Source organism: Staurois parvus, unplaced genomic scaffold, assembly GCF_062004578.1.
Source record: "Staurois parvus isolate SC_StPar_1 unplaced genomic scaffold, SC_StPar_1.0 ptg000687l, whole genome shotgun sequence".
Taxonomy (NCBI): Eukaryota; Metazoa; Chordata; class Amphibia; order Anura; family Ranidae; genus Staurois; species Staurois parvus.
This window is the reverse complement of record NW_028318483.1, coordinates 202684-338318: the sequence shown is the minus strand read 5'-3', so window position 1 is coordinate 338318 and position 135635 is coordinate 202684. Positions and strand designations below refer to the sequence as shown.

Here is a 135635-nt window from a genome sequence, read left to right as displayed (position 1 = left end):
ATATTGCTCATAGAGGATTGTATTTGTTATTTCATATGTGTTTCATATCACGCTGGGAAAAATCAGAGCAAAGAACCGTGGAGCAAATGTGGAGTAGTTGCCCACAGCAAACAAATGTTTTGCTTCAATTTCCCAGCAAATTAAAAATAAATCTTATTGGTTTCTATGGGCAAAAGCTTTCCCTTTGGTCCATTTTTCTTTTAATTAGTTTTTATACATCAGCTCCTATATGTAATACAGATCTAATGAGAGAAAAACAAAACATATATACTGTACACATGTGAGTCAGCTTCTTAAGCAGATGGCATCCCAGTTTTGATTAGTAGATACCGCAGACTGAGGATAATCAGGGGATGGATGGGTTGGAAAACCAAGTCTGTCTAATATTGTTTTCCTTCCTGTGGGCTGTCAGATATTGCCTATAAATCTGTCCACCTTCCCTGTCCAGCTTTAGTACGATTAATCAACACTTTTACTATTTGAGATATAACTATAAGGGAATGTACGTCTTTACACATTCAGAATGGTGGAATAACCTAATATTTGTATGCTGTTTTTCTTTTGTAACTGAGAATACATTTTTTTGCATGTTTTTCCTGGAATTTATCTGACAACCAGATTTTGGTCTCTCAGAACCATCTTCGTCCTGCTGTCATTGTAATATATGTACAAGCTTGAAGAGTTGAACTTGTCTGTCATTGTAAGTGATTATTGCATTGCAGACTCCAGACTAGAGGGCTTAAATCTAATCCCTGGAAGGCGTTGAGATGTTGAAGAGTCTAATTGTAGTACTGAAACCAAGCGGCTCTAGTTAACAAAATGGTGCATTTCCTGCGTGGCCCTACTAAAGTCATACAGATATATACATATTAATCAAAAGCCAGTTAAACTGCTTGTCACTCTGTGGATGGAACCTGTAGCACCAAGAGAATACCTTCAATGGATAACTGTAAAAAAAGGTATTCATTGCAGGTAGTAGGGAGCAAAAATGCTCAGCAGTCCTGAAAATGGAACTCTGGTCAAGACATTGTTCTTTGTACTGGATAGGTGTGAGAGCATTGGAACCTCTATCAAGTTTTTAGTGCTGTCTGTGTACCCATTGAGGAGGTAACAAATCACTTGTATACTCATACATTTGTCTGACAACCTATACCGTCAGATAAACTTATTTGATGGAACTTTGCCAAATATAATTGTTGATTAGAATTGTAACAAATTGTCCCTTCAATGCATTTGATGATGTTCTTCAGGGGGTAATACTACTTGACAAGATTGTCTCACACCCACTCAAGATGAATGCATGGTGTGAAGGTTGAGACAATTGCAGTCATTGCCCATGCATAAGTGGACCACAGGAGGGGTAGACAAGGACCAATCACCCCCTATATAAAATCAGAGTGAACAACCTGAAGAGGGGGGGTGTTGGGTGGATTACACAGAGAGGTGCTTACAAAATCTACAAGAGCCTGAACATGGGAATGCAGGCTTTGGTCACTGGTGTAATTGCATACTCGTCCAAGATTAGTGGCAACTGCACCTCATGGCCTGGAAAAAGCTAATCTCCATATGGCTGTATCCACCAGGCTCAACAAACTTTGATGTAAAGGTTAGTATTAATAAATATACTGTCTTTTCAATGACAATGATTTGCTATTGCTTCACAAGGCTTATATTTAAATGCTAGTGTAAAGGAGAAGTAGTTACACTATATTGCCAAAAGTATTGGAACACCTGCCTCTACCCATACATGAACTTTAATGGCATCCCAGTCTTAGTCCGTAGGATTCAATATTGAGTTGGCCCACCCTTTGCAGCTATAACAGCTTCAACTCTTCTAGGAAGGCCGTCCACAAGGTTTAGGAGTGTGTCTATAGGAAAGATGGGCGCATGAATTTGTCTGAAATGTCTTGGTATACTGATGCCTTAAGAGTTCCCTTCACTGGAACTAAGGGGCCAAGCCCAACCCATGAAAAAGAACCCTACACCATAATCCCCCCTCCACCAAACTTTACATTTGGCACAATGCAGTCAAGTAAGTACCATTCCCCTAGCAACCGCCAAACCCAGACACGTTCATCAGATTGCCAGACAGAGAAGCGTGATTCATCACTCCAGACAACATGTCTCCACTGCTCTAGAGTCCTGTGGTGGCATGCTTTACACCACTGCATTCGATTTTTATTGCACTTGGTGGTGTAAGGCTTGGATGCAGCTGCTCAACCATGGAAACCCATTCCATGAAGCTCTCTATGCACTGTTGTTGTGCTAATCTGAAGGCCACATGAAGTTTGGAAGTCTTTAGCTATTGACTTTGCAGACAGTTGGTGACTTCTGCGCACTTAGCGCTTCAGCATGTGCTGACCCTGCTCTGTTATTTTATGTGGCCTACGACTTGGTGGCTGAGTTGCTGTTCTTCTCAGTTGCTTCCATTTTGTTATATTACCACTAACAGTTGACTGTGGAATATTTAGTAGCAAGGAAATATCACGGATGGACTTATTGCACAGGTGGCAACCTATCATGACACCACGCTTGAACTCACTGAGCTCCTGAGAGTGACCCATTCTTTTGCAATGTTTGTAGAAACAGTGTGCATGCCTGGGTGCTTGATATTATACACCTGTGGCTATGGAGGCGATTGAAACAAATTAATCCAATGATTTTGAGGGGTCTCCCAATACTTTATAAACATGTATTTTCTGCAAGTATACATTATCCACTTATTCAATATGATGCAAGTATGGCTGGGAGTGTGGCAAAGCTGTGTCTTTAAGTCTTTAATTATGTTGTAATCGCCAGTTGGTTTTTCTCTTTCAGTTTGTGAGAATGGCAATTGTGTTGTGCAATACAGCAGTAATTACCAATCAGCTGCTGTGAGACATGTTGCTAGGTGTGTTTTGTGGACACAACGCATATCCACATAATATTTCCTATGTTATATCAAATATCACGTACTGTCCTGATGAAATTCCTGCAATGAGCAGTAATCTGATTTATAGCCCACTCTTCATTATTAACCAGTTATTTATTTTACCAAGCCCAAATAAAGTTTGTTTAACCACTTGCCCTCCAGAGGATTTACCCCCCTTCCTGACCAGGCCATTTTTTGCAATACGTCGCTGCGTTACTTTATCTGACACTTGCGCGGTAATGCAACGCTTTATTTATTGTGCTATAAACAAATAAAAGACTGACAATTTTGAGAAAAAAACAATATTTTTTACTTTTTGCTATTAAACATGTCCAGTAAAAAATTTTATGAAAAAAAATGTTGTCATAAATTTAGGCCAAAATGTATTCTGCTACATGTTTTTGCTAAAAACAAATCCCAATACGTGTAAATTAATTGGTTTACATGAAAGTTATAGTGTTTACAAATGGCGATATATATACTGGGATTTTTATTTTATTTTTACTAGTAATGGCGGCAAGTAACGCCTGGGGGGAACTGACTTGGTGTCACTGACATCCCCAATGACACCAATGCAGTGGTCGGTGCTAATAAAAAGCACTGATACTGTACTAATGGCACTGGGCAGGAAGGGGTTAACATGTAGGGTGATCAAAGGGTTAACTGTGTGCTGTTTTATTGGGGGCTGTGTGTTAGTGCTTCACATGCAAAGCATGTGTGCAGAAGCTGAGAGGGAGGAGAACTGTTTTGTTTACTAACAGTTCTCCCCCCCCCATCGGAGATGCTCAGCAATCACTAGGCAGCATCGAGTAATCACCGGCCGGGACCCGGTAATTGACAGCCACGGCCGCAAAATGCAAAATCGCGTATATATAAGTGACTTTGTGCACTCGTGCCACCCTGTAGCAGTATATCTACTATAGGGCGGATGGGAACTGGTTAAAGCACCTAAATGCATTCTAGGTGTATCAAAACAAAATGTGTGCCAGTCTTACAGTTTGTTTTCTTTATAAATCAGCCACACCCCAAAAACCTGTCCTCTGACAGTATCCTTCATAGTGGAAGTCTTGCTTTCTGTGTAAAAGCAGTGATCTCTCTGCAGAGGTCCAGCACCTCCCTGCTGGGTCATAGGTAAAACTTTCCAATCAGCAGGGTGCATGAGCTTTTCTGATTGTAGAGCTACAGCTAAGTTTAGACATGTTTATTATTATGCAGTTCAATTTTGGGCAACAATTCACAAAAAGAACACTGGGAAATTTGAGAAAGTACAGAGAAGGGCAACCAAACTGATAAGAAGCATGGAGGAGATCAGCTATGAGGAAAGATTAGAGGAACTGAATTTATTCTCTCTTGAGAAGAGGAGATTAAGGGGGGATATGATCAACATGTATAAATACATCAGTGGTTCATATAGTGAACTCGTTGTAGAGCTATTCACCCTGAGGTCATCACAGAGGACAAGGGGGCACTCTTTACATCTGGAGGAAAAGAAATGTAATCTCCAAACACGGAAAGGTTTCTTCACAGTGAGAGCTGTGAAAATGTAAAATAGACTCCCTTAAGAGTTGGTTCTGGCCAGCTCAGTGGATTGCTTTTAAAAAGGCCTGGATTCTTTCTTGGATACACAGAGTCAGGGGCGGACTGACCATTGGAGCACTCGGGCACTGCTCGAGGGCCCGGGGTCAGTAGGGGGCCCCATGAGATGCCCCTGGTACCTTTCATTGGCTTTTTCATAGGCTTTTTTGGGTGTGGGGGCGAGGACACAGGGGCCCCATGTTCCCCTATTGCCCAGGGGCCCCATGAGTTGTCAGTCCACCCCTGCACAGAATATAATTGGATACTAACATTTTTAGGTAAAGTTGGTCCAGGGAATATCAGATTGCCTCTCGGGGGATCAGGAAGGAATTTTTTCCCCTGCAGGAGCAAATTGGATCATGTTTGGTGGGTTTTTTGCCTTCCTCTGGATTAACTCTGGGTATAGGATTATAACTTCTTTTTTTTTTTATGGTTGAAGTGGACTTTTGTCTTTTTTCAGCCAGACTATGTAAAAAAAAAGGAAGCTTTAGTGTCACTTTAAGTCCATTAAAATACTAATTTTTTTCATTTTGATTCCATTTTATACTACATGTACAATGCATTGTTTAATACTGTTATATCATACAGTGTGATCTATGTGGAAACCCATCATGCAATAACCAGCTGTGGCCAACAGATGGCAAAGAGGCTTCATTTGCTTAGTGACTGTTCACCCAGGTTGCGTGCAGATGCCATCCTACAAACATTGCTGCAATGATTTCCCTGTAACAATAGTTCATTAATAGGCCACTAATCTTTGGCAAAGACACAACTGAAATATTTAGCAGGCCTGATAGAAAAAAAAACCAGCATGCTGACTTAAGGCAGTTTAATCCTAATTGTCTTTTAATGCTTCATTGTATTAAAACTGTGCATTTTATTCTCAATTCTAAATAAAGATTGTGTACTTTCATCCAACAACGTGTTTCTTTAGGATGCTGTAGCAGTAAAACTCCTTCCAAATTCAAATAACTGATAAGTTCAATTAGTGAATAATGTAAGCAGTAATAAAAGCTGGCGTGCCAAGTATATAAATATATAATCACGTTCCAAGTTTTATTCACTTCCATAGAAACTTGGTTGTAATAGCTCATGAAGCAGGCTGAAACAATTGTGTTTTGCAGTACAAACGTGTTGTTGGGCTTCAGGCTGTAATGCATTAAGCTGTATAACTCAATAGCATCTAAAACATAATTAGTGCTGCCTCGACATTCACTAATTAATTTGGCTGCCAAATGAAGTTGGCACATACCCTGGCTGCTAATGCAAGGGCTGATATGGTGAATAGATGTAGACGTAAAGACGTGTTTACCCTGTCCATTAGCAGTACTATTGTGCATGTAATCAGAGTAAAATGCCTACCTGCCAACCTTTGGAAGCCCATTTTTATGAAGGAAAAAGGTTTAGCGTGCCTAGCACAGTTTGCTACTAAGAATTTAAAGCTGAACTCCAGGGATAGTAAAAATCTAAATGTTCACTTACATCTAGGGTGTCAGGAATAAAGTGTGACTCCCACGGGCTCATCTGTGCTGCTAGACCACTTCCCGCAGCTACTTCTGCCCCATGAAGTCAGATGTCCCTCACATCAAGACTGATACAGGACCCATAGCCCTTGCACTGGATGTCAGGACACTGAGAAACCACTGTAAAAAAGGAGCATGTCTGACGAGGGAGTGGTGTATCAAGCAAATAAAAATGGTTTTCCCGTCCCCTAGACCTAAATGATTATTTAATGCTTGCAGTGCCAGGGCAGGTCCTCTGCAAGGGAGGTTTTTTTCTTTTCCCTGGAGTTAAACTTCAAGGCTCCATGCACACTAGGTTAAAAGAAACGCCATTGCTCTTGGCAGAAAAACAATGCTAATTTTGAACGTTTTTTTGTACTAGCATTTAGTAGGAGCGTTTAGCAGTGTCACTCGCCATTGGTGGCTTCAGCTGTCAATCAGTGGGTCCCTGCTGGAGATTCCCTGCAGGCACCCAGCGATTGCCAAGGAACACTGACAGGGGAGAGGTCTGTATGTAAACAATATGTCAGCATACTGTCAGCACCAGCATGCTGCTTTGTATTGCTCTGCATAAAAATTATAATAACCTATAATAAAAATTATAGTCCCTTCATTTCTTTGTAAGTATGAAAAATTACAAAAGCTGCAGGGGATCAAATATCTATTTTACCCACTGTACTTCCAATTCTGTGACGAATAGTCACTATACCCTGTGAGTAGGCACTGCTGAGTCACACATTTCACAGAGCCTGCCTTATGAACTACAGAGGTGCTGAGAAGAGGCGTTTCAGGAGGCAGAGTCAGTACAGGAATCACCGCTTGCAGGTAGCAAGGTACCATGGGATATGTAGTCCTCAGAAAATGAAAGTAAATCAAAGGAATGAAAAAAAGAAGAAACCACAAAGCATACAGGGAATCCACAAAGTTGTGGAATGAGATGTCCAGTGCTCAAAAGGAGAATTTTCAAGTAAGCGTATATTGGATTGTCAAAAATAATTATTGTTTGTTTTGCTATTACAATGCTGATGTGAAAAAATGTATACTGTGACTATAGAGATTGACCTGCTTATTTTTACGGGCCAACTGAATTGATTCAGTGAATTTATTTTTTCAAGGAAAACAGTGTTATTTTTAGGCTTCTTGGAAATGATCCCATCCTACCTCTACAATTTCCAAGGACTCATCACCATCATGCATAAAAGGCAGACAGATATTCACATTGTATAAAAAACACCTTAATTAAAATAGTTTTTAAAAATATAGAACAACTAACAAAGTAAAAAGGTCAGCCCATTACTGAATTACACACCTCCAGCTATAGAGATAACCTTGGGAATGAGATTCTGGGACAGTTATGAAATTTCAGACATTTTATTAGTGCTGAGGAAGTGGTGACTATGATAACCAGAGACTGCACATTTTGTACTATGTTGTTCGGATAAAGGAAGTATCAAAAGTTACTTAAAGGGTGTCAAAGCCACAACTTTGTGTAGTTTTTGAATAGAGTAAGAAAGTGTTAAAACCACTGTCAGGTTTTTATTATTGTCTGTGCTCCCAGTGCGGAAATACACCCTCTGTTTTTACCCTGGTGGCCATTGATATCAAAACAGAAAGAAATAGGAAATCCAAAATGTTTAGCCGTCCCTGGAATGGTAATAGAGGAGAACTATTCCAATGGGGAAACCTGTTCTGAATATAACTTGGAGGGGATTTTAGAAAGGATGTCTCAGAGACATGAAATAAAGGGAAATCTCCCCAAAGGAACTTAAGGGGCTAAAAATAAATTTAAAGACGGTGCAGATTCTAACCCTTCTCTACTCCAGCCAAAACAATCAAAAGATTTTAGCTTTATGTGTCATTCGTTTCATTGGGATTCATTTTTCTACAGATTTTTCCTTTTTTAAAGATTCGGATCTATTCAAATTTTTGATTGGACATAGAAATGAATGGCAGCAAATCCAAAAAAAGTATGATGAAAAAAAGGCAGTATTCGTTTCATTCAGACTTTTGAATTTGTTAGATACTTATTCAAATTTATTGTGAATAGCTGGTTGTTAAGGAGTGGGCAGCCTCCACGTCATGAAAAATTAAAAAAAAAACAGCATGGGGATCCCAGTCATTCAGCAAGTGACGTGTCACATGGAGAGTCATGTCGCCCAATGACAGGTGGCCTGGTATGGTTTAAGAGGGAGGTAGGTGCTCACTGCCTTTCCCGGCCTGCTGGGCTGTATGCTTGGATAAGGGTCTGCTAAGGATTGGGGGGACCCCCATGCTGCTTTTTTTTTTTTATGTCAGCACTTGTTTGTTTACATTGAGTCATGGTTGTTAACCACTTCCCCACCGCCCTATAGCAGAACTACTGCTACAGGGCGGCAGGGCTGCGCAAAATGACTTATATTGATGTGATTTTGTATTTCTGGGAAGGTGCATGCCATTGGCATCTACAGTTGTCGATCACTCGGTCCTGGCCGGAGATTCCCCACCGAGGAACACTGACAGGGGAGAGGTCTGTATGTAAACAATACAGATCTCTCCCCTGTCAGCTCTAGCACGCTGCTTTGCATTGCTCCACTTAGCAGAGCAATGCAAAGCAGCATGCTTACACAGTAAAACACTGCACACAGCAAAACACATACAGCACACAGTTAACCCTTTGACCGTCCCAGATGTTAACCCCTTCCTGCCCAGTGTCATTAGTACAGTGTCAGTGCTTTTTATTAGCACTGATCACTGTATTAGTTCATTGGGGATGTCAGTGACAGTCAATTCCCCCCCCCCAGTGTTAGCATGGCCGCCGCAGTCCCGCTATAAGTCGCTGATCGCCGCCATTACTAGTATAAAAAATAAAAATTCCAGTATATATACTGTCATTTGTAGATGCCATAACTTTCACGTAAACCAGTTAATTTACACGTATTGGGATTTTTTTTAGCAAAGACATGTAGCAGAATACATTTTGGCCTAAACTTATGACAAAATTAGCTTTTTAATTTTTTTACTGGATATGATTTATAGCAAAAAGTCAAAAATATTGTTATTTTTTTCAAAATTGTCCATCTTTTTTTTGTACAAAAAATAAAAAACGTAGAGGCAATCAAATACCACCGCAAAAAAGCTCCATTTGTGGGAAAAAAAGGACATAAATTTCATTTGGGTACAGCATTGCATGACCGCGCAATTGTCAGTTAAAGTATCACAAAAAATTGGCCTGGTCAGGAAGGGGGTAGGTAAGTGGTTAAGGACACATCGGCCACAAACATATTGAATCTTTCTGATACAAACAAATATACAAAACAAACACCAAAGATACAAAATTAATTCCAAAAAACAATCTGTTCAACATAACGAATATGACAAAACAAAATTCTTCAAGTAATGAATGCATCCAAAACAAAAATTTCTGCCATGCACATGTCTACTATAGATAAATGTTATTTCATGTGGATGTAGCATCCTTATGTTTTGAAAATCCAGGTCAGAAGACCCAGCTCTTTCAGGCATGAGGCTATGGGGTTAATTTATTAAAGCTGGCTGTAGATGGGTTACTGCTGAACTGGCCGAATTTTGATCCATGTCCCTGTTCATCAGAAGTCGATCATTAGATCAGCGTCTGTTGAAGGGAGGTAAATAATGTTCTTCAAATAATGAATGTAAGCGAAATGAAAATTTCTGCCGTGTACATATCTACTATAGATACATTTTATATCATGTGGATGTAGAATCCCTGTTTTGAAAATCCAGGTCAGGAGACCCAGCTCTTTCACACATGAGGCATTGTGGTTAATTTATTAAAGCTGGTCATAGATGAGTTACTGCTGAACCAAGTTTTGATCCATGTCCCTGTTCATCAGAAGTAAATCATTAGATCAACTTCTGTAGAATAGGAATAAATAATACTGCTAAACAGTGGATTTTAATTACATAGTTACATATACTATATTGTCAAAAGTATTGGGACACCCGTCATTGGATTCAGGTGTTCCAATCACCTCCATGGCCACAGGTGTATAAAATCAAGCACCTAGGCATGCAGACTGCTTCTACAAACATTTGTGAAAGAATGGGTCACACTCAGGAGCTCAATGAATTCAAGCGTGGTACTGTGATAGCTTGCCATAAGTACAATAAGTCCATCCGTGAAATTTCCTTGCTACTAAATATTCCACGGTCAACTGTTAGTGGTATTATAAAAAGGTGGAAGCAACTGGGAACAACAGCAACTCAGCCACGAAATGGTAGGCCACATAAAATGACAGCCTGGGGTCAGCGCATGTTGAAGCGCACAGTAAGCAGAAGTTGCCAAATGTCTGCAGAGTCATTAGCTAAAGACCTCCAACCTTCATGTGGCCTTCAGATTAGCACAACAGGAGTGCATAGAAAGCTTCATGGAATGGGTTTCCATGGCCGAGCAGCTGCATCCAAGCCTTACATCACCAAGTGCAATGCAAAGCGTCAGATGCAGTGGTGTAAAGCATGCCGACACTGGACTCTAGAGCAGTGGAGACGTGTTCTCTGGAGTGATGAATCATGCATCTCTGTCTGGCAATCCGATGGTCATGTCTGGGTTCGGTGGCTGCTAGGAGAACGGTACTTGCCTGACTGCATTGTGTCTAGTGTAAAGTTTGGTGGACGGGGGATTATGGTGTGGGGCTGTTTTTTAGGGGTTGGGCTTGGCCCCTTAGTTCCAATAAAGGAGATGGCCCCTTCCTTTTTCAACATGACTGCACAACAGTGCACAAAACAAGGTCCATAAAGACATGGATGAACGAGTTTGGGGGGGAGTAACTTGATTGGCCTGCATACAGTCCTGACCTCAACTTGATAGAACACCTTTGGGATGAATTAGCCAGACCTTCTCATCCGTCATCAGTGTCCGACTTCACAAATGCACTTCTGGAAGAATGGTCAAACATTCCCATTGCCAAACTCCTAAACCTTGTGGGCAGCCTTCCCAGATGATTTGAAGCTGTTATAGCTGCAAAGGGTGTGCCAACTCAATATTGAACCCTACGGACTAAGACTGGGATGCCATTAAAGTTCATGTGAGTGTAAAGGCAGGCGTCCCAATACTTTTGGCAATATAGTGTAGTTAGTCTGGCTGAAAAGAGGTACACGCTCATCTAGTTCATGTTTTTCTTTCCTTTTTTTTTATATCCTATACTCAAAGTTGATCCAGAGGAAGGCAAAAAAAATCCAGCAAAGCATTATCCAAGTTGCTCCTACATGGGAAAAAAATTCCTTCCTGAACCCCGGAGAGGCCCAATTAAACAGTGCATTGAGGTCAGCTTATAAGTTATATCAACTTATAAGAGACAACCTATAAGGATGTTAGTCCACCACATAGCTTGGTGCCATCAGGAATGACTGAAATGATACTTTTAATCCAATCCAAGATCCTAGATCATTTATAAATATAAAATAAAAGTAAGGATCCCAATATTGAACCTTGGGGTACACCACTAACAACCCTAGACCATTCAGAACATGAATCATTAACCACTACTCTCTGCATATGATCTTTTCACCAGTTTTCTATTCATTTGCAAACTGATTTTTACAAGCCTGAAGACTTTACCTTACACATTAGCCGTGCAAAATCCAAGTATACCATGTCCACAGCCTGTGGACCAAGGTTTTGCTCACCTCCTCATAAAAAGAAATCAGATTTATTTGACAACTTCTGTCTTTCATGAATCCATGCTGTCTGTTGTTTAAAATATTTTTTTCAAGCAAGAACTCATCTATGTGGTCTTTTATTAAACTCTCCAGTATCTTCCCAACTATAGATATTAACCTAACAGGCCTATAGTTACTTGGTAAAGACTTTGATTCCTTTATAAATATAGGCACCACATTGCCCTTACGCCAATCCAGTGTTACTATGCCAGTCATAAAAGAGTTCTTAAAAATTAGAAACAATGGCTTTGAAATGACAGAGCTCAATTCTTTAAGGACCCATGGTACACAAGAAACAGTAATTCACACAATTAAAACTTGTAGAATTTTATTTCACATTTAAAAGAAACATACAGTATAAAACATTAAAACATTCCCAAAGGTCAAATTGGCTCTACAGAGATAACAGGTTTTCCCTTCTACAGCTCATTCAGCTTGGAATATCATACCCATAGTTTGTGGCAGGTGGGATTTGATAGCATAATTGTATCATATTTACATTCAACATTCACTTAGTATACATCCCTCAATGGGGATTCTGTAACAGAATTATGTTATGTGGTATCTATATATTTTAGGAACATTAAATAAAAATAATTGTATTCAAGTCTACTGTGCAAAAAGATGCACATTATGGGACAAAGTACCAAAGTGAAAAGTCATTTTTTACAGAAGCAACACATTTCTGAAATGGAAAAAAAAAAAGATTCCAGGCCTATAAAGGGAAAAAGACGCTGTCCTCTAATAGTTATAGTAAATGCACATGATGGCAAGCTAACATTTAGCAACTCTTAACTGTGAAGTGTCTTTATATTTAGCAGCCCTGTTTCATCCCCTGTAAATTTCCAGCTCTGACTGTGGCAGGAATGAGTAGGTCCTTCTTAGGTAAGAGACCTTTTAATCCTCTTTATGTGGATGGGTCCTATCCTGAAAAGCAGACTTCACGTGAGATATGTATCAGTTTACAAGAACAGCCTCATTTAAACTGTGTCAGCTTCTTACATAGCAATCCTTCTTTAAAAAGACCAGGATGATCTTTGTTCCCTGTGAGACATGTCTTCTGACCTTTTTAGTACATATGCTTCAACGGGCACTACTATCACATGTATTTTGAGAGGGGCATTTGATTTGTCCACATCTAAACTCAGAATACGTTTTTTCCCAGTGGAACCACTGTTAGCCTGCAATAGATCCAATAAAACATTTGGAGAAAATTGTGTATACTATAAAATGGGATAAGTGTTTATGTACAAAATAGTTCAGCTCTGTATTACATCATCAAATGTATTTTTTATGTACAAACAAGTACCCAAGTTTGGCATTGTCTTGCAGTCTATTGCACAGCAACTGTTAGGAAGGAGCAGCACAAGGAGCCAATCATGTGTGCTGCAGGGAAAAGAGCATGCTGGAAGGAGAATCAAGCAGAGTGACAGGCAAATTAGCTCATTACCTCAACACACTTTAATGCACGCTTTAAAGCAATATACAGGTGAAACTCAAAAAATTAGAATATCGTGCAAAAGTTCATTTATTTCAGTAATGCAACTTAAAAGGTGAAACTAATATATGAGATAGACTCGTTACATGCAAAGCAAGATAGTTCAAGCCGTGATTTGTCATAATTGTGATGATTATAGCTTACAGCTCATGAAAACCCCAAATTTGACTCTGGCTAAATGAATGGTCCAATTTGCTCTTGGATGTAGCATTCTATAGTTGAAAGATTGTTGATGATGTCTTCTTTTCTGCAGATCCTAACACTGAGATGTACTACAGGGGTTTCCGTTAATGCTGCTACCAGCTTGCTTGTGGTGTAAATGCTGACCTTCCATGTCCACTGTCCCTGACCCTAGTGAATATGTATGTGACTATTTAAAGCTGGACTCCAGGGAAAACAAAAATGCTCTCTTGCAGTAGAGCTGTCTTTGCATTAAAAGGATTAAATTGTCCTTTACATCTAGGCTAACTCTTGTACCCACCCAATTGCTGTTCCCACCATGCTGCTAGACCAGCATCCACCGCCTCTTCTCCCCTGCGTTACAGTGGCTGCAGGTCCTTTGACATCATCAAAAACAATGCAAAGCCCATAGCCCTGTACTGGACGTGAGCATGTCAAAAAACAGGCCATAAGCCAGATTGTAGACTAGATGAGAGAGAGCACCAACTACAATATAAGTTTACTAAAAAATTCTCCTTTCATGTTGTGAATGCTGCTTGTCCACTGGCCATCTCTCTCCAGAAGGTCTTAGATTCCCTTAGATTTGCAGTTTTTCCTCTGCTTACTTTTAATTTCTAAGGACTACATATCCCATGGTACCTTGTTGCCTGCAAGCAGTGATTCCCATACTGCCTCTTGAAACCCCTCCTCTCAGCACCTCTGTAGTTCAGAAGGCAGGCTCTGTGAATTATGTGACACAGTAGTGCTTTCTCACAGGGCATAGTGAATACATATCACAGAATTCAAGGAAGTGAATGTGTGGGGATCTTTTGAAAGGAGGTTTACAAACTTTAAGATCATTCAGATAATTAGGAGTTGCCTAGAAATAATTGAAGTACAATGAGGAAATTAATATGATTTTACATTTTTTACTGTACTGTAAAGTGTAACTAAAGCTGAACAAAATGTGAACAGGCAGACTCTTTGGTGCAGAAGACATGCAATGTGCCTTCTGCAATAAAATGCACTTACTTTGCTGTTCACATTTTCCTGTAGATATCACACTGAACTGTGCATGCAACACACATCTGTTAGCAAGCTGCATAGGGGTGCTATTCCCAAATGGCACTGCATTGCAGCACTAGTGTGCATTTAATGTGTGGTGAGTGAGGTAGATAACCCTGTAAAGCTATATTATCTTTTTCCATTAATGTGGTCATAACCTTATCTAGTTAAGGACCACCCCATAGCACATGTGCTGCTACAGGGCAGAAAATCATGTATACATATGTGATTTTCCACTTCCTGGTTTAGGGAAATTAAATTTTTAAAAAAATTTTATTGGATATGTTTTATAGCAGAAAGTAAAAAACATTGGTTTTTTTTTTTTTTCCAAAGTGTTTGGTCTTTTTTTGTTTATAAAAAAAACAATGGTGATCAAAAACTGCCAAAAGAAAGCTCTCTTTGTGGGGAATAAATTATATATATTTCATTTATGTACAGTGTTGCATGACCATGTAATTGTCAGCTAAAGTAAGGCAGTGTCGTATAGAAAAAAATGGCCAGGTTATGAAAGGGGGGGGGGGGATTTTCCGGAGGTCAAGTGGTTTTATATATAACTCTGCCTATAAAAATTATGTCATTTGAAATATAACTAAAGACAAAACTTTCTGACTAGGGTAAGGAGTAAAAAATAGTACACCACAAATAATATCAATGTATTACTAAGGTCATATTGCAGAGATTAAAGTTAAAAATAGTGCAAAAAAGACAATAATTCACTGTCTTTTTGGGACCATGCAAGACTGTTTTAATAAGGTTATAGACAAATGTTAAACAGAACAAAGATATGTATTCATCCATAAGTTAATCAAATCTATTATACCTGTTGAACCCTGTATTACATATACATGTACTGCGTGATTATGGCCAGAACTAAGCATAAATGGATGGTATGGTATACCCTAATATCACTCTGTGTATAAAGACCCCACACTCAGGATGGAGAAACTGGAAGTCATCATCATGCTTTGCTATCGCACAATGCCAGCTGGCAAAGGAAACATAACGCCTTAGTGTGTCCTGTCCAACCCTGGTCATCTTGATACCTATATTTTTGTTTTTTGCAAACATTTCATAATCATGACAAGTTTGGCATGATTTATTGTTTTTTTTTCAGACAGTTGACTTCTGTGTTTCTGGAGCTGACATTTTAAGGGGACATAGACTTTCCCATATGTAAATACATTATGAGTGCTGAGCAAACTTTTTGCCGCTATATAAATACTGTATAATAATAATAATGAGTGTCATAATTAAATTATTCATGAATAGATAAAATATGACCAGATTGTGGGTGTGAAAAAGTAGGACCACACAGATTACTATCACTTCTGAGAATGTAGTAGTGTCCAGGGGTGGACTGACCATTTGGAAACTCGGGCACTCCCCGAGGGCCCGGGGTCAGTAGGGGGCCCCATGAGATGCCCCTGGTACCTTTTTCATTGGCTTTTTTGAGTTTGGGCAAGGACACAGGGGCCCCATGATCCCCTATTGCCCGGGGGCCCCATGAGTTGTCAGTCCGCCCCTGGTAGTGTCTGTCCGTAATCTCTTTAAATCTGTTAGGTAGGAAGTTATGTGCTTGTAGAAATGGTATTATGTAATTATTGGCACTGTGGTGTGTGTATGAACTCTAGAGAATGCATCAATATGATATGCAGGTTCCATGATTTTTGCTGTTTTTTGTTAAATTGAAAATCTCAGTTCTCATTCTTGATGCAAATGCAATGTACTCGTATAAACTGTAGGACAGGGAGTTTGTCCACAAGATGTCTAATATGGATGCTAAATTAAGATTGTTTTATCTTACTGAGGTAAGTTTGTGTTTAAGTCCGTGGTAAGTTTACCATCCCACTGAAAAGATTATTTGAAAAAAATCCAAATCCAAAAAATAACCTATGATTCAGATATTTCTGGGTCAAATTCAACAGAAAGAAAAATATTGTTTAAGAGAACAAAAGCTTCCAATATGCGAGATCTGCCCTTCAAAATCACAGGACCAAAGGTGAATCTATGTGAGGTCACAGACAGCAATAATTGGTAGACATTCTAATCCTATCAATTCCCTATCCAAAACTATAAAAATAAAATTTAGTGGCATCATGTATTGAGTTTAACTGGTGTGGTGGGTGGTGCCATGGGGTAGATGTAACTTCTTTCCTTTACCTCACGTCTATTGACCACTGGTAAACACAATGATATCACTTGGATCCATTTTAATTTAGATATTTTGTACTCCAAAAGTTAAAGAATTTTCTATGTTTGACCTCTCTTACAGTGTTACTATACTCTGGCTGTGAATGGTTTTTGGCATCTCTTAGGTATTAGCTCACTCCATGCCTCTATTAGTGATTAACGTAACCCATCCCATAATAACTATATAGAGGATGATTCACCTGTTAACCCCAGTAGAATGGCAATGATTATGTCAATTTTCCTCTTTTCTCTTCTAGTGTATATTCGTCACCTTTCTACCTACTTAGTACCCATATTATAAGCAAATGTTATGCTGCTCATGGAGGTCCAATTAACAGCAGAAATATACCTTTAGAAATGAATGATTTGTTAACTGGAAGTGTAAGTGTTTCTAACTATGCCTTGTAAATCAGTGAGACTGGCTATAAATCACATTATAACATACCTCTAGATCTTTTTTCTTGACTGAGATTGGTCATGGTGGTGTTTTTTTCCCTGCAATTTGAATATTTTCTGCAGTCTCCCCTGGGAACAACAGTACTTTACCATGATACCATACATACTGTATATGTGAATGACCATAAAAAGTATGTCTCAGTGATAATGTACTAATGTATGCTATATTGCTATATAAATTTGGAAAACCTGCCATTTAAAAATATTATTATTATATTATCTTAGATACTTTTCCTATAATGTCTGATGGAGCAGACTGGGTTCTGAGAAATAAGCAATATTGCCACTATTCTATTAAAAATTACTGGTGCATTCTGAAAGAAAAAACATTGTTGCCTTTATGGCAGAGTGCTTATGCTGTTTAGTTCTAGTATAGGGCAGATTTATGGGAATATACATGTCTATGATACTATTATAGTATTTAACATCATTATAGCTCCTGTGGATAACATAGTTTTTCTATTTTAATGTAATATTTTTAGATGTAATTGAAAATTATATTTTAGGATTGGACGTATATGTGTTATGACATATAACAGACACCTTAAAAGTCCTACGGTACATAGAGTGTTTTTTTTAAATTTAGAAAATTTAGCATGTGATGTCATGAGTCACCCATCTAGGGAACAGCTACTAATTTTTTTTTACTTAGGCAAAACCACAGGTCCCTTTAAATGTTTCCAGAAACACAGAAGTGACATTAGGTTTGCTCTTGAGATTCACCATATGCAAAAACCTACAAACCAGTTGCAGTTCATTATGTACAAGCTCAACATCAATCCCACAAGCTTAGAGGTATGATGATTGACCATGTCCTACCCTCTAGCCACTGATATGACAGAAATCAGTTATTATTACAGAGAGAATACTGTAGGATTTCCAACTTGCAGATGGTGGCCCTGGGAAATTTAAACACCATGGTGTCTAATCTGCATTACTTACCTGATCACTAGTGCTAATTCTGATTGCCATATGTTTTTGTTTTTCTCCATCAGGTTTCCTCCCTTTTGTTGTTATAATTTCTTTAATCTGCTGCTGACTGGATAACACAAATATACAGTGGCAAGGAAGGTGGGCTTTAATAGCAGGCGGCATGGTGGCATAGCAGGCGGCATTGAATAGTCAATGTTTTATCTCCCCATCTTTTTTGGTCAAAATAATCACCATATATATGTTTTAGACTGTTTTTTTTTTAAACTTTATTATTGAGTGCTTTTCATCTGTGCTTAGAATCATGTGTTCACCCTATGATTCATGATCCCATACATCTGAAGTCTGTCTGCCTGTGACTTTTTCTTTAGTTTTTCTCCCCTATATGACATGTTTGCAAACATATATGTGCCCATGACAATCAGGCAAACTGAGGCATTATGTTTCATTTTCCAGCTGGCATTGCGAAAGGGTGGAGCTTGGTAACAACTTCCAGTTTTTTCATCCTGAGTATGGGGTTTCTCTGCAGGGAGTGATATTGGGATATAACACGCAGGTATTCTTTACATAGTTTTTTTCTATTTATGCTGAATCCTGGCCATGTGGTAATTTGTGATTCCACAGGTGTAATAGATTTTATTCATTCATGGGTATTTAAGCAGCGGTTAATACCCATTTTAATGAAGTCCCCTCCCTGGATGGGTTTGGTAGGTGGAGTTGTTCAGCCCTATATATTCTAGAATAGGCAGAGTCTGAGGCAGAGGGTGATGGAAATAGACTACCCCTGGTATACTGCCTGTTGCCCACAAAATGAACTCTTCAGTGTAGGCTAATTACAAGCTAATTTGGAGAACTTACCTATGAGATGAATGTTATGATGTAAAGAACTGTTCATTATGTTTCTCTCACAGTACAAACATTAAATGACTGAATGCATGGACATTCCTAATTACCCAAGGTGGGCCTCAGGCCAGGAGAATGTGAATAACTAAGATGGCAGAGTTTCTCCCTATTACAGGTGTGTGCACTATAACATTCCTGGCATGAATAGGATGTGAGGTTCCCCTAGCCAGCTTAGTGAGAATTGGTGGTGAATCAGGGCTGCTAACACTTGACATAGTCAGAAGGATAGGGTAGGGTACATTGGTTGGAGTAGTACTGGAAGGAAAAGCATGGTCCATGATCAGTTGTGGGACAGTGCATTTGTTGTGTGTACAAAGTACAGTGATGTATCATTTGCCAAATAAGAAAGCTTCTGAGAAGGGGGTTTAGCCCCATTTGTCAATGTCCATCTACAGGGGAGTCAATATGGATACTGGACTGAGAATGGTGCCTAGGAATGGGTTTGCCCTGTGCCAGTATTGGGTGAGTAAGACCCTGGTGCTAGTGTGTCCAGATTGCAATCAGTTAGTGGCAATTGTCACAACCTGAGTGCAGTACTGAAGTTGTTATGCCTTTCTCTGTGAGGTCCTTCCTGACCAGCAGTGACCCCATGACATGTGAGTTCCATGGAAGGAAGATGTAGTCTGGGAGGAGATCGCAGGCATTAAATTAGAGCCAGTGGAACCATCAGAAATTGAGCTCCCAGGCTCTCCTAGCATTGACCAATCTGAGTGAGAGGTGGATTGGTTCCCTCAGTGCCATTGGGGTTGAACTCATCCATGGGAGCCTGTGATTGTGGAGTGAAAGGAGCCCTTGACTCTATTGCCTACTATGGAGGATTTGACCCTGGCCAGATCGGCTGAGGAGAGGACTGCTCCAGTGCTGGAGGATCCTATATCAAGGGAGGATTCAAGGGACCCTGCGGGTTCGAAGCTGGTGGACACAGTGAAGAGGTTGTTCTCTGATGTGAAGTTTTTATTTGGGGTAAAGCCACTGGCAAAGACTGCAGTGGAGTCGGGAAATCCCCCTATCCTGGACCAATGTGAGGAGCTCCACTGGCTCAGTAGGGCAAAGAAAAGCATTTTTACCATAGGGTTCATAACCCCCTGTTGGGCATGTGCACCCTATTAAAGGTGTTGGAGGAGTCCAAGGGTATTGAGGAGCCAGTGGGAACTGTTTGAGTGGAATTATGTCAGACGTGTGTACATGGAGAAGGTGGTGCTGTCACGATCTGAAGGAGATGATTTGCACTATTATGTGCACAGACAGCATCCTGCTACTAGGGAATTACATGTAGGGTTTATTTATCTGTGCCACTGCTGGTCATTTTTTTTATGTGATGTGTACTTTTCATTATACAATTTGTAACTGTTCCAGATATGTGCCAGGTATACATATTATCTGTATATTGTATACTGCTGATAATTCTTATACTATATATATATATATATATATATATATATATATATATATATATATATTGTGGGAACTCGCTTCAACGTGGTAGAGCTTTCAAACGCAAACAGCTACTCGCTTTCTTTTTCAGGGCCTTTTTAGCCCACTTTTATTTAAATGAAAGTTCAAACATAATGCTTCCCACGCAGGGGTATCCACCAACAAAACAAAGATTCAGCCTCCTGGCTTACACACAGTTCAATGTCTCCTGCAGACTCTTCCCAAATTATAGCCCCTAGTACACAGCTAGTCTGGCTTCCACCTGACTCCAAGGCAGAGACCTCCCGTCTGCCGGGGTGGAGCCCTGCTGACTCCTAGCTGCCGGGGTGGAGCCCTGCTGACTCCTAGCTGCCGGGGTGGAGCCCAGAACCCTGGTCCTGACTCTATCTAAAGGCCTACACACACCTGTGCAATCAGTCTCCTGGCCTATCCCAAAACCTGGTCCCAGGATTGGAGATTTCATCCCTCCCAGATCTCTTTGAAATCTCCAGGCTCCAGATCCCAAAAGAGACCTTACAAACAAAGGAGGAAAGTGAAAAGCCACTTTCCTCCGCATCCAACACTTACCCCGGAGCCTCTCAACCTGCCTCGTTGAGAATCCTGGGTGACAGATCGCCCTACTGTCACATATCCCCCCCCTTTGTTTTGATCCCGTAGGGGGCAGAACACACAACTTATACCTTCTGGCACCTCTGTGCCAGCTCTCACTTACAGGGGTCCAATCTGGTCTGACCATACCTTTCCTAAAGGGGAACTCTACCCAATGACTCCTTTGGGGTCTCTCCCCAAGCCCCATTGTCACTCTGCTATGGGCTCTAATCAGACCTTGCCTACTCTTTTTCCGGGTGCACTTCCATAAACACTTTCTCTCTTGAAATCCCCCTGGCCTTTCTATCGACCTTTCTGCCCCTTCACTTCAGGTTCCAAGGTTTCCTAATACCTCTCTCAGTATTACTGTCCCAAGGCTGTAGGGGAACTATTTCTACTGTATTTGTACCAGGACCACCTCCCTGATTTCTTGTACCTCTAGCTATCAAACCTGCATGACTCATTACCACAGCATTCAGTTTACCATGAACAGTTATATTCCAGTCAATATTACACCTTTCAATATATTTTTCAGCATTTGTTAGGACAGTGTCTGTAGAGGGCACACGCACCATAGGGCAGCCATCACTCACGTGAACCTCACAAAATGCCACTTCACCTGGTGTCATGCACTCTGCAGGCGGCTGTCCCACCATTTTAACTTTTTCTACACCATTTGGATCTGTATCCAAATCCTGTACAGATGAGCTCCCTTCTGATCCATTTTGCCAGTTTAAACCTCTTTTTGGCCCAATGACCCCGATTTCTTTATGCACATCCGTTTGAGCCCTGGTCAGGATCTCTGCTGTTCTCAGGTCCATGCTCGGCCCTTCCAACTCATGTGGTTTGTCCAATGGTGCAGTAAACACGCCCTTCACTGACAACTGACCAGCACCATCCTGGACCATAGCAGCAGAAATGCTTCCCACCTGGCTGTTAGGAGGTGAAACCTTTGACTCATTTTCCAATACTCCAAAACTTCTCTCAAATACATTGACAGGTAGTCCAGCAGCATACCCTAATACAACTTTTAACACCATTAACAAATTCCAAAACAAACAACTTTCTTGTTTCCCTTTGATATGCACAACCAGCCATTCGGTGCTCCACCTAGTGGTACTCCGCAGTACCAGACCATCCGACTGTGGAGGAGACACCCCAGTATACATTGGTTGTACATTCCAAAGTTCAAGCATCTCCTTTAATACTTGGGTTACAACCCAACTACTTGACTTTAAACCTAAGACCTTCCTGGCCATATTTAGGGCACTGGGAACGCTGAGAGACTCACCCGCTGAGACTTGAGAAGCTGAAACTTTTAAAGGGGCCTCCTCTGAGCTGGAGGTAACCACAGCCTGGTGCTCCACTAGAGCGCTGCCATGTGCTGGGCTCACTCTCAACATCTCAGACTCAGCATCCACAAGCTGCCCCTGATCATTCCCAGTGACAACATTTTGACACTCCATGCCAACATCACTTTTGTGGGTCACAGACAAAGTCTCTGCTGTATGCACGCCCTTATCCATAAGCTGTTCTATAGATCCTCCTGCTGGCACAGCAGAAACAGTGTCTACCTTATGTTTTTGCATAAAAACCTCATCTATCAACGAGATTAGCCTTTTACCCCAACTATCCCAATCCATTGTATATGTGCTCAATTCACCAGTGCTCCTCAGCACCGATCCATCCGCCCAAGGAGACACATAAGAATAGATGGGCTTAGTTGCAGATCCATTGCACAAATCACTCTGGCTCATATCAGACTTAGGTAACACCTGTTTTCCCACTGCAGGTTGCAATACCTCACATCCACCACTTTGCTCTGGTGATACTTCCTGAATTACACCCACATTTGCATTTTTGCCAGGCTGCATTAACCCGCTGTTCACCTGAACACTTTCCGTATTGTTAGACTGCACCAACACACTCCTATGACAAGGTGCAGTTCCACTCTGCTCCACCAGAGTGACATCGCAGTTGTCCAGGGCAATCTCCGGCTCCAATACACGGAGAGCCCTGGAGATGTCCAAGGACACCTGTGCTGTCTTACCACCAGTTGCTATGGGAAATGACCCGTCTTTAATTACAGCTTTTGCACTGCAAGAGCTCAGGGTTTTCCCAACAGCAGTACATTTCACATCAACATCATCATCAGTATTTGTAGCTCTTGTGGGCTGTACTATCCCACTACCAACCTGTGACTGGCACACATTAGTGACATCACTTGCTTTTTGAGAACCATGCACAGGTTTTACTTTAATTCTTACCTCCCCACTGTACAAGGCACTGCACAGGGAAAAGTCACTCTCAAAAGCACATTCAGTGGCCCAACTAACTGGGGTCACTCCTACATCAGAATGGACAGTCTCATAACCAGTCCTTCTCAACATGACAGTCCCAGCCATGGTTTTATCACACAGTGTCTTACCCACCACAGTAGTAGGTGTCACCATCTTCATTTGAGTGCGTTGTCTCATAAACGCATCCTCAACTGCACTTTCCTTGGCAACTTTTCCCTTGCCCCAAGGTGAAGTAACAGATGCCCCCATAGGCTCCATGGACTCTTTGGCACCCCCTGCAGGCCCAACAGAAAATTCCTCCCTGTTGCCAGAGGCGGTTGTTGACATTTTAAAACCAGAATCTGGGCTTGCAGTTGTCGACATTCAATATCAGCGGTATTCCAGAGTGTGGGACAGGAAAAGATCCCATGCCCCCACTGACCACATTCCAGGCATGGTACATTTCCACTCTTATCTTTGTTGGGACACTGAGCCACATCTTCAATGCAGCTTCTCCTTCCAGGCACTACTTTTTTTCCGGTCGCCATGGGAGATTGCACTCTCCAAGCAGAACTTTGCTGGCTCTTTCCAACACGCTGTATTGGCTCCTCTTGATGCCATGTGCCATGATCCTTGTATGACATAGACTCCTGTACACAGACAGCCCGACTGGCCTCCTCTGTGTTGCTATGGGCCTTCACTCTTGGTCCTGGCCTCTGGTCAGCCCCTCTCCTTGCACATAGCATAGGCTTCTCTCTGCTGGACCAACTCTCAAGCCGTGACACATTCACATTTTTCACAACAGCTACTGGTTTAACTGCAGCAGCGTTGCCATGGGTGACAACACCCCTCTCCCAGGTACGGACATCCTGCAGCTCTCTCCTTGCACTGAAGGTTGGCTTGCTTTCCTCTGGAGGTTGGTTCAATGCTGCCAGGTGCTGCTTGCACCAGTCCACAGCAGATTCACCCACATCTAAATTTCCCGGCTTGGCTGGGGCATGTGGTATATAACCCCCTAGCCACAGGGCTCTCTCTCTCGCTTCAGCAAACATTCTCTCCTTTTTCTGTTTTGACCGCCCCATCTTTGCAGTCATGCACACAGCAGTGTGTTACACAGTTCAGCAACACCATGGAACACTGTCTCTTTAAGGCAAAGTCCTTTTCTCTAGCAGGTTCTCCTCACCTGCACACACAGATAGTGCAGACTTATGCACCAAACAGTTCATATAACTGATGAACATACTTCAATTGCTGGGATCTCCAATTCTGCCCGCATTCTCCACCATATGTGGGAACTCGCTTCAACGTGGTAGAGCTTTCAAACGCAAACAGCTACTCGCTTTCTTTTTCAGGGCCTTTTTAGCCCACTTTTATTTAAATGAAAGTTCAAACATAATGCTTCCCACGCAGGGGTATCCACCAACAAAACAAAGATTCAGCCTCCTGGCTTACACACAGTTCAATGTCTGTCTCCTGCAGACTCTTCCCAAATTATAGCCCCTAGTACACAGCTAGTCTGGCTTCCACCTGACTCCAAGGCAGAGACCTCCCGTCTGCCGGGGTGGAGCCCTCCTGACTCCTAGCTGCCGGGGTGGAGCCCTGCTGACTCCTAGCTGCCGGGGTGGAGCCCAGAACCCTGGTCCTGACTCTATCTAAAGGCCTACACACACCTGTGCAATCAGTCTCCTGGCCTATCCCAAAACCTGGTCCCAGGATTGGAGATTTCATCCCTCCCAGATCTCTTTGAAATCTCCAGGCTCCAGATCCCAAAAGAGACCTTACAAACAAAGGAGGAAAGTGAAAAGCCACTTTCCTCCGCATCCAACACTTACCCCGGAGCCCCTCAACCTGCCTCGTTGAGAATCCTGGGTGACAGATCGCCCTACTGTCACAATATATATATAAATTATAAATAAATTATATTTTCATTTAAAAGTGGGGTTTGAGCTGCCCTTTTCTCTTCCATCAATTGGCACAGGGATGTGCAAATGTTGCAGGGGTGCATGTTAGAAGGGGTTAGTGAGGACCCTACCCAGGGTTGTTTTGGTAGGTGGAGCTGTTCAGCCCCATATAGTCTAGTGCAGCCTTTCTCAGCCTTGGGGTTTCTTCAGGGGTGCCTTGGGAAAATGTCTAAAATTGCCCAAAACTTTTATACAAGCCAGCGGGTGGAGCAAGCCTGCCTTTTAGTTACACACAGCCACAGGTTTTCATTGTGCACCATTACAACCAATGACATAATCAGTTGATAAGGAGGATGTCAGCTGCATGCACAGCATGCTAGTTTGACCCTTCCCTGCCCCTCTCCATCAGTGCTAGGGTCACATTAGCTCAGTGATGGAGAAAAACTGAAGCAGAAGAGAAACACTGGAATACTAGTCAGTACCAGTGCGCAAAAGTGTATTTGCTTTGGAAGAATAAATCACCTCTACTGTTGGGTGTCCTACATGTGTGAATGTTGCTGTGTTATATAAAACTATTAGAATAGTATTTCACATTTTAGAAATGGGTGCCCTTTTAAAATGATGGACAATCTTGAGGCACCCATTTTAAAATGGGGTGCCTCAAGACTGTCCATCATTTTAAAGGGTGCCTTGCCTGAAACAAAATCTTGAGAAACACTGGTCTAGTGCAAGAAGAGCCTAGGGCAGAGGGTGATGTGAATAGGCTACCCCTGGTATACTCATATGTAAGCCTGTAGTCTGAAGAAGGGAACCATTTGTGGTAAGCCCATAACAAGCTCATTTGGAGAATTCATCTATGTGGATAATGGAAGAGTTAGGTGGTTATCCTACATTTGTGTTGGATATGCACTGTGCATAATATGTATGTCGGGTCTGGACAGGTGGAGATGAAGGTCTTGTCGTAAAGAACTGTTCAATCTGCTTCTGTCACAGTAAAAGCATAAATGACTGAACGAGTGGACATATCTTATTACTGGAGGTGGGCCTCAGGCCTGGATAATGTGAGTAACTAAGACGGCAGAGTTTGTCCGTATTACAGGTGTATGTGTACCCTATCTCATGAAGAAGATGGGAGGTGCCCTTGGCCAGCTGGCGGCAAATCAGGGCTGCTAACAGATATATATATATATATATATATATATATACACATAATGTCCTGGATGGATTGAACTGCAGTGGGTATTTATTGTTGTCTATAACTAGGAAATTCAGTCTCTCTGACTGCCCTAGTCACCATTGTCACCAGAAATGAGATTAAGGGTAACTCCAAAATCTTGTCCAGTCTGCATAACTTCTAATGTATTACAATAAACGTGAAAATTTTGTACTAATCTGAGACCAAAAATAGATTGTCTATCTTAATGAGTAATAGATCTATATCAGGATTAGCTGCCACTGGATATGTAGCGTGTCATGGTAGCCATAAATAGCAAAGATTAGATAGGTCTAATAGTCTTGAAACTGCATGTTTCCAATTTAACAGCACATACACATATTGTCATTATCATCAATATTAATTTATTTGTAACATTATTATAGCATACAAAATCTTTGCAATACTGCTACCAGTTCTTCTGCTATCATGCATTTATCCAGGTACACTAAGGAAGCCTGATATCACTAGGCTGATTAAACAAAGGAGACCATCTTTGTTCTACCTCGGATTAAAGGTGGTAATCAGATTCTGAGCTTAGGCGACAGAAATAGATCTGCATTGAAGCATCACAAAGCTGGACATTGGACATGCACTGGGTATCTCTTTTGTATTTTATCTGAAATTTCTTAAGGAAATAAGTATTCACCTAGGTGAGTTTGTCTTTGCCATGTTTCTTTTAATTATAATTATTAAGTATTATTAGTGTTATTAATGAATATTTCCTATGCCTTGTCCTAAGGGATGGTTGTACATTGCTTTCCATCAGCATGGTTTACATTGTTCAAATGTTGTCTTTTTTAATTAATTATTTCATGTAGTCAGTTTGCCTAATGACTTAGCAACTGTATACAGGTCTAAAATGTATTTCACTTTTATCTGAAGATTACAATGTAGTATTGTTTTATCTGTAACATATTTTGTTTATGTTTGTAATAAGTCATCTAATTTATAAACATTACTGGCTATAGTTTGTCAAAGGAGGACAGGAATACAGTTATGTGACTATTGCTCTCAAGTTATGCAAATGGATGGTAACAGCATATTGAGCATAGGATTGGCCAGAGTAGACTATTTTAGCTTCTTTAACTGAGTTCATTTTAAGCTGGTTCTTTTGAGAATACAAAACCTTATGAACAAAGTTAAGGCAAAATCCCATCCTCTGTAATTTGTATGTTTTGTGATTATTAAGTTCTCCTTTAAATTTCTTCTTGTGTCTTTCCTTCTACTGTGTCCTTGTTTTGTATCCCAAGAGAAGTACTGTTAATCTTTATATAGGGTAAGGTTTTCATTTGCATTATGTAACTGTATTTTAATGAGAACTGAAAGGCATTACCCTAAAAATTTCTGTCATTTTAATGTATAAATAAATATTATATATTAATATTGATGTAATACGTAGCAGCATAGTTACTTAGTGGGGTTGATATGTCTAAAGGCTGAGGTTGTCACAAAGTGAAGATTAGTTAAATATATCACATGTGTTCACTTAAATAACCCAGGCAGCTCTATTCTTTAGTAAATCACCCCGTGTTTAGAACTGCTGCCTTTTACCACTGATTTCCTGGGGTGATCTAACAACGGCACTGCCTGCATTTGTATGTTCTTCCCATTTGTGTAGGTCCCCATTGAATGCAGAGGATTTGTCCCATTGGTCAACCTGGTTATTTAAAAAATTTAATTGACCTTAAAGTGTATTTCCACTTTTGTAGCCAAATTGGGATAACACTTACTTTATGTTTTCATTATCAGTTGTAAACTAGATTTGTACACTGTCTGTTCTAACAAAGGATTCAAAATTTAGAGGCTGGGTTTCTTGTATTCTGTGTTAATGAGAGGAGACTTAGCCTGTCCTAAGCCTCTCTATTAGGACAGACTTGCTCTGACATTGCTCACAAATGCTTGCAGTCAGCCATGAGGCCTTCTCCCGAGAAACATCTAAAAGGTAAGAATTATTTTCTTTCTTTGTTTTAGGTATGCTGTGTGAATGGGAACATGTAAGTGGGTTTTCTCAAATTTGGCTGCAAAAGTGGTGCTAGATAATATGAACAGTTTCCTTTGAAGTCTACACTAATTAACTAACTATGGATGGAGAACATAAAATCACATTGATAAAACTCAGGACATCACTAAAGCAAGTCATCTAACAAGCTTGAAAGATTTATAGAATATTAGTTTTAAGGTGATTGTAAAGTGTATTTTTTTTTTCATTAAAACAATAAATATGTTATGCAATCCTGCTCTGTGCTTGTTATTGCACAGATTAACCCAAAATCTCCTCTTCTGGGGTCCTCTTCTGGCACTCTTGGCTCCTCCTCTTTTCTATGTGCTACTATAGGAAGCCACTTCCTTGGTGGCACACTTGCAGGCTTGTTCACAAGCCATGCTGAGTTTTTCCATTGACGCACACAGCATGACTGGACCTTGCCCCTGCTCCCTCCTTCATAGGATTTGATTGACAGCAGCAACAGCCAATGGTTCCCACTGCTGTCTCTGAGCCTGTGAAGAGAGAGTGAGAGACCAGTCAAACTGCAGGTGGGCATATCCCTGGATCAAAATAGATAAAAAAAATGTCTAGCCTTTAGAACCACTTTAACTTTTTATCTAACTGAAAGTCTAGAGGCCAATTGAATGAATCCAATATCCCCATTTTTGCCTTATAGGAAAAAAACAGTGGGGTGTTTTGAGTGAAGGGTGGATTTTTGGGGGTCCAAAAATGGCATTTCCAAACCATCTTATCCCAAATTCTTTGGTATTGTATACATGGATAATAATCCCAATTGCCTTACAACTTTAGGTTTGAAAATATTCTTTTACAATTTAAATGATTAAAAATGGACCTACAGAAAGAAGTAAGAGGCCATTGGAGATATTTAATGTGATCAACATCTTTACACACTATGAAAACCTCTGACATGGAAAATGGAAAAGAATATACTTATATAGTGTGTACTTGCCTCAATCAAAAGCACTAAGTGTGATTTCTGTCTCCTGCCTCATTCCTTTGCTATTTGCATGAGTAATTTCTGACAGGTTGTGCCAACTCCATGTAATCAAGGGGGTGGGGGAGGGGAGCTCCAGCAGGTGGTTAACAGCATCAGCTGTGCATGTTGTCAGACCACACTCAGCCCTCTCTGAGCTGTGCAGTGTGTTACATCAGATCCCCACCCTTTGCCTCTCAAAGCTTAAAAAAGCTGTAAATTAAAGTAAATTCTGCCCTTTAAATAGCTGAAAAGAAGATATGGCTGCAGATAAACAGGTACAACTTATGTAGGAGGATTTGTTTAATCTCTGTGTAACACCTGAGGCTTGTCAATTCACTGGGTATATGGGTTTACAACCACTTTACATAATTACATAGTTAGTCTGGCTGAAAAAAGACACAAGTCCATCCAGTTCAACCATAAAAAACAAAGTTATAATCCTGCACCCACAGTTGATCCAGAGGAAGGCAAAAAACCCAGCAAAGCATCATCCAATTTGCTCCTGAAGGGGAAAAAACTCCTTCCTGATCCCCTGAGAGGCAATCAGACATTCTCTGGATCAACTTTACCTATAAATGTTAGTATCCAGTTATATTCTGTGTATCCAAGAAAGAATCCAGGCCTTTTTTTAAAGCAATCCACTGAGCTGGCCAGAACTAACTCTTGATGAAGTCTATTCCACATTTTCACAGCTCTTACTGTGAAGAAACCTTCTCGTATTTGGAGATTAAATCTATTTTCCTCCAGACGTAAAGAGTGCCCCCTTGTCTTCTTTGATGACCTCAGGGTGAATAACTCTACACTGAGTTCACTATATGAACCACTGATGTATTTATACATGTTGATCATATCCCCCCTTAATCTCCTCTTCTCAAGACAGAATAAATTCAGTTCCTCTAATCTTTCCTCATAGCTGATCTCCTCCATGCCTCTTATCAGTTTAGTTGCCCTTCTCTGTACTTTCTCCAGTTCCCCAATGTTTTTTTTGTGAATTGGTGCCCACAATTGAACTGCATATTCCAGATGAGGTCTTACTAATGATTTGTACAGGGGTAATATGATATCTCTCTCTCTGGAGTCTATACCTCTTTTCATACAACACTTTAAGGGTTCAACTAAAAAAAGAACAATAGGCTGCAACATGATATAAATGACAAAGACATCAATCTGTGTATATATACAATCACTTCTACATACTCATTTGTGAAGCTTATGAAAAGTTTTTGTACATCATATATTTTTCAAATATTCCAATGTTATGTATTTGCTTTCTATGCATTACATCATTTAATAAATATTGGTGGGCTTATTGGGCTTAAAGGCAAATACACTCTTCTGTTTGAAAGGGAAGTTACATTTTGCCATGGAATTTTTCCTAGAACTTAAGGTGTTACTAACCCACAACAATAAAATCAGTCTGTATATGCAGTAAAGCATGCTTGTTATACTGACTGTGGATTCTAAAGGGTTGAGGGGTTAATTATCTGCATTGTGTAAAAAGGCTGTTTTGTCCTGACTTCTCTGATCCTCCCCTTCTTCCAGTGTCCCCCTCTTATCTCCTAATAACATATATCCTGTGGAGACACTCTTCATATGCTCAATTTGGTGTGTATTACTAGAAAAGTTTTTTTTCTTGGGAAAATGCATGTGATCAGCACAGGGCCAATCATCACTGTCCAGACAGAGGCCAGTGGTTCTGCATCCTCCTAGAGCAAATTTAAAATGCCTCCAACAAGCTTTAACCAGTGCTCTGCTGGACACTGATAAAAGTCACAAGACTGCTCTAACTGCTGATGAGAAAAGGTATTTAGCAGTTTATATTTACTAAAATAATTGCACTTCCATGTTCTGTGTACTGTGGGAGATCAGATATAGTGAATGCAGGGCAGTGGGTTTAGTAACACGAATGAGGTGAAGCTCTGTTGACTTCCATCATTTAATCATATGCAAACAAAATGCTGCATTTTTAATTTTCCTTGCATGTGACTGGATATTCTTTGACAAGTGAAATTTCACCAAAATCCTCTGCAAAGTGCAACTTCCCTTGCAATATGAACAGTCTATATGCCTTTAGTAACATGACTCCATTGCGTTTACTATCTATGCTGCCTGCCACGAAGAGGGAGAAATTTCAAGTGATTGTGTACAATGAGCATTAAGCTACATCACAATTTCTCGATTCCAATTTTAATGAGATATACAATATATCAGACCTCGCTTTTAAAAACCATTTAAATGTAAATCAAGAACTATGGAAAGGTCAAGAGAACAGGCAAATGAAATGTAAAAAACAGAATGCCCTTAGTTCATTATCATGACATAATTATTTTTTGTAGGATGTTGGGATCTGTGAGTGTACAGACTGCTGTAAGTGGAGGGGGGAGTGCACTGAAGATGCAAATTCAGCAGATTTTGATCTCCCGCCTGTATACATTGGACTATTTGAGACCATAGAGTGCAGGGATTCCATTTTTCTCTCCTTTGTAGTTTCTTCCCTCCGTTTTGTCTTCTTACATGCTATTCTAATTCTAATGATTCTTTATCATGCAGGTGGACGTTTTCACAAAGACAGGATGAGTCGGAAAAGAAGGAAAAACAAGAACAGAAAAGGATCAGACAGTGATGACTGTAAGTAATAGTAATATACATAATTACAATGAAGTATGTGTTGTATATACTGGTAGAGTAAAAGAATATCAAATGCCAAAACTATGTTATTCCTTTGCATTTACCAATCCCTACACTACATCTGTGTTTTCTGATATAACACCTGTTTTATTGTTGGGTGTAGGTTGGATTAACAAACCAGGTGCTGCCACTCCTCCAGCCTCCATGGGCTCATCCTGGCTGCACACTGCAGTAAATAAAAAGAGCCACATTTAAGCCCATTGGGGTGAAATGCATCAGAAGGGCGAGGCCAATGGCACGGACTGTCATCTAGCCAACCAGGTGCAATAAAATATGAATTGAGTGAGGTCATCAGTGTGCAGCTCCTCCATGTTTGTTTGCAAACTAGGTGTTAGCCTATTGGATGTCTAAGCTCCCTATTGCGGACAGTCACGTAGCGCGGTTTTGACCAAGCTGTTCTTTTATGATGTGCCTTTGACTTTACTGTCTTTTGTGAGTACAATACCTATTTTGATCTCTTATTAAACATTTTTTTATGGTAATGCACTAGGCTGGTGCGCCCTCTGTTTGTTCTTTCTCCATCTAGTTTTGTTGTGCCTGTAAAGTGGACATGTGATCTGCCCTTCTGTTCTGTCACAGTGTCATAATGGCAAACAAATCAGAAATTAGTACATCAGACCACTTTAGAAACTCTCAAACTATGATTTGAATTGTGTTTATCTTGAATAGAATGGTGAGGAGTAAAATCCCTGGCCAGGAATCTTTTTTGCTGTCTGTGTCTTAATTTGTCTTGGTGATGACAAGTGGCAAAAAGAAAAACTGACAGTGGTGTTAACTCTTCCTTACTCTTTTTAAATAACTTAAAAAGCTTTGGCTTTATATTTTTTTTTTAAGCCATAGGAATATGGCCCAAATCACTTTAGTACTGCAAAACCAGAATCCTTCAGCTGCAAGGTGAGGATGTTGTGCTATTATATGACTTCAAATTGTAGTTGTTTGCTGTCGTGCACTAATGGCTGGTTCACACCAAATGCAGTCCTGTGTGTTTTTATTCTTCATCAAAAATGCATGGAGAGTGTTTACCATTCAGTCCAGTGGCCCTAATTCACACCAGTGCAGTGCATTCCAGTGCAGTCAACACAAGTAGAACATGTTGCATTGTTTCTGTATGGAACACATCTGGAATGTGGAAAAGCACATAAAAACACACTGGAAAGCATATGTCCTCAATTGTCCTCAACTGAGATAAAGAAAAAAAAAGGTCAAAAACATGCTGAAAAAAAACAAAAAAGTACCAGAACACATCAAAAATGTGCACACAGAAATGCATGTCCCTAAGAAAATGTTACTTTTGATTTGGTAGTTAAATTCATGAATGAGGGCAAATCAAAACTGAATGTTACATTTTAATAATATAAGATGTCTTGTGGAACATTTTTTTTTATTAAATTAAAATCTAATATACTATTGTGTTTTATATTTAAGTATTTAAATGAAGACTATACTCTTTGGTCTGATTTTGAATTGTCATCAACTTTTATATAAAAAAAATTGTTTTCTAAAGTAGCAATCCTTGAAGGGGAGGATGCCTCAGAAATAATTTTATTTGCTGACATACATGTGAAAGATATATTGTTGTAAATGGAAAAAAAAGATATATTGTTATAAATAACCTTCTATAAATATTCTTTAGTATTAAAAACACTCTTTCTCTCTCTGTATGTGTATATATATATATATATATATATATATATATATATATATATATATATATAATGTGTATATTTTTGACTGATTAAAAGCAATGCGCACTATGCAGTTTGTAACTCCTGCATTGCTTCTGTCAGAGACCATATGATTTAGGCTTCCTAGGCTTTAGCTCAAATATAGGTCGGAATCAATAGTTTTGTCATGCATGGCTAATAAGAGCTATTTTTACAACATACTTGTAATGATCATGTGATTTTGTATTGCTGACCATATATACCCCGTTGGTTAATGTGGGAATGTAATCATCGGATAAGATTAATAAAACTAATCTCTTTTATAATATCTTTGCTGGTGCTATCACATTCTGGCCATTTTCCTTGTTTTTATGGGTAGCTGTCTGTCCATATGTAAGTGAGAACACATAGCTCTTGTCTCATTATTGATGTAATACATATATGCAAAAGATTTGGAAAAAAATGATTGTATTATGAGTACATTTTATAAATGTTTCTAACTAATGTAGTACACAGAAAAGTGTAAATAGATATAAACCTAATCTGTGTTTTCTCATTAAATAAGGTTCTTTTTAACTTTGCTTTATAGATGAACAGTTTTCATTTGTTTGCCGTTGCCAAAGAAAATCATCTGATCAGAAAACAGATATGGCTCCTAAAGATGGCAATTTGGACCACTTAAATGATTATTCAAATTCATGCACCTCACCTAATAAAACACACCCACAGATCTGCGAAGGGAACAAGGAGGATGTTCAGCACAACTCAGAGTATACTAAAACATCATCAAGTCCTTTGGATAAACCTTCAGAGAACTTTGTTAAAGTGATATGGGAAGAAATCTCTACAGTATCACAGAGTGAGAGAAATGAACTCCACTGTGACTCAGAGGAACCAGCAGACACCAAAGATGGAGAATTTACAGCACAAGTGACTTCAAAAGGTGTTCACTTGAATGTGGAAATAAATAAAATATTAGCGCCAAATAGCAGAACTCATGTGATAATAACCAATGGAAAATGTCTTAAGAAAAGCCGGAGTTACCACGATAGGCAACACCAACAGAGTCAATACCATGTTGATCACATATGGGATTTTGCAGCTGATTATGAAAAAGATAATAATATTTCATCACAGAAAGAACAGACATGTGACATGCCTTTAATAAAATTAGAAATAATTGGGGAGGGTATTGAAGTCAGCTATAAAGCTGTCAGTCAAAGTCTTATGGTTCACATAGAATCTGATAAAGTAAAAAAGAAAACAGAAGATGTATTTGGAAGTGGCTTTACCCATACCACAGATTACTGGTCAACCATAGGATCATGTAGTTCATACCCTGTTTCAGATTTTAGTGTCAATGAAAGGAAAGAGTTTTGCACAAATTATACATGCCCTGAATGGTGTGTTCATGTTCCACCTCCTGCAGAGTTTGCTGATGAAGAGGAAGTATTCCCAAATATAAATGCAGAGGATGAGGCCTTACTTCTCAAAGATTTCATAAAAGAACCATATTCTCCAGTATCGTCATCTTGTTCTGAGCTGGAAACTGAGCCAAGGCAGTTAAAGGATGAGGTTTGTAGAGGAGAAAGTGTGGCTAAGCCAGGTGAAAATCACCCTTTGCAATACTTGAGCAACTGGAAGAAATACTCTAAGGAACCAGTTAGGCCAAATAAAACGAATTGCAGTCAAGTCCCATTTGTCTCCAACAAGGAACTAAAGTTGAATCCATCGAACTGCTGTCAATGGAAAATGAGCAATTGTCCTCTAGAAACAAAAGTAATGAGACGGAGAACACTTCCGGAAATGTACTATGATCCATTTGTAAATTTCAGTCGCCTAAGATACCCTTTTTTTGACACTGAAAAACATCCAGCTTTAAGAATACCACAATCAGCAGTGAGCAAAAGTCAAAAACATATTGGTAAGGAGGAACTTGTGCTTTTACCATTTAAAGACTGTGTTGATGGTCAAAAATATCAGATAGACAATAAACAGATCTCCTTTGAAAATAAGACCACCTCTTATTTTGTGCAGGAAGATGTTAAAAGCAGCCAAACGGATATTCCAGATAGAACTGACAACTCAGATAGTTGTTCCTTGTATTCTCTTCAGCATGTAGACGCTGACAACAAACAGGTGGATGAGGAAGACCTAGAGGATCTAATAAAAAATGCTGATGAACACATAGAGCTTACTGAAAGTGGATTTGATGAAGACATTTTAGATAGCGACAATTTTATGGAGGTTCATGATTTTTCTGATTTACAAAGCAAAAATTTTTTAATTCAGGTTACTCCTCCATCCCGAAGTACTTCAAGGGACTACATTCTAGGGAAAAATAGTAGTAGTCGTATACCTGCTGAATGTCTTCCCCATTCAGATCAACAAGTAAAAGAATTCAATCAGAGTAATGGTCCAGATGCAGAAAGTACAACCAAAAAGAGAAGAGGATCTGTTATAACAGTTGTGACTGGAGATTTAGACCAAAGGGTGCTAATTCAAGGTGACAATGATGCAACAATTTCTAGGGTTCAAAAAGAACCTCTAAAAGACTTTAAGTCTTCCATGGTTCATAGGGACTCAGTATTGACACCTGTATCAGATGTTGAAGAACCAGATGGAGAAAATAAAGTTCATAGTTCCTTCCAGGACCAGACGCCATTGACATATAAGGATATTTCTTCACAGACTTCTGAGCCATTTGAAGCTTTCTTATCAATGGAAAACCAAAGCAATTTACCAGAGGATACATGTGTAAAGGAAATTGATGGGAGCTTGTGTCCTGAGCCTGAGGAAAGCAACAACACATCACCAAGAAACAGTTCTGACAGTGCTATCCCAGGGACTTCATTTGAGTCAATAACATGTCACATTCCTTCCTTGCCAAAATCTGATTCTGAAGACAATAATGCCAAAACTGAAGAAAAAGCTGATGAACCTTTAGAAAAAACAGAAATGTCTACTATGAAAATGATCAAAAGAGGTAATTTTCATAGGCTTTTTATTTCTATACTTTTGTAACCAACTACAAATGCATTTTATAGAGATGTCCATATACATGAGAGGACTGTTGGTTAGTTTTTCCCATTATAGTGGCAAAAGGGGGATAAATTGTATGTCTAGGGAAAGTTTGTTATGGCCACAGCACATCCTGGCCACCCAGTGTTGGGAGAGGAACCTAAATGGGCTTTTTCATCTGAGCATTACTGCTTCCCTGAGCTAGGTCCAGTGCCAGGAGTGTCTTGTCAATATATCCATATAATCAGTTAGCCTTGGCGCAGTCTTTACCATCCTGCACAGTTTCTAGTGGTCAAAAAGCCCCTTAGTGGGAATGCCACTCGCAGAATGTAGCAGCACTTCCCTTTTTCCTTCAGAACGTCAAACACAAGGAATGAACCCATGTGGGGACTAGATACTACCAAACAACCAAAGCTAAAAGTCAGATGAGCCATTACGGAAGCAGCATCTGAGTCCCTAACAGAAACTGTTCAGTGAGGCACTAGCATACTGTAGCTAGAAAATGCACCAACTGCTACTAGGTGTATAAACTTACAGTTAAGCAAATCTGTCATAGGTCTTAACACAATGGCCTAAATTACCTCAGTGCATTAGGTTGCCTGTCAATAGCACAGCATTAATACACATAATGTACAGTAGTTAACATGTGGTATGGTATATTGCAGCCTTTTTCAACCAGGGTGCCTAGGCACCCTGGAGTGCCTTGGCACCCTGGAGTGCCTTGAGGCTTCTTCAGTGCCTTGGCAAAATTACTAAAAATTGCCCACAAATTGTATACAAGCTAGAGGTGGTCAAGCCTGCCTTTAAGTTACACAAAGCCATAGGTTTTCATTGTGCACCATTATGACCTTCTAGCTGCCAGCATCCTAACAACAAATGACAGCATCAGTTGATAAGGAGGATGTTGGTCATCTGCACCCTTGTTTGACGCTCCCCTGCCTCACACTCTTAGAGCACTGGGGTCACATTAGCTGAGTAATGGAGAAAAAATGTAAGGAGAAGAGAGACACTGGAATACTAGTTAGTACCAGTGTGCAAAAGTGTGTCATTTGGAAGAATAAATAACATATAACGTTGGGTGTCCTACATGTGTGGATGTTGATGCATTATGTAAAACTATTAGAATAGTTTTTTACATTTTAGAATGGGGTGTCTTTATACTGTCCATAATTTTAGAGGGTGTCTTGAGATTGTCCATAATTTTAGAGGGTGCTTTGAGATTGTCCATAATTTTAAAAGGTGCCTTGACAGAAAAAAAGGATGAGAAACACTGGTATAATGCACATTACAGTGCCACAAACTTGTAACCTGGCCTTAATTGATTACTTCATATATTGTATATACAGTGTGCTAGCCCTCAAGCCCCACCTAACTAAGTTTTTAGGGCCAAAGTTTGCCCAGGGCCCATTCAAACCTTTGTGATGCAGTGAATTGCAGTGCACTATGTGTTGCAGTGGCATTTATTTTAAATGACACTCCATTGCCTAGAGGCAATGTAGCTCCAATGCAGTTGCATTACCATGTGTTGTGGTACACTGCCTTGCCAAAAATGGTCCATGTCTGTTTTTTTGTCATTTGAAGAGGCTACCCTAATGCAATTCATATTAATGTGTGAAAAAAAGCATTACACTCCAAAGGTGTGAACGGGCCCTAAGAGAATACTCCACGGTGACGTAACTATACACATTTTATAATACAAAAGTGTATTGATCATTTACAGAATGATTATTTGGTAGCTTGGACTTCTGGCCACCATTCTCATGCCTATGGGCATCTGCTCAAAATAACCTTGAATAACAATTGCTTTCAGCTGTTACTGTACATAAGCACTATTAAAAACACCGTGAATGTGGCATTCGTGGAGTGCATTACTCTCTACTTAAAAATTTGTAGATTCACACTTGTCACTAAGAATGGGATAAAAATGTATTGTTTTTCTGATTAAAAAACGTTCCCTGTATTATTGCCTATCTGACATCTTACACTCTACTTCTTCCTGTCTGCTTAATTAAATATATAAGCTGCATAGAAAGGATGCATTTTTCTGTACTTTTTAGTGTATCACATATCATTTATTTTCACAAATATAGTATGACGTGAAAATACAATACTCAACAAACATAGTCCATATGGAGGAATGGGTTCAGCAGCGTTCATTCCAGTTTGATATAAATCAGAGTTCTACAACTTTATCTTGTCTATATACCTTCAGAACAGATAAGACTGTTTACCTAAAATTTATAACCACAATATAATTAGAATACTCAGACTTCCACTTTTCCTTTAAGACTCAGCTTAGTCTGATATTACTAGACGTTACCGGGCTAAGACGTAATTAACCTACTTTGTGTTATTTCTCAGAAATGTACATCTCCACATTAAACTATTTCACTCTGCATGTGAGAAGCGAGAGGAAGTGAGAAATGTGAAAAATCAAGTTAATATTATTTTGTTTTTCCTAATCAGATTCAAAATCAGACACATTCAGCAAACACCTGAAGATACCTAAGGATTCAGTGCTAAAGGAATCGCGAAGTTGTGAAAGTCCTCAAGAAGAAGGTTCAGACCGATGGGCTAAGAAAAGGAAGCAGTTTAAAGAGACCAAGAACTACAATTCAGCTGGAGGCAGCTCGATAACCAGCAACATCACTGAGGAGTCTGGTTAGTCAACATTTAATATATTACTTAGGATTGCCATGAGGTGCACCTGTTACCTAGTGGGAAATACAAAAAAACTTATGACATATATTTTTCTACATCCTAACTCTAGAGCTTCCCTGGTAACATGCATCTGTGAGGGGGAGGGGCTTAAGATAATAAAAGTATGGAGTAATTAGAATGGAAGGCAAGGCTTAGCACCCAACTTTCAACATACACTAAAGGCACAGACTGCCCTGATTCTATGTTGTGCCTTACTACACCAATGCTAATGTGCAGTATTTTGCACATTATTGTATATTGTGTTAAAGAAGAACTTCACTCCCCTTCCACTGCACTTCTGGTCCCTCTGCTTCTCTTCCATGTTGCCATCTTCAAATATCCTGTGCATGAGCAGATGTGCCTCAGATCCCAGGGACCTGACAGAGACTTGCAGCACAAGCATGTAGGGTTCCTGTGCTCACACACAGCGCTGGTATCTGGCACCTTGTAGATATCTGTGCCATGCATGCGCACGTGTGGGAATTCTATGCCACATGCATAGGTATGCTGCAAATCTCTGTCAGTCAACGTCGTGTCTGCACATGTGTGGAATACTGTGGCAGGCATTTGCCCATCAGAAAAACGGACTCTTGGGTTGTGTGACATGGACATCCCAGGAGGAAGCAGAAGCTTACAGCTTCCTGTGCCAATGCCATCTTCACTCTTCTGGGATTCACTGACCATCCAGGAAGTGCTGGGAGCTACCAGCACTGCCAAATGCTCTGTACCACAGTGCTCACAGCGGGACCAGCCAGCCACAGTGGTTTCTACACATATTGATGAGCGCTTGCCCTGCTTTTTATCTTGAAAGTTGCCAGTTGTATGCTCTGTGCAATAAACAAGCTCATGCTACACTCAGAAGGCACTGCTCTGTCTCCTTTGCTTCTACCCACAATGTTCCTTCTAGCTCTTCTAGAAGCAGCCACTGACTCTGGCATATACTCCCATATATACATTGGATACAAAAGACTGAACTAACCTCATTCCAGTGGCATTGTGGACTTATTTATACCCATTATTCACCAGATTACCCACTCTTTTCTCATGAATGCGGAAGGGTTCCCATGTAATTCTCAGCTAGGTGAGAAAGCAGGAAGTGCTAGGCTGCAGCACAACAAAAGATAAAAAACCTTTTAAACAAAGGGGAAACAGGAGCCAAAAAAAGTTATTTTATGGGGCGAAGATTTGCTTTAAGGCAGCACAATTATTTTGAATGGGCTGCCAATACATTTCAACACATATTTTAACAACTTTACAATTTTTTACAGTTCAGTACACCACAACACTCTGTACACATTTTGTGTTTTCCTATGCTTTACATTTATGCACATTTAATGTCCATTACCACAAAACAATAATCCTTGATAACTCCAGGCAACAACTAAATACACAGTTGAAGTACATTCTGTACATGTGAATGTTTTTTACCTTGTTCAGTCAGTCTTGTGAAAAAAAATCCAAGTGCTGGGACTTTGATGTTAGATCATACAAAATGTTGAGAAGACAAAAACATTCGCAGAGCTCACTAGCTCAGGTTAGGCTGCTCATAACAGACACAGCTAACCTCATGTGGTTATCCAGCAGGTTACCAAAAAAAAAAAACATGGACTAATGGAAGGAGCTACAGACCAAATGATAAAAGAGTTCAAATTAATGTATTTGTTTACAATAAATGCAGCCAATGCGTTTTGGGTCAGGAAGAACCCCTCTCCCTCCTTCATCAGGGCTCCAGTTAACATAAGGGCCTTGAATGGAGTCAAAATAGGGTTTTCCTATGTCATTCTATGTAGGGAAGCTAATTTCTGGACTAGGAGTTTTTAGTCAGCATCTGCATAAACAATCAAGATAGAAACTTTATTTCTGGCCCTCCAAACACGTTAGTTGTTCTTAGTGTAAACCAATACATTTTTTGGGACTTTTTTATCAATTGGTCTGGCACTCCTTCCATTGTGATCAAGACTGACTGGAAGTGTAGATAGAGCCTGGACCTCCTGCAGATGAAAGCATTCATATAAAAAGTTTAAACCAGAACCTATCAGTGCCTGTCACAATGGACAATAATGCAAGCAGCAACATACTAATCTAATTTTTCATGTATTCCCTTCCTGTAAGCTTGTTCCTATGTTTGACTGAAAGTGTTGTGGAAAGAAAAATAGTTGTATATACTCCCGCTGCCAGTCTACCAAAGTGTTTCTGTGCAGAGGATTATTGCAGACTGGTCAGACTCATCACATGTACTGCATTCTCCTGGAACTAGATACACTATGATTTTTTTGACCTACAGTATCTGATGTTCATCTGTTATGATCTGCACAAGTTTGGACTAAAGCTTTCTAAGATCTGCAAGAAGTCATTTGGATTCAATCACTATATGTCAAGGTACTGAGACCATAAGTTAAGCTATCTCACCAAAACTGGATTGGCTATAAAGATCAAACTTTTAATGCTTAGATTGTGAAAGCAGTACAGTCATAAAATCATTTAGCTCCAGTCGAAAAATCTTCTGTAGCTCTGAAGTGTATTGTTAAATGTGATTTGGACCCTTGATATCCAGCATCTTGGGACAGTGCAGCCATTGTCATCCACGTCTGTACATATCTGCAAGCTAATTACAGCACAACATCTTACCATCTACAGTACCATTACTACTGTGATCGCCAAATGGGACTGCTATACATGTCAATTTGTGCTTTATACATGTAAGCAGTAGAGACTGCCTGCATTGTCACATGCCATTCTGACGTCTGCTTATAATACCTTCTCAAACAAGTGAGACAGAAAGCAGTTTGTGCTCCACAAAGAGACACTGAGATAAAAAGCTGCCAGTTAACTCTTCAATTGTCAGGACAATGTCACAGCAAAACATGACATTTTCTGTGAGGGATGACATACAGGAAAAATCAGAATTCTTTCTAGATCAGGAAGTGAGCAGACATTGTAAGCACATGGTTAAACCAACTTGCAAGGTTTAGCAGAATTAGGAAGCTAATAAAGAAGAAATGTGGGTTAATGTCAATCTTTTATGGTCTAAAACTGTTGAATGCATATCATTCCTTTCCCAGCCTTCTTATGAGGTACTGCAATTAGAAGGCACTCCCAAACAATTCATGCTACCTTTGAGAGTTACAAAAGACTGTGCCTTAAATATCCTAACCTCCTAAATCGGTACACCACTGAAGAGTCACAGGAAGGATTAAAGGGATTTGATGAGCTTAATCTAGAGAGAGACAGTTTAATACTACAAAGACAAATGCAGAAGTGAGAATCACACAACTTCATGAATCTAAATCTCATCACTCTACATCTATAAGACACACCTCAAGATCCACTAAGTCTCTGCAATAAAGATCTTCCACTCTCAGCCAACAGCTTATTAAGGCCCATGTCGGTGCTGATGCTTCTAAAATTCAGTAAGCCTTTGCCCAAAAGTAAACAAGACAAGAATTGAAAGCTGCACAAAAAAAGCAGAGATGGAAGCAGAGGTGAAAACAGAAGCTGCACACAGGAGAGCCCAGAAGAAGAAGGTGCCTCTAAGTGTACCAGCAATAGTATTTATTATAAAAGTAGGCTTGAATATACTCACAAATATAGTGGTATTTCAGGCTCATTAATGTACACATCAATCCGTGTGTTAGCATGCCAACAGCTGGGCTCAGTTCACAACAGTCCGTGCTGACCCGCAGCAGTAGGACAGATTGTTGGAAAGATGGACACCCAAATATCAGCACACCCGTTAATGTAACAAACTTTGTTCCAAATGCAGCTGTGCATCCAAAGTCTGAAGACTCAGACATGTCAGTTTGCTAAATACATGCTCTGTAGGGAAGATGCAAGACTATGTCTGCATGCTTGTCAAACTACGATTTGACAACACCAGCTTTGTGAATCGGTGCATTATCATCTTGGTAAAGGGTACTGTCTTCGGAAACCAATGTCTGCACCATGGAGTGGGAATGGTGGGCCTAAATTTGTACATGGTTACTGGCAGTGACTCTTCTTTCATGGGGTCTGCATAATACCAAAATATGACTGCCCAAACCATGATTGCACCACCACCATAGTTTTCTATTGGCACAAGACAGGTCGTAGGCTCGGGGCTGTGGTTTCCACACATAAACACATCTGGTGGTTGGGAACAGTGTGAAGATTGCTTCATCAGACCATATTATAGTCTTCCATTGATCGACAGTCCATGGTGTATGGGTGTTGCACCACTCTCTCCTTTTCTGAGCATTCATATCGGTCACTAGTGGATTAGCAAATGCAGCTCGCCCCTGGATGTTTTGCTTATGGAGTTCCCTCTGCACAGTGTTTGCAGACATGGGCTTTAGAAGACTGAGATTGAGTTCTGCAGTCAATCTTGCAGAAGTTGTTCTCTTATTCCAGGCCACAGTCCTGTGCATTGTCTTTTCATCTCTTTTGGTCTCTTAACCATGTCAACTGTGCTTATGCTTATATTAAGGTTTTCCTGAAACTGTGTATGCCATCATAACCTTTGATACTGTACCTCGTGACACCACAAATAAATTGGCAACTTCAGTCACAGAGGCACCAGCTAAGCAGACACCAACAATTTGTCCTCTTTGAAAGTCAGTAGGCTCTGACATGACTCTGTATTACTAGCAGAGCACGCAGTGAATGATGAAAGTGAGGCTTCCCACCTGTTAGCTAGGTGTCTTATCACAAAGTGGAAGCAAAAGAATGTTACATCACTTCTGCTTTCAACATGAAACTTGTCACTTTCACACCTGCAAATCATTCAATGTTTCCATATTTTTGTCCAGCCCCTGTATATGGACTTTGCTATGGACTCTCTGCCTTTGAAGTGCTTTACCTAATACTAACTTATTACACGGTAACAGAGTTTTTGTACTGTCCTTACTTCTTTGATCTGCTACAATATACAGTGCTGGGAAAAAGCATTTGCCCCCTTCCTGATTTTATATTTTATTTATTTAATACAGGTACTTATATAGCGCTTATATAGCGCTGTCAATTTACGCAGTGCTTTAAATATATATATTCAGGTTTTGAAGCTGCAAATATATATATTGCACATTCACATCAGTCCCTAACCATCACACAATCTATGGTCCCTAACTTTCACTCATACTGTACATACACATTCTAGGGACAATTTAGACAGGATCCCATTTACCTACCAGCATGTCTTTGGAGTGTGGGAGGAAACCAGAGTGCCTGGAGGAAACCCATGCAGGCACAGGGAGGACATGAAAACTCCAGGCAGGAGGTGCTGTGGTTTGAATTTGAACCAATGACCCTTGTGCTGCCAGGTGGAAGTGCTGACCATTTAGCCACTGTGCTGTGCTATAAGTGTGTATATTTGTCACACTTAAATGATTCATCAAACAAATTTTAATATTACACAAAGATAATCCATGTAAATACAAAATGCAGTTTTAAAATGATGATTTCATTAATTAAGGGAAAACAGCTGTCCATACCTGCCTGGCTCTATGTGAAAAAGTAATTGCCCCCTAAACCTAACAACTGGTTGTGCCATCCTTAGTAGCAACAACTGCAATCAAGCATTTGCAGTAACTGACAATGAGTCTTAATCAGATTTACATCCGTACTTTGACTAGGTCACTCCAAAACCTGCCCAAGGGCCCGGGGTCAGTAGGGGGCCTCATGAAATTCCTCTGGTACCTTTTATAGGCTTTTTTGGGTGTGCTTTGAGTGTGGCCAAGGACACAGGGGCCCCATGAAATGCCCCTGGTACTTTTTATAGGCTTTTTTGGGTGTGCTTTGAGTGTGGGCAAGGACACAGGGGCCCCATGAAATGCCCCTGGTACCTTTTATAGGCTTTTTTGGGTGTACTTTGAGTGTGGGCAAGGACACAGGGGCCCCATGATCCCCTATTGCCTGGGGGCCCCATGAGTTGTCAGTCCGCCCCTGTTTCTGACCCATTCAGAGGTGGACTTGCTGGTGTGTTTCAGAACATTGTCCTGCTGCATGACAAAACTGCGTTTGTGCTTGAGGTCAAAGACTGATGACCGGACATTCTCCTTCAGGATTTTCTGGTAGAGCACAGAATTCATGGTTTCATAAATAATGTCAAGTAATTCAAGTTCTGAAGCTGCAAAGCAGCCCCAGACCATTACACTACCACCACCATGTTTGACTGTTGGTATGATTTTTTTTATGAAATGTTGTGTTAGCTTTATGCAAGATGTAATAGGATGCAAAAAGTCAAACTTTTGTCTCAACGGTCCACAGAATATTTGCCCAAAAGTCTTGGGGATAATCAAGATATTTTTTGTCAAATGTGAGATGAGCCTTTGTGTTCTTTTTGGTCAACAGTTACTTTAGCCTTGGAACGCACCCATAGATGCCAATTTTGCCCAGTTTATTTTTTATTGTTGAATCATGAACACTGACCTTAACTGAAGCAAGTGATGCCTGCAGCTCTTTAGATGTTGTTCTGGGTTCTTTTATCACCTCTTAGTCGTTTTGCTCTTGGAGTAATTTTGGTAGGCCGGCCACTCCTGAGAAGGTTCACCACTGTGCCAAGTTTTCTCCATTTGTGGATAATGGCCTTAGAGATGTCTTTGTAACCCTTTCCAGACTGATACATGTTAATTACTTTGTTTCTCACCTGTTCTTGAACTCCTTTAGATTACAGCATGACATGTTGCTTGATCTTTTAGTGTGCTTCACTTTGTCAGACAGCTTCTATTTAAGTTATTTCTTGATTCAACAGGTCTGGCAGTAATCAGGCCTGGGTGTGGCAAATGACATTTAACACAGCTTTGGAAGGGCGATTACATTTTCACATAGGGCCAGGCAGGTTTGGACAGATTTTCTCCCTTAATAAATCAAATATTCATTTAAAAACTGCATTTTGCATTTACTTGAGTGTCTTTGTGTAATATTAAAATTCGTTTGATGATCTGAATCATTTAAGTGTGACAAATATGCAAAAAAATAATAAAATCAGGAAGGAGGCAAATAATTTTTCACAACATTTTATACCAGGCTCCACTGGTGAATTTACAGCTGCATTTACTCTACTCTTCAGCAGGTACCAAAAGACTTTATGGAGTTGTGATTCATGTGTTGATAAAAACTGACAAGTGTTCTAATCCCTTCATTCTATCCAAAACTAAAAAATGTTGCCTTTAGTTACATTTTAAGGCATAGAAAACTAACAGGCAGAAAAATAACATAACTTTTACATAGTACTACATACCACGTAATGTAAAATACATTAGGGTTTATTTACTCACTTTTTATATAGAGTAACATGTAATAAGACTGCTTAGTATACCACCCACAATTTGCTCTTTTACTACCTCTGAAACAATTTTGCTTCAGGGTGTATGTAAGATATTATAATCAAACCACCTGCTGTTAAGTTATTAAGATAGTTAATAAAGGTATCTACATTCTGAAAACTTACTGATCTGTCTCCCACTAATTGGTTGCTTCAGATGGCTTTGAACATGCTACTGGTAGCAGTATGTAGGTATAAAAGGAAAAGTATTCTAATTTGCTGCCACTTTACCTTCTCTTTATATATAAATGTGACACACTGTTTTAGATTGAATATATGTTTATTAAAGATTTTCTTTTACTTGTACAAAAGCACCAAGAAAAAATTGAAATGCAGAATAGGACACATAAAGAGAAACAGTGTCAGTATGGTCAGTACGGCCAGTACATAATTGAAGAAACAGGATGTTGTTAACGGATGTAAAAATAAATATATACAATGTAGATAGACATACACAATAACGTGAAGAGCAATTCCATCCAATATCACAGCAAGCAAAAAGGATGTCCAAAACACAACATGTAATGTACAGCGCTGAGCGAACTGTTGGCGCTTTATAAATACTGTATTATAATAATAATAATCTACAGACAGTTCGTCCCAATAACTCCTGAATAGAGAGAAAAGGAAAAGAGAAAAAATAATATAAAAAAAGGGGGAAGAAAGAAAGAGAGAGGCTAAGCAGGAAAAGGCTCCAAGAAGAATAGAAATAGCATGGGCAGGAAAGGGTACAGGGGCACAAAGGGACAGAGGGAAGATGTCATGAGTCCTACCAATCCAATTCCTTTCACCCCATAGCTAAGGAGAAACCAAAACCGTGGGAGTGATTAAAGCTTATTACGGAATACTGAATCCAGACGGACCATAAATAATAAAATTTCACCCACAAATCCATTTCAGCTGCCTGCATTTCTTCCATTAACATAGTATCATTTAAAATATCTACCCAAAGAGATAGGGAAGGACTGGTTGTAGCTTTCCAAAATCTGGAAATGAGTTGGCGGGCTGAGGAAAGGAAAAACCGTAGAAGATTAGTTTTTTGCGATTTGATAGTGCCAGGTAGTATGAATAATAACTCTAATTTTGGGAGATGGAGTGAGGGAGTCATCATATATATCAGAATATATTTGAAAAATCTTAGACCAGAGCGGGCTGATGAGATCACATTCCCACCATACATGTAGATACGTTCCTCCCTCCCGGAGACAGCACCAGCAGACGTGCGAAGGGGAAGATGCGACGAATGGAAACCGGGTCCCAGTACCATCTAGAAAGCAATTTATAATTTTTTTCCTGTATATAGTTAGATACAGAGGATTTATGGGTGAAAATAAACGCCTTCTGCCATTCACCAGGGTACATTTCCATGCCCAACTCCTCTGCCCATACTCTAGCGTATGTAGGTAGAGAATTATGTGTATGGGCAGTTATCAAATTATAAACTTTAGAGGGGACATGGCCAGGTACTTCTGAAAAAAACACATATTTTCAAAAGCCAACAGAGGCCTATGTATGTTTCCAGGCGAATGAAGGAATTTACAGTACGACGCTAGGTGAATCTTTGTTGACCAATTGAATGAAGACGGTACATGGGCTTTAGTATTCACAAAGGAGTCCATGGAGGGATTAACAAAAGAGCATGCAAATGGCCAAGAGGACCTGTCATATTAGCCATACACAAAGGTATGCATACTATTAGGAATCTTGGGGTTGTCAAAAAGCGGAGTAAGAGGACTAGGATCCAAAGACAGCGCATAACGTCCACTTCGAAGATACCAAATACCAAGCACAACTTCTGTCAAGGGGGAAAGCATAGGGAAAGCGCGATAAGAGCTGGAGTAACCCCAAGGTAATGCTCGTAAGTCCACCGGAAAGAGATCTTGTTCGATGATGACAGAAGCTTTGGTAAATGGACGGGGGAACCATTATAATAAACGAGCCAATAGTGCAGAGGCATGATAAATTTAGACTGGCGCCCCCCTAAGATTTAGAATGGTACAAAATTTATGTTTCAATCTGTAGTGGTGTCGGTGCCAGATAAATTGGACTGTGAGGGTGTGGAGAGTGCAAAGGAAAGCAGAAGGTAGTAGAATCGGTATGGTTTGGAATAGGTATAGCAGCTTAGGCAAAATGTTCATCTTCAAAATGTTCATACGTCCAAACCAAGACACAGGAAGATCTCGCCATGTCTCCAATGACCTACGTATTTTAGTAAGGAGTGAACTAAAATTGAGAGCATAGGGGTCTGGTAAATGGGCATGAATCACTGTACCCAAATGTGTAATTGCCTTGGATTTCCATTTAAAGTGGAAATTCCGTCTAAGCATGGAAAGAGTGGGTGGTGTCAGAGAAAGATTCAAGGCCTCAGTTTTAGTGAGATTCAGTTTAAAATTGCTAAAGCCGCCAAACCGTTGAATTTCATTCAGTATGGAGGGGATACTAATATGTGGTTGAGTAACATACAATAGAAGGTCATCTGCATATAATGAGAGTTTAAAATGTGTGGAGGGAGTATGAATACCCTGAATAGAGTTATTATTGCGTATAGCTTGGGCCAAGTGTTCAATTACTATCACAAATAGTAGCGGGGAAAGGGGACATCCCTGTCGTGTACCATTAGAAATGTTGAACTGTTCAGATTATATTCCATTAACCCGCACAGTTGCTGAGGGTGTGGATTATAGGGACATAATATAGTCTAACATCCGCAGGCCTACAACAATTTGCACCAAAACTTGTCGAAGGAAAGACCAATTGACTCTATCAAAGGCCTTTTCTGCATCACAAGAGAGAAGGCAAGCTGGGACCTGAGTTTTCTGGACCATAGAGTTAAGGTGAATAGTTTTTGTGGTGTTGTCCCTGGCTTCCCCCTGGGGACAAACCCAACCTGGTCTTTATGAATTATGTCGGGCAACAAAGGTGAAAGGCGATTCGCTATGACTTTAGCAAAAAAGTTTTAAGTCTATATTTAGCAGTGATATCAGCCTATAGTTACTACAAAGTGATGGGTCTTTCCCTCGTTTCGGGAGCACTGCTATCTGAGCTTGGAGAAGTTTGGAGGAGAATTGGTGAGATACGTTTATAGCTTCAAATGCGTTAACCAGAAGCGGAGGGAAAAATTAAGCAAAGGCCTTATAGAAATGGGGAGTAAATCCATCCGGACCTGAACTTTTCCTGATCCTAAGGCCCTGTATGGTGCTCAAGATCTCCGTGACCTGGAAAAGAGCCTCAAGGCCTTGGATGTCAGCTTGAGAGATGGTGGGCAACACCGTTTCCTGAATATAAGAAAGTAGGTCTGGATGATCATGGAAGGAAGATACAGACTGTCGAGGCGGGGGTAAATTATAGAGCCCGGAATAATATTGTCTAAATTCAGAAGCAATCTCAGAGTTTGTGTACAGCTTTTGGTTGGAAGAAGATAGAAGAAGGGAGATTACATGTCTAGATTGTCTAGGGTGAAGGACTCGAGATAAGTGTCTACCACGTTTATTCGCTTGGAGGTAATGAAGATGTTGCATTTTATCATGGGGCACCAAAGAGTTAGCTGCGAAAAGGATCAGGAGGTCCCTACAAGCATTGGATAGGGCTAAAAGGATATCAGGATTCAGAGTGTTTTGATGGGTAGATTCTAAATCAGAAATTACCGTCAGTAAGCGGCGAATCTCGGACGATTTTTCTCGTTTAAGTCTAGAACCATGCTGAATAAAGATACCCCTCAAGACACAATTAAGTGCCTCCCATTTAGTCATGGGATGCGTTTGGTCTGAGATGTGATCCCTAACAAAGTCAATAATGGCTTGAGAGATAGCTTGACTATAGACCAGGTCTTTCAAAAGATTAATCTGCAGGAAAATCTGTGAGTGGCATTGGACAGATGGCCTACAGGGAGATGTACAGGGGCATGATCCGACCAGATCCGTAGGCCCACAGAGGAGGAGATATTAAGATCCAAGAGCGACTGAGAGACAAAAAGACAGTCTATCCTACTATAAGAGGCATGCGCTGCTGAGTAATATGAGTAGTCTTTCTCTGACGGATTGAGGATGCGCCAAACGTCCACCAAGGAAAGTTTGGAGAGTACAGCGCAAATTTTATTCAGGACAGAGGGAGATAAGGAGGACGAATCTAATCTTGGGACCATGGGAATGTTAAAATCCCCCCCTACAATCAGGTTATGAGTACCAAAAGACTCCAAGCGTCATCACCGAAGAGAGGAAGTATAATTGCTCCTGGTTAGGGGAGTAAAAGTTAGCAATTGTGAAAATAGATTGCATATATCACAATTTTAAAAATATATATACTTTAAAGGGGGCCCCCTCCATCAGAAGAAGGTTGCTGCAACAAATCAATAGGGGCTGGTGAGCAGGTCATTGACCCATTAGTGACGTCTTTATTGATTTTGTACATACCCCTATTGGGAAGACTTATCATTTATTATTATGTCACTTCAATTGTCTACTAGTGAGCACCGCTCGTCCTGTTTGGCCAAAATTCAGACTGCAGAACCTTAACCCCTTTGCTGGCTCTTCCCACTTAAGTGCTCAAGGAACCCATTATTCCCTGAGACTATATCACTGAGTGCAGCGCTACCCTATGTCACACTTTTCATTAAGAGCGCCAAAGTCTTCAAAGGCCCCAGTGTAGCTGGCAGAAGACTAAATTTCAGAGCTGTACATAGTTCACTAACTGTCCAAAATAGCTCTCAGTATATTGCCTACCTCCTTTTACAAAGGCCTAGATCTAGCTCCCACATCTCCTCTTTATATAAAAATCCTATATATAAATCCTCTTAGATTGTAAGCTCCAAGGAGCAGGGCCCTCCTAACCCATATGTATTGAACTGTATTGTCTCCCTTTATATTGTAAAGTGCTGAGCAAACTGTTGGCACTATATAAATCCGGTATAATAATAAAATAATAATAATAATTTCAACGGTCCATTGGCAACTTAGCCCCTAGTTGTGTTGGTACCTGTTTGGTTGCGTTTTCTGGCTCACAAAATGAGAAGAGCTACAGTTTACGCTGGTCTGGTTTGAGTTTTCTGTAAATTTTCCACTGTTATACCTTGTCTACCTGATAATTCCTTGACAATATACTCTGTTACTTGCTACAAAGCCTTGAGGGTGACCCTAAGGTATTAACCAAACACCATTAATTTACCTCTACTAACATTATACTCAAGGTGTCAGTGATGCTGGGGCATTTGCCAGACTCAGGGTAAGAACAGAGGATCCAACATAACCAGCAGCTCCTTGGCCCTTGGATAAAGTGTGTTTTAGTGTTTAGGGTGTTAAAACAGACATAAACCCAAAAAAGTCATATATAATAAAGGCAGTCAGACAAGACAAACTATAGAAATTCTTAAGACCAGGCCGTGTGGTCTGCCAATAAATTGTTGTGAGCTTACATCAGTCGAGTGTTTCAGCAGAAACTTTCACTCTCACTACAAATCAACACAAGACAAGGGGGATTATTTACTAAAACTGGAGAGTGAAAAACCTAATGCAGCCCTGCATAGAAACCAATCAGTATCCGTGTTTTCTTGTCAAAGCTTAATTGATCAGGCTGAAGTTAGAGGTTCATGGGCTACCATGCACAGCTGCACTAGATTCTAGTGCACCAGGTTTATTAAATCTCCCTCTAGGTGTTCTTTCCCCAGAATGCATTGCATCAGCAGATCATTTTTCTTATGCTGTGAAATAAATCCTGTGTCTGGAACAAGAGCACTTCAGAAATCTAACTTTGCAATAGAATGGTAATATTCCAAAATACTTGACTCTCTTTATTTATTTATTTATTTTGCCAACAAATGACCTATTGGAAAGCCCAGAATGCTGTACAAACAAACTGTCATAGAAGCGCCTCATATCAAATGTTTATTTGTAAAATAAAGATCTTTTATCATAATGAAAAACATTATATAAAAATCCAGTTTATGAACTTGTAAACTCTCCAGTAAAAGTTACCAAAAAAATTTTAAGTTTAGAATTCCCTTTTAGCTTGAAAGAAATCCAGTGCAGCCATATCAAACAAGCTTCTTAGGCATGCATCGGGGGATTGCAGTCTCTTTTCAAATGCATTTGTGTACCTCCATCCCATGCAATAGTGTATGATGGAGGGGCCACAGTAGTCTCAGACAGATAGTGGTGGCTAAAACAGTGAAAACGCAGGTCTCCATTTAAAATAATATGGGCATAGTTAGAAGGGCCACTAGCTACAGGAGATGGAAGCCAGCATGAATGTTTGAGACATTCAGCAGGTTGGCTGTGTTCCCAAAAAAATTTTGATAGTTTTGAAGCTTTTATGGCATATTTATAGAAATTATGCAAACACCTACAGTATATGCTATTAGAACAATGCTATATGTATATTTGTTGACCAATGCAAAATATTTTCTGCATTTCTAAAGATAAGAGTTTTTACATTGCTTTTTTTGCTTCTCATTTGCAGAGTGATAATGCTTTCTAATCTTCCAGTAACGTGACATTAGTTGTTTAATCCTACTATGTAGATGTCATCTACACATCATTGGCTTGAGTATGCAACTGCAACTTAAGTTAAATTACGTCAAACAGGCACGTGTCAGTAAAACATACCTAATCAAGAAGGAAAATTTCATTTAAGCTTCCAAATTTAAGATTGTTCTTACAGGTCCAGCTTAGAATGTTTTAGAATGAGCTTCTACTGCCTTTTTCATAAGATGACTTTAAATCTACTTTAAAGTAAGCCTATTGTTAAACTGAGTAGTAAGCCTGAGAAAATAATTAAAGCAGAGTAAATATATTGGTGAGGATAAGCTTTTGCCATAATCTGCAAGTATGCGTAGCATATGCACACATGCGCGGAGGAGTTGAATGGTCTTGCAACCGGCTCTATTTTCAGGATGCCAAGAATAGAGGGTGGCTGCACATTGCATGGCATACAGAGCCAGGAAATGATTTTTTTGCAAAAGAAACATTGCATGTCTCTTCTGCCGAAAAAATTTTGTTCTGATTCAGCTAAACATAACTAGAGGTTGCCTTCACGGAAAACTCAAATGCAAATCTCAACCTTTCCTCTAAAAGCTGGTCCTAACCCAAACCCCTTCCCAGGCACAACAGCTTATCGCTTTAAAGACCAATAGAGAGGCTCAAAGTAACAGTGGGCAAGGCGAAACTTGACTGACAGGTAGAGGTAAATATATTATATAACAGCAAACCAGTGGCAGCACTATGGATATTCCAATATTCATTTTCAAGCAGCAAAGTCAAGTCTCTCATTGCTTCTACCACTCAGAGCCTTTGCTCTGTGAATACATTGGATATTAGAAGGCTGAAAGACTATCACTGCTGGGAGGAAGGAACAGATGTAACTGAGCTGCTGAGAGAAGCAACAACTTCAGAGCTTCAGCTGTAAACTTTGTGGATGAATTCCTTCACAGTGCCTGCAGCTCTAGAGGTCAGAGATGGCTTGTTTCAAAGCTTATCTAAGGCTTGTTGAAATTATACAGTTACAGGTCCTCTTCCTTCTGCTTGGAAACAAGCCCTTCTGGGAATCTCAGTCTACTGGATTCCCTGAAGAACTCACTGGTTCTTTTTGCTGAACTCCATTCCACTGCAGGAGACAGTAGTGAGGTGAAGGTCATAGAGAGAAAGTGGTCACTTTAAATTGCTGAAATCAACACTATTTCCACATTTTTAAAGCAGAGTAAGTATATTCAACGTCCAACATACTGCTGAGTGTGTCAGTTATTTGGTCACCTGCTGGATTCTCTTCCACCTGTTGGCCAGTATGGGGTTGATTTACTAAAGGCAAATAGACTGTTAACTTTGCAAAGGAAGTTGCACTTTAATAGCAAGCAACATACAATATTCTTTGTGTTTATTTATTCTTTCAAATAGGTTTTTATGAAGGCACTGTCCAATAACAAATTGAGTACAGAATTCTTAAAACAGTATACTTTAACAGAAATTTCAAATGATACAGTTTAACCTGTTACCACCCGCAATAGCAAAATGATGGCTGTGCGGGACTCTCATCGATCCAGGTGGGCATCATATGACGTCCTTCGGGATTACGTGCCCACAGGGCTGCTCTGTGGCGAGATCTGTCACTGGCTGTTTACCTCAGACACAGCCGATGACAGATCTTTGTACCAGCCTATTGCCAGTACCATGTAACCACTGTAACCAATCACAGCAGGTCACATGACAATCATAAACAATGTATGGCTTCCTTTCATGCCATTCATTATATACAATTGTGTCACTAGCTGTGATTGGTCACAGTGATCACATGTACAGTCCGGGCCAATCGCAGCCCATCTGTGTCGTGTGATTAGCTGATTAGCTGTCACCAATCACAGCTAATCACAACAAAAAAAACCTGAATGAATCAATTTAATTCAAGTAAATAACTGCTTATAGCAAAACATGTTTTGCTATAAGCAATTGAAAAAGAAAAATTACTGATTACTTCCCCAGAGTAATAAAATGTTACTATGGTAATAGTATACTGCTTTTGTCACAGTGTGTTATGAAAAAAAAATTGTAAAAAAAAAGGAAAAAAAAATACAAAAAATAAAAAAATTGAAAAGAATTATACATTTTTTTTTGTGCTGTCACCAGTCAGTGTCCCTGATCACTGCCACACCAGTTATATGATGACACTGTATGGTTGGAACATAGCAGAATAAATCAAGTCTACATAAATGGTTCAGTCAAGGGCCTAGAAAGATGTTTCAGGAGGGAATGGCTATGAGAAGTTCCATGTGCTGCCGTTCCACCAATGAAGAAGGATTTTCAATGCCTATGTATTGCCTGCCTGTTAGTGTTTATTTATTACAACAGTGCTAACAGTAAAAGCACACAGCAATCCAAAGCAATTAATAAAACTAATAAAGGACCCAGTCACGAAGAACAAAAACTCATTGAATGTACAGAAGTTCAGTTAGAAGACACTCCTTCGTTATATCTGTATTCAGATTAATGTTACAATGTTTTAAAAAAAAATCAGTCCTGGCACAGCCATGTTGAATTTTTGTCAGCAGGATCCACATACAGAGCACAAGAGCTCAGACTCCAGGAAGCTTTTATATGGCTTTAGAATAATTACTAGTTGTTGAGTAATAGCAGCAAGAATGTAGACAGTGAAAATTATTTCTGCATTGTCTTCATTTGCTTTACAATGCTATAGTCTTATATCACATGTGTCTTATTAAATGTAAATATTCAGAAGTTTTAGTTGAATTAATTACCTCATCAGCATGCTAATGATCTTCCACTGTTCAGTCTGTTCAGTTAGCAGGCTATAGACAGGAAGGTGACACTGCTATGTTCTTTATAGCTCCACTCTGGGTAGTTAAAAAAATAATTCTCTCCTACTCCACTCATTTTCAACAAAGCACAATTTTTTATTAAAAAAAAAATTAAGCTATGATCACAGGATAGGCTGGGTGTGATCCTTCCTTTTTTTGATTTGCAGTATGGGAGGGTCCTTCTTGCAGAGCCCATATTGTTTCCTGATGACTTGAACACTGTCCATTGGCTGATGAAAGTGTCCACGCCAGGGGCTCCCACTAGGAGCACAAGTGGGTGGCAACAAGACCAGTTTTGAGCAGAGGGGAGCACCCAACAAACTTTGGTCTCCACCACTGGATGGGGTGCCGTGGAGGATCACATGCTAGTGGTTGCAGGTGAATGATTCTGCAGTTCAAAAGCTTTATTTTTTAACAAACAGAGATTAGATAGGGAGGATTTTTTTTCGCCAGGAAATGAACTGAGCAACATTCAGCTTTACAATGATCATTGACTGCTTAGTCACATTTTCAGCCTCAGGTGTCCGGGAGCACTCAGCAGGACTTAAGGATGCAGTCCAGACCCTTGATTTTGACATACATGCATATTATTATTTATTATACAGGATTTATATAGCACCAACAGTTTTCACAGCGCTTTACAAAATGAAGGTAGACATTACAGTTACAATACAATTTGGTACAAGAGGAAACAGAGGACCCTGCTCGTTAGAGCTTACAATCTAGGAGGAAGGGTTAAGTCATACAAAAGGTAATAGCTGTGGGGGGATGAGCTGATGGAGGAAATAAATGGTGGTTTACTAGGTAGAAGCAGGATAGGCTTCTTTAAAGAGAAAAGTTTGCAGGGAGCATCTAACAGTGGATAGATTAGGAGATAGTCGGACAGATTGGGGTAGGGAGTTCCATAGGATGGGAGAATATGATGATACATTTAATAAATAAGCTAGGCTTTTCCTTTCCAGATTTGTATGTGAACCCCACTGCTCTGACTTGGCTAAGAACCACAGCTTTCATCCAATTTAATTTTACCACACATTGGTTACATATAAATAGCAGAGGCCTACTTCTATTTTGCTGTAACTAATTGCTGAAAATTACTGCTTCGCACGCATAGATGTGACACTTATTATAACAAATGTCTTGGCTGCTTCACACATCTTTGCAGCTTATGTAACCATCTGTTTATAAGCATTGTGTTGTTAACTAGATTTTGAGGTGCTTCATGAAGCTGATTTATGTGCTCTGTTAAACAATTATTTTGTATATATAGTGCTGCCTTACTGTCTCTTTTACAGCTGACTGTGGGATATACACCCCCATCCCAAGTAAAATTGTAATAATTAATATCACCTCTATTATTTATGGATACTGAAATGTCTACTGTTTTGTCAACATGTTTTCTAGGAAACTCAGAAGATACACGTTCAGTGGATCTAGCGTCACGAACTGACAGCAAGGACAAAGGATTATATACAGAAAGCTTTCATTCAGCATCATGGATATTTAGAGGTGACGATTGCAGTCCAGATAATAGCCCAAGATGTCTCAGCAAAAGGCCCCGATCTGTAGCAAGTAAGTGGGTTAATATGACAGTTCTGTCTGATACTCTTAAAGAGACCCAACTAACAAGTACTGCGGGAACTCTCCACTTCAGTGTACATAACACAACCACAACACTAAGGCCTTGTTCACACTTGCTGCAAATACGGACTTTAACAAACATGCCTATAGTGGTAATGTAAGTCATTCTTTGAGTTTGCTAGAAGTTTAACGCTCCCCAAATGCTCTATGTGCATTTGATATGTGGTAAAGCACCCCAGATACCTAGAGGTTTTTTGGCTGTTGTGAACAAGGGCTAATGTGCTGCAAACACATGCCAGCATGTTTCTGGTGCGTTACTATAGACTTGAATGTAAGGAAATTTTATAGGAGGAAAACAAGAAAAAAAATATTCTGAACCAATGGACTGCAGACATAGTACAGGAGATGACCAGAGACTGCGGATATAGTACAGGAGATGACCAGAGACTGCGGACATAGTACAGGAGATGACCAGAGACTGCGGACATAGTACAGGAGATGACCAGAGACTGTGGACATAGTACAGGAGATGACCAGAGACTGCGGACACAGTACAGGAGATGACCAGAGACTGCGGACATAGTACAGGAGATGACCAGAAACTGCAGACATACTACAAGAGATGACCAGAGACTACAGACATACTACAGGTGATGACCAGAGACTGTGGACACAGTACAGGAGATCACCAGAGACTACAGACATAGTACAGGAGATGACCAGAGACTGCGGATATAGTACAGGAGATCACCAGAGACTGCAGACATACTACAGGTGATGACCAGAGACTGCGGACATAGTACAGGGGATGACCAGAGGCTGCGGACATAGTACAGATGACCAGAGACTGCGGTCATAGTACAGGAGCTGACGAGAGACAACAGACATAGTACAGGAGATGACCAGAGACTGCAGATATAGTAAAGGAGATGACCAGAGACTGCAGACCTTTGGGGAGCGGGGGGGGCGGGTACCAGAATTTGACAGGTCACCGCTCCCACTTCCGCAGAGTTGTCCTCCCCCCGTAGTGGGACAGGTCCCAGAAGACTACAGGTAGCCACTCACAAAGCACAGTGCTTCTTGTGCATGCACAGTGGGTACCCAGCTGTGAAGCCACAAGCTGTCACAGCCGGGTGCCCACACTGAAGATGCCGGTTCCGGGGAGAGAAGACAGCGTGTGAAAGCAGGACACCGCTGGACCAAGGAACAGGTAGGACCAAGGAGCAGGTTCTTCTGCACAGTAGAGCCGAGCGGCCGGCCCAGTATTCTAACACAACACTCCATATTCGCTCCATAAGATGCACAGACATTGTCCCCCATTTTTTGGGGGGAAGAAAGTATGTCATATAGAGCGAAAAATACGGTAATTTCTGAATGTATTTGTTTTGGGGTTTTGTATATATGGATTGCATGGGTTGCTATCAACATGTGGTGAAAATTTCATGTCAATAGCACCTTTAGAAATATATTTACTGAGAAAAATGATGACGTGTTCAATACTTATTTTACCCGCTGTAATTATTGCAATGTATGTGACCAGCAGCAGATATCAGTTCTAACAGTATGAAGAAGATGCAGGCCGTGGCTATTGTAGTCTCTGGGCATAACACAGAATCCTGCAGCAATAAGCTACATTCCTGCTCAGCAAATTTCCAATTGTAACATATGCCAGAGGGAGGAGGGAGCATGGCCAAACTCCACTTTTACTTTGCCATTTTCCATTCTCTCAGGCTTATTTAATAAGGCAGTTGAAATAGCAAATATGATGTTAACAACACAGTTAATAAAAGATGTCAAACCTGTAAAACGATCATATCTGATTGGATGTAATGTGCACGTTTGCTGTTACAGTATGTAAACACATATTGCTTATTGTCTTTTTGTTTGCGTTACCTTATTGAATAAACCTACATATTGTATGTTTTATTCAATTATTCTAAATCAAGCCTACTCAGATTTATGGTATTAACCCACACTCTTACAATTTAGATAGCTTTTTATTCTCAGATGTAGTAGCAGAGGTAATAAATTCTGAATAAACATTCCCTTTTGAACAGTTCGAGAACGTACAGTCAGAATTACAAAAGGCACAGGAGACTACCCATGGGGATTCCGGATCCAGTTTTCAAAACCAATTCTGGTTACTGAAGTCGATACAAGTAAGTGAATTATTTAATGAAAGCCTGGAACAGTGAATTGTGAATAAACAGATCTATTCATGATGTTATAAAAATATCTTAGCATTTAACTATTAATTCTTTTATATTTTATCTAAACGTGTTTCAATCATATTCTTCAAGAAAAGATATAAATCTGCTGAGTCCTTTGATAAAATTTATATATTTGAAGGGTCAGAATTTTTTGAGAATTGAAAATGCTCTTGCTTTCAAAGTATGATCGCCTTTTGAAAAAAATAATGAAATGTTTTATTGGCTGGAAACCTTGTTCAATAAATAAAAGAATGCAAATATATTTTCTGAAACCTGGAAGTTATACAGGCTTGACAAGAGCTGCATGGTTATTACTCATAAATAGACTTATCAGATCAATAGTTGGCCACAAATCCACCTAAGCTATCTTAATGATAATCACTAAAATGTTGTAAATTAGTTATGGCATCCTAGGATACTATGCACAAATGTGTAAAAAAAGGCTAATTTAGCTTAGGTTTCTATAGTTTTCATGACTTTGTATTGCCATGATGAATATATGTGAGAAGAGTAATTCTATTACTTATTATAATCTATAAAATGAAAAAATAAAGCATTCAAAGAAGACACAAAGCCCCAATAATCAAATTATAAAGATAAACCTGTCTGTAATCTAAAATGAGTCTGTACTCACCCTGTGTAAACTGAGCAGCATGTTAATGCAAGCATCCAATGTCAGTCACCAGCTCTCTGCTCTGTCCCTCCAGCATTTACTGGAGTGCTGGGCTGTGGAGGGGGCTCAGGCTCTCAGCTGCTCAATGAGAGTCTGAGCCAGCTGCCAGTCCAGACATTTGGGCAGATGCCTTTACAGTTTGGATCTTTTCTGAGCCTGAACTAGCTGAGTGATGTCAGCCGACAGCAGGCTTTAGCTGGCTGTCGGCTTTTGGGCGGACGGGCTGAAAATGGGTCACAGGAGTGCAGAACGTACTGCAATCTTGTAATCCAGAGGAGAAGCACAGCCAAAAATAGCTTTGGCTATACTCCTTGTGACGGAGGTGTAGGCAGGACAGAACACACGCGGAGAGCAGTGGGCACACAAGGTTTTTATTGAGGGATTTGGGACAATTGATCGGGGCAACAAGGGTTAAGTCTGGGCACACAACAGAGGGACAATTCAGGCAGGTAATGGGTAATCCGGGCACACAACAGAGGGGCAGTTCAGGCAAAGATAATCCGGGCACAGCCGAGGGGCAGTTCAGGTAGGCAAGGGGTTGCCCGGGAGCACAGCAGAGGAGCAGTTAAGGCAAAGAGAGTCCGGGCACAGCAGTTAAGGCAGGCAAGGGGTAGTCCGGGAACACAGCAGAGGGGCAGGTGAGGCAAGGAGAGTCCGGGCACAGCAGAGGGCAGTTGAGGCAGGCAAGGGGTAGTCCAGGCACACAGCAGAGAGGCAGGTGAGGCAAAGAGAGTCCGGGCACAGCAGAGGGGCAGTTCAGGTTGGCAAGGGGTAGTCCGAGAGCACAGCAGAGGGGCAGTTGAGGCAAAGAGAGTCCGGGCACAGCAGAGGGCAGTTCAGGCAGGCAAGGAGTAGTCCGTGCACACAGCAGAGGGGCAGTTGAAGCAAAGAGAGTCCAAGCACAGCAGAGGGCAGTTCAGGCAGGCAAGGGGTAGTTTGGGCACACAGCAGAGGGGCAGTTGAGGCAAAGAGAGTCCGGGCACAGCAGAGAGCAGTTCAGGCAGGCAAGGGGTAATCTGGGCACAGCAGAGGGGCAGACTGGCAGGCAAAGATAATGCGGGTACAGCAGAGGGGCAGTTCAGGTGGGCAACGGGTAAGTCCAGGCACACAGCAGAAGGGCAATTCAGGCGGGCAATGGGTAATCCGGGCACACAGCAGAAGAACAGTTCAGCAGAGGGCAGGCTTGCAGGGGCACTCAGCAGCAGGCAGGCTAGCAGGGTCACTCAGCAGCAGGCAGGGTCTTGGTTGTAGGGTCTGGCCGCAACTCAGACCTCTCACAGCACTCTGTCACACGAGCAGGGAACGATTAGGGCACACAGCAGAAGGCAGCTCTGGCAGGCAGGGTAATCAGGGCACACAGCAGAAGGTAACTCTGGCAGGCAGGAGGTCCAGGCACTCAGGGCAGTTCACAGGGTAGCGATCCAGGGACTCACTAGCCAGCAGTGGCCTCAGCAGAAGAGGTCTAGGCAGATAGGCACCAACTCCTCACGGGTCTTCAGAGGGCTGTGTGTCTTGGCTGTAGCTTCAAGACTACACAGGCAATATAGGACCACAAGTCCCAGCAGTGCACAAAGCAAAGCACAGTTCAATGCATCTTCTAGTTAGGGCTCAGGCAGATGCAGGTCTGTCCATCCTCACTCAAGCTCTCCCATACTAAGAGTCCTACTCGCCCCATAGGGACACGGTATATGGCCCTTTCAATTGACCAAGCCCCAAGCTCCCGGTGCCGACACGTCTAGCTTTGCACAGCCACAGGAACCATGCTGTCTGCGCTCCCTACTGGTATAATTCTCACCTCCCACCCCCTGCAGGGCACAGGACTTCAAATTATAAACAAAACAGACAAGCTGACTGTTGGCCACATGTGTTGACAAAACAACACAAAAATGAAAGAATATTTCTGCTGTCCATCACACTCCTCTTTTAAGAATAACATTAAAAATATACAATCCCTTTAAATAATATGCTTGAGCGATACTTTAAAGGTGCATGTAACAGGAAAGAAAGGCCAAAGAGTGTGTGGCCCTCTTCCTACCATACCAGGCCACATGCCTTTCAACATTGGAGGGGTACCTTGTAAGAGGGATGTTGCAAAGCTTCTTTCTCCTTGCAAGGCACCTTTTCCTAGTGTTGTAGGACAAGGGATAGTTTTCTACATTCCATCCCCCAAAAAGAATATGTGGGTTTGTAGGGGGGTTTATATAAATCTGGAACCCCTTATAATAAGGAGTGCCCAGATATCTGTCCTCTCCCAGCTAAATAAATACATTAGTACCCCTAATCACTCACTTAGACAAAAAAGTCAAACACACAGACACCTTCACAAAAATGCTTTACTAACATTTCCAAAAAATGTAAATAATGTCCCCTGATATAAAACCATGATCAATCACATTGTTCACCAGTGTAAAACCACCATCAACCATTAAGACCTGCCACCACAATGGCTCACTTCCCGATGATGTCTCCCTGTCTCACGCCATCCAGTAAATGAAAGAACCCCACACTGTTTTTTTCCAGTGACTGTACACAGAAAAGAGGGGAAATTAACAACATGAGGTTCCCCCCCTAACAATTAACCCAGATCCTTATCCTGGCATGCAGCATGAGTGACTAGAAAATTGACTAGAAGAGAGAGGGCCTCAAGCACATTACATCCTTTTTTCCCACAAATTGAGCTTTCTTTTGGTGGTATTTGATCGCCTGTGCATTTTTTATTTTTTGTGTAATAAAAAAAAGACAGCCAATTTTGAGAAAAAAACGATATTTTTTAACTTTTTGCTATTAAAAATGTCCAGTAAAAATTTTTTAAGAAATCAAATTTCATCATAAATTTAGGCCAAAATGTATTTTGCTATATGTCTTTGCTAAAAAAAAATCCCAGTACGTGTAAATTAATTGGTTTACATGAAAGTAATAGCATTTACAAATGGTGGTATAGATACTGGAATTTTTTTTTATTTACTAGTATTGGTGGCGACCAGCGACTTATAGCAGGACTGCGGCATGCATTCTGACACTGGGGAGAACTGACTTGGTATCACTGACATCCCCAGTGACACCAATACATTGATCAGTGCTAAAAAAAAAGCACTGACACTGTGCTAATGGCACTGGGCAGGAAGGGGTTAACATGAGGGGCGATCAAAGCGTTAATTGTGTGCAGGGAGTGTTTTACATAGGGGGCAGTGTGTGGGCTTCACTGTAATCACACTGCTCTGGATGGCTGTGATGTGCAGTGTGCCAGAGCAGTGTGCCCGAACTGACAGTATCACTGACATCCCCAGTGACACCAATACATTGATCAGTGCTAAAAAAAAAGCACTGACACTGTGCTAATGGCACTGGGCAGGAAGGGGTTAACATGAGGGGCGATCAAAGCGTTAATTGTGTGCAGGGAGTGTTTTACATAGGGGGCAGTGTGTGGGCTTCACTGTAATCACACTGCTCTGGATGGCTGTGATGTGCAGTGTGCCAGAGCAGTGTGCCCGAACTGACAGTCATCCTCCTCGTTGGAGATGCTCAGTGATCACCGGGCGCCAGTGGGTAATCACTGGCCGGGACCCGGTGATTGACAGCTGCAGCTGCGAATGGCGGCGCGGGTAGGGCTTGCACTCGCCCCCTACCCAGAAACACGTAATCACGTATAAATAGAGTATATAATTTTGCCCACCCCTGCCACCCTGTAGCAGTATATCTGCTATAGGGTGGTCGGGTAGCAGTTAAAAAACAGAAAAATGTATTAAAACAATGTAAATAATGTCCTGTGATGTAGATCCATCATCAGTCATGTTGTTCAGCAGCTTAAATCTATTACAATCACATTGTCCAGGGATGTAAAGCTGGATATACATGTGTCAGTTTTTCAAGGTGGATGCAGGAATCCTCTCCACTGTGTCTTTGTATTCTGACAGCAGGGAGACTCCCCCGCTATCAGAATACACTGCTCAGTGCTGCAGTGTATTGCCCAGAAATCAAAGGAAATACTCATGCACTACCGCAGACGGATCAATGTACTGTATGTAAGAAAACTGAAGCTGCTGCAAAAACCTCAATGTGTTCCCACATCAACAACTTAAATACAATAAAATAGTGCTGCGCTGCTATCTAAAAATCAAAGAAAACAAAAAGGATAACTATTAGCTATTATCCATGAGTGACAATATAAATGTGAATCACATGGGATATAAAAAAAAAAAAAAACAATCTGTCAGATCTCAAACATACAAATAGTAAAGGATACCAAACTCAGTGGAAAATAAAACCCATATAATATGTGTAAAAGGGAAATGGAAGAATGCAAACGTAAACACCTAGCTGAGTTCTCAAAAATTATAAATATTAATAAGCAAATAGATCCAAAGTGAGATTTTCCAAAGAAATAATACACAATCGGCTGAGCATAATCTATAGTGAGTGAATGAGTAACAGTTTTCCAATCCCAATATTGTGAGAGGGTATTAACAACACCAACAGTAAACCACCGGCTGAGAAAATACACAACAAAATTAATATGACAATAAAACAGTGTAAATAAAAACTAGATATATAAATAAATACTAATATTAAAGACAAATATGCATATATAAACACCTGGATGAGCTCCCACCATAAAAAGTTGTAATATCACAAATCTACTAGTGTGAAAAATAAGTAAAGTCCCAAAATTAAAATTAAAGTGAATGTGTAACACAGTCTTTTTGGCCAAAATCTTCCAATCTGTAGCATAATTCACCGTTGACTTGCAGGTACAAATAATCACCACACATGCTCCTCCACTTTCCAGCATACACACTCACGCTCTATGGCTGACCTATAGAATGTCGGATCAATATCCAGATGGATCTTAGAATTCCACAGGTCTCCTCAGGTTTAGATATAATAATCCTTAGCAATACCACTTCAATGGAACAGAGAACTTCTCATAGTGCAGTAAATTATTAAGACGTAAAAGAAACAAAATGCTACTCACAAATTAAAAAGGGTTCACAGAACCCATTCAGGCATATAACAACCATGTACAGAGACTAGGTGTAGCAAGATGGCCATCTGTCCACAACCAGAAATGACGCCACCACGCTTCTATCCTACATGTTGCGTCATGAGTAACGTGACTTCATCAGGGATATATTGCCTGGTGTGCAGATTGATCGAGAATATACTGACAGGGTGGTTGAACAGAGGTTGATTCAACAAGGAATTTGGACAGATCAACTGACCAATTAGAGGCAGTTTTTTTCAGGGAAAGGCTGAGTTTGGGTCAGAGTATCCAAACCTCAATCTTGTCCTTAGTAATGACTTGCAGACGAACCAAGGAAGTTCCTACTGCAACACAGGAGCTAACAATTTTTTTTTCTGCTTGTTTAAGTATAAATACTGATTAGCAATATTCTATTTTTGCTAATCAGTTTAAATACGCTGAAGGTTTAGAGCAGAAACCCCACTAAAATCCAGAAACCCATACAGTATTATTAAATAAATAGCGTAGGGAGAAAAGCTGTAAATTCAGTAAGCCATGGCATGCAGAAAATAATCTGGACTTTGCCCTTTGATCCTTGCACTTTCTGAATATGCCTGTTTTATTGTTTTTGTATTGTTTTTTTCAATACAATTTTATTAAGCATTTTAAGCATCCATGGAGACAATGCAGTACAAGACAATAACATTAGAGTACACCTAGTCTCACTTAGAATTAGTACAATTTTGTCCAGCTTAGTAAGTGAGACAGTTTTAATTGACCATCTATACTTGCTTGTATCTACCCTACAATAGGTATGGTCTGTATTGGGCCTGGGTATCAAGCATATGGCTGCTTCTCTCAAAGACCCATCTGCTTGGACCACATTGTAGACAAGCATCAGCTCTGGGACTAAAATATCTGCAAACTTTTTATAGTAAAGTGCAATATCTGCCATCTGGGCCTGGTAGTTTCTTCATTTTAAGTGATTTGGTCACTGACAAGACTTCCATAAGGGAGATTGAGGTCTCCAGAAATTGCAGGAGATCTTCAGAAATAGGTAAAGGCAGTTCAGAAAGAAAAGTAAGGAAGGATCTGCACTGCCATAGATGCTCTTTAGATGCATACATTTATTTGAAGACCACAGCACATGCTGTGGTCTTCAAATAAATGTAAGCATCTAAAGAGCATCTATGGTCGTGCGGATCCTTCCTTACCTTACTATTGCATACTATTGAGCAACTGTGGATCGGCCACCTGTGGCTCTTCTTCAATCAAGATATGTGGGTAGTTGTTATTTCGTTGTGTGTATTTCAGTTCAGAAAAAAATGCTTCAGCAGCTGATTTGTTGAAAATAGCTGGGGCTTGGACATCCTTTGGTTAAACATTTATAGTACCATCAGATTATCCTAACAGTGTTACTGATGAATTCTAAATGATTTGTCTTAAAGTGTATAGGTTTCTGGAGTTGATCTGGTCTGTGTAATCTATTAGTTAGAAGGATACCAGGTTTGTTCCAATGTATGTAAATTTATTCTTAGTCCATCACATTTGTTTTTACGCCTGAGAGGTAATGCATAAATTAAGCTGAGTTTTGAACAGCAGACAGTCGTTTCCTGAGCCCTAAAGAGGGATTGGATTTATATTGGGCAGTAACTGTCGGGAATTACTTTTCAAGTTGTTTAAGGTTAAAAAGTTCCTTGTTTTTTAAATTAGAATGAAATGTATATTAGACAGCCTCAGAGCACTAATTTATGTGCATTCCAAAGGGTTTCTGGCACAATGTCTGGGGTCAAATTTAAGGTAAAATATTCCGTTAGTGAGATTGTAATTTTGTGTGCCACCTCAGGACTACTTAGAAGAAAGGTACTATCAGGTACTACCTACCATTCAGGTCCTATCTACCATTATGTCATTTTTCAAAAAACAGCAAAAAATTGATATAATGGCATTGTGATCTGACCATGGGATGGCTGCTATGTCACTGGAGCCCAGCTGAGGCAGAATGTGGGTAGGAACAAAGATTTGGTCCACTCTAGAGACTACTTTGTGGGTTGTAAATAGTCTTCGTAGGCTTGTTCATTTGGGTGGAATTCTTTCCTAGAGTTTACCAATTATTATTGTAGTGTTTTCTTTTTTTTTTTTAATTTTCTATAGTTATGTCATGTTATGTTATGCAGCCTATGTAGATGCAAATAGTGCACAGTTATTATTTGGGCACCGATTGCCTATAAACAAAGCACATAACTTCACATGTAGTATACAGGATGTGCTGTGAAACGTAGATGGGGCCTACAAGCAATGTCTAGCTGTAAGCAAATCCAGCAGGTATCAGCAATGAAGGCATTTTTAGTCTTCATGCACACTTGACGTTTTTACAGCGGCTGTTTTTTGCTTTTGCCTTTTTTTTTCTACTGCTAGTAAACCCCTCAGCATGTTATCCTATGTGTCCATGCACACATAGACTGTAATCAATGTTTTTTGGCAGGGACGTTTTTTGGCTGGAAAAAAAACCCAGGACTAGTGGGTTTCTAGAGGAGTTTTTTTTAGCTGTAAAAATGCTCTAACACTGAAAAACGCAATAAAACGCAGTAAACTGCTGCAAACCGGCATTTTTGGACTTTTTTTGACCAAAACAAATTTTTTTTCTTTGGTTAAAGAAATGCTAAAAAACACAAACGGGGCAAAATGCCACTAAACACCTCTGAACTCCAATGCAAAAAACGCTAAAAAAAAAGCTGAAAAGCTCAAGTTTTTAACATGACTTTACACAGCTAACGTTACCAGCGTTATCAAAACATCCAGTGTGCATGAGGACTTATCATCGATGCCAGTGATTGCACTGAAGGAGAAAGTGTAGAGTAGTGTCAAAGTATACTTTGGCACAAACAGCATATTATTCTGATTTTCTCTTTAAGTAGACACAAAGAGGTTGATTTACTTAAGGCAAATAGACTGTTCACTTTGCAAGGGAAGTTGCACTGTGCAAGGGGATTTTCCCCAGACCTTTGTTGAAGCTATGATCATTTCCATCATCCAATCAAATGTGAGCAAAAAAATTTTTTTCCTTGCACCTGACTGGATATTCTTTGCAAAGTGAAATTTCACCACATTCACTGACCAAAATGCAATTTTCCTTGCAAAGTGAACAACCTATTTGCCTTTAGTAAATCAACCCCAGTGATTTGCACATTGACATATTTCCCATCAACACTTATGGAAACGCATTAGTTTATTTTAACATCAAAGCAACTATTCCTTTAGAAATGTAAGAAATGTTTTTGTAATTTTAAAAAATATTTTAGTGAGAAAATAGGCAATTCTTAATGGCCAGACTGGTATTTCTATAGTCCAACATTGCAAGGCGCTTTAGATTTCACACCACTTTAACTGCATTACGTGTGTTTTGTTAACAGATGGAGCTGCTGAAGAAGCAGGACTTCAGGTGGGCGACATAGTAATGGCTGTTAATGGAACTGATGTCACCAGTATTCCGCACTCAGAAGCTGCATGCTTAGCAAGACAAGGTGAGGTCTCATCTTAATGTAATGAGTTTTACTGTGTATAGTACCTATATAGTATATATATGCCTTAAAAAATATAGTTGGCAGATTAAAATTCATTAGTTTTGCCTAGTTGTTATGATTATTTTCGGTAGCTGCATAATACACTAGCTGTTAGATATGGACTACAATGTGACATCATTAAGATGCCTTACTTTTGTATTATTCCTTGTACTTGTGCCTGATGCACAAACAGGGAAGTAAGGGAAAATTTCAGGTTGCCCATAGTCCTTGTTTTATTTTCAACTTTGCTCTGCAGAAATGACAGGAATTTTCTTTTCATTGCATTTTGTAACCATAAGCCCCAATGTGTTACTGTTCGGTGCTTCATTAATTATTTTTACTCCATTTTTTTTTTTTTTATTTCTTACATCAATTATTTGTGATTTTGTTTTTTAATATTGTAACCTGAGGGGTAGGCTTATTACTTTTTGCTAATATTTGAGGCAAATTGACTTTGAGTGAGGGATTTGTTTTTACAAATTAGGAAACTAACCTTCAGTTAATTAAAATTTGCATAGTGAACAAAGGCATCCTTGGTTTACATTCACCGCATATCACATGTCAGTAAATCAGTCTGTAAATCCTAATGATTACCCTTTCTAAATATGCCAGTGGAGGATAATCCCCCAACCCAACCATTTTGAGTATGATCAGGTGAGAATCCAACATTAATTTGACCACCCCTGATATGCAGATAACTGTTTTTGGAAGACCAAGTGATCAGATACAATAGAAATTCTTGCCTGATCACTATTATTTCTCACAAAATAATCTTGCCCCAGGCACTACTTGCTATGCCTATCTCCTTCCACCACTGCCGAAACAGCAACATTCCTGCAACCAGAGATTTTACACAGAAGCTGGTCCAAAAGGCATAACTAACGTCTAACATCAACATCTAGGTATTACTAATGCCATAGGTGTTTAGAACACTCTTCGAGGATGTCAAGATCTCATTATTGTATACATGATCTGCCCATTTACGGCCAGCCATAGCTATGTTATGCCCAAACTACTGCTGAGGTTGCTTTCCATGATTTACTTTTGTAGACTGAAAACTAAACTTCACGTGAATCTACTTAAAGAGGCCTTGTCACTAAATCATTAATTTCATCAAAAATCTTCCCATAAGATGATATGTGTATTTAACTTATTTTATGCATGTTATTTACCTGGAATTGCCTCCTTTGAGTAGACATCCAAAAGCGCTGATGCCACCACCTTTGATGGGTTGTCAGCATACTCAAAGTCCCCCACCCCAGCTACTACATATAAAGATATGTAGGGAGGTGATGAGAGGAGTGAAGATGCTGGGTCAGCACAGACAGCAGTTAGACACTCCCAGATGAACAGAGATCTATATCATCCTTGGAGGGAGGGGGCTGTGCTAGGGAATTGACTTTGCTAGAGTAGTTGCATTTTTTAGTAAAAAAGATCAAAGGAACGTGGTAAGTACACTGCTCAAAAAAATAAAGGAACACTTTTTAATCAGAGTATAGCATCAGAGTCAACTCCTGGGATATTGATCTGATCATTTAAGTAGCAGAGGATGTTGTTAATCAGTTTCAGCTGCTTTGGTTTAAATTAAATTAACAACTGGTGCACTAGATGGGGAACAATGAGATGACCCCCAAAACAGGAATGGTTTTACAGGTGGAGGCCACTGACATTTTTTCCCTACTCATCTTTTCTGACTGTTTTTCACTAGTTTTGCATTTGGCTAGGGTCAGTGTCACTACTGGTAGCATGAGCTGGACCCTACAGAGGTTGCACAGGCAGTCCAACTCCTCCAGGATGGCATATCAATATATGCCACTGCCAGAAGGTTTGCTGTGTCACCCAGAACAGTCTCAACAGCAGGACTGGTATCTGCTCCTTTGTGTAAGGAGGAACAGGATGAGCAATGCCAGAGCCCTACAAAATGACCTCCAGTAGCAGGCCACTGGTGTGAATATATCTGACCAAACAATCAGAATAAGACTTCATGAGGGTGGCCTGAGGACCCGACATCCTCTAGTGGGCCCTGTGCTCACTGCCCGGCACCACAGAGCTCAATTTGACATTTGCCACTGAACACCAGAATTGGTAGGTCCGCCACTGGTGCCTCGTGCTTTTCACAGATGAGAGCAGATTCTTCACCCTGAGCACATGTGACAGATGTGAAAGGGTCTGGAGAAGGTTATGCTGCCTGTAACATTGTTCAGCATAACCATTTTGATTGTGGGTCAGTGATGGTCTGTGGAGGCATATCCATGGAGGGATGCACAGACCTCTACAGGCTAGACAATGGCACTCTGACTGCCACTGGGTATCGGGATGAAATCCTTGGACCCATTGTCAGACCCTATGCTGGTGCAGTGGGTCCTGGGTTCCTTCTGGTGCATGACAATGCACGAGAGTATGCAGGCAGTTCCTGGAGGATGAAGGAATTGATACCATTGAATGACCCCCAGGCTCGCCTGACCTAAATCCAAGAGAACACCTCTGGGATATCATGTTTTGGTCCATCCAACGCTGCCAGGTTGCACCTCAGACTGTCCAGGAGCTCAGTGATACCCTGGTCCAGATCTGGGAGGAAATATCCGAAGACACCATCTGTCGTCTCATTAGGAGCATGCCCTGATGTTGTTAGGCATGCATACAAACACGTGGGGCCATACAAACTACTGAGTACCATTTTGAGTTGCTGCGATGAAATTCCAGCAAAATGGACTAGCCTGCTGCATCATTTTTCCACTTTGATTTTCAGGGTGTCTTTGAATTCAGTCCTCTGTAGGTTGATAATTTTCATTTCCATCAAATGATGGGGCATCCTTACATTTCTAACACATTACCCAGTCCATATCAGTATAGATAAACAAAATTATATTTTTCCCCATTGAGATCTGATGTGTTTTCAAAGTGTTCCTTTAAAATTTTTGAGCAGTGTATAAAAAAATAATTAATAGAAAGAAAAAAAATTGTAAGTGAGCATTTAAGTTACTTGATTTGTCTGACCTTTTACCTGCAATTGCCTAAATTGGTGAGAGAGTTTTTTCAAGCAGTTTTTGTTAATTGCCTTCTCTGAACATCCAATGTACTGTATGTTATTGTCATTTTCACATTATCCTGCAAAACACTTATTGTTAACGGGGTTTAAAATTGTGCTCTATTAAAGCCTAATTAAATGTTTATGATTGTGACCCACACACATGCAGTATCAGTGAGGGCTTTACCCTACTACTAGCTGCCTGGTATAGTTAAATTCAGGAGTTACAGTCTTAGGTCTCACCTACAGTGCCACTTACAAAAAATGTAGAGTATTGTGACTCATCAATTACTTTATGATGGCACACCATGATGGGTTCTCATTGGGGAACCAGTATTATTTATAAAGAAGCTGGGGGAGGGCATTCCTTCATATTGCTACATAAAAGAAATAGAGGTTAGTCTGTAAAAGTTTAAATTTTACTGACCCATGCCCATATTTTTCATCTACAACACAGGAGTCATCAGATAAAATATTTAGGCTAGCAATGTCATTAATACATTCATTTTTTTCATCAGACAAAAGTTGCAGCTACAGAACTGTACTGGCTGTGCTTACAAAAAGAGTTTCCCCCCTGTATGGTCCAAAAATTGGAAACATACATCAATTCTTTACTTTCGACATTAACCATGGTAAGACCTGTGAGTTCCTTGGTTTGTATTCTCACAATCCAAACTCCTCTCCTCCAAGTGTCAGCTTTTCAAAAGCTACCTAGAGTACATCCTATATTCCTCTGATCTGATCTAGCTTAGTGTATAAATACTAAAACATGGCATCCCACAAATGTATGCAGTAGATATTTAGTAGAGTTGCATACAGCAAAAATACATTGACGTGTTTTTGCCTAAGTAGCAGGGGCTGCAGTGCTCAATGTCGGATGTTAAATTTCAGAAAATAAGGTCTATTTGACCTAATAGGTTAATTAATCAATGCTGGGTGAATAGACAATCATCAATGATTTATGTATTTTATAACATATTTGTGGTTTAAATGTGGCATTTTTATAGGATTCAAAGTATATCAGTTTTTAAAGTGACATTGGATGATAAGCACATTTATTGCAGAAATATGGACATAATAGGAGTGTGCCATTGTGTATGACTGAAGTGACCAGTTAAAAATACCCTGCACTTTTTATTCCATGTAAACATGCTTAAAAACTGTATGTCATGTTGGAGCGTAATAACATGTAAGGTTTTACCACATTCAGCACTGCATGCCCTTGAGAACAATAATCTATTTTTAATAAATATACTATATAAGTACCAGACCACCCAAAACCGATCTGTCAGTTTTGACCAATGGCATGGACACACCGGCTTCTGCTTCAGCTGTGAGAAATCTTCTCCATGCTTTATTTCCTGTCTCTTTCCCCCAACTATGACCATTACAAATATGTCATGCTCAGGGGCGGACTGACAACTCATGGGGCCCCCGGGCAATAGGGGATCATGGGACCCCTGTGTCCTTGCCCAAACTCAAAAAAGCCTATGAAAAAGGTACCAGGGGCATCTCATGGGGCCCCCTACTGACCCCGGGCCCTCGGGCAGTGCCCAAGTTTCCAAATGGTCAGTCCGCCCCTGGTCATCCTATCTCTTCTGGAATTGTTCTTTGATTGTTTCTTGGACAGCACAGGGAATCTAGAAGGTTAAGTATGACACCATTTTTGGCTTTGTAATGGCTGCACTGGGGGTCTTGTTTAGGAACTTAGATGGAGATAATGGACTTGGCAGTTAAAAGAAAAGGAGGAGTTTTTCATGAGATTTATCCCACTATCTGAAATATAGTTCCTTGAACTAGACATGTAACAGCATCCATGGCCTGTAATGTATGGGATAGTCTCTGCTCATAACAATGCTGTTCATCAGTTAATCACTTCTTGCCCTTCCTGTCCAGGGCAATTTTTAGCTTTCAGCGCTATCACACTTTGAATGACAATTGCGCGGTCATGCGACACTGTACCCATATTAATTTTTTAGCTTTTTTTGAGACAGATAAAGCTTTGTTTTGGTGGTATTTATTCACCACTGGGATTTTTTTATAAATGAAAATGTCCAAAATTTTTTAAAAAGTGTTTTTGTTATAACATTTTGCAAATAAATAATATTTCATCATAAATCTTGGCCAAAATTTATTCAGTTATCTTTTTAGTAAAAAAAACAAATAACCCAAATTAGTTTAGAACCAAAAATTATAATTAAAAAAAAAAGTTTACATTTTTATTTTATTTTTTTATATTGTTTTTTTTTGTTTTTTTTACATACTGTCACCCTAGCAGTACAGTGACACCACAGTGACACTGTACTACTTGTGGGGGGTGATGAAGATTTTTTCTTTACACTGATTGCTTTTATTCCCATAAAGGCTGTAAAAGCAATCATTTCTCCTTCTCTCTGGCTACATTCTTGCAGCCGTTGAGAAATACTGTGTGAGCTGTGATTGGTCACAGCTTGTCACATTGTACAAGGCTGTTGTGAATAGCCTTGTACCATATGACCTCTGTGATCATTCACAAATTTCACACGTAGTAAGCAATGATGTCAGAAGTGACATCTTGCTTACTACTCTGCATGTGATCACTGATTGGCCAATCAGTGATCACATGATCGGGACCTCGCACAGAGGTCCTGTACGATGATCGGTGTTCCACTGTGTCTGGAGGACACAGCGGGCACAGGATCGCAGTGCTGCACGCTCACAGGGAGCGCGCACAGTCCAAAATGGTGGGCGCCGTTTATGAACGGCAACCCGCCCCTGGACTGCCACCGTCTGGCCATTTATATACAGCGGCCGGAGGGCAAGTGGTTAACTAAAAATACTGCTTATGGATTATACCATCAGGTCAGAGATCTCAGTGGTTGATCTGTAGTGAAACTAAATAGGCTGAACTATACTTATTTTAAGTGATTGTAAACTCTTAAATGTATCCACTGAAGTGACTAGCCTGATGTGATACACAGAGATGAAACAAATCCTCCTACATATGTTTTACCTATTCATCTGCTCCTCTCCTCTACAGCCTCCAAAAGCACACATTCTAGTCTATGCCGACATTCTAGTCTATGCAGCATTTCATAACTTCAGAAGGCAAGGGGCGGAGATATGGTGTCACACTGCACTGCACAGCACAGAGCAGGAAGCTGAGTGTATTTTGAGACCTGAATGGAGGGAGGGCATACCACCTTCTGCACAATCTCATAGGGAAACATGCACAGCCTCAGCTGTCAATCTCCTGCTGTGTGCTGGAGGCAGTGGGGCCATCTCTCAGGAGGTGTCAGCATAGACTGTCAGAAGTGCAGATGATTGACAGCCCACAGAAATAACAGTAGGTGATTTAGCTCAAGGCAAGTACACATTATAGAAGGATATGCTTTGTTCATTTCAGAGGTTTACAACCACTTTAAAAGATAAGTTCACCTTTTAGTAAAAAATAATAAATGCACATTTTTTTTGCAGGTAAGAAAATGTGAATTTATTATTTTTGTCTGCAAGAGCCTGTAACACATTGCACCAGTGATCATCAGATCACTGGTGCCATGCAGGTCTCCTGCAGATCTGTCAGAATATCTGCTTGCTTGTACGGCATGTACGGCCAAGCAGATATACTGACAGGAAGAATCAATGAACTACCACGGCACTCCACAGCGCCGTGGTAGTTAATTGATCACTACAAGCTGACAGCTGCTAAGGCTGCCGGGACTTGTAGTCTCTCATTCACAGAATACTGTGAATGAGTGATGTGGCCAGGCGGGTGGGGGCTGATTGTAAGATGTTACATGTTACAGCCTGAATATGGATGTAACATGTTACATAGTTACATAGTCTGGCTGAAAAAAGACAAAAGTCCATTCAGTTCATAAAACAAAAAGTTATAATCCTATACCCACAGTTGATCCAGTGGAAGGCAAAAAAAACACCAGCAAAGCATGATCCAATTTGCTCCTGCAGGGGAGAAATTTCCTTCCTGATCCCCCAAGAGGCAATTCCAACTTTACCTATAAATAGTAACCAGTTCTATTCTGTGTATCCAAGAAAGAATCCAGGCCTTTTTTAAAGCAATCTACTGAACTGGCCAGAACCAAATCTTGAGGGAGTCTATTCCACAGTTTCACAGCTCTTACTGTGAAGAAACCTTTCTGTGTTTGGAGATTACATTTCTTTTCCTCCTGACATAAAGAGTGTCCCCTTGTCCCCTGTGAGGACCTCATGGTGAATAACACGTGTAACTTCTTACAAATGTATTCTCTCTTGAGAAGAGGAGATTAAAAGGGGATATGATCAACATATATCAATACATCAGTGATTCATATAGTGAACTCAGGGTAGAGCTATTCACCCTGAGGTCATCACAGAGGACAAGGGAGAAATCTTTATGTCTGGAAGAAAAGAAATTTAATCTCCAAACACGGAAAGGTTTCTTCACAGTGAGAGCTGTGAAAATGTGGAATAGACTCCCTCAAGAGTTGGTTCTGGCCAGCTCAGTGGATTGCTTTAAAAAAGACCTCGATTCTTTCCTAGATACACAAAATATAACTGGATACTAACATTTATAGGTAAAGTTGATCCAGGGAATATCCGATTGCCTCTTGGGGGATCAGGAAGGAATGTTTTCCCCTGAAGGAGCAAATTGGATGATGCTCTGCTGGGTTTTTTTGTGCCTTCCTCTGGATCAATTGTGGGTATAGGATTATAACTTTTTTTTTCTTTTTAATGGTTGAACTGGATGGACTTTTGTCTTTTTTCAGCCAGACTATGTAACTATGAAAGGTGAACTTATCCTTTAAGTAACTATAACCAGACAGACTGCAGTGAGGTGGACTTAAAAGTAACCAGAAATCTGCTGGTTATACTTTTTCATAGGCTTCAAGCCCTACCCCATAGAAGCCATGGCTTCCATACAATGAGCTGATGATGGCCAATAATACTGAAACAGCTGTATGCCTGTATGCTGTTTGGAAGAAATTAATAACTATAATATTTATCTGTACTGTAAACCAGTGTTGCTGGTTGCATAGTTGGCCCAGGGTCATAACGTAATGACATGCATGGCTCTGTTCACTGTAAATGATGAATAAACCCTTATATTTTGGGGTTTGTGGTGGAAGTGGGGCATGCAAATACCTTAAATTCTAAGAAAGATCTAGTGTTTGAATGTAGGTTATGTAATTTTAAATAGAATTTAGCATCCTATGAATCTGCTATTGACCTTGAAGCTGCAACTAATTAATAGAACAATCAATGTGAACAAACAATCTAAACGTACTTTGGTCATATTCAAAATTGGGTACATAGTAAGGGAGGGCAAAGAGAACAGTCATGTGCAATGTGCAGTAACCAGTCAGTCATACCAGTCAGTTTTCAGTTTACTAGTTATACTAGAAATATTATTTGTGATTGGGTTACTGCAAACTGCTCATCATCGTTGGTTTTTGCACCACACAAAGAGGTTGTTGTTTTACATTCAATATAAAATTACCTCTTCATTATTCACACTTGGAGGAGGGGAATTTTGAATAATAATGGGATATCTGACATATTGCTATGAAGGAGGAGAGTAGAGCCACTGTGCTTGATTTGCTGATTAAAAAAAGAGAGAATCTGAAGAGAGTTGGTGATTTAAGACTTGTCACATGGATTCAGTACTGACCTATATCTTTGGGGGTTCTCTTTCCCTTTTCTAAGAAAATGATACACAACTCTTCCATAAAGCAATGCCCAAGATTGCTTATGGTAAATATAAGAGATGTACTCATTACCACTTTTCCAAACTACTAGAAAGCATCAAAAGGCAACAAGACATTGCACATCTTCCCTGCCTTCCTTCCTGGCAGCATGTCATTTCCTAAAAAGTCATAAGTGGGCGTTAGCATAATTATTTATGTCCTCCCTAATTTGCAAGACTAAACAGATGACTGCTACACAGGTCTTAGAAAAAATAAGACCCCAGCAATTGCTATTTTTTAGTAGTAGGACACTCATACTAGGAACACTTTTTTTCCTGAAGAAAGAGTGCAGGTATGTTTCTGCAGAAAAACTGCAAATGAATACAAAGCTTCCTCTGAATGGCTGAGCCAGAGTTTGTGATGTCATCAGCCAGCCTCTCTGCCAATCAGAGGAAGCTTTGTATTCATTCATAGACTAGAAAGCTTTCTCTGAATGGCTGAGCAGCACTCAACTTGACTTTTTGGGAGCCAGATGGGAAGTTCTCATCCTGCCCAAGAAATACAGCTCTGTTTATTGTATTTAGCTGAGGCTACAAACAGTTTATACAGCGCAAACGGCCTCTGAAACTATTAGTGAAGTAAATAGTTCATTTGCACCTGTTTGGTCCAAATTAACTACATAAAGTTAAATGAAACATGGAGATCAGCTATAAACACCTAACTTTTTTTACATGTGCCAGACATGCTGTGAAGTCTTGAAATATTGATGTTTCCTAGTGCAACTTTAAAATTAATTAGTAGAGGTCTGTGCCCAGTCCTGTCCATATTGGTGAGATTTGGTAGCAAAAAGCCTACAGTTGCTTGAAACCCCTAAAATGCTTTGAAAGTTTAGGTTTAAGCAATAAAAAAAGGTTAGTGTAGATTGTACTCATATGCAGTCGAAACTCCTAAAATAATACTGTATGCATTGGCTTTCTTGTAGTCAATTTACAGAAAATACCACCAATTATACTTTCTCCATGTGCTGCATCACTTCTGACATATCTGTTTGGGTAATAGGATGCCAAAAATATATTTTTTATTATTTTTCTCTGTAAAGCTGAACCTTGACAATTCTTCCAAATACAGTATAACTAAGGATGTAATTACTGTACTTTTAAAGCAAGCTTCCAGTCATTTTTTTTTCATTTTTATATCTGCCATAGATTAAAAATTGTTTTTGTTAGTTAAAGTGAAACTAAATTTCAATATACTCACCTTCCCTTCAGCGATATGACTTTTCCCATTTCTGCTGGGTTTGGCATCTTTGACCATCTTGTTTGGCCCACTTAGATTATGTAAATATCAAGCAGGTGCATGGGAGTTAAAGCAGAACTTTACCCATAATAACTTGATTAAAAATAATGTTCTTTAGCAAGGAATATACATTCCACATTAATAATTATGCTACCAAAATTAGTGCTGTAAATTGCTCCCACCTTTACTCCTGTTTCTTCTTGCTGGATGCTGCCATTTTTCTGAAGCCTAAAGTCCCGAGCAGCAGTAAAACTTTAAGCTGTCAGCAGATCAGCCTCTACAAATTCGGCATAGTGCCTAAAATTAGAAAGCAACTGAGCATGTGCAGAGCAGGGTGAGAGAGTGTATTACTTGGTTTTAAATAGTATAGGCACTTGATTTTAATGTTTCCCATAGATATGTCTGCAAAAGGGGCCAGCCTGAAGTGATCTAGCAGAATTTTCTGACTAAAGTTCCACTTTAATGCATCCCAGGGTCAAACCATGCAAATGCCAATGAACATCCTATGGAAGTTTGTAAACAGGCAGGTGTGAAGCTTTTGTAGCTTTGATTGCAGAAGAGACATGAAATAACTGTTCTGCAATAAAAAGCCTTCCTGCAAGCATTTTTTAGATACATTTCCACTTTAAGTTCTCTTCCAAGAAATGAAAACCTGCTTATCCTCCATTTGCAACTCAAAGCCCTGTGTTCTATGTTTGAGGCATGAAAAGTTACTCAGCTAAATATTTTATTGAAAATTGAGATATTTATACCTATTAATTAGGTCACTTCTAAGGATTCGGGCACTAAGGAAATACCTGAGACCTGACCTGACCTGATACCTTGAGAAATATGCAATATTCTATAGTCCTGATATATTTAGGTGCAAAACAATTACCGCCACTTCTACGGTATATGCCTGTTGTATGCAGTGCAGGTCAATACTAGGGCTAACCTACATACTCTATATGTATGACCGCATACTTTATTTTAATAAAGGTAAATGAGAACCATCCTGCAACATGCTAACATACATCAGAACACCAGGCATCAGGATGTGCTCTTGAAAATGCTGTTTGTCAATGAGCTCTGTTACTGTATTTAAAACTACAACAAGTTCTTCTACCCTTACATTTTAATTTTAATTTTCAATTAAAATATATTTGTAAACATTTTACTTAAACAAAAGTTTAGAAAACCTTTAAAATGCTACAGGTATGATAAAGAAAAGATTTTCAAAAACCTTTAGTAAACAGAAAAAAAATGAAATGTAATAATTTGGTTTCAGCTTAACTAAGCCTTAATGAAAGCTTTATTTATTGCTCAATGCTCAAGTCATCATCACACAATATGCTACACACGTCTATTATAAGTAATAGGTAATGCAGAGATCATTATAGTGCAGAACAGGAAAAAACTGATGTAAATCATTTTGACTAATTATACTTCAGGTCCAGATGTGTTGACTCTGGTTGTTGGATCAGACATCAGCCGCTTCCCCAATACCCCACGGCCGACGTGTCGTGGCTATCTTCATAAGCGTACACATTCCGGATTACTAAAAGGATGGAGGAAAAGATGGTTTGTTCTCAAACATGATGGGACTCTTCACTACTACAAGCATAAAAAGGTAAATTAGCAAATGTGTGGATTCATATTTCTCATGATACGGCTGTAATGTAATTAAATCTTTTGATGCAGTAGCATTTGTAATTAAAGCATAATACAATCAAAGCTACACCCAAATTCCACTGTGGGTGTGTTAGAATAATAAACACAATTCAATATACCAACTTGAGCAAATAGGTCCAACAAGTTTGTTCTATAACTTTATTGTGATTTTAGTAGGTTGACCCTGGAGGCCCTTTGTCGATTTCTTGCAGGTCAGAAAGATGACCTTTAATTTGCAACATAAGGGTATTGCATTCCCATACAAGTCTATGGGAATGCAAAATTTCTTTGAAGCCGCTCAGAAAGGGGTCAAATGTACCAGGTAATGAATTTAGAATGATCTCCGATATGTTTGTAAATACTGTCAAATTAAAGGCATCGCCAGAAGCCCAAAGCTCTTTGAAGTATGTCACTGTGTGCTGCTTGGTGCTGTATCCCCTTTTTCAAGCTTTGATTTTGCTTAAAATCACTGGATTTGAAGTCTTTACAAATATATGCTTGTCTTTTTTTTGGTCAGAGAAAAGTATCTTCATTACATATTTGTTTTTAGCTAAATCCATAATTTCTTAGAGAAGTTACTGAACTTTTTCAAATAAATAACTCAATCCAAACCATGCGCTCTGTTGCCTAAAGCAGTACTTTTTTATCAGGTTACTCTGACATTGCAGAACTGTTGGATGTAAATGTAAACACATCTGCTTATGACACATCTTCCATTTTCTCCATTTTTTAATATATACAGTTTTTACAACCCCATGGTGTTATCTATTTCAAATTAGGTCCACATTGTGGCATGTGTCACTTGGAAGTCATAATGTTAACTGTAAATTACATTCCTTAAAACAAAGCATTGTGTTGTATTGTAGTCATTTTTTCACCTAACAAGTTGGCATACCATTAAAGCCCAACTCGAAGAAAATTGTGTATCAATTATCTTACTCCTCAGTCTTAATTCCTGCAGTGTAATGGATCAAAGTCACAATGTTCTGTATGAGCAAAGTTAATTTTCTGCTCTGGGGAACAGACAATGTTTTCCTGCTCATTATCTTATTGGGCACTGGTCCCCTCACAGCCCCCCCATACGTTCTCCTGCCTCTGCAGCCTATGAGAGAGGACATCAGGCAGTGATGTGGACACCTGAAGTAGGACCCAGGGGGTAAATGGAAGAAGAGAGAAGAAGCATCATATGACCATAGCTTCAGTTAAAGCGGAACTTTACCCATAACAGTTCAATAACAATTAATTTTCTTTAACAAAAAACATAATTTCCACATTAATAATTATGCTACTAAAATTAGTGTGTGCTGTAAATTGCCTCTAGCATTGCTCCTGTTTATTCTTGTTGGAGACTGCCATTTTGTTGAAGCCCAGAGCAGTCACATCCTTACTGAAACTCTGCCTTCCTGGATTTGAAACATTATATGCACTTATTGTTAAAGTTTTACATCTATACATGCAAAAGGGTCCAACATGAAGTGATGTAGTAGGACTTAATTTTCTGACTAAAGTTCCGCTTTAACCACTTGACACTTGAAAGGTTTTACCCCCTTCATGACCAGGGCATTTTTTGCTATTCAGCACTGTGCTTTAACTGGCAATTTCTTGGTCATGCAACACTGTACCCAAATGAAATGTATATATTTTTTCACACAAGTAGAGCTTTCTCTATTTCACCTCTATTTCATCTCTAGATCACCACTGAGTTTTTTTATACTATATAAATGAAAAAAAACAATATTTTCTCCTTTTATAAAACATATTCAATAAAATCAAATTTATTCATACATTTAGGCCAAAATGTATTCTAGTACATGTCTATGGTAAAAAGCTAAACTACATTTTAAGGGATGCTATACTATTGAGGACACTAGTATAGTTCTCATTGTGATCAGGATACCGATCTGTACAGACACTATACTATTAATGGTGGTGATAATTGACTTGTAGTGTGACTGTGATAGTGTGGAGGACAATCTGGCGCTAACTGACACTGGTTGGGAGGGACACGGAAAACTGGCACTAACGTTGCTACTGACACTAATACAGTGATTGATGTTAATACTGTACACTGTACTAATGACACTGGCTGGGAACGGGTTAACATCAAGGGGCAATGAAGAGGTTAACTGTGTGCCTAACAAGTGTAATGTGTGCTGCTTTTACTCACAGATCTGGCTGCTTTTTGTACTTGAACACAGAGTTGATTTCAGGGAGAAGAAACAGCCAAGATTGCTGTCTGTGTACAGAGTTCTGTGTGTTTGTAAACACAAAACTCTGTGCTGTGATTTGCCACAGCCAATCAACAGATATAGAGCCAAAATCATGTGCTGCAACCTGCTAACCAGCTGACCAGTAAGGGGGATGCACATACGTGCCCAAAAAACAGGAAGTTTACCATAATGTACTGTATGGGCACATCGCAGTGCCTGGCTGTTCCACCTGCCAGCAGTAAATTATGTTACATCAACAGGTAATAGTTACATAGTTGGTAAGGTTGAATAAAGACACCATTCCATCCACTTCGACATGTGGGTGTTTGTGCACATGTGCGTGTTTAAATCTATATAATTTCCCATATCCTTGTATGTTGCATTCACTAAGATGCCCATCTAAGAGTCTTTTGAAACACATTATACTTCCCGCAGAAACCACTGCTTGTGTAAGGGAGTTCCACATCCTTGCTGTTCTAACAGTAAAGAATCCCTTGCACAGTTTAAGGATGAACCGCTTCTCCTCCATGTTCATGGAGTGGCCACATGTCTTCTTAAGCTCCCTGAAGCTGAATAGTTTTCTTCCTATGTTGGGATCACCATTGAGATATTTGTATATGGTTATCATATTTCCTCCCAAACGCCTCTTCTCCAAGGGGAATAAGTGTAATGTTTGTAGTTGTTCTTCATAACTGAGGTCCTCCAGCCCCCTTATTAGCTTTGTTGCCCTTCTCTGGACACTCTCCAGCTCCAGCGCATCCTTCCTAAGAATTGGTGACTAGAGCTGGATGACATACTCCAGATGTGGGAGAACCAGAGTTTTGTAAAGTGGCAGAATTATAGTTTTATCTCTTGAGTAAATCCCCATTTTTATGCATGCTGATATTCTGCTGGCTTTGCTTGCTGCAGCTTGACACTGCATGTCATTGCTGAGTCTGTGATCTACTAAGGGCCCCAGATCTTTTTCCATCTTTCAATCCCCCAATGGCTCTCCTCCATGCGCAGCTCAGATCACATTTATGGGCCGCTCTGTGTGTTGTGGCGATGTGACTCCTATGCGCATGTGAGGGAGTGACGTCACCACAGCCTGGCCATTCAAGTGGCCAAAGATCGGAAACCTGGAAGGAACACTAGGGGAAGATGGAAGTGCCGGGAGAGCCGTGATAGTGCTTTGTCAATATGTACTAGTATATGCTTCATACTAGTACATTATGATTTAAACCTGCAGGAGGACTGGGATTTTTATTTATAGGACTTGACTTTACTACTGCTTTAAGGAACAGAATAACAATTTGCTGCAGTGGCCAGCTTTAAAGTGAACCTATTATAGGCAAAGCAGAGGTTCACTTTAATATCAACATTTTAAACAGTTGGATGCACAAACCATTAATCTTTTTTTTTCTTTCTGTAGTAAAATGTATAATATCTAGTCCTGCTCTTGTTTCCAAGTTCCAGGGCATAAGCCTTAGCATTTTATGTAAACAGCTTAGTGAAGCAATAGGCTTATATTTAAACCATTGGTTGTGTATAAGCCACATGCCAGTGTTATCAAGCAACAGCCATTACTTAAACAAGTCCTTATCTCTGGCTGGATGGCTACGGCGGCACGTGCTCATATGAAATACTTCTTGTTTCAAAACAAAATATCTTCAGGAAATGATCTTCAGTTATCTAGAATCATTTATGAATGCAAACTTGTAGTGAAGCTGCATCACACTAAGACTTTAAAAGGATCATAAACCTAGTGAATTGAAAGCATTTGATGACATTCACAAATATGAATTTGTTTTCTACCTTCCAATTGTCTGTTATTTAGAGGTTAAGGTTAAATACACATATATCAGTAATGCCCAAAGTTCTAGAGACAAGAACATTAGCCCACCTAAAGGGTTACACCTTTTAAAATGGAGGTATAGTTTGCTTTTATTTAATTTTGAAATTTTGTATTCAATTTTGAATCCATTTTGCTTAGTTACCTTGATTCAAGTTATTATATTAAAAATAGAGATACTTTGATAGGCCACTAAAGCTAGATGGATTGGCTACTACAATGACTCTGCCAAACTGAGTGTTTGTATAGTCAAAAATGTTTTTTGTACTTTTGAACGCATGAGTAGAAGACAGTTAAACCCCTTTTTATTTCAGTGCTGTTGTGGAGATTCTATTACCTCTGTGTCTTGAGGACAAAACAAGAGATGAGAGGAAATCTCCCAAAAGCAAGGGGAATCCTCCCTTTTGGACAGTGGCCACTGAAACAGGTGTCCCCATATAAAGATTTAATTTACCTCCTGTGCTACAGACACATTTTAGATTGCCCCTCATTTTCTGCCCTACTGGCGCCATGGCAATGGCAAAGGTTGGATTGCTCATGAGGGCATCAAAACATAAGTCCTTTCCTAAAACTAGTTTTCATTTTGTTCCCTAAAACTAATAAAAAACATATTGGGTATACACTCACTGGCCACTTTATTAGGTACACCTTGCTAGTGCCAAGAAAATATCCCCCACACCATTATATAATCACCACCAGCCAGAACTGCTGATACAAGGCATGAAAGCATGCCTTGTATCAGCAGCATGTTGTATCAGCAGCCAGAACTGCTGATACAACATGAAAGCATGATCCATGCTTTCATGTTGTTTACGCCAAATTCTGACCCTACCATCTGAATGTTGCAGCAACCAGTCTGCCCATTTTCCTCTGACCTCTGACATCAACAAGGCATTTTTGTCCACACAGCTGTAGCTCATTGAATATTTTCCCTTGTTCGGACCATTCTCTGTAAACCCTAGAGATGGTTGTGCGTGAAAATCCCAGAAGATAAGCAGTTTTTTAAATATTCAGACCGGTCCATCTGGCACCAACAGCCATACCACAAAAAAAGTCACTTAAATACCCCTTCTTTCCCATTCTGATGCTCAGTTTGAACTTTAGCAAGTCGTCTTCACTACTTCTACATGCCTAAATGCCTTTAGTTGCCGCCATGTGATTGGCTGATTAGCAGTTTGTGTTACCAAGCAATTGAACAGGTGTACCTGATAAGGTGGCCGAGTGTACAAACAACTGTTTACCATAGATTTCATTGAGTCAGCCAACATATAAACTTGCATTGTGTGAAAAAAACAAACAAATTACAGACACGGTGCTACACTGCCAAACAGGAAGCTAAACCTGAGTAGGCGATAAGCCAACATGGCTCGCCAGATTCATATATAGTAAAAAAAAAAATAAAATAATAAACTGAATATTCCCTTTAACCAAGACCAATTTTCCCATGCTGTAACAAGATAAATGAAATGTACACAGGAATACAAATATTCAATAAACATACTGACTGTAGCAAGTGCTACAGAAAAGTATATGCAGGTTCCAAACATTAATTTTAAAATGTCTTAACAGTTTTGAGAATACCTGTGAAAACAGAAAATCAACACAAGAAAAGCAGCAGTGGGGTAAAGAAGCTAGAAGTTAGCTAGAAGTAAAATGTCAGTAACAAAATGTGGTAGGGTTAGGGTTTTTTTTACTTATTTGCATCAGTAGAATGCTAAGGTTTGTGATAACTTCTGCTTATATAGGGGGGCAAAAACCTATGCAAGCACAGAAACACAATGCCTAGGTCACCAGCCCTGGCAAACAAAGCTCCTCACATTGCATTTGTGTATATGACAAGCTGTTATACCTTCCAACAAAGCAAAAGTGTGTAGTACTTACCCCTGAGGAGCTGCTGTTTTCTCAGGTCCCCTCTGCTCAGTACCCACAACTCTGCAAGCAACACCGCTGAAATGTATACATTATTTCAATAGCTTAAAACAATAGAAACAGCAGTACTGTACAAAAAATATGTAAATCAATGGTAAATGGAATATGTGTTTGGTAACAAACACGTGGTACAGAGAGTAACCCCTATACCCTATACTATGGGTAATCCTGCCCTAAAGGGCTAGGACCACAATATTAGTCCAGCCTATCATCACTGGCTAGCGCACTGGGGTCTAAATCTGATGTTGGAACGCTCAGGATAACGTTCCTCCAAACACTGGTAAAGGCGCACAGGTGTAGTGTGGTTGGTCAGTGACCTCTCACCAAGGTTGCTGATCTCTTTTTGTTCCCCGTTAGCAGCTCAACAATATCAGCATCCACAGCAATCTCCATGACAATCAGGACTCCAGTACCTCTGCTGCACTTCTCTGGCCCAGATATGGTGGTAAGCAGCCTACAACTACTGCACCTCTCTGTCCCAGATATATTGTTAAGCAGCCTGTAAGCAACCAGATGGACAGTCTGCCTCTCAGAATGCCCTCCTTACATCTCACTGAACCCAGGAACAAGCCTTCCAGTTTTGCTCCCCACAGAGCTCCAGGGAATCTGAAAAATGTAGCTCCTCCATCCAGTCCAAAAAGCAGGCCTATTCAGTATGGAACTACCTCTCCCACAATGTTCAGTTCCTTCCTACATTCACAGCAGTTCAAGCAGTCCCTATTCTCCTTGTCTGTTTGGTGAGTGAGCTTAAACAGGCTACACAATGTTCTATAATATTAGTTTCATCTTCACAGCTGTGCCTGTCCCTCTGTCAGATGGAGCAAGAATGACAGCAGAGACAATGAAAACTGACAGCCCGGTTCATGTACCAGCTCCTCTATGTCAGTGCTACCAATCGGGACTACATGTGTTTTTTTTAGAAGCGCCACTCAATTTCCATGTACTGTACAGTTCTTGGTCCTTGTTGTATAATGAGTGCAGATTGTGGTGATTGTATTCATTCTGAGTTCAAGCAGCCCAACATAGCTCACACAACATACTCTCAGATCAAGACACTTACATTATGCTGGAACTTCAAGATTAACAGTTAAGGCACCAATAGATTTTTAGACAGGTGAGGCAATGATCCAGTATGTGGCAAAATATGGCAGTCCCTATCAGCATTCCCAGTGAAAAGAGCAACTGGACAGATTAGAAAAACTTTTTTCCTTATACTATTGCTTATTTACATACATTTACATCATGGGCAGCACAGTGGCTAAATGGTTAGCACTTCTGCCTGGCAGTACTAGGGTCGTTGGTTCGAATCCCAGCCTCGGCACCACCTGCCTGGAGTCTGCATGTTCTCCCTGTGCCTGTGTGGGTTTCCTCTGGGTACTCCAGTTTCCTCCCACACTCCAAAGATATGCTGGTAGGTTAATTGCATCCTGTCTAAATTGGCCTTGGTATGTATGAATGTAAGTTAGGGACATTCATTGTATTGTACACCCCTTGAGGGTTAGGGACTGATGTGAATGTACAATATATATGTAAAGCGCTGCGTAATTTGACGGCGCTATATAAGTATCTGTAATAAATAAATATTGGTGCCATATCTTTATTTTACCTGTATGCACAAAGAAAGAAAGTAATTTAGATTAGAAATGATTGTTTTCCTACAAGCTTCACATTTATCTGGGTTCTCTTTGCAGGATGAAGGAAAGTGTCGGCCACTTGAAGTGACTAAACTGGAAGGCTCTGAAATTGGTGTGGATACTACACTGGGGAAACCATTTGTATTTAGATGTGTGCCACAGTCCGGAAACCGCATATTCTACTTCTGTGCAACATCTAACCAAGAAATGAAAAGGTAGTGTGTTGCCTTGGTGAGCAGCAGTGATGAAAGTGAAAAAAAATGCCTGATTTCTATGCATTCACTGATTAATATTTTCACAAAGTGGTACATTCTATGATATGAAACATGACCTAAAAACTAAGTATGGTTTTAAAAATCCCGTAATCCAGCCCTCATTCTGCAGTTTCCTCATATACATACAGACCACAGAAACAGGCTAATCCATCTTATTTCTGCCTGGTTTGTCCAAGGCCAGAATAGTGTTTATATCCTAAAGATGCAGTGGAGTGGATTTTATAATGTCAGATTTCTAAAAAAATAAAAAATAAATGTCACTACAAATTATATACTTAAAATTACTAAATTAAATGAATTAAAACAACTATTAATAATCTAAAATGTACAGCATGTCTGTATGCATATACACACCTGTTGGTGTATAAAATATTTAGGGCCTATTCAAAGAACAATGCAGTGCGATGAATCGTATGTGTTTTTGTGATTTCATGCATGTTACAGTGGGCTGCGTTTTGTAACCCATTTAACATAAAATAGCTACATGAAAAAATAGGTGCTTTTTGCAATTTATCACAGGCTGGCGTGAACAAGACCTCAGGGTTCCTGCAATAATTTTGCTGCTCCACTATAACAGCCAATGACAGCCATACAATATGTATATATATATATATATATATATATATATATATATATATATATATATATGATTCTGTGCAGCCCTTCTGAATTTGAGTTATTTACAATTCTTTTAAACACAGGACATAATTGTAGCGCTACCCCCAGAGGAGCCAGTTGGTATGATGGGTCCGCTGTTCTACCACTGCTCTTTAAGCTGCTTGGTCCCCACTGACACACCTGTGTAACTTAAAGTGGAGTTCCAGCTGAAAAAGAAAAATAAAAGCTAGCAGCTACAAAAACTGTAGCTCCTGAGTTTTAAACTACAGACACTTACCTGTCCCTCGGTCTAGCGGTGTCCTCACCACGGTTTCACTGCCCGTCTTCTCTCCCTGGTGCCAGCATCTTCAGTGTGGGCAATCGGCTGTGAGAGCTTGCAGCTTCCCAGCCAGGTGCCCATTGCGAATGCGCAAGAAGTGCTGCGTTTTGTGAATGGCCCCGTAGTCTTTTGGGACCTGTCATATGTTCCAGAAGACTATGAGGAGAGAGAGGGGGAAGGACAACTTCTTCTTCCAATTGCCTAGGCCAGTGGTCACTAAATGGCGGACTGCAGGACAGTCCTATCCATCCACCACCGGGTGCCCTCCCCCGGGGCCCCCACCCAGCCACCGACGCCATCCCCACAGTGGGTAGGGTGCGAGGAGCTGCAGATCAAGACCAAGGGACAGGAGCTGCCCAAGTCACCATGTCAACAAGTGGGTGATCGCCAAGCTGTCCAACATGAAAAGACTCCTGCCCCCAGTCACAGTGAGGGGAAGACCCCACACACCAATAAGCCGGGCAATCACCAGCTCTCACCCCCCAGTCCTGACCCATAGCCCCCCACACCCTGCTAGGTGGGCGAGGCGTAAGGAGCTACAGATTGGGACCGAGGGGCAGCAGCCGGCAACCAGCCAGCCAGTCAACATGCAAAGACCTCAGCAAACCAGGCAATCGCCCACCTGCCTAAGGTACATTAGGACTGTACAGGGAAATAATTGCATTAAAAGAGGCTCTGTGTTGTTAGGGGTGTTGTGTTAGGGGCGCTGCATTGTTAGAAGGCACTGCGTTGATTTAGGAGGCGCTGCGTTGTGTTAGGAGCTCTACTTTGTGTTAGGGGCGCTAGGTTGTGTTAAAGGATGCTGTGTTGTGTTAGGGGTGCTGTGTTGTGTTAGGGGCGCTGCGTTGTGTTAGGAAGCACTGTGTTGTGTTAGGGGCGCTGTGTTGTACTAGGGGCGTTGTGTTAGGAGATGCTGTGTTTTGTTAAGGGGTGCTGTGATGTAAAGGGGAGCTGTGATGTGGAGGGGAAGCAGAGGACAATGTGGGGTTTCTTTAAAGAGGGGACTGTGATGTAGAGGGAACTACAGTGTGAAAAGTACTCTAAGGCTGATAATGTACCAGGGGACTGTGATGTGTTATATCACTAATGAGATTCAGACCTCTGTTGGAAGGATATTTTGCTGACCTGACCTCCATAAATTTTAATTCAAGACCCCTAGCCTAGGCGATTGCAGCGGAAGTGGGAGCGGATACCTGTCAAATTCAGGTACCCGCTCACCCCCTGCTCCCCAAAGGTGCCAATTCTTAAAGGGGAGTGGGGGACAAAGGTTTAAAGCAGAACTTTCCCTTTTGGGTGGAGCTCCGTTTTAACCAATAGTATGCTACCACTCTATAATAGTACATAGAAAAAAGGCCACAAGTAACTTGTAACTTGATGGTAGGTTAATTAGATATATTATGGCAAGGCAAGTTAAACAATGCATAAGCCCATAGACAGGCAACTGAATAGGCCAGGCCAAAATAGGATGTACACCAAGCTATGATATGGCAATTAACTAACTGCAATAAAGTTAAAATAGATTTCAGCTGGTATAAACAGTGGCCAATGTAATGACATTAACTAATCCCAAAAAATGTCCTAATAGTAGGTGAGTGTATGCATTTTTGACAAGAGGCGTGTGGCTTTAAAGCACTTGGTGCCTATTTAGCAGTACTAAGCCAGCTATTGTTGGGGCCCATCTTTATGGTGGTGCACATGATGCTGTCCCTTTAAGACTGTACACAATGGATGTCTGAGGAGCTGTTAAGTAAGGATCAGTCTCTATTGGCATAACCTGTGGGAAGTAAGGGATTCAGCTTAGTTGTTCCAATCACCACTCATGGTATGCAACAGATCCAGTCCTCCATGCTTGGCAGTCAGTTGTCCCAGAAGGTTCAATCCTCATAATCAGACTCTCACTGGCTGTAGGCACATAGGACAATGGGTCCCCCCAGCTCTGGTCCCAAGACACAGCAAATATCTATGGCTCATTCTCTCAGCTCTCTTAGGCTCAATCTCTCTGAATGTGGGCACAGACAGGTAAGAGCAACAGATCTGTATCCCACAGCCCTCAGCACAGGAGGCTTAGTCCTCAGCCTCTATTCCACGCACAAGTCCTCCATGGCTGTATCCCTGGTGCAGACACCTACAGTAACAGGTCTGCATCCTCTGGCTCCCTGCACTGTTTTGCCCAGATCTGTAGCTCAAAGGCAACAGCTTTTCCTCTCCTCCTCTGTTACAGGAAATCCTGGATTTTATAATATGCAGTCTATCATCCCCCCCATCGCACCTATATAATCCCATAATCCTTTGCAGTTGCATCCTCATCCCCTTTCTGCTGGTTGGCTAAATGCTGTTTCTGGGGGGGCGCAGGCAAAAACTGCACTGACCACTCAGTGGTACAGAGACAGGGAAGGAAGGAAGCAGGCATGGACCACTCAGCCTTTAGCTGCACTGCTCTGCCCACACACAGAGGAAGTAACGGAGGGGGGGGGGGCCAAGGCACGCCTGTACTCAGCTGGCACACAGCTACATAATTATTACCCAAAATAATTAAAAGTGTCCTCCAATAAAATGGTCATAGGTTATTTTAAAACTAAAACTTTTTATGAGATATGTGCATATATTATTTTAAATAATGTTTGCTGCACTTGTTAAGTGGTCCTGCTATTTATTCTGTGTTTTAGGTGGCTGGAGGCAATGGATAAAGCCATTCATCCTCTAAACCAGGTAATTGGTTTGTAGTACTTTTCAATTGTCATTTATTCATGTACAGAGTTGTTACTAAGTCTTCTAATGTTCCATTTCACTGTTTAATAATCACTTGAGTCCAGGGCCTTTATCCCCTATATCCCCTGAAGTCGTAGAGCAGTGGTTCTCAACCTTCCTAATGCCGTGACCCTTTAATACAGTTCCTCATGTTGTGGTGACCCCCAACCATAAAATTATTTACCCAGTAATTATAATTCATGAATGTCGTTTTACCTCCAATACTGCTGCTTTCAACACAGTAGCTGCTTTCAACACATTAGCTGCTTTCAACACAGCAGCTGCTTTCTACACAGCAGCTGCTCTTTACACATCGGAAATATGTGTTTTCTGATGGTCTTAGGGGACCCCTGTGAAAGGGTCGTTCGACCCCCAAAGGGGTCGCAACCCACAGGTTGAGAACCACTGTCGTAGAGCATTTGTTCATTTTGGCAGTTTCAGTCTTGCACATTGGAATGATTTGCCAAAGAGTGGCACAGGCATAAACTCTGCACAGCTTCTCTAAACTGAGAAACTGAACAGATTCTGCTACTAATTAAAAGAGAGTGCAAGCCCCTTGTTTAATTGAGCGAAATCTGCTCTGTTTTCTGTTCTGTGTCTGTACAGAATACAACATGGAGAGCAGGAAAACTGGAGGTGGTTGCTGTGGGCCCCTCTGCCCAATTCCCAGCAATAGATCATTATAGCAGCACTACTGCTCCATGGAGAGGCTGGACAGAGCTACAACAGCGCTTCCTAAGCCCCCATACTGAGAGAAAGTGTCGTGATGTCACTACGCCCCCCGATGTACACAGAATGCAAAAGCATTCCTTTCTACAGCAGGCTGCTATGTAGAGATCTATGGAAGGATCAGAAGCTCATGAGCTGATGAGCCCGAGGACTGTTATAAAATGAGAAAAACAGTCGCCATCCATGCTCCAGGACTCAGGAGGTTAAAGAGAAAGTACAGTGTGTAGATATTATAAGTCATTATTGCAACATTTATCTCTCTCCCCATTAGATCAGCTATAGCCAAAATATTATAGCCAAAATACGGTTTGAGTAAAGTGAAGGGAAGTAATTTGAAATCATTTTTATGCTGTAATGCTATCATACAGTAAGTTAGTATCTGGGTGCAGGGTTTCTACAGTAGTTTGAAGTGGAACATTTCTCTCTCAATCAACATTGACTATTTTGAATCCCTATGTTGCCAGCATTAGTAAATAGATAGAAAAATATATCATATTTACTTGTTTTAAAAATGTTTTTACAATTCTTTAGTCACTTCCTAGTTTCCATGCCTAGGCAAATGATGCCATACATCCCAGAAGTCTTTAGGAGGGGAAAATAGGTTTTCTCAGCTAAGCACACCCCCCTGCATGTATGTCTGAACTAAGGGCAGATGAATCCCATGAAGTAATGGCTACATGAATCATTTACCCTCACTCAAGATGGCCACAGCCAGATATGCTAAGGATTGGGGGGGGGGGTGTTAATTGACTTCTCAGCAAAATAAAGCATAGAGACATGGATCGATGGGTCAGCTTGCTTTGAACATTAAAAATGAACTAAATAGCTTATGGTTTGTGGTGCTCAGATATAGTGTAGTTCCGCTTTAAGTAACAAGAATAGTGATGCTGTGTACCTGTGTCCTTTAATTACAATATATATGTGCAGTTTGTATCAAATACTTCAAATTCACAATACTTTTTCCATATATATTTCCATACAGAACCATGTGTGGGTGGATGTGACCATGCATAATATCAGTCTTCCTCCATTAGCAATCAAGAACCCAGAGTGCTTGGGTCTCCTTCACCAGCTGGACAGAAACAAGGATGTCTGGGTCCAGCATTACTGCATATTAAAAGATGGCTGCTTGTACTTCTATGCAAGTATCCGTTCAAACAGTGCTCTTGGTGAGTTTTAAACCCTGCAATGATTGAATAATTAGGAATTAAAAAACAACTATTTTTGGGTTCCAGATCTACGCCCCAATTTAGCAGACCATGTTAAGTTAAAGTACACCAGTCATGATGGACATGGTAAAGGTTGCAATTGCTCACATCTCTTCAAAAATGCTAGCTGCTTCTCTGTGTCTGATTTCAACATTATCAAATCACAAACTTAAAAGAAGCATACAGAAGGTTAGAGAAAGCTGAGAATTGCTTATTCCTGTATGTGTTCTAGTGTTCTAGGTCTTGTTCAAGACTGACATTAAAAATGGTTTCCTATAACTTGGTGGAAAGTTTTCAAATGTTCTGAGGAATTTTGGGTTGAAGCAGTCAGGCTTATTTATTAAAGGAATTGAGAATCCCCACACAATACATATCTTTACGTTAATTATCCAATCATAAGTATACAGGACCATGATTGGATATTTGAAATGGTTATCCACACCGTTTATTGTGTGAAGATACTCAACTCCTTTAGTAAATCATCCTTAATGCCTTATGACTTGGTTTCAAGACAGTCCTGGTCTGCACAAAGCCAGATGTTACCCTCAAGTTTTGACCCATTTGAGGTAGTGTTAGACTATAACACTGTAGGAGCATCATGGTGTTTTCTAGCTCATATTTATCTGAACGAATGTGCTCTGTCATTTCAGGTGGCATCTACCTACAAGGATATACTGTTTACGAACAGACACACAACTCAAGACGTTGTATAATTGAGCTCAGGCCCCCATCTGAGGAATTTAAAACTTTCTACCTCAGTGCAGGAGGCGCAGCTGAGAACAAGCGGTAAGGATTGTTTCCATTTTGTGTAGAGCTGAGCACATTTCATATCCAAACCATGCTGTCAGAACAGTATCAGTTTTATGGAGAAAACACTAGGAGTCCGGCTAAACACTGCCAATCCACTGGAGGCCTGCATCTGAAGGCTCTGTGTGACAGCTTTTTCATAGCTCCCTTCACATGGGCATTCTAGCAGTTTGTTTGTGCCAAAAAAAAGGACTGCAATGTATCACTGTAGGTTGCCAGATGTAAGTGGCCATGTGTCTGCCTGTATTTGCCCACATCTGGGTACATGTAGAACTATTGGCCCGAACACTATACGTTTGTGACCAAATCTGTTTTTACTGACCTAACCAGAAGTAGACAGATATAACAAGATACATTTTTTTTTTACATCCAGCTTCTCATACAGATTACTTGGGTCTCTTTGTCCTCCATCACAAGATGGAGGAAAAATTAGAAAACTCAGAGATGACACAAATGTGATATTCATTTCCGTTCTGATCCAACACAGCAGTTTATCAGTCCAGGACCCCTGCTGAGACAGAACGGAGGTCACTCACTTGAAGGGGAAAACTTTGCCAGTTTTTTTTTTAATAAAACATACAGCTAAACTTTAAATAACACAGTAGTTACACTTGTATATGTTTACCACTGCTCAAGGTAGAGAGACTCCCAATCTCCAAGCACAACTCCTCCTGTAGGTGCTAGCCCGGCTTGTGTGCTGCATAGATGAGAATAAAGGACGTCCGATCGGCTGCACTCCAGACAATCCACTTTATTGAACCAAGATAAAATCAATCCAGACAGTAGAAATACAATGGGGTACTGGCAGGTAAATACGTTTCACGCTAAAGACAGCGCTTATTCATTACCCCCGTTTACCTGCCAGCCCCCCACTGTATTTCCACTGTCTGTATTGGTTCAATAAAGTGGATTGTTTGGAGCGCAGCCAATCGGACGTCTTTTGTTCTCATCAGTTACACTTGTATGTTGACACAAATTATTTCAACAGGTGGATCACAGCTCTGAAGACATCAATAAACAAGTGGTTACCCCTTCATCAAGCTATCCAGGATTTCATGGGCAGACCTCTAGAGGAGACCAGGATGTGATCAATTTAAACTGCTAACCGATTCTGAGAAATTCCAGCAACTGTAAAGCATCATCACAGAACGATATCCTGAATGTGATTTTTTTTCTGTATCAACAACCTTGCTCATAACAGCTTGGGAAGGACATACGGTACATAGATGAGTCAACTGCAGTCATCACAGTGGTATGATAACGTGCATTAACAAGAGGAACCAGAGGAATTCAGGACTGGAGGAGGAATTCTCCTATGCATCTTAGACCAAAATCTATATGTCTCAAAGCATCTCTGTAAAGTGACCTTTAGTTGAAATAAAACATAGGACTTTTCTGTTCATATTGTTTTAATAAATTGTATACGCTATTTCACAGATATTTTTATGTAATTATATTCAAAAGAGAATTCCAACTTAAACAAAGACATCTAGTTATTAGTGGCAGATCTTTTCATATAACCTATTACCTATTTTATCTCTTTTTTTGGAACTGAGAAAGCTGCTATTTTATACTTGATGGTTTAGAGACCCAAAATTATTTGTTGCCAATACATGCCTTGCTTTATGGGAATTGCGCATTAGTGGGAGCCATGCTCTGTGTCTGCCCCTCTACTACTCACAAAGTGGCTGCATGCTATTGTTTGTATTTCTTTGTATATGTATAGGACTGGAGATTTCATAAGTGATAGAAAAACAATGGAGTTTTTCCATTTACATTGTGGTTATGTAATATGGCAAGTCTATATGCAAATTGTGATTAGCAAAATTTCTTTTGAAAGGAAAATCTGAAACTTGCATGCATAAATACCGCTAATAAATATATATACTGTTTGTTTGGTGTAAAATGTTTAACAGGTTGATGCAGAAACAGATTTATTTTCTTTCTTTTGGTTTTCTTCGGTAATCTGAATGTACATTCCCAATGAAATCTCCCTTAAATGTATCAGGAGCATAATTTATATTGAATTAGGTGGGAATTGCACTACAGCTTTTTGGTAAATCAAAACAAGATTTTATAATCAGATGGTAACTTATGTGGCACTGGCCAACCTTATAGTGTGTTTACAGAACCCAGCACATATAGGAGGAATGTGTCTAAGGACCTGCTCCCAAGTCCTTCCAACTCCTTCCTCCTCCAATTGTGCAATAAAAACAGCTGGAAGGACTCAGTCACAAAGGGTGTATCAATGCGTACCCTGTACGAGTGCCATGTTTACGCACACGGGGATGCACAGATGTTACATGCATCCTAATGCAGGCACTCCCATTGATGTCTATTGAGATTCCCAATCTGACATCTTTGTGGGTGCACAACCCTAAGCACACACTGTGTTCACCCATACCCACATGGACGTCAAATTGGGAGCAGAGGCTGCACCTGTACAGTTGATGCATCTCATTTCACATCAATGGAGCTGAATGCCTGGAACATGGCCCTCACAGGGGAGACACATTGAAACACTCTATGTGAATGGGGCCTAAGAGGTGGCTGTCCAAACAGTCTACAGTCGCAAAGAAATCCTTTTGAGCCTTGGCAGAACTCCCTAGAGGAAGAAGCACAGGTATTTCTGTGGAAAACCCCTGACACAATTGTGGCAGCATTCACACTTTTGCATGAAGCTTCCCACATGGAGGAAAAGTATATTTGAAATATAATTTTTAAATATTCTTCCCAAATATATTGACATATATTTGAAATGCTACAATTTTGGCCATATTCAATATATTTCAAAATATATTTAAATAAATATATATATATATATATATATATATATACACTGCATGTTGAAATGTGTTTTTATTACAAAGTATATGAAAAATATTTTTAAAAATACATTTCAAATATACTGTATGTTTTTAAATATACAAATCTACATTTTTGGAATGCATTTACAAATATATGTAAAAATATGTTAAAGTGAATTTTTTATATGTTAAAAAAATCTGAAAAATATATATTAAAAAAATATTAAAAAAAAATATATTTTTAAAATATATTCTTCAGATTTGTTTAGCATATAAAAAAAGTCACTTTAACATATATTTTTACATATATTTGTAAATGCATTCCAAAAATGTAGATTTGTATTTTTAAAGACATACAGTATATTTGAAATCTATTTTTAAAACTATTTTTCATATATTTTGTAATAAAAACACATTTCAACATGCAGTGTATATGTTTATTAATAGATTGAATATGGCCAAAATTGCAGCATTTCAAATATATGTCAATATATTTGGGAAGAATATTTTTAAAATATATTTCAATTATATTTTTCTTCCATATGGGTTGCTATATGTATTAACTTATATTATCATGCATGCTAATGTTCAGTTTCAAGACTGTGAAGGTTACTAAGGGTTCATAGATCTATCACACAGCCCTGTCGCTGGCCAAGGTTTGTTGGGCTTGACGTTGCTGCAGGAATCCCTAATTGCCCTTAATGTGCTGTTGATTGGTTACTTTCCTGTAGGTGTTTCTAAGCATTTCTACTGTTAAAGCACCCACCTTTTGACATGCCCCCCCCCCCCCCGACTCCCAGTTAGCAACCCCCATGTTTTGCCTTGTTCCTAGGATGTGAATACCATCAGACGCTCACTTAAAGCGTGAAGTGGAAACCAATGGTTTTGAATCCTAGTAACAAGGCAGGATGTGGGGAATGCCAACAGGGTTTTTTTGGTCATATGGTGTCATATGGCCTAGAAGGTTTAGATTGGCTTTACATAAGTAACTACAAAATTCAAACCAAACTCCAGCTAAGCAGTAACAGAATTTTTTTTTTGCCTTTTTGGATAAAGGTTTTAACTAAATGAATAAACGCTGACTCCTGTCAGTGTTAAAGCGGAACTAAACCCACTGATTTAACTATTTCTCAAAACAGTTACATTGAAGGCATGCCATGAATGATAACTGTTACAGTTATCCATGTGCTTATGATAGTTCTCAACAGAACTGTCAAGCCATCAAATGGCTGGTGTCATAGCTGATCACATGTATTAACACCATGTCAACTGCAGATCCAGCAGAGGCCAAGATTGCAATTTCCTTGACTGTAAAGGATAGGAGCGATTCTCTCAACCCTTTAATTGACACTTTGCTGGACAGCTTTATTTGTTAACCACTTGCCCTCCTGAGGATTTACCCCCCTTCCTGATCAGGCCATTTTTTGCATTATAGCGCTGTGTTACTTTAACTAACAATTGCACAATCATGCAATGCTGCACCCAAATAAAATTTACGTCCTTTTTTCCCACGAATTGAACTTTCTTTCGGTGGTATTTGATCACCTGTGTGTTTTTATTTTTTGTGCTATAAAAAAAAAAGACGAAAATTTTGAGAAAAAAAACAATATTTTTGACAGTTTGTTATTAAACATGTTCAGTAAAAAAAATGTACAAAATCAAATTTCATCATAAATGTATGCCAAAATGTATTCTGCTACATGTCTTTGCTAAAAAAAAAAGTGTAAATTAATTGGTTTATGTGAAAGTTATAGCATCTACAAATGGCGGTATAGATACTGGGACTTTTTTTATTAGTAATGACAGCGATCAGTGACTTATAGCGGGACTGTGGTGGACATTCTGACACTGGGGGGAACTGACTTGCTGTTACTGACATCCCCAGTGACACTAATACAGTGATTAGTGCTAAAAAAAGCACTGACACTGTACTAATGGCACTGGGCAGGAAAGGGTTAACATGAGGAGTTTACATTGGAGCGGTGTCTGTGTGCTTCACTGTAATCACACTGCTTTGGATGGCTGTGCTGTGACAAGGAGGAGAACTGTTAGTAAACAAAACAGTTCTCTTCCCCGTCAGAGATCCTAGGTAATCACTGGGCGTTGGCGAGTAATCACCAACTGGGACCCGGTGATTGACAGCCGGTATATGCAAAATCACGTATATACAGTATATATACAGTTGCAGGAAAAAGTATGTGAACCCCTTGGGATTATGTGGAGTTTTGCATGAATTGGGCATAAAATGTGCTCTGAACGTCATCTAAGTCACAACAATAGAAGAACACAGTCTGCTGAACATAATACTACACAAACATTAGATGTTGCCATGGTTTAATTGCGCATAACATGTAAACATTCACAGTGCAGGGAGGAAAAAGTATGTGAGGCCCTAGCTTAATGACTTCTCCCAGAGCTAATTGGAGCCAGGAGTGAGCCAACCTTGACTCCAATCAGTTTGATGATATTGGATGTGTTGCTGACAGCTGTCCTGCCCTTAAAAAACACACACCTGTTTTGGGTTTACTGGTTTCAAGAAGCACTGTCTGATGTGAACCATGCCTCGCAGAAAAGAGCTCTCAGAAGACCTACGATCAAGAATTGTTGACTTGCATGAAGCTGGAAAGGGTTACAAAAGTATCTCCAAAAGCCTTGATGTTCATGTGTCCACGGTAAGACCGGCTGTCTACAAATGGAGAAAGTTTAGCACTGCTGCTACTCTCCCTAGGCGTGGTCGTCCTGTAAAAATGACTGCAAGAGGTAAAGAAGAATCCCAGAGTGTCAGCTAAAGACCTACAGAAATCTCTGGCACATGCTAACATTTTTGTTGACACATCTACAATAAGGAAAACATTAAACAAGAATGGAGTACATGGGAGGACACCACGGAGGAAGCCATTGCTGTCCAAAAAGAAGATTGCAGCACGTTTGAAGTTTGCAAAAGAGCACCTGGATGTTCCACAGCACTACTGGCAAAATATACTGTGGACAGATGAAACCAAGATTGAGTTGTTTGGGAAGAACACACAACACTATGTGTGGAGAAAAAAAGGCACAGCACACCAACATCAAAATCTCATCCCCACTGTGAAACATGGCGGAGGGAGCATCATAGTTTGGGGCTGCTTTGCTGCCTCAGGGCCTGGACGGATTGTTGTCATTGATGGGAAAATTAATTCCAGAGTTTATCAAGACATTTTGCAGGAAAACGTACGACCATCTGTCCGCCAACTGAAGCTCCGCAGAGGATGGGTGATGCAACAGGACAATGACCCAAAGCATACAAGTAATTCAACAAAACAATGGCTGCAACAGCACAGAATACGCCTTCTGGAGTGGCCCAGTCAGAGTCCTGACCTCAACCCGATTGAAATGCTGTGGCATGACCTTAAGAGAGCGATTCACACCAGACATCCCAAGAATATTGCTACACTGAAACAGTTTTGTGAAGAGGAGTGGTCCAAAATTACTCCAGCTTGTTCTGCAGGACTGATCTGCAACTACAGGAAACGTTTGGTTGAGGTTATTGCTGCCAAAGGAGGGTCAACCAGTTATTAAGTCCAAAGGTTCACATACTTTTTCCTCCCTGCACTGTGAATGTTTACATGTTATGTGCAATTAAACCATGGCAACATCTAATGTTTGTGTAGTATTATGTTCAGCAGACTGTGTTCTTCTATTGTTGTGACTTAGATGACGTTCAGAGCACATTTTATGCCCAATTCATGCAAAACTCCACGTAATCCCAAGGGGTTCACATACTTTTTCTTGCAACTGTATGTGATTTTGCACGCCCATGCCGCCATGTAGCAATATTTCTGCTATAGGGCAGTCGGGAAGCGGTTAAAGGAAGTTGAAAAATAACAGACTTACAGGCTGAATCACCTCATGAAAAAAGGTCATGATCCGCCCCTTTGTCCTCACATTGTATCCTGCTACCCTATATAGGCTTCAAACATGTCTAATTGTTTCAGCTTTGAGGAAGGGAGCTCGTCTCCTGAAACGCGTTAGCACACCCTGTCGCAAGACCACCACTTACTGGGACTGTCACATTGGTTCCTTACTTTTATTTATGACTCTTGGTTTGTGAGTATACACTTTTATCATTCTCAATAAATTCTTTTTTTTTCACGGTAATACACGAGGAGAGTGCGCTCTTTTTTGCTCTTTTCCAGTAAGAGTGTCATCAAACTTAACGACATTCCCAGTTAACATGCATGCAGTATAAGTTCACTATAGGTATGGTGTAGTCTTGGCACAGGTGAAAGTGTGGATGTGGTTCAGATGCAGTAAAGTTCGGTATAGTGTGGTATAGAGCAGGGGCGGACTGACAACTCAAGGGGCCCCCGGGCAATAGGGGATCATGGGGCCCCTGTGTCCTTCCCCAAACTTAAAAAAGCCTATGAAAAAGGTACCAGGGGCATCTCATGGTGCCCCCTACAGACCCCGGGCCCTCGGGCAGTGCCCGACTTTCCAAATGCTCAGTCCACCCCTGGTATAGAGTTGGTAAGGGTGCCCTATATAAATGGTATAGAGTTGGTATAGGTGCACTATATATATATATATATATATATATACAGTATAGAGTTGGTTTAGGTGGCGTATAGATAAGGTATGGATGTGGTGTAGATGTTGAATAGGTATGGCACAGGTGCAGTATAGCTATGAAAAGTTAGTGTCCTGTCTCTAGTGACTCAGTTCCAGCTAATAGTGTGAATAGTGGGTGATGAGCCCTCCCACCAGTCCCCGTAGTATAGCTGTGAACTCTTCCTGTGGAAGTGAGCCCCCTCTCTGGGAAGAAGGTGAAAGTACACCCTGGTCTCCCTGCTGCAGCGGTGCAAGTTTGATCACTTTGGTCTATGTTGCGCAACCCCCGGGTCTCAGCCTCACTCCCCGCTAATCTAGCCTGTCACTGGTCTTTCAGACTGCAACAGATGTGCTCCCCTTGCTTTCCTTGGTGCCAAGACATCCCACTTTCCTGGGCAGTTTAATAAAACGTTCTTTGCTAACTCCTCCTGCTGCTTAAGGCACACTGGAGTCCGTAGTTCAGAAAGTCAGTTTCTGTATTACATGGCTGCTATTCTGGACTGCACCTCACAAGATTCCTGCATTGAAGTCTATGTGGTTGCTTGGCCATAGCTCTCCCCCTGCTGGCCAGAGGAAAAAGGGTGCAGCACAAAATCAGTATCTCAGTGGATAGTAAAACTAAACTGGTTGAGAAGAGGGAACTGTCTCCTTCTCCATGTTTCTGTAGTCCAGCACCTGGCTACTTATGGAAAAGAAAAACACTGCAGGTGCTTTTACCTGCAATTTTTTAAGTTGTCTATACATTGCTGAAACATCAGTATTAGGTGGATGACGTCTTCACCATTTCAAAAGATGGAGTTTTCCAAGGAGCAATGCAGAATTATCTTTCTATTTGTGGCAGAGCCCAAAAAACTGTGATATACTGTATACTGTATATAAGGATATCAGCTAAAAGCCTTTTCACAACTGTTCTCTATGTACCATTCCCCCGAATACCAACCTAAAATCCTTCAAGGAGAAGTAAGATACAGCTGACAGTAACATCGAGTAGCCCTTCCTTGAAAAGCCTTTTGGAAAACTATTTGACACAGTGTGAAGTCCACACCACAGATGTAAAAGGCCAGGATTATAGCAAAAGAATCATATAAATTCACTGCTGAGAACTGTATCATTTTTAAATAACAATGTAGCAGGCTATTTACTTCCTTATCTCTGAGGCTCTGTTCACACTACTGCAACCTGAAAATCAGCCAGTATGCCAGGTGACTTCCTGGCGACTTGCTGGCGACTTTTATGCGAGTTGATGCACAACTTTCATGCCATGCAACTTTATCTGAGTAATCTTTCTGTAATGTCCAAATCACATCAATATAGATGAGCATCCGACTTGGAGGCGACTTCCATTAAAGCGGAGTTCCACTCACACTGTAAAAAAATAAAAGTCAGCAGCTACAAAAACTGTAGCTGCTGACTTTTAAAAAACAGCCACTCATCTGTCTTACGATCCCATGGTGTCTTCCCTGCAGCCCGTTTCCCAGGCCATCCTGTGTTCCAGGCACCAGCATCTTCATTGTGGACACCCAGCTGTGACAGATTGCGGCTTCACAGCCGGGTGCCCACTGCGCATGTGCGAGAAGCTCTGCGCTTCATGAATGGCCCCGTAGTCTTCTGGGACCTGTCACGTGTCCCATAAGACTATGGGGAGGGAGGGTAGGAGGACAACTTCCACTTCTGATCGCCTAGGGGATCGCAGCGGAAGTGGGAGCGAGTACCTGTCAATTTCCCTAATGGAGAGTGGGGGACCAGTCTTTAAAGCGGAACTTCCCCTTTTGGGTGGAACTCCACTTTAAAGTCTATGGGCACAAGTCGGATAAGAGTCTTGAAGTAGTACAGGAACCTATTCTAAAGTCAAAGCAACTTCAGTAGTGCTAATTAAGACAGCTTTCATTGGCTAATATGGGATTTCACATGTCATGCGACGTGGGGTCTCATGTAATAACATAATCACTTCATTAGATCACTTGTAAATTGTGATTTCTACATGCACAAATCATTAGGGAGAAATATTGTATTGATGCAGAGATTCACAGCAAGTTCTCTTATAGTTGTAAATTGCACCTTTTACCTTCTCCACCTCTATGAGAGCCAAGAAGAGGAAATGTCCCATCTTCCTATTAGAGGAGGGTGACCTTCCTAGTATAGGGGGGGTGGTGTATGAGCACTACAAGCTGATTTTGAGGTCTAGAGACTCTTATCCATCCTTGGCTAGACTGCCTGACTTGAGGGGGCACTTATATGAAGAAGATGACTGAGATAAACTGGCAGCATCAAGTTGGATACAGATGAGATATACTTGTGCATGGCCTGCACTTCTGATTCCTGGAGAGAGCACTTGACAGGGAAGATGCTACACTTTGGTCTCATCTAGAGTTTGAGGTTGTGAGTATAAATAAGATCTTCAGTACTACACCTCTATTTGTGCTATGAAACAAAGTCGGGATCTGTTCGTACATTCACAGCAGACTGTTAAATCCCAACCAACCTCTCTTGTATGTTTTGTTATTTTTATAGTCTTAATGATACTAATTTTAAAGTGGTTTTAAACCCACAATGAAGTGACAGGCCTCAGGTGATATACATAGATCAAACAAATCCTCCTACATAAGTTGTACTTGTTTCTTTGCAGCCCTCTCTTCTCTATATCCATTCAAAGTTTCTCTGAGAGTTGAGAAAAAAGGGGACGGAGAAGTGAAATTGCACACTGCAGAGCTCAGGAGAGCTTTGAGAGCTGATTGGAGGGAAGAGACACCCCTCCCTCCACACAGCTCACAAGGACAGAGCTGAGGCTGTCAGGAATGAATGGCAGCCCTACGTGTCTCTACAGAGCAGCTCGATTTCACTTCAGGTGGGTGCAGGTGTTAGTCAAGCCTAAGATGCCATTAATGGAGATATGTTTCCTTTTCTTTCATTCTAGCTCTCAATCTTGGCATAGAGAAAAGTCTTGTCAAGTCTCCTCACTCAGACCTGTAGAGTTGAAGAACAGATGGTTATTTTTTAATGGGCTCCCAAGTGTTTGATACCATAATAAGTTAGTATGCACTACATATTAGCACATCATGAGAGACTTACCTCGGAAATTCGGATGTATCCAAATTTTCAAATAACAAAAGTAACTAATTTCAACCAGGCCCGGACTGGCCATAGGGCACACTGGGCATTTTCATGGTAGGCTGGGGTCACATGTTGTAAGAAGAGCAGCCTGTTGATGACAGGCTGCCCAGCGGGAGTTAAGCGGCGACCGTGGTCTAGGGAGTGCTGACACAGACCGCGGCTGACGTTCACCTCCCGCTATGCGGCCATTCCTATAGTGGGGCCGGCACAAGCAAGCTACGGGGTTGCGAGAGAGAAGGCTCCAGTCAGTGACAAACAGAAAGCACCTGCAGCTTCAACGGCGTGCTTCCTCCTAACACTGGCTGGCACACAGTGACAGCTGCACAGTGGAGGAAGGTGAGTGTACTGATCTGGTGTGTGTTACAGCCCAGCAGTCCTACTCTGCAGCCATGGGGGGGGGGATTGAGCGGTCTCTTTGCTGAATGGGGTGGTCTCTTTGCTATATGGAGCAGTCTCTTTGCTGAATGGGGTGGTCTCTTTGCTATATGGAGCCATCTCTTTGCTGAATGGGGCGGTCACTTTGTTACATGGAGCGGTCTCTTTGCTGAATGGGGCTGACTCTTTACTGAATGGGGAAGTCTCTTTGCTGAATGGGGTGGTCTCTTTGCTATATGGAGCAGTCTGTTTGCCTGATTGGGCCGTCTCTTTGCTATATGGAGCAGTCACTTTGCTGAATGGGGTGGTCTATTTGCTATATGGAGAAGTCTTTTTGCTGGATTGGGCCTGCTGACCCCTATTTTGTGCTGTACTGACCACCTGTACACTGCCCTGCTGAGTCTTGTACACTCCCCTGTACACTGCCCTGCTAACCCCTTTATTCTGCCTTGATAACCCGCTGTAAACTGCCCTACAAACTAGTGGCCTCTGCACTCTGCCCTACAAACTGCTGTGCCTATCTCTCTGCCCTGCTGGTCCCCTGTACACTGCCCTACTGACTTCTATACACTGCCCTGCTGACCTCACATCCTGTTCCCCCTTTATGTTTTTTATTGCACCCCCACAACAGATAGACTAGATGCAGCCCTGCTTAGTTATCACTTTTGCCTTTTGGCAAGGTGCTCCATCAAGTTTTTGTACCATTTTTTTAATCATAGCTGTGTTCTTAGGCAAAATTGTGAGTGAGCCCACTTCCTTGGCTGAGAAGCAACCCCACATATGAATGGTCTCAGGGTGCTATACTGTTGTCATGACACAGTACTGATGGTAGCACTCACCTTTTTCTTCTCTGGACAGGGTTTTTTTCGAATGCCCCAAACAATCAGAAAAGAGATTTATCAAAGAAAATGACTGTGACAGACCCAACCGGGACAGGGGCTTTTGAAGGGAACTAGAGGCTAGCCTTCTACCAACTGATTATGGTCCATGGAGAGAGCAGATCATTCTCTAATGATGGACAACAACATGGTCAATGCTGAGAGCGAGGCTTGGATTAATTCTCTGCATAAAGGCAATAAATCTTCCATTCCAAAACACTGACTTTACCCCAGTTCTCAGCAGTCCAATCCCTGTACCTTTTTCAGAATATCACTCTGTCCCTGATGTCTTTCCTGGAGAGAAGTGGCTTCTTTGCTGCCCTTCTTGCCACTAGGTCATCCTCAAAATTCTTTGCCTCACTGTGCATGCGGGTGCACTCACACCTGGTTGCTACTATTCCTAAGCAAGCTTTGCAACAGTGGTGCCCTGATCCCGCAGCTGAATCAACTTTAGGAGATGGTCCTGGCACTTCCTGGATTTTCAAGAGCTTTGGCTGTACTTCTACTTTAAGGCAAGAGTCCATTCAGGCAAATAATCAACAGAGGCAGCAAGTATTCCCTTAAAGTCCAAGATTTGGCAATAATCCATAAAAGGCAGTAAGTCCATGACTGGCAGCTAAACGTCCATGAGTGTCCTCAGGTTCCCAACGAGGTCAAATGATAGGGAGGCATGGTCTAACCAAGTAAAAGGAGTAATCTCTGAAGAAACCAGGAAAGGGAGCAGGGGAGCGGGGACAAAAAATGATCTAATCTAGAGTACATACGATGTGGAGTACAATAGAACGTGAATTGCCTATTGAGAGGGTGTTTGACTCACCAGGCATCAAAGAGACGATGCTCTCGGATCAGTTTGTGGAAAGCCGTGGAGGAGGAGCATAGCTGTATCGACGAGGTGGAGGCAAAGAGAACCTTTCTATCTTTATGGGGTGACATAACTAAGTTAAAATCTCCCCCAATAGTCATATTAGGAGTTGATAGTGAGCATAACTTGTCTAAGGTCTGGGAGAGAAATTGGCCAGAATTAGGCACATACAAATTCAAAAGTACAAGTGGAGAGCCCACATACATACATTCCAGCAACATGTAGCGACCGTGTGGATCAACTCGAGAGGAGGAGACCCACAGGGAGCAGTTTTTTCGAATCAAAATAGATATACCTGCTTTCCCAGAGGGATCAAAAGCTGAGTAGGATTGGGGAAAACCCTTGGAGGAAAAACGAAAGGAGCCATCCTGTCTGAAATAGGTTTCCTGGATGAATATAACATCCGCTCCCAAGGATCTGAACTCCTTCAAAGCCATCCACTGTTTTTGAATTGAGTTAAGCCCTTTCACATTATATGACAGCAGCCTCAAAGCCATCGGAAAACATTAAAGGGTACAGCTGCAGTGTAATCTGAACACACAAAAGAAATTATCAACAATGAAACAAAACAGAAATTAACAGAGATAGAAAACCAGGTGATTATCATGGCAACAGGCCTAATGCAAATGTATCACAAAGAGCAGGGGCTGCAGAAACTACAGCCAGAAACAAAGATATGATCAAAGATATATAACCGGGAAATCGGAGATATCCTGAGTTGTCAGGGCTGGGAGCCTGATGTTCAAGAGGGCAACGCGGCAGCTGACCCAAAATGACAGGTGCCTACCTCAGATAATCATTCAACAGCTGTAATCAGGACATACAAGTGAGGGAAAGGCAATAGACAAATTCTAAGGCACACATGGGAGCATAAGAGCTCACTTAGCAAGGCAGGAAATCTGGTGACTAAAAGAGTCAGGTGGTGGGGCCCACCGAACCAGGAAGTCAAGGCCGTTGGGGAGTGCATGGAAACCTCTTCCTCCCGGGTCTAGCGTGGAGTAGCAGAAGACCTGGAGGGAGTAAGAGGTTGCAAGAGGACCTCTTCCAGCAGAGGAGGGAGTCCCAATTGTTTAAAGAAGGAGTCCGCTTCATGGAGATCATGGAGGAAAACTTGGGAATTATGTTTGGAAACAACAAGCTTAAAAGGAAAACCCCATCGATAAGCAATACGATGCTGAAGGTGAGTGGTAACTGGCTTCAAGATACATCTCTTCACCAGGGTAATGGGGGATAGATCACTAAAAATCTGAAGCTTGTCTCCTTTAAATTCCAGGGAGGATTTTATGCGAGTAGAGGTGATCAAAGCTTCCTTTCTGTCAAAATAGTGGAAACGAACAATAACGTCTCTGGGCCTAGTCCCCTCAGGCGGTCGCGGGCCTAGCGATCCATGGACCCGATTCATATACCAATCAACATCTGGAATTTTGGAGGCCAGAGTGGTAAACAGAGACAGCAGGTGACATTGAAGCTGGGAGTCAAGGACCATTTCAGAGATACCTCGGATAGGAATATTCTGGTGGCACTCCCTGTTTTCCAGATTCTCCTGCTGGATCTGTAACTGGGACATGGAATATTTCAAATTTGCATTATCCTTTTCTAGGACATGCATATATTGCACCAATTTATCAAATTTTGATTCAAGGTGGTTTGTGCGTTCCCCCAATTCAGTGATCTCTCCCCTGAGCTCCTGAGCCAATTTCTCAATTTCACCAGAGATAGTGCGGGTGATATTATGTGATATTATGTAAGAATACTTGTAATTTGTCCTCCAGGATATCCACCGTCCGAGAGAGGGGTACTGGCGTAGGAAGCAAGGCAGCAGGGGCATCTGTGTCCATCCCCGCCATATCCGCGGACTCTGCGGAGCAATAGCTCGGGCCCCCGCAACTACTCAAGGCTGGGGATGCAGGCCTAGTGAAGAAACGATCCAGCAATGAAGGCCTCAGGTTCAGAGGAGGCGGTGTGGGTGGCTTCCAGCGCCCAATTTTCCCCATGGATGCGCCCAGGTATGTCCTGACACGTGTGAGAGCACTTTCGGTCTCGTGGCTGCTTCAGAAGGGTATCGGGAGGCCGTTATAGCCTGAGGATCACCGGAGCTCACCCTTCACGTGTCCGCCACCTTGGATCGCCCCTCCTCTGTCACATTTTTATTACCATCTGTGTCACAGCTTGAAAGCTTTGCCTTCTCTATTTGTCCAGGTGACCATTGTCATCAAAAGATAAAGAAAGGTGAACGTAAGGAGAAATTTAAAGTTTTTAAGTTTTCAGCAAAGCAAAACCCGAGGTGAAAGCATCTCAATGGAACAAATGTCACCGCTTAACACAGAAATTACTCATTGGGGAGATTTCCTCTCTCTTCTATAAGGCAATATTCTTTCTTGAAATCAGACTATAAAGAAAGGTTAAACATTTTGAGAGCTGTACTTTTCTGTGTCTAGACCATCTGAAGCTCTTCCCTCCTTTGAGATGATATAGGAACTTATAGATGACAAAATGAATTTGTTTGAGAGTCTGATTGCTTCTAACTTAGCGTTTTCTTTTGTTACTTGGTTTTTGAGAATGTGATTTGGTACCTAGATGGTAGGTTGAACAAAGACACAGGTCCATCCAATTCGAAACGCTTATGCTGCTACAAATTCCCAAATCCCTATACTTTGTATTCACTGAGAAACAGATCTAATGTTTTTTTTTCTTTAATTTATCTACACTTCACTTCATTACCACAAACTGCGTATGAGTTTCACATCATTACCACTTCAAAGACCCTGGTCGCTACAGTCATCATTGAAAGATTTGTTGCAATCACATCCCCTCTTAAAGTGTTACTAAACCCAGGACCCTGCATTCACTATATCTGGTCTCCCACAGTACACAAAACATGGAAATACAATTATTTTAGTAAATATAAGCTATCTTTTCTTAGCAGCAGGTAAATCAGTCTTGAGATTTCCATAAGTGTCCAGCAGAACACTGGTTTAAGCTTGTAGGAGGAGTTTTCATATTCCCCTGATTGTCCTATGAGGCTGCATAACCCCTGACCCTAAGTCTGGACAGCCCTGATTGGCCCTGTGCTGATCACAGGCATTCTCCCAAGAAAAAATAAAACTCTCTAGCAATAAACACCATACTGAGCATATGCAGTTTACCCTCTGTTCTATCAGGATATGGATTGGGGACAGTAGAAGAAGATCAGAGAAAACAGGATGAAACAGCTTTTTTTACACAATGCGGAGGATTACCCCTTAGATTCCACAGTGAGTATAACAAGCATGCTTTACTGCATACACAGACTGATTTTACTTTTGTTGGTTTAGTAACATTTAAATGTCAGCTTTCCATAAAAAAGATGTTTGTTTTTTGTAGTTGTTTTTCATAACTGAGATCATCCAGCACTCTTATTAATTTTTACCCTTCTCTGAACTCCAGTTCCTTCCTGAGAATTGATCACCAACATTGAACAGCATGCACGAGGTGTGGCCAATCCAGTGTTTTGTAAAGGGATAAAATTATAGTGTTTTCTCTTGAATATTTTTTTTTCATAGAATAACAGTAGTCTGCTAGTCTTGCTTTCTGCTGCCTGACATTGTAGTATATGGTCCACAAGGACCACAGAGTCCTTTATCATCCTTGATTCCCCAACAGCATCCCCCTAATGGGTATCTTGCATACATATTTTTAGCTCCCAAGAGTATAACTTCACATTTTCCAATATAAAACCTCATCTGCCACATAGCTACCACTCTTGTAGCTGCCCACCCCTTTCTTTTATCAAGGTCTTCTTGTAAATGTATGATATCCTTTGTCAATGGTATTGCATTACATATCTTGGTATCATCAATGAACACTGACATTGAACTATTTATGCCAGCCTCTATATAATTTATTTGGTCAGCTGTAATGCCATCTTAGAAAGGGCATTCATAGGAACCAGATCCCATCCATAGCCAGGCTTTTAAATTACTGTCCAATGTTTCAGCTGAAGCTGTTTGCAAGTCTGCATTGGCCTCTTGCCATTTTGTATTGCATGGGAAGGGCTTTTGTATTCAAAGCTTGAATGTGCCCTTTACCGTTTACCATTAAACTGCTGTTTAAAGTGTGACTAAACCCAGGACCCTGCATTCACTATATCTGGTCTCCCACAGTACACAGAACATGGAAGTGCAATTATTTTAGTAAAAATTAACTGCTAAATACCTTTCCTCATCAGCAGTTAGAGCATTCTTGTGACTTCTATCAGTGTTCAACAGAGCACTGGTTAAAGCTTGTAGGAGAAGTTTTCTTTCTGCTCTAGGAGGATGCAGAACCCCTGACATCTGTCTGGACAGTGCTGATTGGCCATGTACTGATTACATGCACTCTCCGAATAAAAAAAAACAACCTCTCTAGCAGTACACACTAAACTGAGCATGTGCAGAATGGCTATGGTTCAGTCTGTCTTATCAAGAGATAAGACTTGGACATTTGAACAAGAGGAGGAGCAGATGAGTCAGAATCAAACAGCCTTTTTACACAATGTAGAGGATTAACCCCTTAGGTTCCACAGTAAGTATAACAAGCAAGCTGATTTTACAGGCTGATTTTACTGTTGTGGGTTTAGTAACACTTTAAGGTTGGCCCCAAAGATAACACTGCAAAGTTTGAAGTTGAGGGGGGCATGACAAAAGTAACAAAAACAACATTCCAAGGCCAAAGGAGAGGAACTAAGTCCAGAGGGTTGTTAATCAAATTTGGATGAAGGCATTTAGTAAATGAAGTGAAAACATGATTTAATGATTGAAGTCAGCACAGCTTCACCTCATTCACTAAACTAGATAAAAATTCACTTGCAAACTGAACTTACTTGATTCCTTTGGTAAATCAACCTTACCATGTTACTTGATAATTTAAACTGTTTGCAGGTCTGTGCAGAAAATGACTACCTGCACTGGCCTCCTGACACTAGTGTACAGTCTGTACATTTTAAGAGCATCTGTGAAGCAAGTTATACCTTTGATGTATTTCTGCTGGGGTATGAGCATATAAAGTTGTTACCATTACCAAAAAAAAAATGCCAACAACATTTAAGTGTGATGATACCTTCTGTGTTTCTCACTTTCTCTTTCATTGAATGTATAATAACTATCACCTCTGATTAGCACAGTTTAATATGAAAAGACAAGGGTGCCTGAGTGAGTGGATGATGTTCTCATCTTAAAAAAATAATTTCTGCTTGTTTATCTTGCATTAAATTTATCTGAAATATTTTCATCTATTTGTCCTTGTTTGTAAACCATCTTACATAATAAACAAGTGCTTATAGAAGTGATGATATGAAAAGTGCAACAACCTCTAGCAGCAAGCCTGATTTTACTTTCATCAACTAAGCAGTTTTGAGCAATCAGAACCATACAAGATAATTGATAAATAGGTGCTGTAGCATTTTATGAATATTTAAAGCTGTGTATTCACTACACCAGGGGCCTCCAAACATCCAGAACAAAGGGCCAGTTTACTTGTCCTTCAGATTGAACTGTGGTCAGTGTGAGTAGAAAATGCCCTGGTGTCAATGGGAGTAAAGAATGCCCCATCATTAGTATTAGTGGGAGGAATAGTGCCTCATTGTTGGTATTAGAGGAAGAAATAGTGCCTCGTTATTGGTGTCAGTGGCAGAAATAGTGCCTCATTGTTGGTGTCAGTGGCAGAAATAGTGCCTCATTGTTGGTATTAGAGCAAAGAATAGTGCCCCATCATCCTGTGGAAAGAATAAGGCCCTGCAGTTGGTGTCAGTAGGAGGAATAGTGTTCCATTATTGGTGTCAGGAAGAATAGTGCCCCATTGTTGGGTCATTGATAGGAATAGTGCCCTATTTTTGGTGTCAGTGACAGGAATTATGTCTCATTGTTGGTGTAGAAGGAATAGTGCTTTGTATCAGTGGGAGGAATACTGTCCCAATGGCCTGATTAAAGCAAGCAAAGGGCAACATCCGGCCCTTGGGCCACAGTTTGGAGACCACTAACCTACACTAATCTTCTGTGTAAATTCAATGATTGGACGAATGTCATTTGAAAGTACTTTGTATGATTTTAGTCATCAATTTTGAATGATCGTAATTTTCCCAATGAAAACCACTATTAGAAATGCATTTGTTAAAAGAAAAATTCCATCTTCCTCCTTCAAATTTTACATCTTGCTCCTTCAAAATTCAAAAATGAACATCAATCTGACTACACTTATGATTGGAACATCTAAAGAATGTTCTTACAATGAAAAATGTCAAATAAAATTCTACTAGTGTAAAGCCAGCTTTAGTTGCCAACAATTAAACATTTCACTGACACATTGCTGATAAGTATTTATGCTTGTCACCATGTCTTGCAGAACAGCAATGTATTAATCCAATAATGACATGTTTATTAGTCTACAACAGCCATTCTCAACTAATTTCATGGAACCCCAGGGTTACTCCAGAAGTTGCTAGTGGTTCGTTGAACTGTAGCTTTTGACCTCCCATCTGATACCTGCATAGTTCTGGGTCCAATACCACTTGAGCCAGCAACATGATACCAATTATCTTTTTAGCTGTTTGCAAAGGGGCATTCTCTCCAGTGACCACCAATGTAAGTGACATTCTTCCCATTGATCCCTGAAGAATTAATTTAAGCAGGGGTTCTCTAAGACCTGAAAATTATCACAAACTGGTCTACAATATATGTATCTTTTCTGCATTCTACATACTGTTCTTTCATAACTACACTGGATATAAAAAGTCTACACACCCGTTAAAATGTAAGGTTTCTGTGATGGAAAAAAATGAGACAAATATAAATAATTTCAGAACTTTTTCCATCTTTTATATTTCAATGGTTTTCATTAAATTTTAAACAGTTTAACAAAGGAGCAACAAATCATGCCCACGCAGGGGCTATCAATTGCACATAAAAAATTAGAAAAAACAGTGCTCTAACATCAACAGAGCAAAAGGTGCGCCCATGCAGGGGCTATCAATGGCACTTAAATGGCAAAAACATTAGTATTACATGGACAGTAACTCAAACTAAAGGCAGCTATCCACTGCCACACCAAAAACAAACAAAAAAAAGAAAAAGAAAGAGGAATACAATAGAAAAAAGATAACAAAACCAAGAGCAGGGGTTCGAGAACATCAATACCGAACAACATTACATCCCCAGACTAGCTGGGGGGAGCATGGGGAAGGCATATTGCAACCACGGCTCCCATATTTTCAAGAATTTACGTTGGGAGTCATTGCAGATACTTGACATCTGTTCATTGAGCATCATAGTGGTCATAGGGTCCCACACCACCTGAAGAGGGACAAACAGGCTCTTCCAGGCCTGAGCAATTGTTCTAGTGGCCGACAAAAACAAATAGGAAGCCAACTTCTGCTGATGAGCTAAGAGGCCCGGTATGGGAAAATGAAGCAAAGTTTACCGACCATCCAGGCGTATGGAGAGATGGAACAAGGTGAAAAGGAGGCCAAACACACAAGACAAAAAATGAAACAGTCTCGGGCATGACCACCAGATATGCAATACATCACCATGATGGCCACAACCCTGAAAGCATCAATCACTGCAGGCAGGGTTCGCCTGGGCCAAGCGAGCAGGAACCCAATACCAACGAAAAAATACTTTGTACGCCACCTCCAGCATGGTAGTATTAAATGAACATTTAGCTTTAAGCGACCAGGCCCTATTCCAGTACTCCAGATCCACAACTGCGCCCAGGTCGCGCTCCCACTGAACAACATATGAAAGAGAAGTATGTGTTGTGCGTCTGTTCAAAGCTGCATAAAGAAGGGAAATAAAGCCCGGGGCGCCCAGATGCTGTTGGCAAAGCAGTTCAAAGGCAGATTTCTGGTATGGGAAAACAGAAGTGCCCTGCAGTGAGATCAGCCAATGCCACAATTGAAGGTAACGAAAAAATTCCGCTGGAGGGACATCCCGTGACTCCCGAAGAGAATTCCAGGTAGGGAAGGACCGAGAAGTTAACAAGTGTTGCACCTGTGAAAACCATTGGTCACCCACCAAGAAAACACCCTTGGTTCATCTAAACCCAGTGGGAAGAGAGGGGTGTTAGTAACTGGAAGCAAAGGCAAGAAAGGTGACATCAGGCCCCTGGAGTAACGTACCGAGTCCCACACTTGTAAGACATGGAGCAAAATCGGACTCAGTGCCATAGGGCGCAGGGCGAAGCCATAGAAGCATCAATGTCACAATAGAGGCACAATTAGGTATTTCCAGCAGGACCCAGAGAGGAACGTCTGAGGAAGCGTGCAACATAGACAGCGGGGCAATATGGCTCGTCTTAGTTACATTAGGCACCCCAAGACCACCCCGGAGTCTATGAACAAAAAGCGTATTTTTTGAGACTCTGGGGCGCTTATCGGCCTAAATAAAATGCATAATCTTCGCCTGAATCAACCGAAGAAAATGAGGAGGAACCCGCACTGGGAGGGTGCAAAAATAGTATAACAATTTCGGCAAGATGGTCATTTTCACTGAATTAACCCGTCCTATCCAAGACAGGTGCGGAAATTGCCAAGAATGCATAAGAGAGGACACAGAGCAAAGCAATGGATAATAATATGCAGAAAACAATGAATCATAGGTGGAGGTCAAGCGAATGCCTAGGTTTTCAAGAGAAGAGGAAGCCCATTTGTAAGGGAAGTGGGACTGTAGGCGCGAAACCAAATCTGAGGCCAAAGTAATATTGAGAGCGACAGTCTTCTCCAAATTAATACGGAGACCCGAAATCAAGGAGCAGCGCTCAAGAACCTGTTGCAAATTTGGAAGCGTCGTCAGGGGATTAGTGAGAGTCAAGAGGACATCGTCCACAAAAAGGCTCAACTTGAACTCCTGTCCCGCGTATGGAACCCCTGATACATTACAATCAGTCCGAAGCGCTAAAGCCAGCGGCTCAAGCGCCAGGACACAGAGCGCCGGGGACAGGAGGCAGCCCTCTCTCGTCCCTCACCAAATAGGAAAGGGATCTGAGAAATACCCAGCGTATTTAACAGAAGCCGAAGGGGAAGAATACAAGGCTTGAATCCAAGAAAGAATAGAGTCCCCAAAACCCCAACGAGACAGCACAAACAGCAGATATTCCCAGGATAGAGAATCAAAGGCTTTATATATGTCTAAGGACAGTAAGAATCCCGGGATTTTCCGCTGTTGTAGAAAATGTATAAGATGGACCACCTTACCAACGTTATCACCCGCCTGTCTCCCAGGGACGAAACCTACTTGGTCCCTGCGGACCAGACTACGGATCTGGTTTAGCGTAAAGGCACGAAAGGAAGTCTGCAAAACGGGAGACAATCTGCTGGGGATTAGAATTACAGCCACCCGTGGGAAGTCACAATCGGATCGATTTATGGGGTTTCCCCACAGAATTGAGTTTCCTGGCCAACATTGGACCCGGCTTATTAGCACAGGAATAAAATTCGTGTTTGGTCTAACACAGGGCCCATTCCGCCTTTGAAGAGGTAAGTAGGTCCAACTCTGCCGCCAGAGCGTCCGGTGCATGTTTATGGGCCGGTGATGGAAATGACTTCCAACGAGCATCCGCAGAGGCCAGTAGAGAATGAAGCTCCAAAAGTCGGTGATCCCGCTTCCGAACCGCCACCAGCTGTATAACATAAATAAATATGTCAGCACCAAACTCCCTATACCAATAATTACTACACCCAAAAAGAAAAGTCAAACACTTTCATCCTTGAAAGCTAACATGAACATAAACCTTTTCTCATAAATGAACATACCCAAATCATAAGTGTTCCAAATTTCCTCAATCACAATAAATTCCCAAAGAAAATTATATTAAAAATCAGTCTCCATATAATAAAGTCTTTTCTTCCTCCAAAATAAATGTCTTTTCTTTCCTTTAGTCACTGTGATGTATCCAGAGTTTCTTCTACCCTATATCAGTAACAAAAGGGCATTTCTCACATAAAGGATGAAAACATTCTCCCCGGTCCAAATTATTCCTGTAGTTTCTCCTCCATTCTCCTCATGGAATAAATCAGGGATTTAGAGATGATGGTGTAAAGATTATATAACATTTATTTAGCAACTTACATTAAGATCTGGAGATAACAGCTCCCAATGACAGAGACAGCTCAAATGTTTGTATTAGCATGGAAACAGCCACATGTTCTCACTTTCAAAATGGCTGCAATCGCACTTCCGGTTCAGCATGGGTGCGTCAGACGTCCCGTGTCCCGACGCGTTTTGCCACTTCCTGGACTTTTTCTCAAGGAGATCCTTGCGGGTAGGCCGCAAATTCCGGAGCAGCCCACCGGTCGCTGGAGGTGCGGGCGGCCACTGATTTCTTGCCCATCTGGGCACTGTAGGACAGTGGGCTAGGAGGGGCTGGAGGGAAGGCAGATGACCCCCCTGAGGGCCAAAAATTGGCCGATGTGTCCGGCGGCCAAGGAGCAGGCCCACAATGCAGCCATTCAAGAAGCTGGTCACGAGCGCCCCCCAGAACTTTTTCCATCTTTAATGTGACCTATAAACTGTACAACTCAGTTGAACAACAAACTGAAGTCTTTTAGGTGGAGGGAAGTAAAAATAAAAAACTAAAATAATATGGTTGCATAAGTATGTACACCCTTAAACTAATACTTTGTTGAAGCACCTTTTGATTTGATTCCAGCACTCTGTCTTTTTTGGTATGAATCTATCAGCATGGCACATCTTGACTTGGCATTTCTCTTTCTTGCAAGAACACTCCAAATCTGTCAGATTGAGAGGGCATCTCCTGTGCACAGCCCTCTTCAGATCACCCCACACATTTTCGATCTGATTCAGGTCTGGGCTCTGGCTGGGCCATTCCAAAACTTTAATCCTCTTCTGGTGAAGCCATTCCTTTGCTGATTTAGATGTATGCTTTGGGTCGTTGTCATGCTGAAAGATGAAGTTCCTCTTCATGTTCAGCTTTCTAGCAGAAGCCTGAAGGTTTTGTGCCAATATTGACTGGTATTTGGAACTGTTCATAATTCCCTCTACCTCGACTAAGGCCCCAGTTCCAGCTGAAAAAAACAGCCCCAAAGCATGATGCTGCCAGCACCATGCTTCACTGTGGGTATGATGTTCATAACACATTTTCCCATGTGGTTTTGGGAGACTTTAGATGTGTTTTTGCAAAATTTAGCCTGGCTTGGATGTTTTTCTTCATAATAAAAAGCTTCCGTCTTGCCACTCTACCCCATACCCCAGACATATGAAGAATACGGGAGATTGTTGTCACATGTACCACACAGCCAGTACTTGCCAGATATTCCTGCAGCTCCTTTAATGTTGCTGTAGGCCTCTTAGCAGCCACCCAGACCAGTTTTCTTCTCGTCTTTTCATCAATTTTGGAGGGAAGTCCAGTTTTGTTGTGCCATATTTTCTCTACTTAATGAAGACTGTTTTCACTGTGTTCCATGGTATATCTAATGCCTTGGAAATTCTTTTGTACCCTTCTCCTGACTGATACCTTTTAAACCCTTGACGCCGACGTCACACAAATATGTGGCCTCACAGAACTGGGCTTTTTTTCCGTGGAGCCGCAAATTTGAGTACCTGTTCTGGGAGCATGCCACACAGTCACTGTGAAGCCCGCCCCCTTGTTTTTTTTTTTCTCTCTAAATGTAGGAATCTCTCCTTGCAGAGAGATAAAAAAAAAACAACTGTTTGTAAAAAAAAAAAAAGAAGAAATAAATATTAAAAATTAAACTAAAAAATAAAGAAAAAATATCTAGATCAAGGTTTGATCTAGTTCAGTGCCACGGTTAGTGTTTTGGTCAAGGTCAGGGTCAGGTCAGGAAATTGGTGTCAGTTAGTGTCAGTGTGTTTTAGGTAAAAAAACAAAATGCGCGCTATTGTTTCTGGGTTGTAGTACAGATACAAACAATAAATAACATACAAATATATGGTATCGCTGTGACCATCAAGAGCTGGAGAATTTATTTTGGGCTGTTCTTTGGTGGTAGGTTATGGTTGTAACAAGAAACACACAGCTAAATTTAAAGAAAATTATTTTTTTTACTATTTTGGGCCAGTTTTCCTTTGATAATAAAAAAAAATCAGGAGATATCCATTACCATTTACCACCAAATGAAAGCCCAATTTGTCCTGAAACAAAACAAGGTATAATTCACCTGGATGTACAAACTAGTTTTTGATGATATCTATGGTTTTACTAACACATGTCAAAGTTGTAAAATTTTACTTAGGCTTTAAGATTTGTTTTACCCTTTAGGCATGAAAGGGTTAACAATGAGATCCCTCTTATACTTTGGAAGCTCTCTGCAGACCATGGCTTTTGCTGTAGGATGCAACTAAGAAAATGTCAGGAAAGACCTAATAGAACAGCTGAACTTTATTTGGGGTTAATCAGAGGCACTTTAAATGATGACAGGTGTGTACTGACTCCTATTTAACATGATTTTGAATGCGATTGCTAAATTCTGAACACAGCTACATCCCCAGTTATAAGAGGGTATGCACATTTATGCAACCACATTATTTTATTTTTTTAATGTTTACTCCCCACCCTAAAAGATTTCAGTTTGTTTTTCAATTGAGTTGTACAGTTTATAGGTCACGCTAGAGGTAGAAAAACTTCTGAAATTATTTATCTTTGTCTCATTTTTTTACATCACAGAAACCTGACATTTTAACAGGGGTGTGTAGACTTTTTATATCCACTGTATAATGTACAAGTGATTGAGAACTTATGACACATATTGAATGAAGCATGTCAAAAATTATATGGGACATTTAGGTAGCTTGGGAATGCAAAGACACATTTTCAGAGCCTGAGACTGTTACTAAAAATTTTAATCTTTTGGTACTGTGCACATCATATGGGACATTTATGTAGTTTGGGAATGCAAGGACACATTTTCGGAGCCTGAGACTGTTACTGAAAATTAGAATGTTTTGGTACTGTGTACATCATTCTTCATATTAATCTAAAATTGTCACTTACAAAAAACACAAATATTTCATTTTTTTATTCATAGTTTTTATTGCCTTTATACTATTCTGACACAAAATTCCTCCAGGCTGCGTGCATATGTATGCAGGTACCTTCACCTGTACTCTTGGAGCTACTTAATGCTCTCCATTGTATGAATAGCAAAGTCAATCTGACATTTTTATTACAAAATGATGTAGAAGCTAAAGACAAATTTTACTATGGATCTTTGTGGTCAAGATGGTAATGCTCCTGTATCTGGCTACAGTTCAGGTCTTTCCATCTACAAATCACTGCCATGGCATTTACTTTAACAACTACATTAGAATAAGAGCAGTGATTGCAAGCTGTGATTTTGCAGCCAGCTGAAAGCTCTTCCAGAATAAATCACTCACTGACTAAAGAACACAATTACTAATTTATCAGCGATTGAAATTGATAGCACTGATTTTTTTTTTGCTCTTAGCAGCACAAAAAAAAAAACATCAGCTGTCAGGCCACCAGCTGAATGCACAGAAAAAAGCATATTGAAACTGTGTGCAAAAGAAGAAGGCCGCACAACGGTGACTTCACTTTCATCAAGAATCTTTATTTAACCAAACAAACATGTCAAAATCCTTGCCTGGACACTTGCCCCTCTAATACGTGTTACCCAATCAGGATTAGTTTTAGAAATGGGGTTGGTCATATGGGAGGGTTAAATTACATTGACCAATTAACCAATTCCAAAAAAGTTGGACGCTGTGTAAAGTCTATATAAACACAGAATGCAAAGATTTGCAATTCTCATAAACGCATATTGTATTCACAATAGAAAATATATCTAATGTTTAAACTGAGAAAATCTACCATTTTACGAAAAAAAATAAAGCAATCTTGATGGTAGCAACATGTCTCAAAAAAGTTGGGACAGAGCCATGTTTACCATGGTGTAGCACGGGGGGGGGGGGGGGGGGTGCCCTTCTTTTAAAAAAAAAACTCTGTAAACATATGGGAACTGATGGGACCAGTTGCTGGAGTTTTGGGAAATTAATGTTGTCCACTTTTTGCCTAAGATAGGATTTTAACTGCTCAACAGTCCTGGGTCTTCTTTGCTGTATTTTTGGTTCCAAGATGCACCAAGTATTTTCAGTTGGTGAAAGGTCTGAACTGCAGGCGGGCCGGTTAATGAAACGGACTCTTCTGCTACTAAGCCATGCTGTTATCATAGATGCAGTTTAGCTTTGTCCTGCTGAAAACAGCAAGGTCTTCCCTGATAAAGATGTCATCTGGAAGGGAGCATATGCTGCTCTAAAATCTGGATATATCTTTCAGCATTGAAGGTGCATTTCCAGATGTGCAAGCTGTCCATTCCATACACACTAAAGCACCCCCATACCATCAGAGATGCAGGCTTTTGAACTGAGCACTGATAACAAGCAGGAAGGTCCTTCTCCTCTTTAGTCCAGTGGACACAGCTTTCCACTTGCAACAGACCATTTTAAATGAATTTTGGCCCAAAGAAGACAGTGGCATTTCTGGATCATGTTCAGATATGACTTCTTTGCATGATAGAACTTTACCTTGCATTTTTGGATGACAAGCTTTAACTTGCATTTTTGGATGACAGGATGAACTGTGTTCACAGATGGTGTTTTTTTTTTTAAGTATTCCTGAGCCCATGTAGTGATGTACATCACAGTATCATGCCTGTTTTTTAATGCAATGCTGTCTGAGGGCCCAAAGATCAAGGGTATTCAATATCGTGTTTCATCCTTGTCCCTTGGAGATTTCTCCAGATTCTCATAATCTTTTGATATTATGTATTGTGGATGATGATATATTTAAAGTCTCTGCAATTTTACATTGAGGAAGATTATTCTGAAATTGTTCAACAATTTTCAGAGGCAGCTTTTCAGATTGGTGTACCTCTGCAGATCTTTACTTCTGAGACACTCTGACTCTCTACGATGCTCTTTTTTTACAAAATAATGTTACTGACCTGTTGCCAATTAACCTAATTGGTTGCAAAAATGTTATTTTAGCTCTTCTTTGTTAGTACCACTTACCTTGTTAACTTTTTGTTGCCCTGTCCCAACTTTTTTGAGATGTTTTGCTGCCATCAATTTCAAAATCACCTTATTTGTTTCTTAAAATGGTACATCTTCTCAGTTTAAACATTTGATATGTTTTCTATTTTCTGTTGTGAATAAAATATAGGTTTGTGAGATATGTAAATCATTGCATTCTGTTTTATGTAGATTTTACACAGTGTCCAAACGTTTTTGGAATTGGGGTTGTATATAAATTTAATGATTTAATGTTGTATTAGTGAATACAGAGCTACATGATTGTGTCCATGTTAAATCTGGCTGGAGTTCAGCTTAAGAAAAAAAAAAGAAAATGCTGCAATAAAAACTGTTTTGACACATTGCCACACATGATAAATGTGTAGTAAGCCATTACGCTTGGTATACTTTTTCCAGCCCAGTGATATGGGTGCGTTTATTGAGCGGGAAGAATGCATGCCAATCACCTCCTTTTTTAATCTCTGTATGAATAGGGCCCTAACAGTGTGGAAAAAAATGATTTGTAAAATTTAACATATGCTAAGCAATATATATGGACTGCCACTACTGACCATACTTGTTCCTCTGTATTAGTAAGAATTTACTACAAATCAAGATTTTTTGTTTTCATAAAATGCTGCGATCGTTGAAAGGCACACTTATTACCAATAATGACATTCTACTTATAGTAGTAATCTTACTCTGCAATATGACCATGCATCAAGTTTCCACTACAGGGACTTATAGCCTATTGACTTGGAATGTTACAACACTCCCCTTGGTTTTATTAGCAAAAAGTTTTTGTTTCAAGGTGCTTATAAAAAGGCAATAACGGATAGCCATCAATAAGAATCCATATTGTACTTGTTGGACTACAGATTTCTGATTGGCCGCTCTGAGTTTCATTTAGAAATAGAAGCTCTTTATTGAACAAGGCCATTGTGACATGACCCAGGATGGTGTTGCTTGGAGATTTTAATTTCCAAGCAGAAGAGTATTTTTAGAAATTGATGAAAAACGTTATCATGTTCCTTTTGCTCTGCACCACATTATCTTTTCACAGAGGTGAACTTTTCAATAAAAAGTTATTTATTTCCCTGTAAAAACAATAATTCCTCATGCCATATGCCTATTTCAAGGACGGTGACAGAGTGCAGTACAGCACATCAGAACAGGCTGTTAAGAAAAAACTCTGCACATTGTGACCTACTTTCCAGCTCTTTCCTGATGAAATGAAAACCCATCGTTTATAAAGCTTGGCCTCAGTGTCATCTGCATTTGAGAAATTGCATGGCATTTTACCAAGGCAGCAGTCATTTTATTCTAATTTCTGCGTACTCATTCCTTTGCAGTCCTCAATACCATACATAATGTTATTAATTAAGCAGTCTCTTGCTGCAAGGTCTTACTTGAAAGAGATGTTTCTAGAAATAATCTCGGCTGTACACTGAGATGGTGTTTAAGTAGATACCAGTTTTTTGCTTCAAACTTAACCATTTACTCGTAGTTTTCATGAAGTATTATGTGTGCTGCAAGATTGAAAAGGGATTCTCTTCATCTTTTCATTTATATATCTATATTTGTTTTCAATATAGATGATGGCTTTTCTTGAAGAGAAAAGAAGTCTTGTCTGGACATAGCTCCCACTGTTACATCTTCTATACATACAGTACATCAGCATCTAGTTTTAAAGAAGCTGCCTGTAGACCAGTTGATTGTCCTTTCAACTTCTGGTTCTCCAAAAAAACAAATCTGTCACAATCTCATGTAGGAGAGTTTAGTCCTGATCGGAAATCAGATATGAGACAAACTAATAGAAGTTATACTGTAGACCAGGGGAAGCCAACCCCTGGCAAGGCTGCCACACGTGGCATGCGAAGCCTCTTTTGCCGGCACATGACTTTCTTCCCATCAGCAGAGCAAGCAGGGAAGTGTCAGTGATTGGAACAGCGATTGTTAGCTCTTGTGCTGGGGAAAAGACTGGGTGCAGGTATGCTAGGGGGGTAGTCTCTCTTTCCAGGAGGAGGAGGACTGTGATTGGTCACTGCTAAGCCAATCACAGTCCTATTAGCCCCACTCACCATGTGGAGGAAGATGACTTGTTTTGGTTGCCACTACTAATCTCAGAAAGGGATTTCACTGTGATTACGTAAACCACAATCAGGTGACATTTTGTGGAATTACTGCATTACTGTTGAGCTTCTGGGAATTTTGCAAAAAAAAAAAAAATTATTATTATTAATAATAATGTATATATACATATATTTGTGTGTGTGTATATGTATGTGTCACTTACTACTGACCCCTCAGCTCTGCACCATCCACTACTACGACCTCTGCATCACCTATTCCCAACCCCTGAACTTTTGCGTTACTTATTCCGGGGTACAGTGATCTAAAGCAGTGTTTCTCAACCTTTTTTCAGTCAAGGCACCCTTTAAAATTATGGACAGTCCCGAGGCACCCTTTAAAATTATGGACAGTCCTGAGGCACCCTTTAAAATTATGGACAGTCTTAAGGCACCCTTTAAAATTATGGACAGTCTTGAGGCACCCCATTCTAAAATGGGGTGCCTCCAGGCTGTACATAATTTTAAAAGGGCACCCCATTCTAAAATTTTAAAAACTATTCTAATATTTTTATATAACAAAGCAACATCCACACATGTAGGACACCCAACATTAGAGGTGACTTATTCTTCCAAAGCAAATACACTTTTGCACACTGGTACTGACTAGTATTTCCGTGTTTCTCTTCTTTCTCAGTTTTTCTCCATCACTGAGCTAATGTGACCCCAGAACTGATGGAAAGGGTCAAACTAGGATGCTGTGCGGGCAGCTGACATCTTCCTTATTAACTAATGATGTCATTGGTTGTCAGGATGCTAGATGTTCATAGTGGTGCACAATGAAAACCTGTAGTTTTGTGTAACTAAAAGACAGGCTTGTTCCACCCGCTGGCTTGTATACATGTTTTGGGCAATTTTTAGACATTTTGCCAAGGCACCCTAGTTGAGAAAGACTGATCTAAAGTGTGAAGTTTCAGAAATTGGGACTGATTTGAGGTGTGAAAGTGCAGGGTGTTAATGGCTCACTATTACTCAAGTAGTGTACATTTACTTTATAAAAATTGCTTTTCGTAATGAATTTGAGAGTGTGAAGTTGATGTGTTTTGTTTTAAAAATGTCTTTGAAAACATTTTTCAGCACACTGTACTTAAAAGGTTGCCTACCCCTGCTGCACACATGATTTCAGTTCTGTTTCTATAGCAGGATGCCCCCTCTCAACTTGGTATATTTCAACGTTGGGTCAGGACTTTACGCAGTTCTGAGCTGAACTGTGTATGTTAATATTTAGCAGGAAACATCATGTTGTAGAAGAACATAATGAAAACATACACTGCACTTCAGTCCTTCCAATAAGGTCTACTCTGGTCATGCATGATTCCATCCCACTTGTGTGTTACTACAATGACACTTGAAATCAATGTAAATGACATCAAACATTTTCACAACCTACCTTCCTGACATACCATGTAGAAAGTTAATGTAGTTAAAGTCTACATAGTCCTGGGCAAATAAACCAGTTTGAAAGTTGAAGCAACTGACACTACCAAGGAGGCTCCACTGCTATGCACAGTGATGTCACCTTAGGACAATTATTCTCAACTAGGGCTCCTCAATAAGTTGCTAGGGGTTCCTTGAGCTGTGGCTGATTGATCTCCCATCTGGTGGTGCCTACATAATTCTGGAATCAACACTTGGCAGAGCCAGCTGTATGAAGTCAATTATTTCTTTAGCTGTCTGTAGAGATTGTATTCTGACCACTACTGTAGGAGGGGCAATCTTTCCATTATTAGCAGGGGTTTCCCGGGACCTGTAAATAATTTCCAAGGTTCCTCTGAAGTAAAGATTGCGAAAGACTGCCTTTGGATACTGGAGGCTAGACAGAAAATTGTTCCATTAAGAATGCTGGTAGAAGAGCAGGATCATAGGAAAGAAACTGCAAACATGTAGGTCACCCTCTACATACGTGGCAGCATATTAAAGATGGCCGAATTGAATTGCAAATATTTTAGCAGCTAAAACTGTTCACATGTATTTCAGCTGCATGTTTGACTGTTTGAAAGGAAAGTAATTTTAACATTATATACAATTTTTTTCATTTCTCCTCTCATATTTAATGGGGCTTACAGACAGAGTCTGTTTACACCAGGGAAAAAGCATTTAAATAGGCTGACAAATGCACCACTATGTTTTTTTATGTTGACATAGTACATCCCGACACAATGTAGTGCATTACTATGCTTTGTAGTCAGCTGCAACACAGGTGTGTCCTGGCGGTGGTTTTGGGTGGCATTGAAAAACAGATGGCACTGCCATGCACCGTTGTATTAGCATGGGTTACTAAAACACAATAACATGAATGGAACCTAAGACATTATGCCACACAAGATGTAGTTTCTGGTAAAAAAGATAGTATATTACATATATATACACATTTACTGTAGCCATGAGCTAGAAGCATGCACATATTTAAGAATACCAGAAGATACCTTTGATTTACCCAATACACAGTTTTTTCAAGGCATCACCCATGAAATTTGGATCAGCAGATGGTGGTGTTCCTGGACTGCCTACAGGGAGAAGAACAAAGAAAGTGAAAGATTATATTTGCAAACTTGCCTGGACACATTGAAGGAGCTAAGGTGTGTCTAAAATGTAACTATTATTTTAAGGGTACCTGTCATATTAGCAGTATGGCAGGTTTTTAAAAGCTGTCATCGTTATTCTCGCTTGACTACTTGTCAGGTTAATAACCCTGAACTAATATACAGATCTGCAGTCCTTCATAATTGTCCCAGATCAGTGACCCACTCAGTGACAGTGCAAGGATATAGATGACAACCCTATAGCTGCTGAAGGAGTGGTATCATTTGCTCATTAGCCAAAGTTTGTTGAGAAGATCTTGACACTTAAAGTGGGAACTTTACCCATAACAAATAATATTCTTTAGCAAGGAACATACATTTCACATTAATAATTCTGCTACCAAAATTAATGTGTGCAAATTGTTTCCACGATTGCTCCTGTTTCTTCTTGATGGAGACTGACATTTTGCTGAAGCCCAGAGCATGTGCAGAGCAGGGTGATACAGTGTATTACTGGATATTTAACAATATAGGCACATATTTTGAATGCTTTGCATAGTTATACCTGCAAAAGGGGCCAGCCTGAAGTGATCTAGCAGGACTTAATTTTTTTTACTAAAGTTCCACTTTAAGTGACCTAGATATATGAAAAGCCAGCAAATAATTCATCTTACCAAATTACTGTTTCAGTGGACTAAAGCTGGCTATACATGGATCAAATTTTGATTGCTGCTAAATTGGGCTAAATTTGTTCTGTGGGCGTCTCTTTCCGAACCACCAACCTTTTGGTCAAATTCTTGCCTAAACAGTATCTGCATCCAATCAAATGCAGGCACTGTTTGGGTATTTTGACAGTCCTGGGTGTAAGCTGCCAGAATACAAGAACCAGCAGGGGAGATTCACCCGTAATGGCTTTTTTAGAATGGATGGGGAAATCAAGTGATTTCTGTAGCTGAGGCACTTGGAAATCTTAATGTGTACGACCAGCTTTACCCATTAATGCTAGTTCCAGCTGCACACATATTGCTACAATGATATGCCTAACTGGCTAAGAAGCAGTGTAGAGCAGTGTTTTCCAACCTTTTTTCAGTCAAGGCACCCTTTGGAATTATGCACAGTCCTGGGGCACACCAGTGCAACGACATTCACCAGGAGGTGCGTCCAAGCGTGCTCGCTTTTTTGCGTATTCCTGCACATAACAGTTAATGGGCTGCTCTATGTTTGTTAAAGACACGAAAAAAGGTGCTGGCATAATTTGTTAAATAATGTCACACCAAAACACAGTTTTTGCATGCGCCAACGTATGCATATTTGCTAGATGCATTATTTAAGAATTAATTGCACCCATCCGCATCTGCAAAAGGCAGGGCATTTGTGTGGTGAGGGAAAAAGTGTGATTTTTGGCATGCCCTAAAATGTAGTTTGTAAGGCAAAGCTAAGTGGTATGTGGGTTGTAACCCCCCACCACCCCTCCTAAATCATACCTTCTAGCACAAAATCTGTTCCCTTCCCCCCCTCCAAATTCCCCTCCTATCACAAGACCTCTCATTCCACCACATCCCTGTCATCACACAACAGGGTATGATTACTTCTCTATCTGATCTGAGGGTAATCCTGTAACTCCTGTGTACAGACAGGAGGAAGAGAGCACCGCCCACACCTCCTCCTGGTTCTCTCCTTCTCCCCACTGCTATGTGTACACTTAGGAGATCTAGCTGACCCCCTGACAGTAAAGTGTTGATTACCATCGCTCTCTGCTTTGCTTCAATGTGTGACATCTTATTCTGGATAACTTGCTCTTCTCTCCCACTCTACTGGCTGCACGCTGATCACTCTACACACGATCTGCACAGCCAGATCAACCACACCTGTGCCTCACTGTGCTCTTGCCGGCAAAACAGAAAGCTGTGGGGTCCGTCTGACCTGTCCTTAGCAACTGATGATGTAATCGGTTGGCAGGACACAGGCAGGCAGCCCGCACAGCTTTGTTTTGCCAGCAAGAGTACACATAGCAGTGAGGAGGAGAGAGCCAGGTGGAGGTGTGGGCAGTGCTCTCTGACTCCTACAGGATTGTTCTACATTAGATCAGGCAGGTACGGGTAGTTTTATGTCATTTTGCTGTGACCCCCCGGTTGAAAAACACTGGTGTAGAGCACATTCTATTTGTATGCTGCAGTTTAACTCCAGGTGTTGTAGAGTGCAACTGTTCCTAAGTCCCAGGTTATCGCTTATCTTGAGAGGCTCACAAGTGTTATTGCACATTCAACTCAAGAACAAAATACCCCACTGTAAATAATCTCAATCTTTGATCAAATGTCATGAACTCTCATGAGGAAAATATCTTCACTGTGTTAATGGATGAATTGGGTTGAAATGGGTTAGTTGGATGAAAAGTGTCAACATCACCGGACTTGTTCTGTCCCTACTCATGTGATATGGACAGGTGACTAATCCTCCAAATGCAAGCTTTGGATGTGGCAACAATTCAGAAATGCCTAGATTGAAAGCTGGAGGATAGGCATACATTTCTAAACAGCTAGGAGCACTGACTATTTGCAGTAAGACCTTTCAAAATTTAGCTCCACAGTTCATTGAGAACCAATGAGTATATACCAAAGTGTAGTGTAGTAAAGTGCAATATCTTGTTCCTGGGGTCAAGGCATGGACTTCACTAGATCTCAGAAGGTATGCTGTGGCACGAAGCCATCAGTAGCAGATCCTTTAAGTCCTGCAAGTTGCAAGGTGGGGTCTTCATGGATCGGATTTGTTTTTCCAGCACATCACACGATTGGTTTAAGATCTGGAAAATTTGGAGGACAAGTCAACACCTCAAACTCATTGTTGCGTTCCTCAAACCATTCTTGAATCCAGCAGACTAGGCCACCTTCCATTGCGCCTTCGTCAAGGTCTGATGCCAAGGTGTCCATTGTAGGTTCTTTTGGCTGTTGTCATGGGTCAGCATGGGCACCCTGACCAGTCTGTGGCTACGTAGCGCCATACGAAACAAACTGCTATGTACTACATGTTCACCTTTCTATTGGAAGCAGCCGTAAGGCTTAAAAAATTTGAGCTACAAAAGCTATTCTATTGGATCTAACTACACAGGCCAGTCTTTGCTCCCCACGTGTACCTTGTTGCTGATTTGTCAGTTTTCCTTCTTGGGACAACTTTAGGCAGGCCCGGACCATTACAGACTGGGAACATCCCACAAGAGCTGCAGTTTTGGAGTTGCTCTGACCCAGTCATCTACAGTGCCTTGAAAAAGTATTCATACCCCTTGAAATTTTCCACATTTTGTCATGTTACAACCAAAAATTTTATTGTATGGGATTTTATGTGATAGACCAATACAAAATGGCACATAATTGTGAAGTGGAAGGAAAATGATAAATGTTTTTCAACATTTTTTACAAATAAATATGTGAAAAGTGTGGTGTGCATTTGTATTCAGCCCCCGAGTCAATACTTTGTAGAGCCACATTTCGTTGTAATTACAGCTGCAAGTCTTTTTGGGTATGTCTCTACCAGCTTTGTACTAGAGAGTGACATTTTTGCCCATTTTTCTTTTCAAAATAGCGCAAGCTCTGTCAGACTGGATGGAGATAGTCTGTGAACAGCAATTTTCAAGTCTTGCCACAGATTCTCATTTGGATTTAGATGTGGACTTTAGGATGTTTAGGGTCATTGTCCTGCTTGAAGGTGAACCTCCACACTAGTCTCAAATCTTTTGCAGACTCTAACAGTTTTTCTTTGATTGCCCTGTATTTGGCTCTAACCATCTTCCTATCAACTCTGACCAGCTTCCCTGTCCCTGCTGAAGAAAAGCATTTCCACCACATTATGCTGCCACCACGTTTCACAGTAGGGATGGTGTGTTCAGGGTGATGTGCAGTGTTAGTTTCCGCCACACAGTGTTTTGCTTTTAAGCCAAAAAGTTCTGTTTTGGCCTCATCTGACCAGAGCACCTTCTTCCACGTTTGCTTTGTCCCCACATGGTTTCTTGTAAACTGCACTTCTTATGGCTTTCTTTCAACAATGGCTTTCTTCTTGCCACTCTTCCATAAAGGTCAGCTTTGTGAAGTGCATGACTATTTCTCCTGTGGACAGATTCTCCCACCTGAGCTGTGGATCTCTGCAGCTCCTCCATAGTTACCATGGGCCTCTTGGCTGCTTCTCTGATTAATGCTCTCCTTGCTTGGCCTGTCAGTTTAGGTGGACGGCTATGTCTTGGTAGGTTTGAAGTTGTACAATACTCTTTCCATTATTGGATGATGTATTGAACAGTGCTCCATGAGATGTTCAAAGCCTGGGATTTTTTTGTTATAATCTTACCCTGCTTTAAACTTCTCCACAACGTTATCCCTGACCTGTCTGGTTTGTTTCTTCACCTTCATGATGCTGTTTGTCCCCTAATGTTCTCTAACAAACCTCTGAGGACATCAAAGAACAGCTGTATTTATACTGAGATTAAATTACACACAGGTGGACTCTATTTACTAATTAGGTGACTTCTGAAGACAATTAGTTCCACTAGATTTTAGTTGGGGGTATCAGAGTAAAGGGGGCTGAATATAAATACATGTCACACTTTTCAGATATTTGTAAAAAAATTTGAAAACCATTTATCATTTTCCTTTCACTTCACAATTATGTGCCACTTTGTGTTGGTCTATCACATAAAATACATTTACATTTTTGGTTGTAACATGACAAAATGTGGAAAATTTCAAGGGGTATGAATACTTTTTCAAGGTACTGTAGTCATTACACATTGGCCCTTGTGAAAGTAGAGCAAATCCTTACACTTGTCCATTTTTTAGCTTTCAACTCATCAGCTTCAGGGACAACATCTTCACTTACTTCCTAATATATCCCACCCACTTTCAGGTGCAATTGTAACGTGATACTAAACATTCACTGTACCGGTCAGTGGTGATATTTTTATGGCAGATGAATATACACTATATTGCCAAAAGTATTGGGAGACCCCTCAAAATCATTGGATTCAGTTGTTCCAATCATCTCCATGGCCAAAGGTGTAAAAACTCAAGCACCTTAGGCATGCAGACTGCTTCTACAAACATTTGTGAAAGAATGGGTCGCTCTCAGGAGCTCAGTGATTTCAAGTGTGGTACCGTGATAGGTTGCCACTTGTGCAATAAGTCCATCTGTGAAATTTCCTTGCTACTAAATATTCCACGGTCAACTGTTAGTGGAATTATACCAAAGCGACAGCATCTGGGAACAGCAGCAACTCAGCCATGAAGTGGTAGGCCACATAAAATGACAGAGCAGGGTCAGCGCATGCTGAAGTACACAGGCGCAGAAGTTGCCAACTGTCTGCGGAGTCAATAACTTAAGACCTCCAAACTTCATGTGGCCTTCAGATTAGAACGACAATCGTGCATAAAGAGCTTCAGGAATGGGTTTCCATGGCTGAGCAGCTGCATCCAAGCCTTACATCACCAAGTGCAATGCAAAGCGTTGGATGCAGTGATGTAAAGCACGCCGCCACTGGACTTTAGAGCAATGGAGACGTGTTCTCTGGAGTGCCGAATCACAATTCTCTATCTGGCAATCCGATGGACGTGTCTGGAATTGGTAGTTACCAGACGAATGGTACTTGCCTGACAGCATTGTGCCAAGTGTAAGGTTTGGTGGAGGGGGGATTATGGTGTGGGGTTGTTTTTCAGGGGTTGGGCTTGGCCCCCTAGTTTCAGTGAAGGGAACTCTTAAGGCGTCAGCATACAAAGACATTTTGGACAATTTCATGTTCCCAACTTTGTGGGAACAGTGTGTGGATGGCCCCTTCCTGTTCCAACATGACTGCGCACCAGTGCACAAACCAAGGTCCATAAAGACATGGATGAGCGATGTTTTGAGTTGAGGAACTTGACACAAATGCACTTCTGGAAGAATTTTCAAACATTCCAATTGACACACTCCTCAAACTTGTAGACAGCCTTCCCAGAAGAGCTGAAGCTGTTATAGCTGCAAAGGGTGGGCCAACTCAAAATGAACCCTATGGACTAAGACTGGGGTGACATTAAAGTTCATGTGCGTGTAAAGGCAGGCGTCCCAAATACTTTTGTCAATATAGTGTATATACACTGCTCAAAAAAAATTAAAGGAACACTTTTTAATCAGAGTATAGCATCAAGTCAATTAACCTCCTGGGATATTGATCTGGTCAGTTAAGTAGCAGAGGGGGGTGTTAATCAGTTTCAGCTGCTTTGGTGTTAATAAAACTAGATTATTATTATTATTATACAGTATTTATAAAGCGCCAATAGTTCGCTCAGCGCTGTACATTACAAAGGGAGACAGAACATGTGACAGAACAATACCAATACAATGCAAAACATGAGGGGATCGAGGGCCCTGCTCTTTCGAGCTTACAATCCAGATGAGCAACAATGAGACAACCCCAAAACAGGAATGGTTTTACAGGTGGAGGCCACTGACTTTTTTTCCCTACTCATCGTTTCTGTACGTTTTTCACTAGTTTTGCATTTTGCTAGGCCCAGTGTCACTACTGGTAGCATGAGGCGATACCTGGACCCTACAGAGGTTGCACAGGCAGTCCAACTCCTCCAGGATAGCACATCAATGTGTGCCATTGTCAGAAGGTTTGCGGTGTCTCCCAGCATAGTCTCAAGAGCATGGAGGAGATTCCAGGAGACAGGCAGTTACTCTAGGGGAGCTGGAAAGGGCCGTAGAAGGTCCTTAACCCATCAGCAGGACCGGTATCTGCCCCTTTGTGCAAGGAGGAACAGGATGAGCACTGCCAGAGCCCTACAAAATGACCCCCAGCAAGCCACTGGTGTGAATGTCTCTGACCAATCAGAAACAGACTTCATGAGGGTGGCCTGAGGGCCCGACGTCCTCTAATGGGCCCTGTTCTCACTGCCCGGCACCATAGAGCTCAACTGGCATTTGCCATTGAACACCAGAATTGACAGATCTGCCACTTGCGCCCTGTGCTTTTCACAAATAAGAGCAGGTTCACCCTAAGCACATGTGACAGATGTGAAAGGGTCTGGAGAAGCCGCAGAGAACATTATACTGCCTTTAACATCATTCAGCATGACCATTGTGGTGGTGGGTCAATGATGGTCTAGGCAGACATAGCCATGGAGGGACGCACAGACCTCTACAGGCTAGACAATGGCACCCTGACTGCCATTAGGTATCGGGATGAAATCGCTGGACCTATTATCAGACCCTACGTTGGTGCAGTGGGTCCTGGGTTCCTCCTGGCGCACAATGCCCGGCCTCATGTGGTGAGAGTATGCAACCCGTTCCTGGAGGATAAAGGAATTAATACCATTGAATGGCCCCCACACTCACCTGACTTAAATCCAATAGAACATCTCTGGGATATTGGTCCATCCGACACAGCCAGGTTGCACCTCAGACTGTCCAGGAGCTCAGTGATGTTCTGGTCCAGATCTGGGAGGAAATACCCCAGGACACCATCCGTCGTCTCATTAGGAGCATGCCCCAGTGTTGTCAGGCATGCATACAAGCACACGGGGGCCATACAAACTACTGAGTACCATTTTCAGTTGCTGCAATGAAATTTCAGCAAAATGGACTAGCCTGCTGCCTAATTTTTTCACTTTGATTTTTGGGGTATCTTTGAATTCAGTCCTCTGTAGGTTGATAATTTTCATTTCCATCAAACGATGTGGCATCCTTATGTTCCTAACACAGTACCCAGTTCATATCAGTATAGATGATATCCAGCATGAGATTTTTTTCCCCACTGAAATCTGATGTGTTTTCAAAGTGTTCCTTTTTTTGAGTAGTGTATATATATTCCAGTAATATCATATTGAGATTCCACTGGGGTCTAAGCATAAATCCATTAACTTCCAGCAGATTAGATTATGCAATGTCTTGCAAGCAGGAACTGGATTCACGATTTACATACTGCAGCCAATTGCTCCTTGGATTTTCATAAGAACACAGTAAGCGATATAACATTTTTGGGTTGTAATAGACAACACTATCATGTTTTTAAAAGGCATGGGGAAAGGTGTTGGTATATTTCTATTAAAACTTTTTAAGAGGGGACACTGTGGGGCTGATTTGCTAAAACTGGAGAGTGCAAAATCTGATGCAGCTGTGCATGGTAGTAAATCAGCTTCCGACCTCAGCTTGTTCAGATAAGCTTTGACAAAAAAAAAAAAAAAAAAAAAAACCTGGAAGCTGTTCACCAGATTTTGCATTCTCCAGTTTTTGCAAGCCCTGAGTGTTTCTTTAATGGCCATTTCCTCTTTCAAATTTTTTTCAGTGACTCGGCATATGCTGAAGCCACTAGATTAACATGACAACCAGCCAACTAGCATTTTCAGAAGCAAAGGTCAGCAACGGAATTATACATTTTCTCCATGCAAGTTTCCTTTTTCACCAGTTGGTAATAAATTATATAAAGAATTAAACAGCATTTTATTCTGTTCTGTCGTTTGTGAAGCTCTAGA

General features: G+C 40.6%; 1 protein-coding gene across 1 annotated transcript; it reads left to right on the top strand.

The window, feature by feature from the left end:
* The first annotated feature begins 34223 nt into the window (after positions 1-34223).
* LOC149447420 (uncharacterized) lies at positions 34224-96753 on the top strand. The gene is made up of 11 exons (XM_089652599.1): positions 34224-36602; positions 39104-39298; positions 57334-57501; positions 59568-59669; positions 68767-68877; positions 80334-80512; positions 88215-88372; positions 92036-92078; positions 93829-94015; positions 94705-94840; positions 95850-96753. Exons 1-11 carry the CDS (start codon positions 34265-34267, stop codon positions 95947-95949), a joined length of 3717 nt encoding a protein of 1238 aa, XP_089508725.1. The 5' UTR covers positions 34224-34264; the 3' UTR covers positions 95950-96753.
* Positions 96754-135635: the final 38882 nt, after the last annotated feature.

Coding starts and splice junctions, on each gene's coding strand:
- LOC149447420 (XM_089652599.1), top strand. CDS start 34,265: ATGGCTCCTAAAGATGGCAATTTGGACCACTTAAATGATTATTCAAAT. Junction 57,502..59,567: donor AAGGCCCCGATCTGTAGCAA/GTAAGTGGGTTA, acceptor CCTTTTGAACAG/TTCGAGAACGTACAGTCAGA. Junction 94,016..94,704: donor CCGTTCAAACAGTGCTCTTG/GTGAGTTTTAAA, acceptor CTGTCATTTCAG/GTGGCATCTACCTACAAGGA.